This window comes from Lactuca serriola, chromosome 9 (assembly GCF_051521515.1).
Source record: "Lactuca serriola cultivar US96UC23 chromosome 9, Lser_US96UC23_V15, whole genome shotgun sequence".
Lineage (NCBI taxonomy): Eukaryota > Viridiplantae > Streptophyta > Magnoliopsida > Asterales > Asteraceae > Lactuca > Lactuca serriola.
Genome location: NC_136416.1, coordinates 67,501,570 through 67,645,748, shown reverse-complemented (window position 1 = coordinate 67,645,748; position 144,179 = coordinate 67,501,570). Strand labels below are relative to the sequence as shown.

General features: G+C 37.4%; 10 protein-coding genes and 1 non-coding gene across 11 annotated transcripts; all 11 read left to right on the top strand.

Moving 5' to 3' along the window:
• The first annotated feature begins 18,741 nt into the window (after nucleotides 1–18,741).
• LOC145076665 (F-box protein At5g07610-like) lies at nucleotides 18,742–20,063 on the top strand. The gene has a single exon (XM_079022473.1). It carries the CDS (start codon nucleotides 18,786–18,788, stop codon nucleotides 19,962–19,964), a length of 1,179 nt encoding a protein of 392 aa, XP_078878599.1. The 5' UTR covers nucleotides 18,742–18,785; the 3' UTR covers nucleotides 19,965–20,063.
• Nucleotides 20,064–49,799: 29,736 nt separating this feature from the next.
• LOC145077552 (small nucleolar RNA R71) lies at nucleotides 49,800–49,906 on the top strand. Its single transcript, XR_013693294.1, has one exon. It is a non-coding gene; the product is annotated as a small nucleolar RNA R71 (small nucleolar RNA).
• Nucleotides 49,907–82,708: 32,802 nt separating this feature from the next.
• On the top strand, nucleotides 82,709–83,976 carry LOC145073917 (F-box protein At5g07610-like). Its single transcript, XM_079020388.1, has one exon. The coding sequence runs from the start codon at nucleotides 82,754–82,756 to the stop codon at nucleotides 83,963–83,965; it is 1,212 nt and encodes a 403-aa protein (XP_078876514.1). The 5' UTR covers nucleotides 82,709–82,753; the 3' UTR covers nucleotides 83,966–83,976.
• A 2,749-nt stretch (nucleotides 83,977–86,725) lies between these two features.
• LOC145073863 (F-box protein At5g07610-like) lies at nucleotides 86,726–88,181 on the top strand. The gene has a single exon (XM_079020339.1). It carries the CDS (start codon nucleotides 86,762–86,764, stop codon nucleotides 87,992–87,994), a length of 1,233 nt encoding a protein of 410 aa, XP_078876465.1. The 5' UTR covers nucleotides 86,726–86,761; the 3' UTR covers nucleotides 87,995–88,181.
• A 7,174-nt stretch (nucleotides 88,182–95,355) lies between these two features.
• Nucleotides 95,356–96,609, top strand: LOC145074077 (F-box protein At5g07610-like). Its single transcript, XM_079020512.1, has one exon. The coding sequence runs from the start codon at nucleotides 95,413–95,415 to the stop codon at nucleotides 96,565–96,567; it is 1,155 nt and encodes a 384-aa protein (XP_078876638.1). The 5' UTR covers nucleotides 95,356–95,412; the 3' UTR covers nucleotides 96,568–96,609.
• A 4,776-nt stretch (nucleotides 96,610–101,385) lies between these two features.
• LOC145073663 (F-box protein At5g07610-like) lies at nucleotides 101,386–102,747 on the top strand. Its single transcript, XM_079020183.1, has one exon. The coding sequence runs from the start codon at nucleotides 101,441–101,443 to the stop codon at nucleotides 102,683–102,685; it is 1,245 nt and encodes a 414-aa protein (XP_078876309.1). The 5' UTR covers nucleotides 101,386–101,440; the 3' UTR covers nucleotides 102,686–102,747.
• A 12,102-nt stretch (nucleotides 102,748–114,849) lies between these two features.
• LOC145075794 (UPF0481 protein At3g47200-like) lies at nucleotides 114,850–116,223 on the top strand. Its single transcript, XM_079021907.1, has one exon. The coding sequence runs from the start codon at nucleotides 114,850–114,852 to the stop codon at nucleotides 116,221–116,223; it is 1,374 nt and encodes a 457-aa protein (XP_078878033.1).
• Nucleotides 116,224–116,477: 254 nt separating this feature from the next.
• Nucleotides 116,478–117,483, top strand: LOC145075793 (uncharacterized). The gene is made up of 2 exons (XM_079021906.1): nucleotides 116,478–116,971; nucleotides 117,162–117,483. Exons 1-2 carry the CDS (start codon nucleotides 116,478–116,480, stop codon nucleotides 117,481–117,483), a joined length of 816 nt encoding a protein of 271 aa, XP_078878032.1.
• Nucleotides 117,484–118,962: 1,479 nt separating this feature from the next.
• LOC145075792 (F-box protein At5g07610-like) lies at nucleotides 118,963–120,128 on the top strand. The gene is made up of 2 exons (XM_079021905.1): nucleotides 118,963–119,697; nucleotides 119,730–120,128. The coding sequence occupies exons 1-2, from the start codon at nucleotides 118,963–118,965 to the stop codon at nucleotides 120,126–120,128; spliced, it is 1,134 nt and encodes a 377-aa protein (XP_078878031.1).
• A 5,704-nt stretch (nucleotides 120,129–125,832) lies between these two features.
• LOC145075791 (F-box protein At5g07610-like) lies at nucleotides 125,833–126,945 on the top strand. The gene has a single exon (XM_079021904.1). The coding sequence runs from the start codon at nucleotides 125,833–125,835 to the stop codon at nucleotides 126,943–126,945; it is 1,113 nt and encodes a 370-aa protein (XP_078878030.1).
• Nucleotides 126,946–142,227: 15,282 nt separating this feature from the next.
• On the top strand, nucleotides 142,228–143,886 carry LOC145077225 (F-box protein At5g07610-like). The gene has a single exon (XM_079022978.1). The coding sequence runs from the start codon at nucleotides 142,479–142,481 to the stop codon at nucleotides 143,730–143,732; it is 1,254 nt and encodes a 417-aa protein (XP_078879104.1). The 5' UTR covers nucleotides 142,228–142,478; the 3' UTR covers nucleotides 143,733–143,886.
• Nucleotides 143,887–144,179: the final 293 nt, after the last annotated feature.

Sequence of the window (144,179 nt, the reverse complement as noted above, 5' to 3'; positions counted from 1 at the left end):
GACCACACACTCACTTGATTAGAAGATGATCGGACAACACTACGGCTTGTATAAATAGTATTCTTCGGTAGATCTGGAAGATCTATACAAAAAATGGCTTCTCGCGGGCAGAGCTTCTACTCGGGAATCGCACTTCTCGGGATCTTCGAGCTTTGGGACTCACTTTGGGTCTCGGGATGATATCTGGGATTCAGGGGGTTAAAATAGGGCTTAGAGGGTGTATCAGGAGTGGGAGAGAAGAGATAGAGCAACCAAAATCGGCTGACCCTCGATTTCTATTTATAGGGTCATTTTCAGTTCTCACGTCGTGAATTCAATAGTCATCAGGTGTGTCATCGCCACTTGCGTCTGTCAGGCTCCAGAAGTCATAAATACTGAGTTCACGTCATGAACACTGTATTCACGTCGTGAACTCTGACAGTTTTGGGGTTTCGCGCCCCGAACTTTAGAAATTCATAACTTTCGCATACGAACTCCGTTTTCGACGTTCTTTATATCCACGCGTAGGTGAGATTATGATCTACAACTCTCTTTTGGACTCCGTTGGCTAATTTTGACTTTAATTTAACTATATTATTAATATATTATTTTTAGTAGGCTGGGATAGGAAAACTCCGTTCGAAATTCATAACTCCTTCATCTGAACTTCGTTTTCGTCTGTCTTTTTATCGTTGGACTACTATTGATGAGATCTTAAATTCTCATTTAGAAAGTTTTGGCTAAATATCACTCGACCTCAATCTCGAGTTTCGGGCTACATACTGCTAATGCTGAAACTTCGAAAATTCATAACTTCCTTATACGAAGTCAGATTTAGACGTTCTTTTTATGCACGCTCTCGGTTTAACGTATTCTATGACTTTCATTTAGATCACTAAGGCCAAATATCAATCTAACGTAAATTCACTATTTACGCCGCGCTATGTCGTGCCGGTTTTGTCGAGAAACTTCGACAGGTCATAACTTCTTCGTTATAACTCAGATTTCGGCGTTCTTTATATGCACGGAAACCTTGTGACATATACCAAAACTTAGTTAAGATTAATCCTGCTAAATAATCTTCCATCAAAAAGTCATTTTTGATCCTTAATGTCTCTAATTGACTAGCCCGGATCTACGGGCGTTACACTAACTCCTTAGGAAAGTTCACATTCAACTTCATTAATCGGTCCACATACATTTGCATTTTCTGCATGTGGCTTGTGAAGGGTTCACCATCTTTCATTCGGGTTGTTATCATAGAGGAGATGATTTCATATCGCTCTTGACGCACACTCTGATGGTAGAGGTCCATCAAATCCTGGTGCATCTCAAAAGGATAGTAGTCCTCATAGGACTTCTGGAGCTTGGCTGTCATGGTGGCCATCATGATGCATGCCTATTTTGTAGCATCTCTTTCATGTACCTCATATTCAACAAGCTCTTCAAGAGTAGCAGTTGGCCCAGGCACCTTGAGCTCCTTGTCAAGAACATATTCCTTGTTCTCGTAACGAGTGACCATCCTGATGTTTCTGATCCAGTCAGTAAAGTTCGATCCATCAAAGATGACTCTCCCACAAAGGTTCATGAAAGAGAAGGAGCCAGTATGATTTGGGCCAGGAGTAGCATTATTGGAAGACATCTAAAAAGAAGAAAACAAGTTTAGTTTAGATATAGGGTTAGTCCTTAATAAAACACCCAAATGTATTATTAAGGCTAGGATCCAATCATAATATGTTATAGATTTAGAAGAGGGATGTCGTAATCCGTGCTATAACATATTTGAAAGGTAGGTGAATGACGATTCACCAATTTCTACCATGAAAACGAAATATAAATTATTAGGTTTTATTTGGTTTTTAGAAATTCCTAGATTCTTTGAGATTCATTGAACTTTTCAATGACATGTTTCAATATCGAGTGTTCCCTTCATGTTTTTCACTTAATCGTTGTGCCGGTAAACCACACGCGCTCCTTCCGACCTCATGAAAAACCTTAAGTCACCCTTTGCCTACCTTGTTAAGTCCAAGTTAGTGTGGCGGTAAACCACACATGCTCCACCAACGACTTAAACAAAGTGCAAAGTGTAATTTCATGGATTAGCACCTTATTCATATTTTCCTAAAGTAACTAAGATTGAGAATTTAAGAAAAACATTTAGTTACTTTATAATAATCATTATACTTTTAATGAGAATTTTTAAGTCATTGTCCTATCCGTTCGGCTAACGACCCTCCACCAGTCAAGGAACCGGTGGGTGAGAGTGGACACCCATTAAGTTGTCATTTTATAGGCAACAACCTTATACCCCCCTTATAGACCGGCTTCGTGAATGAGGCCTACTTGCGGTAAAACGACTTGATCATATATATATATATATATATATATATATATATATATTATTAAACTTATAATATTATAAAGTATAAGGGTTGAATTTTAACTTCTAAAATTCTAAGGGTTGGAACTAAAGTTTTAATATGACTTTACTTGTTCCAAAACTTGAGGGCAAGTTTTGTAAACTTTCAAAACTTTTCATTTCTCAAAACTTATGAATTTAATTGAGTATTAAAATTGAAGACACTTCATTTTTATAAGTCTTGTGGTCTTTTAATGGTTTTAATAAAAGTGTGACTTTTGGTTTTTCCATAACTTGAGGACAAGTTATGGACTCCATAAAAACACATTATGATCAAGAATTAAACTACCAAGTAGGTTACACAGAATTCTTATGATCATCTAATCTTCATTAGTTCAAGAACATGAATATGAACACTTTCAAGAATCATAAATTACACTTAAAACTTGTAATTTTGATAATATCCATTGAAAATGGATTAGCATAAACATTACACCATCTAAAACGAGTTTTATAGCACCAAAACAGCTTAGGGTAATGTTTCTAGTCCATTTCCAGCAGCAACACACGAGAAACTGCACTCTGCAAGCTAAACTCGTCGAGTTCCCTAAGGAACTCGTCGAGTTCATGTGTTAACTCATGAACTCGACGAGTTTTTGGCCAGAAATCGTCGAGTTTTGCAGTCTGTACAGTTAACGTTTTACGTTTTGAACAAACAAGTTTTGCATCAAGTATCATATAAACAAGCCTAGGCTCTGATACCACTGAAGGGTTTTGAGCATTCTAACACTTCCTAAGTGTACATGCAACCCTAATAACCTTGGATCTATGTTTGTCTAATTTTCATGCAAAGTTGATTTCCAAGGTTATGATCCTATCTAGCATACATGGGGAACAATTTTAACTTGAATGAAAGATAGAACTACATACCTTGTTGTTGATTTTGATCCTTGAAACCTTGTGAGCCTAGCACCCCAAGTGTGATGCCTCAAATGCTTCACACAACACCAAATGCTATGGAGTAAACTTGGAGAGAAAGTATAACACTCTAAAATCGGCTCTAGCCCTCAAGTATGCATGTGTAGCCGATTTTGGGAGAAACATGAGCTTTATATAGTGTTGACACATCTAGGGTTACACCATGTAAACCCTAATGTGTCATGACTCTTCATTCCATGACCCATGGGTGTGTAACTCCCATGGAGCATCCAATGGGTTTAACCCAACTTGATTATCCATGGAGCCTCTTAGCCCACTATATAAGTTATGGATGATTTACATAATCAACCCATATATTGAATTAGTTATCTTTTGACCACTTAATTAATTCTAAATTAATTCTTGATCAAACTAATTAAATAATATTGTGAATATATTAGAACTTATAATATATTAATAAACCACAAGTGTTATTTCTCTCATTTAGTCTATCCAATTGCATGGTGCCATACAACCCAAATGGACCATGCCGGGTCGGGTCAAGTACATACCAGAAATAATTATGGACTTAAACACCTTATCCAACATAAACTGGCTTTGAAATCGTTGAATAGTTGAGTAGGAAGGCCTTTGGTGAAGATGTCGGCAAACTGAGCGGAAGATGGAACGTGAAAGACACGAACATCACCCCGGGCAACCAGGTCACGAACAAAATGAATATCAATCTCGATGTGCTTTGTACGTTGGTATTGAACTGGGTTCGATGTCATGTAAACAGAGATAATATTGTCACAGTAAATAATTGTTGCTTTGGTAAGAGGACATTGAAGCTCACGAAGTAAATTACGAACCCAAGAAGTCTCGTCGACAGCATTGGCAACGCCGCGATACTCCGCCTATGCGCTGGATCGAGAGATGACCCCTTGTCTTTTAGAAGACCAGGAAATAAGATTATCACCGAGAAAAACACAATACCCAGAGGTCGAACGGCGAGAGACGGGACATCCACCCCAGTCGGCGTCTGAATATGCACGAAGATCAAAAGACGAGGACACATGATGTTGTGGGTCGTGGTCCAGAGTCCCTCGAACATAGCGCAATATACGCTTGAGTGCAAATATATGAGGCTTCTGGGATCATGCATGAATAAACATATCTGCTGAACTGCAAATGCGATGTTCGGGTGAGTAAACATGACATATTGAAGAGCACCAAAAAGATTGCAATATAATGATGGATCCGCAACAGGAGTACCAGTATTGTCCAGCTTATGAGTGGTCTCTACAGGGGTACGAGATGCATTACACTGAAGCATATTGGCTCTCCTGAGAATCTCAGAAGCATATTTCTGCAAAGACAGAAAGAGACCTTAAGGAGAGCGAGTAGTAGAAGTGCCGAGAAAGTACTTAAGGGACCCAAGATCTGTCATGTCGAACTCTCTGCTAAGTTGAGTAATGATAGACTGGAGGAGAGAAGTAGAGGAGGTCGTCAATACAATATCATCAACATAGATTAACAAGTAGGTAGTGTCGCCTCCATGATGATAGATGAATAGAGACGAATCGGTGAGGCTGTGGTGAAATCTCATACGAAGAGCATGTTGAGCGAACCGATGTTACCAAGCTCGAGGTACCTACTTGAGATCATATAGAGATCTCTAAAGATAACAAATATGGTCTGCGTGTCGAGGATTACGAAAACCGGGCGGTTGATGCATGTAAATGGTCTCCTGAAGATGTGTGACATCCCCAAAATCAAGGCCAGAAAAGACCGGTTTAATTTATGCATTTAAAATGATTTCAGAGTAATCTTTTGATTAAAAGAGTTGCGGAATTTGTTCCCAAAACAAAATATGATAAAATAAGATTTACCAAATCATTTCTTAAAGAAATGTATTTTTCATTATATTACAATACTCGGGATGTCATGTTCCGATAAACAGACCAAAAGCATAAACATTTCAATACAGACTTTACAACAGTTATTTACAACAACATGTCTATAATCCAAAAATATCCTGACAAATCATCCAACTTATGCTCTGGCGCCACTACCTGTAATACAAAAAAACTGAGTGGGTCGGGCTTGGGAGCCTGGTGCGTATATAGGGTTTTCAACCCACAATAAATAATTATATTTAATTCCACCAACCAATAATAACCCAATTACCCATTCCCGTTATTCTCACTTTACGTACCTAAGACAACTAACATAAGGGACCTAGTCTAAGAATATTTCATCGGGGCGACAACACATGCTTCGGGGGTTCCTCAGCAATATAAGTCAAATAAGGCAACCATGAGGGGGATTTAGTACAGCAAATGAACACCCAAGTTCATTAACACCTACATGTGGTGAACCTGCTAGCGTTCCACATGACTGTCTAGAAAAGTATGTGGTCGGCTTCTAAACTCCGCTAGATGACTAAATCAAAAACATCGAGGCCTCTCATCTTTTTATCACAGGACAACTATCTACCCATGTTCTACCCAACATTTTAGTAGATAAAATATACATTTTTATACATAGTTTAAAACCTGTATAGTATGTTCATTCAAAACACAATCCAGATAAAAGATGAGGCACATAGACATAACACGTATTTCATAGAGAATAAATCATATCTATGAGATTAGAAGATAACATCGATACACTCATATAACACATATACTTAGTACGTTAAATTGATACTTGTATAAAATCGTGCATTTGAAAGAGATTATGTACCCCCTTCAAATCAACACCAATATATAAACACATAACACGTATTTCATAGTAAATACTTCGTATTTATGTATTAGAAGAAAGTAACTACACACTCACTTGATCAGAAGATGATCGGACAGCACTACGGCTCTAATATTAGTACTTCTTCGGTGAAACTAGAATATCTTTACACACCGGGCTTCTCAAGGGCAGAGCTTCGGCACGGACACTCTTTTTCTTCGCGGGATCTTCGAGCTTCGGGACTTGCTTCGGGTCTCGAGATGATATCGGGGCTTCAGGGGGTTAAAATAGGGCTTAGAGAGAGTATCGGGAGTGGGAGAGTAAGAGATGAGCAACCAAACTCGGTTGACCCTGATTTCTATTTATAGGGTGAATTTTTCTGAGTTCACCACATGAGTTTTTAATATTCACCTCGTGAACTGACTCACCTCGTGAGTTTATAATATTCACCTCGTGAGCTCGATACATCATTTCGTTCGTCATGGCCACTTGCCCTGGAAGACGTCTATCAACTATTCACCTCGTGAGTTTCTAATACTCACCTCGTGAACTGTGACAGCCTTGGGGATCACGCCCCAATCTTCAGAAATTCATAACTTTCGCATACGAGCTCCGTTTTTGACGTTCTTTATATTCACGCGTAGGTGAGATTATGCTCTACAACTCTCGTTTAGACTCCATTGGCAAATTTTGACTTTATTTTTATTATATTTTTATTATATTATTTTTAGTAGGCCGGGACAGGAAAACTCCGTTAGAAATCCATAACTCCTTCATCCGACGTCCGTTTTCATCTGTCTTTTTACCGTTGCACTACCATTGACGAGAAAGGTTAACCTAGACTATTACATCAACAATAATGCCTAGCCTGGAAACGCGGGCATTACAATTCTATCCTCCTTAGGATGATTCCGTACCTGGAACCACACATAAACAAACAAATGCAGATAGTGACTCGACATGTCACTCTCCGTTTCCTAGGTGAGATTTGGCCCATTCGAATGTTTCCAACGGATAAGCACTAATTCGACCATCTTGCGTCGAAGCTTCTTAGTCTTTCGGTCAACAATTGCCTTTGGTTCTTCAATTAACCTCTTTTTTTCATCAATTCTCAATTCAGAAATTGGAATTATGTCAGGAACTTCTCCCGTGAACTTCCTCAAATAACACACATGAAAAGTGTTATGAATTCCATTCAGTTCTTCGGGTAATTCGAGCTTTTAAGCTTGGTTCCCAACTCTCTGAAGAACTTTAAACGGTCCAATAAACCTTGGACTCAACTTTCCCCTTTTACCAAATCTTATAAGTCCCTTCCGCGGCGAGACTTTAAGCAAAACCGAATCTCCAACTTCAAAAGTCATCAGCCTTCGCTTCTTGTCAGCATAGCTCTTTTGACAATCTTGAGCTGCTAACATTCTTTCCCTGATCACTTTCAATTTCTCAGCAGTCTGATGGACCATCTCGGGTCCCATAAACTGCTTTTCCCCAGCCTCAAGCCAACAAGACGGCGTACGACACTTTTGTCCGTACAAAGCTTGATAAGGTGCCACCTTTATGCTCGAGTGGAAACTATTATTGTAGGAAAATTCTACCAAAGGTAAATGTTCATCCCAGTTACCTTGGAACTCTAGGGTACATGCTCTCAGCATATCTTCAAGTGTTTGTATTGTTCTTTCGCTTTGACCATCAGTCTGTGGATGGTAAGTTGTACTTAAACACAACTTGGTACCCATTTCCTCTTGTAGGCTTTTCCAAAACCTTGAGGTGAAACGGCTGTCACGATCCGATACAATTGTTAACGGAACACCGTGAAGCCTCACAATCTCCTTCACGTATGAATTTGCAAGCTTTTCCATAGACCACTTCTCATTGGCTGCTATGAAATGCGCACTCTTAGTGAATCGATCAATGACCACCCAAATCATGTCGTGACCACTTTTCGTTCTGGGCAGTTTAGTGACAAAATCCATAGCAATGTCTTCCCACTTACCCATAGGCACAGGTAAAGGTTCTAAACTCCCATATGGTTTCTGATGTTGTGTCTTGACTCTCGCACAAGTTACACACTCGGCCACATACTTTGCAACATCAAGCTTCATCATCGGCCACTAGTAGTAGGGTTTCAGGTCCCTATACATTTTAGTGCTGACAGAATGAATCGAGTACATGGTTTTGTGAGCTTCTTCCATCAGAAGATCTCTAATTCCTCCGGACTTAGGTACCCAAATCCGATCTTGGAACACCTTTAGTCCGTGACTGTTTATACCGAACACTAACGTTTTACCCAAACGTTCCTCCTTTCGGTCATTCTTCTCTAAGGCTTCTTCTTGAGCTTTCTTTATACTCTCCACAATTGTCGAGATAACTTCAATTCTCAACGCTCTTGGCCTTTTTCACTCAACATTGACTTTCCGACTGAGAGCATCAGCGACAACATTAGCTTTACCGCGATGGTAAAGTATCTCACAGTCGTAGTCCTTGAGTAACTCTAACCAGCGTCGTTGCCTCATATTTAACTCTTTCTGATTAAAGAGATATTGGAGACTCTTATGATCAGTGAAAAGTTTGCACTTCGTGCCATAGAGGTAATGCCTCCATATTTTCAGAGCGAAAACTACCGCGACCAACTCCAAATCATGAGTGGGGTAGTTCTTTTCATGCTCCTTCAGTTGTCGAGACACATATGCTATCACCTTTTCTCTTTGGGTCAAAACACAACCCAAACCAACACCAGACGCATCACTATAAACAACGAAGTCTTCAACTCCATCGGGTAGAGAAAGTATTGGTGCCTCGCATAACTTCTTTTTTAGCTTCTTGAATGCTTCTTTATGCTTATCACTCCAAGCATAAGTAGCTCCTTTGTGGGTCAAAGTTGTTAATGGAGTAGCAATTGAAGAAAAGCCTTGGATAAACCTTCGGTAATATCCGGCTAATCCTAAAAAGCTTCGGATCTCCGTGGAACTTTTCGGTTGTTCTCACTTCATCACAGCTTCGATTTTCGCTGGATTAACCATTATCTCTTCTTAGTTGACCACGTGACCCAAGAATTGGACTTTCATTCGTAACCTTCAAGTTACAAAATAAATCCTTATTGAGGACTCCTCCTTCTTCTTCTTAGGATAAGTACTTTCTCTTATCTATTGTAACAGATCGATGGGTCATGTTCTAACGACCTATCATCGTATGATGCAACGTTTAGACTCAGGTCTCTTAGAGTCAAATTTCAGAATGGAATATACCTTCCTTCATATTCTAATGTAAAATAATCACATTTTTTTGCATGTAGCATTTCTAGCTACAAGCTTCCTTAACAACAAGCGTGATGATATCGATCGCATTGATTTCAATCTTCTGACTTAGGTCAGATGTTACATCGAACTTGGTTCTCTGAACCACATAACAAACTCATCATAGTCGGACTCAATTTGACATGACCACTAGGGTCGGAATAACAATAATCTCCTTAGTCATCACCGAAACAATGGTAACGACATAATTGAATAAAACGAGACCAATTACTAGCTTCTTGGTAACCTTGTGACTTTCCCTGATCCAAGCGTGAGTCATGTGCTTCCAGTAGTATAGATCTCTACTACTATTCACACCTACTCATACTCGTCCCAAGTGTTGTCTCGCAGTCCCCAAGTCCTAAGATCACAAAACAATTTAACACATACTAATGTGTCCAATTAATCATAAAAATTCTCCCAGACTCTACTAGGATTTCTTCCATGCATATCTTCAATCATCAATTCTACTTCAACTCGGTTGGTGATGGAAATTACAGACGATGGGACAACTTCAAGAGTTACACCAATCGTTCCATCATCCTACCAATCGCAGGTGTACTTCAGACGTATCGTACTCCTCTAAACGTTCCGTTATTTTATCAGGCATATTCTAAAGGCAAGATACCACTCTTACGTTATCCTTCGATAGGTGTCATTCAACACATCAGATAACAAAACCAGGGTTTATATTAATCATTGAAACTATTACACAAAAGTTCAATTTCATCATATACTATGCCTTTAATAGGCTACACTTCCTGATACTAGCTATACCTTGATACGAAGTCTTTATCCTTGATTCCTCGCTTTGTCCTCTGCTTCGTCAATGATCACTTAAAATGCTTCTGCCTTTGGCTGTAGCAGTGCATTTGGTTTTGCTCCCTCATTCTTCTTCGGGCAGTCCCTAGATAAATGCCCTTCTCCCCGAAATTCATAGCACACCCTCTTTTTGGATACACACTTGTTGGCGTAATGCCCTGTCTTTCTACATTTGTAACAAGTCACATCTTCGTCACATCTCTCATAGTTCTTTAGCGGTACACTTGGCTTTGTAACTCTCATAGGGCATTCTTTCTTGTAGCGTCCCTCTTTACTACACTTAAAGCAAACTTCTTCCTCGGTTGGGCATTCGTGGGCATAGTGACCAATCTTCCCGCATTTAAAGCAGGTCACTTCCTTAGGGCATCTCCTGTTGTGCTTTCTTCCATACTTATCGCACCATGCCGCTTCACCTACAGCTCCATACCTTGAGAACATGTTGTTATTGTCAAACCTTGAAGACCCCTCTAATTTCCTCTTCTTGCCAACTTCAACCTTGTTGGCGATACTACCGTTGATCACTTCCTCGACTGACTTAGCAACCCCGATAGTTATCTCAAGAGTAGGTGTCTGGCGTACTGGCACAGTAAGTTCGTCCTTCCTTTGTTGAAGTAAACGCCTTGTTTCTTCCATTTGATGATCCAACATCATTCGCACCATTGCATATACTCCCGCCATCGTGATTGGCTCAGGTGCAACTGTTAGTTCTAGTGCACTCCCAATCATTTGTGGATCAAACTGAGGGTTGTCATTTCCCAATCCACTTTGTATGTTTTCCATTTCGATTTATACACCAAATTAGGTGAATTTAGATCTCTATTTCGATAGACGTTCAAACCATCCTTTTCACTCCGAAATGTTTACATGCTAGTTCTAAATTCATAGATGTACGCTTAGAATCCTACACACATAAGGTTTCCAGATCCGGTCGGCAACCGACCATAGATCCGAAAAAATAATATCATATATGGCAAACATATAACATTTAGCACATAAAAGCATTTTAGACAATTTTCCTAAAATAAACTAGTGCTCGTGTCTAAAATATAACAGACACACATCTCACAATTTCACTTAGCATTCTAAGTTTAAGTTAGAAATCCTACAAATTCCTAGTTCGCTTAAACTAATGCTCTGATACCAACTGTGACATCCCTAAAATCACGGCCAGAAAAGACCGGTTTAATTTATGCTTTTAAAATGATTTCAGAGTAATCCTTTGATTAAAAGAGTTGCGGAATTTGTTTCCAAAACAAAATATGATAAAATAAGATTTACCAAAGCATTTCTTAAAGAAATGTATTTTTCATTATATTACAATACTCGGGATGTCATGTTCCGATAAACAAACCAAAAGCATAAACATTTCAATACAGACCTTACAACAGTTATTTACAACAACAGGTCTATAATCCAAAAATATCCTGACAAATCATCCAACTTATGCTCTGGCGCCACTACCTGTAATACAAAGAAACTGAGTGGGTCGGGCTTGGGAGCCTGGTGAGTTTATAGGGTTTTCAACCCACAATAAATAATTATATGTAATTCCACCAACCAATAATAACCCAATTACCCATTCCTATTATTCTCACTTTACATACCTAAGACAACTAACATAAGGGACCTAGTCTAAGAATATTTCATCGGGGCGACAACACATGCTTCGGGGGTTCCTCAGCAATATAAGTCAAATAAGGAAACCATGAGGGGGATTTAGTACATCAAATGAACACCCAAGTTCATTAACACCTACATGTGGTGAAACTGCTAGCGTTCCACATGACTGTCTAGAAAAGTATGTGGTCGGCTTCTAAACTCCGCTAGATGACTAAATCAAAAACATCGAGACCTCTCATCTTTTTATCACAGGATAACTATCTACCCATGTTCTACCCAACATTTTAGTAGATAAAATATACATTTTTATACATAGTTTAAAACCTGTATAGTATGTTCATTCAAAACACAATCCAGATAAAAGATGAGGCACATAGACATAACACGTATTTCATAGAGAATAAATCATATCTATGAGATTAGAAGATAACATCGATATACTCACATAACGCATATACATAGTACGTTAAATCGATACTTGTATAAAATCATGCATTTGAAAGAGATTATGTACCCCCTTCAAATCAACACCAATATATAAACACATAACACGTATTTCATAGTAAATACTTCGTATTTATGTATTAGAAGAAAGTAACTACACACTCACTTGATCAGAAGATGATCGGACAGCACTACGGCTCTAATATTAGTACTTCTTCGGTGAAACTAGAATATCTTCACACACCGGGCTTCTCAAAGGCAGAGCTTCGGCACGGAAACTCTTTTTCTTCGCGGGATCTTCGAGCTTCGGGACTTGCTTCGGGTCTCGAGATGATATCGGGGCTTCAGGGGGTTAAAATAGGGCTTAGAGAGAGTATCGGGAGTGGGAGAGTAAGCGATGGGCAACCAAACTCGGCTGACCCTGATTTCTATTTATAGGGTGAATTTTTTTGAGTTCACCTCGTGAGTTTTTAATATTCACCTCGTTAACTGACTGACCTCGTGAGTTTCTAATATTCACCTCGTGAGCTCGATACGTCATTGCGTTCGTCATGGCCACTTGTCCTGGAAGACATCTATCAACTATTCACCTCGTGAGTTTCTAATACTCACCTCGTGAACTGTGACAGCCTTGGGGATCACGCCCCGATCTTCAGAATTTCATAACTTTCGCATACGAGCTCCGTTTTTGACGTTCTTTATATTCACGCGTAGGTGAGATTATGCTCTACAACTCTTGTTTAGACTCCATTGGCAAATTTTGAATTATTTTTATTATATTAGTTTTAGTAGGCCGGGACAGGAAAACTCCTTTAGAAATCCATAACTCCTTCATCCGACGTCCGTTTTCGTCTGTCTCTTTACCGTTGCACTACCATTGACGAGATCTTAGATTCTTGTTTAGATTGTTTCGGCTAAAAACCGCTCGATCTCAAATCGAGTATTTGGGCTGGACACTGCTAAGTCGAAACTTCGGAAAATCATGACTTCCTCATACGAAGTCAGATTTGGGCGTTCTTTTTATGCACACTCTCGGTTTAACGAACTCTACAACTTCCATTTAGATCACTAAGGCTAGATATCGCTCTATCTTAAATTCATATTTTACGTCATTCAGCGTCCTGCCGGTTCTGTCGCGAAACTTCGACAGGTCATAACTTCTTCGTTATAACTCGGATTTCGGCGTTCTTTATGTCTCCGGAATCCTTGTTTCAACCACTACAAATTTATGTAAAGATATAGGGTTTATCTCACACTTTAATTTTGACGCTTATTTTATTCTTAATTCAATTAAGCCACACAACTAAGCATAAAACACATAATACTCAAAAATTTCATCATTAATACTTCAAAAGAGTTACAAAGGTTAACCTAGACTATTACATCAACAATAATGGCTAGCCTGGAAACGCGGGCGTTACAAGATGACCATGAAGAAATGCATTTTTCACGTCTAGCTGATGAACAGGCCAGTCCCGTGAAATAGCCACACTAAGTACTGTGCGTATAGTGGCCAGTTTGTCTACCGGGCTAAAAATCTCATCACAATTGATCCCCTGCTGCTGACTACGCCCATTTGCCACCAGGCAAGCTTTATATCGAGAAAGAGATTCATCAACTTTAAATTTCTATTTAAAAAGCCACATAGAGCGAACTACGTTGAGCCCCAGCGGTCATGGTACAAGGACCCAAGTACCATTTGTAATAAGAGCATTATATTCCTCGTGTATGGCTTTATGCCAGTTTGGATCTTTCAAATCCTAGAGATGTGACCGTGGGATAGAGGAAATGGAAGTAGTGTGAAGATTTAGGTGGGTGACAGGTTTGGCAAGTAACATTATTTTTTGATAAACGACAAGAAGTTGAACTATTGGATGAAAAATGCTTCAAAACTTGATCGTCTGGGTGACCAAGTCGTTGATGCCACGTGGTGGGAGTGGTAGCGACAAACGCATGACTGGAGGAGCTTGTGACAGGATAGAGGGCGCCAGAGCTATCACAACGGATTAGAGGGCGACGAGTCTAATAATCAAGAACAGTAAAACCATAAGGATCAAAGTCAATTGAGCAATTATTATGAGTTGTGAATTTTCTAACAAATAAAAGGTTTTTAATGATGTTGGGTGTTATGAGAATATTTTGTAAGCAAAGCGGACGGTAAATATTAGAGACAGGAAAATTTGAATGTCCCGAGGTCACAACTGGTATTGTAGATCCGTTACAGACATAAATAGAGCGAGGAGTATACAAATTATTATAAAAGGAAGTGAGTATGCCTGTGTTATTGTGGACTTGGTCTGTTGCTTCGGTGTCCATTACCCATCCGTTTTGCCTCGGGCCCAAAAGTGACATTGTGTTGAATAGATGCGGAAGGGATGTCGGTTGATCGCCACTGCCGAGCCATGCCTACGGGGGCTGATCGTAGCCTAAAGTCTGATGGTGGGCCCGAGGACTCAAAGAATGGGGCTGCTGCACACCAGAATGGACCGAAGAGGGTCTGCTGGCAAATAGGCCTTGGGTGTTAGATGTTGGGCTGCTCCATTGTTGGGCCGATTGAGGAAATTGGTTCCCAGTCCAGAAGTTGTTAAAGGGCGGCACAGGGGGACCCCACTGAGATGAAGGGTGGTGCACATGCTGAAAAGGCAGTTGTAACACCCAAAGTTTTGAAGGCCAAGAAAGGAAAGAAAACCCTAACTTTAAGGGGGAGGGGGGCTCGGCGAGTCCAAGGAGGAACTCGGCGATTCCAAGCGGGATCCTGGTCAAGGAGTAAGTGACCGAGTCGGCGAGTCGGCCAAGGAGACTCGGCGAGTCAGGTCTGTTCGAGGAAAACCCTAAATTCGGGACTTGGGGCCTATTTAAGCGCCTCATTCTCTCCCCTAGGGTTCCTTTACATCCCCTCTAACCCAGGACACCAAACCCTAGCCGCCATATCCATTTTTGAGCTAATTATTGTCTTGAGGAGTGCATTAAAGCTTGGAGAAGGAAGAAGGATCTTGAAGGAGCAAGGAGGGGGCTATAGATCTGAGATTAGGAAGATATTTCTGAACATCTGAAGGTATTAAGTCGTTTCCTTTCCTTTAGATCTATTTTGGTTGTGAGTTTTGGGGCTTTTAGCCATGAGTAGTGATCCATTTGAGTTAGAAGCCGGATCTGGAGTTGCTACTTCAGATCTAAGTGTATTTTGGTCTTGGAAAGCATAAAGTTTCAGCCCTTGAGTTGATTATGGAGCCTTTTTGCCTTAAACCCTAGTTTATGGTGTATTTTGCCTAGATCTCCTTCTCTACACGTAAAGTTTGCAACTTTACATGAGGAATAGGCTTGGGAAGGGTAGATCTACAGTTTGGAGTCCATGCATGACTCAAAAGTCATCTGCATGTATAGAGATCTGAATGGACTCGGCGAGTCCTTTGAGTGGACTCGGCGAGCAGCATGAAGATGAGGAGGAACTCAACGAGTGGGATGAACAACTCGTCGAGTCAGATGAAGTTGGGCAGGAACTCGACGAGTTGGATGAACAACTCGGCGAGTCTGTTGAAGGTTGTCTTGGACTCGGCGAGTCTGGTCGCGAAACCCCAAACCCTTCGAGTTTAGACTCGAATCAGAGAGTCGATTGGAGACTCGGTGAGTTGGACAGGTCAGGACTCGGAAATCGGTAGGCTCGGCGAGTCATGGACTGACTCGGCGAGTCGAGTCGCGAATAGAAGGACTCTGAACATATGAACTCGGCGAGTCAATAGGATGACTCGGCGAGTAGGGTTGACCTGGAGGGTTGACTTTGACCAGGACTTTGACTTTGACCTGAGTTGACTTGGTTGTCTTTCAGGGGTCAGTTAGACTCAGTGTTGCATTGATATTGGTAGCTCGGGGAGCGAGTGAAGCAGGAGTTCAGAGAGTTGTCGTGCAGCAGCTAGTGGGTTCATCAGCCAGTTCAGTCGGTGCATGTGAGTTTCCCTTTGTGTGAATGGGTCTACGGCCACAATGCCGGCCCATGTAGTTATGAGTAGAAGACCCAGGGGTTAGCCCTAGGCATAGTATGCTAGTATGATGTCCGGGACGAGGTCCAAGGATAGAGGGTGGGTGCCCAAGGAAGGGTTTATGTGATAGTTTATACTTGTTGTCTGTGTGATACTTGTATGTGCCTGGTAGGGAGGTGAGTGTGGGCGAGGTCCCGTATCTCCCCAATAGCAGAGTGTGGATGGTGTTCCATATCTCAGTAGCAGCAGATCAGGGGCGAGGCCCAAGTTAGGGAAAGAGTGAGGGCGGGCTGGGCCTGTACCTCACCATCAACAGGAGTATGGACGGGGTTCCATGACTCATCAGTAGCAGGACAAGGGCGGGGCCCAGAGATAGACGAGGCCTTAGGACAAGATCCGTTAGTATGTGTTTAACTTATGTGATGTGATGTGATATGTTTATGTGTTATCTGTAACCGAGATAGGCGAGGCCTAAGTGAAACATATCTGTAACCGAGCAGGGCTCGAAGCCAGGCGAGGCCTGGAACGGCAGGGTTGTTGTAGCGGGTGAGGCCCAGGATGGCGGGCGTGGCCCAGTATGTGCAGTATGTGGTTAGGCATGGTATGTGGTAGGGTGGGGAACTCACTAAGCTTCGTGCTTACGGTTTTTAGTTTTGGTTTCAGGTACTTCCGGTAGCGGAGGGAAGAGCTCGGAGTGATCGCATGGCACACACCAAAGATTAGACAGTGTGGGAATGTTTACTCTGATAACGAACATGTATTTTGGAAACTAATCCTCTGTTTATGTTTTGAAATGATGAATTTGCTTAAAGTAATGTTTTATTAAAAGAAATTTTTAGCCTTGAATTTTGGGACGTTGCAGCAGTGGGATATAAACCCAACCATATTGACCGTGAGCAGCTACATCTCCGGCAGAATGAGGATATTGTTGAGATCAAGGATTGTTACTGCCACCACGTCGGTCGTTGCGTCAGTAGGAAAAGCCACCACCGCCACCACCTCGATTGGAAGGAGTGGTTGCAACGTGAATGAGGGAATTGGACAAGGAATTGGCATCAAGAGATGGGGCAACGACACAAGGATTGGCAAGCTTGGTTTCTTATGCAGCAAGAATGGAGCACATTTCGGAAAAAGTAGGGAACGGTTTTGACAGGCGGAGGATGTTGGCAAGACCCTCGAATTTGATGGACAGGCCGTTAAAGGCGTTAATAACAACATGCCTTTCTTTAAAATTTTCACCTAAACCTTCAAGCAAATCAGTGAGTTTCTTGATTTTGTTGCAGTAGTCATGAACACTTAAGTCTCCCATGGTGATGCACCGAAGCTCGCTTTCTAACTGCATAGTTGTGGTTTCTTTGTTGTCATTGAAGATGGAGGATATGTTCAACCAGATTTTACGGGCACATGCAAGAGGAGAGTAGGCGTTGGTGATGAGACTCTAGGAAATCGAGTTGAACAACCACAGTTTGACGAGGTTGTCAAGTTGTTCCCATTCTGTGTCGGTAGGTGGCTTGTTTTATGCATCATAAGTCTCATCGATGTGGCCGTGGAGGTCATAAACAATGCAATGAGCAGTAAAGAAGTTACTCCAATGATCATAGTTATGACTGTTGAGATTGAGAATCAAGGGAATGTAAGTCTTGATGTTGGTTATTACACATGCCTTGTGAGGAGGTTTAGATGAGGTGCTACTGTCTCTGGCATTACAGAGAAGGAAGAAGAAAAAGCAAACAGGAGGGAAGAAGAAAAACTAAGAAGAAGAAGATAGAAGGGATCGACTGGGGTTTGAAAGAAGAAGTCTCTGATATCATGCTAAACCATGATTTTCCCATAACTCAATGATAAATTAAAATTTAAACATACATATAAGTATAAAGCCACTTGGGCCAATACATACAAGACTTACACATACAAGACTTACACAGTGGGCTATCTGGAAATGTATAGAACTAATACAATATAACATGTGGTCCGCTAACAGTTTCATGGTTAAAGATTGCAGTGGAAGTTGATAGTAAAAAGAAAACAACATTGTTAAAATCATATTTATATTCGTACAATTTCTATCAACAATAAAAGACCGTTAAAAACTTAAAATCATATTATATTCGTCCAATTTCATTATTTGTCTTTTTAATAATCTTTTAATTTGCAGTTAATCATATTTATATTCATACAATTTCAAATAAAAAGCTTATTTCAAAATCAATATATAAGGCTCGACTACCAAGTTTAATAATCAAATATATTATTTTTTTGGACAAACAAAAAACAAGCTCCCTAGACCAAATTTGTAATTTCTAACATTTTTACGAGAAAACTGAAAGAAAAAAAATCCACACATAATCAATTTTTAATTGTAATATTAAAAGTACAACGAAAATAAGTTATTAAAAAAAGTTTTTTTTTCATGAACTTTAAGACTATTATACTATAGCCTGAATTCAAAAGAACGATGAAAACCACATACTTTTTTCAATCTAAGGACATTTCCTAGTCAAGTCAACGTCAGCAAAGCATTAGGCAAAGCTTCCATGGTAAGCTAATAAGCTATCAGCTTCCATGACAAAACTTTAAAAAAAAAAAACACCTTAAATACCCTTTCTTCAAGGCCTTCAACTCACTCCCAAAATGGTGAACACCAGATCCAAAATCAAGAAAATCCAGAATACCATAAACCTCTGGTTCTCGAAGGCTGCCATGGCCGACACCAATCATCTGGCCACGGAGTCTGGAGCTCTGATCGGTTACAACGACGATCTTTTAATTGAAATCCTTCTCCGATTGCCTGTAACCTCTGTTGTTCGATTCAAATCTGTATCCAAACACTGGCGTTCCCTTTTGAGTAACCGGCGATTTACCCTACTGTATAAAAATGCTGGTTTTTTTGCTCGCAGTTTGTATATTCCATTTGATGATGAGAACGAAAGCATTCCTCCTTTTCGTAATCTCGACTTCTATCCTGATCCTCGTGGTATTAGAATCATGCAATCTTGTAACGGATTGCTGCTTTGTCGTAGCAATGAAGGGAACGATCGTCTGTATAAATATTACGTATTTAATCCCACCACCAAGCAATTTGCAGTCATCCCATCAATTCTCGGAGGCATGGCTGTTCGTAAAACCATAATATTTATGGCTTTGGCATTTCATCAAACAGATTGTGTTCACTACAAGGTTGTTTGCTTTTACTTTCCTGAGCCTGACGATGTGATTAAGGTTCAAATCTACTCTTCCGAAACAGGGAAATGGAAGATTTCAGATGATTATATGTCTTTACCCGATTGCTCTATCGACTACATAGTTTTTTGGAATCAAGCGATCCACTGGTATCCGTTCGATGACAAGTCATACTTTAAGCTCGACACAGAAGAATTTCAATCGTTGCCATCTGAAGATTTTGAAGACTGGGAGGATGCACTTTACTTTGGGGAGTCGCGAGGTCATCTGCATTTGGTGGCGAGGGTCGATCCCAGGGAGAGCCGTTTACAGCTTAATGTGTTCGAGATGCTAAACGATCATTCAAGGTGGTTTCTTAAGTATCGAGTTGACCTTGATGAACTTACAGATGCTTACCCGGAGATGATCTGTAGCAATCTAGATCCATTGAGCTTGGATTATTACGATTTTGAAGTGTTTGATGTGGTTAGGGGTGAAGAAGAAGAAGAAACATTTATGGTGATCAGAGTTCCAGGGAAGGTCATAAGGTATAATGTTGTGGACAAGAGTTTCAAGCAGATATCTGACAAGATCGGACAAACCAGAGGCATATATGTTCATCGTTATATTGAATCTTTGGTGTCTTTCTAATATAAATAGTAACGTCCAGTTTGTGTGTAACCTTCAAAATCCTATTTTCTACTATTACTTTATGAAGAATCAAAGAAGGCTAGCTCGCTCTTAAAAGCACGTCCAATTGAAAGTTTTACATTGATTTTTACTATTTTAGTTAGTCTTTGAAAATGTTATATACCATTGGCACAAAAAGAGTACAGGTTGTTTGGATTAGCTTATTTGTGGTGGGAATAAGTAATAAGTAATAAGCATGAGGAGAGATGTTTATTAAAATTAGATTATTTAGCTTAATAAGCTGGATTTTATCCAAACACTCAAAATTAACTTATTGTAAGAATAAGCAATAAACATTTTTTTTCCTATCCAAACACCCCCTTAGGTTAATAAGCTGGATTTTATCCAAACACTCAAAGTTAACTTATTGTGGGAATAAGCAATAAACACCTCTTTTTTTCCTATCCAAACACCCCCTACATATTGTTGTTATTTACTTCAACCATAAGAACAAAATAAATTGAAAGTACAATGTTATTCTTGGGTAGATTTTTAAATATACAATGTCTCGATACAAAAAAAAGTGCAATAGTGTAAAAGTATGAAATAGAAGTAGAATGCTATAATGCTCAAACAAATAAAAAAATAAATAAGTACGTTATTTCTTTCGGTTAGACCAATAACTCAATATAATGTGAATCCAGAGGACCACATTTGTGTCACAAAATGATTTAAAGTACTCCTACAACATTGACATGCAGTAACGTTTATGTTATTAACAACTCATCCCAGAAAAGTTGGTGAATCGAATAAAATCATTCTTGTCTTGGAAACCAATAGGCTCAAGAGTCTTGTCTTATGTTTAATTACTTATTCATTGTAGATAAGGATTTTCATTTTAAATATAAAATATTAGTTTTATTCAAAAACTACATCAAGACCAAAGGAAAACTAGCAACAAGTTGCACCGCAACATTATTATCCATGACTTGCCTCTCTCTATTGATGAACTCCACAACTTTTGATGCTACAAAACAAATAGTATAAACACATGTTGATTATATATATATACACGTTTTCTCGTGTTTTATCACTTTACAATAGACAACATTTAAAGCAACTTGACTTATGGTGAAACCCTACTCCTCAGTTCCACCATGAGAAACCTATTACACCGACACATGCATATTTCAATTCCATTTATTCAAAAACAGAAACGTGTGATCTAAATGTTGATCTAATGATCTTTGTAACATCCTTATTTGATGCCAATTTTTGTCCGTTTTTAGTGGAATTGTTTTTTTGGAAAATAAAATAAAAAGATAAAAAAAAAATAAAAATAAAACTATAATCTATTTTATTAGTTTAAGAAATAAATCTATAATTAAATAAAATAAAAATGTTATGTTTGTGAAATAAGAAATTTAGGCCTAAATTAGTAATTTAGACAAAAACCTATTGATAGACCGAGGTTTAACCCAACTTTATTAAGGACCATAATTGTTAAAACCATTACTAGTGAAGGTTTAAAATTGTAAATATAGTTAATGGCTAGTTGTTTTATGTTCATTAATGATAAAAATGTGAAAATAACAGTTAAAGGAGTTGTTAGTTAAAAGACTAAGGGGCGTTTAGATTGTTAATTTTATTTATTTATTTATTTTGTAGCATTTTGGATGTGTAAAAGGGTTTGATCTGGGTTTAGATGAATTTAAATGCTACATTGTGTTTAGTTCGTAAAATTTTGAGGGAAATTAAAATCCTGTTTTTAAATTTTGGTTTGGTTTGCAAAGAATATGTAATATTTTTAAGCTAAATGACATAAACGTCTTTTTTTTTTCCTGTAGATGTTTATTTGTTTTTATAAATAATTAAAGTTATAAAATGAAGTTAATTAACTTATTCAAATTATTGTTTACAAAAACATTTTGTGATCATTCTAGCAAGTTTATTTTTGCATTACATTGTTTTCATGATTATATTGCCTATCAATGTGATTAAATACATCTCTATTGTTAGAAATTGTTGGGTAGAATGTCAAAAGTCATTAACTATTAATAATATTTTTAATAATAGCAGTGACATAAACGAAAGCAAACAATAGAGAGAAACTCAAAGTATTTTATAACTGAAATTCAAGATGCATCTAAAGGCTTACAAGAACCTTTTATAGAGCGTTATGCTAAATTTGGTAAGTATGGCCAAATTTGGAAAATTAAAATAGTCAATAAATTCTAATAATAACCTTCTAAATAGGAAAGAGAATTTCAGAAAATAAGCAAAACATATATTTTGTCACTAAAACATAATAAATAAAAACAAAAATTGCTCCAAAATTATGAAAAACTTAGATTTGGTGGCCTAAATAGTGGAATTTGGGGGTCGACCTGTGAGGAGCTTTGGCTCGTCGATATCTTTCCGTCGATATATCTCACGCCTCAAAATTCCTTACGAATTAAAAGTTATGCCTATTTCAAGTTGGGTATTTTTTTTGGCCATGTTTTTCTTTCTCACACTTGTCCATAAAGGCTTCTGCCAAATCATCTACGTGCTCCGCATCAAGCAGAATCCTTTTAGGTTGCTCTAATGACCTATTTTAGCAACAAGAACTAAGAGAAATTAAGTTTGTTAATTTATTATGATTTAACAAATTAATTATGTAACACATGTTTTCCATAATTAACGAGCTAAAGACTTAAACGGGCCAAAATTATGGTTTTGGAGAAAACCATATGCCACAACGTGGTGGGTTGATGGCTACGGTGTGGCATAGCAATTTAGTAAAGAAAGTGTCTCGCTTGTTTGCCATAATGTGGCAAGGTGTTGGCCACAGTGTGACAGCTGTTGTAGTCCAAACCCATGATTTTAGGGTTTCTCCCATATCTAAAGACTTTAACTTTAGGGTTAGGTCATTCTCTTCATCCTCCACCCTCCTATCTCGAAACCCTATCCCCTTTTGAGTGTTCTTGAAGTGCACTTGGTGTTCTTGGCCATTTGAAGGATTATTTCTCATGTCTTGGTGTGGAGCTTGAAGATCAAGTTGCTTGCAAAATGTTTTGTTGAAGAACTCAAGTGTAGATCTAGCAAAGTAACTTCATTTATGGACCATTGTGAGTATAAAGCTTCAACCTTTGCTTCTAGTTTGTCAGATCTAACTTATGGTCCATTTTTACGCTTTTGGTCCCTTTTTGGTGGTATGCTTGGAGTTAAGGTGATTTTATCCCCTTCTAAGCACTACGTATTGTCTTCTGGACCTCTTCTTGTTGGAAAGTTGGTAGCTTGACCTTGTCCTTGGATCCATGCATGCTTTGTGATGTATTTATGTCATTTTTGGACTTAGGTTGTAGATCTTGCTTTGGAGTGAGATCCAGTTGGAAACTTTATTCATTAAGTCAATGAGAAAGATTAGATCTGAAGTTTTGACCCTTGCTATGTATGAATTAAGCTCTTAATGAAGAATTGTATAATTTTCCAGCAGCCACGATTTGGCCAAGGACTTGTCATGGCGTGGTGGATTCCAACTTCATGACTTTGTCCTAAAGTGCCCACAACATGGCCAATGAGGGACCACGTCGTGGTGGTGTCCTGCATGTCAACTGCTTTGTCTGAACATTCCTACGACATAGCCAAAAGGTCTCCACGTCGTGGTAAGCGTTAACTTTGTTGGCCAATTACTTTTGTTGACCATTGACCGTTGACTTTTGACCAGATTGACATAGGGTTAAACTTGGAGGATTTAGATTGTTGATGGAGAATTTTTCTCTTTTTGGTGTTATTCGGTTCGCAGGATTGAGGAGTGTAAGGTGTAAGGGTGTTGTTGTGTTTCTTCAGTTCTTTAGTTCAGGTGAGTTTCTCACTATGCTACGTATACCATTATATATCCTTTGTATGGTAGGATAGAGGTACTGTTAGAGTACAAGTATGCTAGTTGGCTGGGATACCTACTTGTTATGCATGTGCAATTTAGGACATTTGGTGTCTTGGTATGCTAGACTAGTAAGGTCTTGCTTGTTGATCATATGATACTGTTAGGAGTTATGTTGGTTAGAGTAACTAGGTTAGGCGAATTATAGGGATTATATATGATTGACCAGCGAAGGACTTATTTGAAATGTGGTAAATGGCAGGGTAACTAGGGAAGGCTAGTTGCTAAGGGTATGTATATACTAATGTGTGCTATGTGTTTATTCTACACAATTATGTAGTCATGATAACTTTGGTTCTATGTAGTATAAGTTGGATAGGTTGAGAAGTCTTGGTCTAATGCCTAATTGCAATGCTCTTGTCTGATTGTTTGACTGTGTACCTGATCCCTGACTACATATGACTTTACGTATAGTATGAAAGACTAAGATCTGGCCTCTCGCATTTCTATGAAGGACAAGGATGTAACTCCTAGCAGTGGAGGTTGGGTTGGGCCTGTTTACTCCTAGGATGGGGCCCATTACGGAAGTTTGGGCTAGAACCATTATGTATGTTTGTGTGGGGCCCGTTGTGAGATGGTTGGTCCCGTTAACTCTTCGGCTAGGCCCGTTACGTACGATATAAGCATGTGGATAAAGTTTTGTTTGCTCAATGCTAGAATCGATGATTGTATGTGGATGCATTGTATGTATAGTGGAATATATGGTATATTGGGGAACTCACTAAGCTTTATGCTTACAGATGTGGATTAGATGTTTTTCAGATTGTTCGTGATAAGTGCTCGACGACACTATACATACGCATCGAAGATATCTGTTTCCGTGGTTTTGTAAACTTAACTTTGATAATGTATGGTTTCAATCAAACAAATGTTACTCAATGGTTTTTGATAAAGGTTTTAATCGGTCAATCAACTTTATAAAACAAAAATCTCTTTGTAATTTTTGGGACGTTACAAATAAGAAACTATTTTGGAATTAATTAAATAGTTTTAATTAATAATATGGATTAAATATTAATCAATTCATTATTAGTTAATTGGAATAATCCAAAACCCTCCAAAATAAAGGTAATGATCGAAATTATCCTTAGGATTACGAATATTGACCGATTTGAATAAGGATAAGGTTTATCTTTAGATTTTTGAGTTGTTTAAGGATTAAGAACATGTAACATCCGTGTTCTAGATTGGTTTAGCTTTATATTTATCAGGGGATAAGATGGAGTTTTAGGAAAAACTCTATGCCATCACATGGCGCAAGGATGCCCACGGCATGACATCGAATAAAGGAATTGTGTATTAAGGGTTTGCACAGCATGCCAACTGTTTTGGCCCAACCCCATGATTCTTTTAAGGACCCCTTCGTATTTAAAACCCTCTAAGTAATTTCTAGGGTTCATTATTAGCTTCTAACACTCTTTTAACTCAGAGAAACCCAAGCCCTAATTCCTTTGGTGATTTGTGGCCTTTTGGAACATTTATTAGCTTGGAAAAGAATAGAAGAAGGAGAAGAAGGTGCTCAACTGGCGGATCTTACAAGGAAACAACACCATCAACATCTCACATTGCTTATGGACCTTTATGGCTTAAAGTGGTTATATCTAAGATATTATCACATGTTCTTCATGTTTAAGCAAGTTTGAAAGGAAGGAACACATAAAGTTGGACCCTTTATGACTCTCCTGAGTCCCATGAGCAACATACATTGTAGATCTAGACTTTGGTTGGGGTTCTTGACCTTGCATGAGTTTTTGGGAATTTTTAGGTCATTTTGACCTAAAATGGATTCTAGACATGTATTTGACATGCATATCTATGAAGCTTCGACCTTTACGATAAATATGGTATTAGAAACCCTTCTAGAGTGGTTGGGTTAAGGAATTTTTTAGATTAAGGGCTTAATGGTTTAGATATTCTAGTTTTGGCTTTATTTGGACCTAGGGTTGGAGATCTTGATCTCTTTAGGTGTCTTAGTGGATGAATTTGGAAACTTTATCCATTTAGACCATAGAATGGACTAGATCTAAGCTTTGGAGCTCTTGGAATCGAAGAAAATGACTTAAGCAATTAAGCTTTTGGAAACCTAGCGCCCACGGCATGGCCTTAGGTCGCCACGACGTGGCAACTAGGAAATGTCCGCCTTTCGATTGTATGAGGGCCACGATGTGGAGGTTGACTAAAGTAAATGTTATCCGTTGACTTTTGGTTAAATTTTTATTTTTTGAAGGTAGACTTAGGGTTTCCTTACTTGGATTGTTATGAGGTGTTTAACACCCATCTTTTGGTGTTGAGAGCTATTGGTTGTGGTCGGTGCACCTTCGAGCGGGGTTTTTGTCGGTGCTGTGATTTAGGTGAGTCTCCCACTATACTTGTGGGTCGATGGCACTAATTCCGGCCCACTAGATTATGTTATGTAGTAAGACCAGCTGGTGACCCCTGGCAATTATATGAAAGACCTGGATATGGATCCCGACAAGTTGTATGCAAGACCAAGGTCTGGACCTTGGCAGTTATATGGAGAATGCTAGTTGTTTTTTTGATACTTGAATGGAAAAGTAGGAGGTGGCTCTTGGGACTTGTTTATCAGACCCACGTTTTGCCCCCTAACACAACAAGGAAAGACCATGATATATCTCGTTTCATGATAGTAACTATAAGACTATGGGTTACACATAGCAATATCTATTCTATGTATGGTATGTGGTAGTTTAGGGAACTCACTAATATTTGTGCATTTGGTTTTATGTTTATGTGTAACACCCGTAGACCCGAGCTAGTCAATTTGGAGATGATAGGGGTCGAAAACGACTTTTTGACAAAAGATTATTTAGAATAAATAATCTTAACCAAGTTGTAGTACATGTTACAAGGGTTCCGTACATATAAAGAACGCCGAAATCCGAGTTATAACGAAGAAGTTATGACCCGTCAAAGTTTCGCGACGAAACCGGCACGACACCGGGGAGCGTAAATAATGAATTTACGATGGAGCGATATTCAGCCTTAGCAATCTAAAAGAAAGTTGTAGAATTCGTTAAACCGAGAGCGTCCATAAAAACAACGCCCAAACCTGACTTCGTATGAGGAAGTTATGATTTTTCGAAGTTTCAGCTTAGCAGTGTACAACCCGAAATCCGAATATTAGATCGAGTGGTTTTTAGCTGACACAACCTAAATGAGAATCGAAGATCTCGTTAAAAGTAGCGTAACGATAAAAATATGGACGAAAATGGACGTCGGATGAAGAAGTTATGGATTTTTAACGGACCAATCCTGTCTCAGCCTGTTAAAAATATAAAATTTGAAATAAATTCAAAATTAGCCAACGGAGTATAAACAAAAGTTGTAGAGTACGTTCCCGCCTTCTTGTGGATATAAAGAACGTCAAAAACGGAGCTCATACGTGAAAGTTATGAATTTTAGAAGCTGGGAAAGAAAATTGCGAAACTGCGAGAGGGTGATGACGTGGCTCGATCAGGGCCGTCGCTTATTGATCACGGTCTGGTCTTCGGATTTGGACACCTAGCCTCGCTACGCCTCGCGTATGAGAGGAACTTGTTGGATTAATGTCTAAGTCCATAACTATAATTGGTAAGACTTGACCCGACTCGGCATGGTCCATTTGGGTTGCATGGCATCAGGACAATTGGATAGACAAGATGAGGAAAAAGGATACTAGTGATTTATATTGACATATTATAAGTTCTAATATATTAATATATAATCATATTATTTAATTAGTATTGATCAAGAATTAATTTATAATTAATTAAGTGATAAAAAAGGAACTAATTAAATATGGACTCTTAGATATATATGTGTGATGGGCCAAGTTCAATTAGGTTGGGCTAAGCTTTCATGGATAGTCCATGGAGTGTTTAACCCATGGATCATATGAAATGAAGGGTCATGGGTTTAGCCCTAATCACCAAACTATATAAAGATGTCCTTGGTTGGTGAAATTGGCACTAGTGTGGGTACACTAAGAGGGCTAGCCGGTTTCACTAGAGAGAACCAAGTATCCTTATTCTCAAGGTTATTCCAAGAGTTCATGGTGCTGTGTGAACCATTTGAGGTGTCACACTTAGGGCACTAGGCACTCAAGCTTCATGAAGACAAGCTACATCAACAAAGGTATGTATTCTATCCATTCGATTACCCAAGTATCAATTATTGTATGCTAGATAGGGTAATACCTTGGAAAGTTCATAATTGCATGTATAATAGAGAAAACATAGATCCAAGGTATTGAGGGTTGCATGTACACTTAGGAGTGTTAGAATGCTCAAAACCCAATAGTGGTATCAGAGCCTAGGCTTGTTTTCAATTATACTTGATGCAAAGTGCTGAAAAATGCTGAAAAAATCAATTTTATGGCTTTCAGGGCACTGGACTCGCCGAGTCCACTAATGAACTCGTCGAATCCATGAAGAAAATCATCCTACTCGTCGAGTAGGTTCATACACTCGACGAGTAGGAGCCCCAGACATCATATTTTCTAGTTTTTGGCTGGAATTGGACTAGGAACATTACCCTAAAATGTTTTTGGACTTATAAACTTGTTTTTGATGTGGTAATGTTCATGCTAATCCAATTCCAAAGATAATTGTCAATAGATTCATGTTTTTTATTAGCTTAAAAGTTATGCTAATTACATGAAAAAGTTTGATGTGAATTATCTTTGTTCATATGAGTTGCTTAGATTAATAGATAAGTTAATTGATTATGTGTTTTCAATCCATTTTAATATAAGAGATGATTCTAAAATGTGTTTGTGTAACTTGTCCTCAAGTTACATGAAAGGTCACATTTAAGTTTCTTAAAACTCATAAAAGTTGGCAAAGGTTACAAGATGAAGAGTCTTGTTCTCATTAAATTGTTTTATGACTCCATAACTTGTCCTCAAGTTATGGAGGTTCAAGAGTCACTTCATTAAATAATAAGAATGTGTAGCCTTAATTAGTTCCATAAGTTACAAAAGAAGAAAAGTTACATTCTTTAATAGTTTAAAGTCTTCCACAACTTGTCCCCAAGTTATGGAACTAGAAGAGTTTTTTTAATTAAAACTACTTTAAACTCATAAGTTATGGAATTAATTAGTTTTGAATAGTTTCAAAACTTGCCTTCAAGTTTTGGAATTTGAAAAGTTTTCTCTTATGAATACTTTAATTCCAAGTTAGCCTTTAGAATTTTAAAAGTTAAAATTCAACCCTTATACTTTATAATATTATAAGTTAATAATATTTATATATATGTATAAGAGTAAAGTCAGTCTTACCGTTAGTAGGCATCATTCACGAAGTCGGTCTATAACGGGGGTATAAGGTTACTGCCTATAAAATGGCAGTTTAATGGGTGTCGACTCTCACCCACCGCTTCCTTGACTGGTGGAAGGTCGTTAGCCGAACAGGTAGGACAAGGACTAGAATTCTCCCTTCATTAAAAGTATTAATGATAAATACTAAGTAACTAAACATTTATAAATTCCCAATCTTAGTTACTTAGGAAAAAGTGAATAAGTTGCTAATGCACGAAATTACACTTTGCACTTTGTTTAAGTCGTTAGTGGAGCGTGTGTGGTTAACCGGCACACTAACCTGTACTTAACAAGGTAGGCAAAGGGTAACTTAATATTTATCATAGTATCGATGGAGCGTGTGTGGTTAACCGACACATCGATTAAGGGGTAAATGTTAAGGGTACCAAGTATTTTTGCATGGTTACTTCACACCTTGTTTTGTGATCCTCGACATCCCAGTCACAAAACCTGAAGGGCACACTCGAGATTCAAACATGCCATTAAAAAGTTCAATGAATCTCAAAAGAATCTAGGAGTTTCAAAACCAATTAAAACCTAATAATACATTTCGTTTATCTTGGTGGAAATTGGTGAATCGTCATTCACCTACATTCAAATGTTTTATAGCTTAGAATATGGCATCCCTCTTCGAAGTTATAAAATAGTTTGTAGGGTCCTAGCCTTAATATTTCGTATTGGGTGTTATATTAAGGACTTTAGATCAACTATCTTGAATATCTCCCAAAAGATGTCTAGTTCAGACATCTACGATCCTCCCAAATCTCTTGGAACTTCACTTCCTCCACCTCCTTCAATTATTCTCCCTATCCCACAAGTTCAAGGTCACTCTAGCACTATTGGCAAGCAAGGTCTATGTGTGCACACATCTTGGAGATGAAGTCACATATTGACAAGCCGGGAGAGTTGGGTGTCAAAGTCTTGAGAAACTTGGATGTCCAATCGCTTTCTAAGTCACATAGTGAGTTCCTTTGGGACTCCTATGAAGCAGACTATGACAAGACCCTTAATGATCTTATCTATTTGCTAAGATCAACTTCCAAAAAAAAACTTTATGGACATTGACAATGATGACACTGGAAATCCAGAAAAAGCATTCGCTTCCCAATGGAAAGGGATCAGCCATAGTCAATTCAGTTGACCAAATGGTAAAGAGAAAGGCTAAGTCTGTGATAGTCCCATGTACCATTACCAGAGCATCCATATGTTAAATTGCCAAAGGAAGGGGCATTGATTGCGAAGCTGCCAAATTTACCTAAGGATGTTAAAGTCAATAACTTTGACTCTACTTTAGGTAAAGTCCATTGTCTAACTCTGTTAAGCTCCTATTTGGAGATTCTATTACATAATGTGACTCGGTCACCTGGTGATGTTATAAGAATCAAAGAAAGAGAGAAAGCTTAAAGGAAGTATTTGCTGATTCTGATCACAAGATGGATTTCGATCGCATCAGAATTTTTAGCTGTTACTTAGGAGTTATGACACATTGCTTAGGAATAGATAACAACAAAGTTTTCACTTACACTGTAAGGATAAGTTTTTCCGCAAAGTTTAAAATAAAAGGAAAATATTTGATTTTATTTATTTTAAGGATCCTTACAATGGAATTTGTGAAAAAGTGTTGCTTATATGATTCCATTGATAGCTATATTGGAAAATGGATTTGATTCTTTCGTTTGTGGTAGTGTCTAAATTTACCAAATAAAGAAAGATTCTCATCACCCAAGGTTTTAGTTGGATAGAAACTTGGAAATCATGCAAGTTGTATAGTATGATGAATGATAACCTTCATCTTTGGAAAATTAAGACTAGTTCCTTGTTCACATGTATATGTGAATCAAGTGAAGGACTAAGTGTAACAACCAAAAACTTGAGCCAATTTAAAACATTTTATTTCATTCAAAAACCATTAAGTTCATACATCTTATTTTCAAAATAGTTTAAACATCATAGTATCCCCCCAAAACCATATCACATGAATCATAAAACATGAGGAGCGGTACGATCACGCCTTCACCTTGCCATAATCTCCTAAAGTACCTGAAACAATACACTGAACTGTAAGCCCGAAAGCTTAGTGAGTTACCCCCAAAATACCAACCACATACAACCATAATCATAACATATTGTATCACAATACAGAACAGCCATGCCTCTCAAGTCTGCAGCGTGATTGGTCCGCCCTCAACAGGCCTTCAGTTCACATGGTCCACTCTTTGAGTCTACAGCATGACTGGACCGCCCGCACCGGGCCTTCAGTCTATCTAGATCTATCCGAGCCTTCGGTATGACTGGACCGCCATGCGGGACTACAATCTATCTGGGTCGCTCGTAGGGTATGTTGGCCTTCAGCACAAAGTAGGACCGCCTCAACCCAAACATCAAGCAAATAACCATGTGTACATATAACAGGAAATCACATAACGGTCCATAGGCAAAAAAAATCGATCTAGCAGATCATAAAGCATAGCATCATCCTTACCAGGATATCGACCCAACCGGTAACTAACATAACATCATCCTATATACCAGGATACCGACCTAAACCAGGTCACTAACATAGCATCATCCTATATACCAGGATACCGACCTAAACCAGGTCACTAACATAATACTGTCCCAATTACCAAGATGCTGATCTAACAGATCAATAAGCACATCAACAGTACAAGTACAAATATCAGATATAACTATCTCACAGATCATCGATCATAGCAATCTCTCATGACCAAGGCATCGACCTTACCAGGTCACTGACATACCAATCCTAACGGATCACAAGAGCATAACAACATACTGTCTATTCTGATACCAATCTAATAGATTATAACCACATGTAGCATACTGTAACCAAGATAACAACTAAAAGGGCCGGCCTTGGTGCCTTAGACCCTATTGATATAGTGAGGATAACTCACCTGAAATTGTTGACTGAAAAGATAAGACCAAGCTGCTCCGACCTCCGACACGATTGCCGCCACTGAACAATCTCGTACGTCACCCTGAACCATCCTTCTCGGGGATCTCTCCCATGTAGTCTGTTCTAGCCCTCTTGGGGTTCCGAACTCCAGTTCCGTTCCCGGAATCCTTTCCATGGCCTAAACCAAGCCTCACATCGACCAACTACCTTTCCTGAAACCATGGTCTGTCTCCTGCCCCACTTATCTATCACTTGCTCCAATCATGCCCCACTCTCGGCTAACAACACCGTTGGATCCAAAATTTTAATTAAAACGCCCATTAGAATCCATTCTCGGTCCCCAACTGGAGTATTACCTGATCCAAGAAGATGAAACCTCGGAGACACTCCGAACGGATGAGATCACCAAGATTATTTGAACTTCGTCTAAACCCTAATAATAACTTCCAATCAACCAAGATACACCGGAGTCCTCAGCCTACTCTAGCAGCATGCTCAAAACGTGGAATAGACCTATTGAGTGCTAAAGCGTAGCAGCCTACTCAATACTCGAACATAAATCTACAAACATAAATAGAGTCTTCAGCATGACTGGACCACCCTACCAGGCCTTCAGTCAATCGCCCACCTTCTCGGAAATGCGAGGTCTATTCTCTGGCCTGTGTGTCTACCATACACGCTAAATAACCTGCACTCTCGTGCTAAATGCACTGTTGAGACCTGACATCTAACAAAACCCTCAGAGTCGAGCACACCCTCGACTGAAAACTCGAGCTGAACCCGATTCTTGACTAGGACCCCAACATGGTTACCCAACTTTTGCTATCAAGCATCCAGAAGACGTATTCTTATGTTGGGGAGTTTTGCCGACCCCCAAACAACACAACCCTTAACTAAGCAGCCAATAGGGCCTCTGTTCTCCCTGTTGGGTTGTGAAACTTATCCCCGTTTCAAAACCTTTCCACTTCAACATCTCAGGGTAACACTCCCCCACTTATATTCAACTAAGCCTTCATAATACATGAAGATTGGAGGATTCTCAATCCTCCTCACTTCCCAACGATTTATCCGATGACAACCAACTCTTTCCCACTAGTGTTCCATTGCTAGCTAGACCCGACTCATCACACACTTCTAAGAATCGGATGATCACTTCATGAATCCCTGTGAAACCGATAGCCACTAATGCGTGAATGACTCCACACTCACTTCCTGAAGACCACCATATAGATGCTCCAACTAATATCTCGGCAATGAGTTACTTATCTTGGTGCTTTTAATCTGTCAACCACTAATGGTTGCTAACCACTGAATCCTGACAATGATGAATAACCCTTTTGTGGGACTCCATCCGCAGTCCTTCCACATAAACCCCTTTTCCAAAGGTGTTCCAAACAAGCTTCCCGCTTTCGGGCTTTAGAAATCATTCTCTTCAGGGTTCACACCCTGACTCACTCACCAACTCAAACGCCCACAGCTGAAACAACCTCTGCCCTAAACTGGGATACAAACCACTCCCAAGACATAGTCTACAGTCTTAAAAGTGCAATAGATCGCACAATCAATCCTTTCCATCCGATACAAGAGATCCAAGGAAAATCGGACCTCACAACACTTATGCCACGCCGACCGTCCTGAGCTCACCGGCACTGAAATAATGTTGCCTATTCCTGTAACCAACTGACCCCGAGCTGGAATACACCTAATCCTAGGGTCACAATCCTGCTCACTCCTTCGAGCTCGGAAACTGAGAGGGTGCAATCCTTGCCCTACCAAACGCCGGTCCAATTCATCAATCAACCATTTCACTTCCAGCTGCAAAACCCCAGCTGAACATAATCATCACTCCTTTCTGAATTTCTCACGACCCATAACTCGGCCTCGAGCAAAACCCCGAGCCTCAAATCTATAAACCACAAGCTAGAATCTCCCGCTCAACCCGCGGAAATATAACGAGTACATGTCATCTTCTTGCTACCAGATAATTGTATCCTTCTGCTCATCAGATTATGTACCGATAACATGTCCCGGTCCTGGAAAGCTAGTCCAGCTCCTCTCCCTGTCGTCGTTACAGCTACTAAAGCTGCCGCGACAACCGTCTCAGCAATGTCTGCATGACGCTCGACAAAATACTCAACCATAGCGGTCTTGAAAGACCCAATCATCTACGGAATTTATCCCCGAACAATATCGATTGTCTCCTCCCGGAGGATATCCCTGACACGATCCCCTGACAATGCTGGCCTATCCTGGCTGCCAGCTCCCGATCCTAACCTGGAACCGGTCACAAGACGTCTTGTGACCACCATTCTGGCAATACACCAAAAGGTCTCTAATAACCTATATAATGACAGGGAAACAACTCCAAAACCCAACCCTAGGGGTTGTGACTTCCTTGCCACGCGTATGGGTCCTGTGCTTTCAGTAGTACGGGCCCATACTACCTTCCACACCTACCCATATTTGTCTCAAGTGTCATCACAACACCCTAACAATATACATAAATGTAGCGAGCGATTAAATCCTCACTCCTAGATGAATGCTAAACATCACATATCTGGCCTCCCGGCCTCTCACTACCCACCCAATCCATGAAACTTCCACCGACCCTGTAGCATTAGTGTATACTAGCCACACATAACACTGGACCCGATAGACTTTCGAATATCCAATTCTACCTTATGGTCGAATCGAACATTCTCAGGCTATAAGATCTTGATTATGCACAACCGTGATGCATACACTAAACAACTACAGTAAGGATGTGAATTTCATATAAGGAAAACCCTAGGCTAACAGGCATCATGAAATCAGGCAATTCTATCATGCGATCCCTGAAGATCCCTAGCCTAGTACTAGCATGATGTTCTAACATATCACATAATCAAATAACTTGTGTGGTATTTTGGGGTCTACTTACTGGCTCTGGCTGATCGTACCCTCTGCATCCTCCTTTACTTATTTCGAAAACTTTTGAAAACCATTTTGTAAATCCCTCCTTGATTTGAGACTGGATTCACACGAATGTTCCTCCAATTCACTCAAACCAAGGCTCTGATACCAACTTGTAACGAAAAAAAACTTGAGCCAATTTAAAACATTTTATTTCATTCAAAAACCATTAAGTTCATACATCTTATTTTCAAAATAGTTTAAATATCAGAGTATCCCCCAGAACCATATCACATGAATCATAAAACATGAGGAGCGATACAATCACGCCTTCGCCTTGCCACAATCTCCTGAAGTACCTGAAACAATACACTGAACTGTAAGCCCGAAAGCTTAGTGAGTTACCCCCAAAATACCAACCACATACAAACATAATCATAACATATTGTATCACAATCTAGGCAGTTATAGCGGTCGAAAATCAAATATCGGTCAAGGGCCGATATTTGGGATATAGGTTATCGCAGTGGGATATCGATATTTTTATATCATGAATAATTAATATATATAAACATAAAACATATATAAAAGTAATATAAAAAGTCAAAATTCAAAACTGTCAATGTTTGAAACCTAATCTTACGTAAGCAATGGAATCTTCCTCCAAGTCCACATCAACCAAGGCATCCAATTATTTTATCTAGATCATCCACATCAACTCTAATATCATCATCATCATTTAAGAATTATGTACTTAACACATCAACATGATCAGACCTATAGAAACTAGCAAGTTAACACTTAAGTATGTAACAATTAACATAACAATAAGATCGGTTAATACTTAAAACATGAGTCTATGACCTAAAACTAACAATTGAGTACTTAACATAATAGCAGGTTCAGTTAAGTAAAGTCCATAAGACTTAAGGCCATGACTTAACACTAAAAAAAAGCAAGTAAAATTACATAACTGATATCCCACCTGGAAATCGCCTGGAAATATCGGTAAATATCAGTACATATCACTGATATTTGCGGGCCGATATTTTGGTCCGATATTTGACACCGCTATTTTTAAAAGTACCGATAACCGATATCCCACCTGGAAATCACCTGGAAATCACCTGGAAATCGCCGATATTAACTGCTTAGATCACAATACAGAACAGCCATGCCTCTCAAGTTTGCAGCGTGACTGGTCTGCCCTCAACAGGCCTTCAGTTCACCTGGTCCACTCTTTGAGTCTACAGCATGACTGGACCGCCCGCACCGGGCCTTCAGTCTATCTAGATCTATCCGAGCCTTCGGTATGACTGGACCGCCATGCGGGACTACAATCTATCCGGGCCGCTCGTAGGGTATGTTGGCCTTCGGCACAAAGTAGGACCGCCTCAACCCAAACATCAAGCAAATAACCATGTGTACATATAACAGGAAATCACATAACAGTCCATAGGCAAACAAATCGATCTAGCAGATCATAAAGCATAGCATCATCCTTACCATGATATCGACCTAACCGGTCACTAACATAGCATCATCCTATATACCAGGATACCGACATAAACCAGGTCACTAACATAGCATCATCCTATATACCAGGATACCGACCTAAACCAGGTCACTAACATAGCATCATCCTATATACCAGGATACCGACCTAAACCAGGTCACTGACATAATACTATCCCAATTACCAGGACGCCGATCTAACAGATCAATAAGCACATCAACAGTACAAGTACAGATATCATATATAACTATCTCACAGATCATCGATCATAACAATCTCTCATGACCAAGGCATCGACCTAACCATGTCACTAACATACCAATCCTAACGGATCACAAGAGCATAACAACATACTGTCTATTTTGACACCAATATAACAGATCATAACCACATGTAGCATACTGTAACCAAGATAACAACTAAAAGGGTCGGCCTTGGTGCCTTAGACCTTATTGATATAGTGAGGATAACTCACCTGAAATTGTTGACTGAAAAGATAAGACCAAGCTGCTCTGACCTCCGACATGATCGCCGCCACTGAACACTACCAAAGAACCAATTCCATAAATACCAATATTACCAAAGTACCCTTGGAAGTCAAACTGGTCAACTCTTGGTGAAGGTCAAAGTCCTCAGTCAAAGTCAACCTTCCTGGTTGACTCTACTCGCTGAGTCACCCAGTCGACTCGCCGAGTTCCCTTACCCAGAAAACTCTCATGACACAAATTAACTCGCCGAGTCCAACGATCTCCGAGTCCCATCCTGTCCAACTCACTGAGTCGCCAACCGACTCACTAATCCAAGGCTTTAACCAAAAGAGGTTGGGGTTATGCGCCCTGACTCGCCGAGTCCAAGAACAAACTCTCCGAGTCCAATGCAATCTTCAACAGACTCGTCGAGTTGTTCTTCCAACTCGTCAAGTCCATGCACGTGTTCATACAAATCGTCGAGTACACCCATGTGACTCGCCGAGTCTCTCTAGTTCTCCATCCATTCAGAGGCTTTTCGATCCATGCTGAGGCTCCAATCTGTCGATCCACCCTTCTACAATCTATCCCTTACATAAAGTTGCAAACTTTACGTGAAACCAAAGAGATATAGGCCCAAAACACACTAGGGCTTGGGTTTAAGACAAAAGGGCTTCACCAACAATTCAATAACTGATGCTTTATGACTTTTCGGGACCAATACAAGTGTAGATCTGATGTAGCAACCTCATATCTGGACTCCAAACCCGAAGTGGATCTCAATCATACCAAAATGGCCCCAAATCTCATTCAAGAATAAATCTAGAAGCAACAAAGGAAAGGTAACAACTCATTACCTCCAAGATGTGCCCAAAACTACAGTAGATTCTGGATCTACACTACTTTCTTGATGCAACCCTTTTTGATCTTCAAGTTTCTTCCACTAGAACACCTCTTCAAAGCTTCAATCTCCCACCAATGGCCTTATACACATGAGCTAGGGTTTACTGGATCTCATCCCAGCACCAACTCGTCGAGTCCAGCTTCCGACTCGGCGGGTTGGTCACTTAATTCGTGACCCAAACCTGCTCAGACTCGGCGAGTAAGTGTATCTACTCGTCGAGTCCCTTCTTCGAAATTACACTTTAAACTCTTAAATCGTACTTCTGAAATTCGGGATGTTACACTAAGAGATCGAGTACACATTCTTGTGTACTGATCAAGTGCACCACAAAAGATCTATAAGACTATTCATCATGATTTACTAAAGTTTAGTAAATATGCACTTACAAGTTTAAGTGTAATTCTGATACATTGGCAAATTTTTGATGTATGGCAGAATGAATGAGACGAATCAAATTAGACAGAAGGATAAAAGTTTCACAAATCTGAAAAGATGGGAGAGTACTTTAGTATCATGTTATATAATCATCTTAATGATTAAGAGACCATATCACAATTCATCCTCTAAGTACATTCTGATAGCTAAGAATTGTTGAAGTGGTCAAATCAAGAAGATGAGTCATACTTCGTTCCAAAACAAGTCTTAGAGTCATACTCCAAGACTATAAGTTGAGTGACATATCTTAAAGAAAGGTTTAAAACACTTGTCAAATGTAAGAGTAACAGTGTCCTACTCTTGTACATTTGAAATTGGTAAGTTGTGATGTTTTGGATAAAACAAAGACCAACTTAGGCCAATTGTGTGAAGTGTTTGGCTTGATAAAGAATCCGCACTATCTCTTGAATATTTGGCAAGATAGCCTTATATGTCAAGAGGACAGTAGGAGTCTTAAAGATCCTAAAAAGAATTTCAAGATCTAATAAAAAAACTTGTAGTTGACATATTTCTATTTTTGTGATCATTCCAGTTTAAGTTGGCTTTGCATACGAGTTCTTAGAGTTCTCAATTGGTTGCATATCAACTTGGAAGCAATGGCAGGCCCTTGAGCTGCTAGGTGGCAAGAATTTAAGAATGCACAAGTTCAGTCCATATGAATTTGGAATTGTCACTAACCTTTTCTTGTGATTACGGTTTTGACAATTCACAAGGATAAGAACACATACACCATTAAATCTAAGTGTCATAAGGTTTCTCTCCGATTCATGAAAATGATGGTGAGGAAACACTTTCACTAAGTGGATTTTAACTAGATAGCAATTGTGATATTTGCATTCTCAAAGTCGTTAGTGGAGCGTGTGTGGATAACCGTCACACTAACATGGACTTGTGAGAAGTGGCAAAGGTCTAAACAATTGAGACTATGATTATGACATCCCTTTTCATAGTTCTGAAATTATTTAGACACACCTGTGAGCTATTTAAGATAAGGTGTATGATTTTGACGAAGTCTTATCAAAGCAATCTAGTATTGACCTCTACAAGTCCAATTGTTTTTTGGATACATGTCAAAGCTAGTGGGAGCATAAGTGTTATGCTAATAATCATCATGTTAGTGGGAGCATGATAATTATGATAAGTATTGCAAGTTAGCAATGTTAATTATAGAAAAACAAAAAGTTTCAATTCGTGAGGTCTAGAACCATGACATCCCTTTTCATAGTCAAAATTTGATAATATGGCAAAAAAAAATTATTATGGCAAAAGACTGGTCTAGAACCATGTCTTTATGTGAAACATCATGAATCGTCTCCCATTTACTTTAGATACAAGATCGATTACATGTGCTATAATATTTATCCTTTCTGAAGTTTTCCAAATGCCTTGGGGCATTAAGGGAAAAAATATTTAGAATTAGATATGACTAAATTGATTAAGCAATTGTCGAGGACAATCTAAGGTTTACCAAAGATTGGTTGCTCAAGGACAGTTGGAAGTATAGTGTGAATTTTGGAAGGGCCATACTGATATAGTCTGAAAAGAGGAAACTCTTCTTCAGAAGTGGTAGTCAAAATGGGAATATAGAGTTGTCTCCACAGATAGAAGCATTCTGTGTAAGATTAGAAAAAACTTAGTGCAAGAAGCATGTTTAAAGCAATGCATACTTTCAACATAAGGCTTTGTGTCCTTGGAGTAGGTCTTCATTGGAATACCCTGTAATGGTTGTTGACAAGTCTTTGTGACTTTGTACACATTCATTGCAAGAGGGTAGTGCATTTAAGTTTAAAGTCTAACAAGGTTTCGATTTGGGAGTGTGAAATTAGAATCATTGCAAGTTTGGTCAATTGATTTATTTCACAAAGTAAGGATCATAGACAAACATAGAGTGCATACTTGGTGTATGGCAAAGCTATTGTTTAGAAAAACATAGTGTACATGCTTGGAGCATGGGACAACTAGTGTTTTTAATTCAATTATAAAGTTGATAAAACCGAAACAATGAATAATGAGTAATCAATATGGTGATAAATAAGAGTGGTCTATTTATATTCATAGGGTTTGATACCATATTTGATTTATTTATTCTTGTGTTACACTTTGCATGTTTTGACTTCCATAATAATTAGGTTATTCTTCCGAATGACTAAGTTATTCAAACCATCCACAGTCGGTCATATGTTGGAAGTAGAAATGAATCAAGACTGTTATGGTTTGGCTTGTAGAGGTCCAAGTTGGTGGACAAAGTTGTGCTACAACACTCATGAGTGCTCATAAGTTCTGAGTTTTGGATTCAACCCGCGCTCATTTGAATCACTTCATGGATTTTATCACGGGTGATCATGAGACGATAATATCTTATATTCTTCAAACCTAGAGATATGAGTTGTTACTATGAGTTGGTTGTACATTGATTGCACGAAACCGCATTGGTAACTCGATGTTATAAAACGTGCCTTTGTGTATGATTCAACAAGTAGTAGAACAAGCCATATGAGTCGAATTTATCCATTCCTTTTACCTTCGGGATAAAAGCGATATTTGTGGGCCCCTCGATGATTTAATGATGATACATGTGAGTGGTTGGCCAAGCCAGGATTGATTTGATTTGTTCAATTAGTCAGTCATCATAAATCGAAAATCGGGAAACAACAAATGGACAGAGAGAATGATTATAATCCATGTCTCAGTCCATATGATATCTAGAATGGAGGAATATATGATCCCTTATCTAATGGACAAGTCATTGACAAAGGTTAGAGTTCATCGGCAAGGTCAGAGTTCGACAGAAGCTTTTGAGAGCTACGATTGCTAGTCGGGGTTTGAAGTCATACTCAACAATAGTTTTAGACTTATCCAAGTGGGAGACTGTTGGATTAATGTCTAAGTCCATAATTATAATTGGTAAGACTTGACCCGACCCGACATGGTCCATTTGGGTTGCATGGCATCGTGACAATTGGATAGACAAGATGAGGAAAAAGGATACTAGTGATTTATATTAATATATTATAAGTTCTAATATATTAATATATAATCATATTATTTAATTAGTATTGATCAAGAATTAATTTATAATTAATTAAGTGATCAAAAAGGAACTAATTAAATAGGGACTCTTAGATATATATGTGTGATGGGCCAAGTTCATTTAGGTTGGGCTAAGCTTTCATGGATAGTCCATGGAATGTTTAACCCATGGATCATATGAAATTAAGGGTCATGGGTTTAACCATAATCACCACACTATATAAAGATCTCCTTGGTTGGTGAAATTGGCACTAGTGTGGGTACACTAAGAGGGCTAGCCGATTTCACTAGAGAGAACCAAGTATCCTTATTCTCAAGGTTATTCCAAGAGTTCATGGTGTTGTGTGAACCATTTTAGGTGTCACACTTGGGGCACTAGGCACTCAAGCTTCATGAAGACAAGCTACATCAAAAAAGGTATGTATTCTATCCATTTGATTACCCAAGTATCAATTATTGTATGCTAGATAAGGTAATACCTTGGAAAGTTCATAATTACATGTATAATAGAGAAAACATAGATCCAAGGTATTTATGGTTGCATGTACACTTAGGAGTGTTAGAATGCTCAAAACCCAACAGAACGCCCCGCGTCCGAGTACGCCCCGCATCCGAGTACCCCCCGCATCAGAAGAGGGTTACGCCCATCGGTCTTCGGTTGAGTGGTTCCGGAGCATGCCACGATGACCCATCCGAGGAGCACCCCCTGTTGTTCTTATCCGATCCTTATGCCCCACGTTGCCAAGGACTACGCTCAGCGTAGTCCAAGGCCTCGCAGGCTATAAAACGGCAGCGAGGGCAGCCGGTTTCTCACACATTTTCACAACTCTTTCTCTCACTACTTTCTCTCTCTAGCTCCCCTAAACCCTCCTAAACCCTAGGTAAACCTCCTAGCTCCCGAAGGAATCCCCGAGGCTCCCAGAGTCCTGAGAAAAAGGGTCTTTCGGTTCGGAAACGCTGCTCCAAGCGAAGCCCGATTTTCTTTAAAACCTGTTGTTTTGTCGAAGGAAATTGTTTAAAAAGTAACGAAGCGCTGTTCGAGTACCAACTCACCACCTTATCAGGTGAGTGCATAGTTGATGTGGACGATAGTACCCACTAATATTATAATTTATAACCTAACCAACTAACTAACTAAAATGCACCTAGACAGCGTACCTAGTTGAATTATAGATTAGTTTGGTAAGTCGATCGGGTGTCGGTCACAGGGAACGGTGTTGACTAATTAATTTATTTACTACTAAACTAACCTAATTACTAATGAGCTAAAAAGGGGTTTTTATCTGATTTTACAAGATCAGACTAACTTAATTCTTTAACAAAAACTCAATCAATAAACAAAACACTTCTGTTAGTTCGAATCCACTTTCACTTAATGGTTATACATTAGCTATGACTATTACTGTTGGTTAACAATTAAGGAAGTATTAGCAATTTAGTTCTAAATCTACTAATTATTAGTCAATTCATGTAAATCTATGTATGGTCATACAATAATTAACACATAATCAATTATTAAATAAGATTGGATCCATGAAAGGTTGATTAATCAAAACACAAATACAGTCATAATATGAGTTCTCTAGCACAACTTAATTTAATGATTCAATTACTTATCTAAGATTGGTTTGATCTTAGCTCTAACAAACTAGTGTTCACTATATTATTAGGTATTCGAATTCATGCATATTTGTGCTCACTAACTACACAGAACAACAATTTAAAGCAATCAAATAATTAATTGAAGCATGCTAGGTAAAATCAATCAACACAAGCATATCAGCAACAAGTAAAGTCAAGTCTAATGCATTAAAACAATGAAATCCAGCTTCATCTAGCTAACAGAAGCAACTAGATTTAGCTGGACATACTAACAACTAAACAAACAAAAACTATAATCAAAGACATGTTTAAGTGTACCAATCTATAAAGCCAAATCATGGACTTCTTCTTCCTTGGTGTTAAAACCAGCTTCCAGAGCTTCTTTTCCTCTGAATTTCGTCTCCAGGAATCCTTCTAAGCCAGCCAAAAGTCTCTCCAATCGTAATGGGCAAAGATATTTATATTCTCTTCAAAATCACCGTTCACGTAGTGAGAATTTAAAACTCACATCGTGAACTCGAGGTAATCGTGATCGTCAAGGATTCCTTCACCCGGATGCTTATCTTCTATCTCTCTTTATTCACGTCGTGAACCATCAACTGTTCACGTCGTGAGGACGTCTTTTTTGGGTGTTTTTTCTTGTCTTTCAAGCCTTCAACCTCCAAAGTTCCATCCTTTAACGCTTTTAGTCCATTTTCTTCAAAATGTCTTTTTTTTTTGTTGCAAAATATAATTTAACCTTATAAGTACCATTATTCTATGAAAATGACCAAAATATATATAAAAATGTACTTAAATATTGCCTAAAAATATGTATAAACATGGCAATATCAAAATACCCCACACTTAGGCTTTGCTTGCCCTCAAGCAAATCTACTTATTTAAAATCAAACCTTCATCACTAGCATTACATAGAACAATCCAATTCCAGCTCAACCATTATGCCAAGACCTCAACGCATGCATTTGTGTCTAAAATTTTTCCTAAATGACCCCCCATACTTTAAATACTCACAATCTTCATAAACAATTACCCACTTCTTTCGAACAATGCTCATTTTATGTAACCCTCCGAATCCATCCTCAGAGAGCTTTTTAACCTCATGATATTTTTGGTTAAGCTGCCCAAGCATACATAATCTAGAAATTACAGCTTTAGATACCACAATGGAGCTCTTGGAATTCTTCACTTCTTTGATATTTGATCTTTGATTGCTTTGAATTCACCACATTTATGATTTTTAGTATCTTCAACTTTTGATTCTTTGGAATTTTGATCTTTGATCTTCATATTTTGATAGCTCCAAAATTCTTCAAGAATTTTTTCGGTAATTTCTCTCTCTTCTTTTTTTTTCATGTACAAGTCACTTTTTTTATATATATCACTCAAAAACCCACATGCTTAAGTAAGGGCGCTTAACTTCAACCTTTATTGGTTAAGACATAGCTTTCCTGGATACATTTCAGGTTCAGGCTGCTAAACATTTTGCATTCCTCAAACTAAGCAGGGTCATGTTTTTATTCCATGATTTCACTAAAATATGGGAGGCCACAAATGCACTATAACGTGTATTGGCTCAACTAAACATTTGAGCTCTTATCGGATCATCCCATATAACACTAGCAACTACAGTTCAAATTACTATTACTAGATTTAATTATTAAAAATTTCAAAATTTACCAAATTATCTAGCAATTTACCTTTTTCTACCCCCTACCCCACACTTATTTCATACAATGCCCTCATTGTATGCTGAAAATAAAATAAAAATTAAGAGAAGGGAGAAAAAGGAACAGACTTCCTTGGGATAGTGGCGTGATCATCTCCAAAAGTGCGGATAGAATGTGCATCTTGAATACAGACTTTGAGAAATAGAAACTTGGATCTTGAACACGCGAGATAAGTAATGTACCGGCAAAATATGGAATCAAGTCTTCAATCTTCAACAAATGTGGTGCAGAAAAATGTGCAAAATGGACAGAACAATGTGGTAAAGCATACGCCACATTGCATGGTAGAGAAAATGAGCCATGATTATCTTTATAATAATCCCAAAAAGAATGGTAGTGAACCACATAATGAATATTGAAAAATAAGAATCCTTTTGTGAAAATTACAAAGTCACAACGTGAGTTTATGAAGATTCACGACGTGAATTCGATGTGGAGCGGGTTTTGGAAAGTCACCATATACTGACTCACAAGGTAAATACAAAATAGTCACGACGTGAGAACTGGAATTCCAGAATTATGTTTCTTCCCACATTTCTTTCAATTCTTATATTCAACCCCCATGTCTTAATGGATTAAGACTCTTCTAACCCTATTAATTTCAACTCTTCTCTCTAACTTTCTTCTCGCTTGACTCACCCCACACTTAATTTAAATTATGGGTCTCGACTCTCGACTTTAAACACTCCCGGCTAAACACATATGCACTCATATCTCGACATCCTTTGTACGTGCTCCTAGCAATTCTGAAAAATAACTACCAAAGAAGAGAAAAGTAACATAATATCTTAATAGTTTTACAATCCCAAACAAAATAAAAACAAAATAAAAGCAAACCAAACAAAACCAAAATAAACGATCAATCATCCTCATCATCCTCGTTCACCCCGCTAGTGCCTGCTCTGTCACCTCCATGTCCTCGATACTTCGTCGACCTCGGGCAAATTGGGTAATGATACCCCAAATGAGGCGGCTACTCCACCCCAAGGTGTCGAACTGCGTTCTCCATGGTACTCCCAATCCAGTTGACACTCAAAGAAAACTGGTCAAAATAACCAGCCGTATCACCCCCAAAAGGTGCTCCTACCATGGATGCGGGTGGATGCATTGGTTGCCCTCTTTCTCCCCTTCCTCTTACATTCCTGCGCCTCGGCCTCGATTGTGGTTCAGGTTGGTCGGTTGTTTGCTCATCACCATCATCTTTATCCTCAAGAATCCCCCAATGTGTCCCATAATTCTTGACAACCTTCATTGTCTCTAAATACCCCATACTAAACTCGTTCCCCTCCATGCATGTCAAAAAACGAGTGATGTCGGGAAAAATGAGGCCATAAGATCGGGCCAAGCGCGTAACAAAGTGCCCTCCACAAATGGGGCTCCCGGGACGGGCACTCGTCGCATACTCCGCCAAGTAGCGGGCCAAGAAATATGGAATGTTACAACACACGCCCGACTGTAAAATGCACCACAAAAAGAACAAATTGACCTTAGTAACCTTATCAACATGGCGTTTGTGGTGAATAGAAAATGTGATAAGGCGATGTATCGGTGATTTGATGCTACTTTCAGGAGATAAACCGGAAGTTGAACACACCGGCCGCAATATTGCTCCAAAACTCTGGTCCAGAGACCCATCCGCATAACCACGTGTGGCCTCCCTAAAAAATAAAACAAACTCATGAGTTATGGTCTCATGAGCCTCGTATAACCCCATTCTTCGTGAAAACTCCACCAAACTGCACTCCCTATATTCCCCTCCTAGACGAAAAACCAAAGCTTGCGGGAAAGTAGGATCTTGGACATTCTCATGGAATGTCAATGTTGAAAAGAATTCCACGCATAGCTCTTTATAGACCCGCTCTTGGATTGCAAACAAATTATACCACTCCTTGCACGTGAAGGAAAATCCATCCCCCAAAAATATCTTAGTAAGATATTGGGACATTCGATCCACCAACCCAACCTCCCTCAACTATGCCCACTGAATAGTGGGGGCAATAGAAAACTCCCGGTTGTAAAGCCATCCCAACCGATTGTTCCATCGCGTATATATATCCCGGGGCGTAGTTGTTGGAAAGTTGTAAAATGGATGTAAACCCGCTACTCCAGTTGGAATCTCTCTTCTGGGAGCCATTTCTGCAAAAACAACAACAAACATATCCAAAAGAAACAACCTAACAAATCAGAAATTAACAGAACTGAATTTGTCCAGTCCCAGTATTCACTTCGTGAATCCTTTAGGATTCATGTCGTGAGTATGCAACTCAGCAAGCAGAATCGCTAAAATCAGGGGGCAAATCAGGTCACAATATTAATGGGTTTTACTCATATACTAATCCTAAGCACAAAGCATCAACATTCCAAGGCTATTACGGGAATTTTAAGAAATAAATTCGACATTTCATCTAACTAACAAACCCTAACCCTAAGTTCAACTATTAGAGAAGAATTAAACTTAATAATTAAGAATCATTACCTTAGGTTGAAGTATTAGGTAAGCAAAAACGAAATTTGAGTTTTGTCGGCCAAAATCGAAGCAAGGGGGACCAGATCTCTTGTTTCACTTCGTGAAGAATAAACAAAGAGGTCAAACTGATTCTTATCCCTTTATTTTGTGGTCCCGTGTTTTTCAAAACTCACTTCGTGAGTCCTTAAGGATTCACGTCGTGAGTCCTGTCTGGGTTTAATGTTGGGTCGTGCATTCCTCATCAAAAATGGATTAGTCTTGGGCCAATTAGTTTAATAGAGAATGGGCTGATACGCATCAATGCTATATTATCTGGTTTATTCAGAATTCACGTCATGAGTCCTTAACTTTTCACGTCATGAATCCTATACGAATTTTTTTTTATTAAGTCAAGTTTGTCTATTAACTAAATTCTTAATTATCACTTCATTTTTAGGGACCCCACACTCAGTGTTTAATTATTAATAAAGCGAGTTGGATGATATGATCTATGTTTCTAAGACTAAAATGCAAAAAATAAAAAGAAAAGAAAAAAATTGCAAAGCAAACTCGGGTTGCCTCCCGAGAAGCGCTTCTTTTTCTTGGAGTCATGAGTCGGACTCCTCGCCTCCTACGTTGAGTCATCCGAAGAATCCACCACTAGGATCTTTTGTTCCTTGAAACGCCTCTTGTAAGCTTGAGATCGTCTTTTTCGAATTTTTCTTTTTAGCCTTGCCCTCGTCTTCATCAAGCTTGCGTTTTGTCCCTTTAGTCTTTACCTTACACTCCATAACATCCTTTTCTTCTTTCACCACTGGATTTGTTACTTTTGATGTAACCTACTCTTCATCACTCGTCATCTCATCATCTTCCTTGCTCACCCAAGAAGTTGGACTCGTGTAGGCAATGACTTCAACTAAACATGGAACAAATGCTCTTGGTTTTGTTCTTTTAACTTGTTGAATTGTTGTGATTTCTTCTTCCATGAGCTTCTCTAATTCTTCAAGTTCATTATCATCATCAATGTTGAAAACCTCTTCTTGAGCATGATTCCCTTGAAAGCCATCTTCTATCCCAAAAATTTCCTTTTCATTACCAACCCTCAAGGTGAGCTTAGACTCCCGAATATCAACAAGAGCTCCAGCAGTGTTTAATAGCGGGTGACCAAGAATAATCGGTACATTGGGATCTGGTTTCATGTCAAATACCACAAAGTCTATTGGAAAAACAAATTTCCTAATTTTTACTAAAATATCTTCCACAATGCCCCGGGGTTATGTCACTGAACGGTTCGCCATGTGAATAGTCATCCTTGTAGCTTTCAACTTCTGAATATCCAACTTCTGATAAAATGAATAAGGCATCAAATTTATGCTAGCCCCAAAATTGGCTAAAGCATAAACCTTCATGTTGTTCCCAAACTCACATGGAAGAGTGAGGCGTCCATGATCCCCCATCTTCTTAGGTATTTCCCCCAACACCGCTTTTGAGCTTTGCTCATTTAGGATCAGTTTAGAATTCTCCTTTAATTGGTGACGAGTGTCTAATAAATCTTGTAAGAACTTAGTATAATCTGGAATTTTCGCAAGTGAATCAATAAAAGGAGTATTAATAGGAATACCCTTTAATTGTTTGATAAACTCCAGATGTTCTCTCTCTAGTGGACTGAGATTAGCTCTGGATGGGAATGGAAAAGGTGGTTCATAAGTTGGAACAAATACGGAATTCTTCTGTTCAGACTGAACCCACGACGTGAGCACAGCAGGCTCACGTCGTGAACTGGGTGTTCCAGCAGCTTCTTTATTTTCGAGATTTGGCTTCTTTGGCTCTAGATCGGGTTGTTGTGGCTCCACTTCTAATGCTTCTAGGAACTCAGAGATGGCCTCTTTTTAGTATCTATGGCCATTACATGAGACTGAGTTTTGTTTTCAGGATTTTTCGGGAACATCTTCTCATTAACCAAAGTGGTAAGTCGACCAAGTTGTACTTCAAGGTTATTGATGGAGGCTTGCTGATTCTTTATTAATGCTTGCTGATCTATCATCATTGCATGATGATTCTTCATTATAGTTCTTTGTTCTTCCATTGCAGAGTCAGTAGCATCATGTCTTTTTTATGAAGCTTCCATGAATTTCATCAACATGGTCTCTAATTCTGATTTCTTCTCAACTGGTGGTTGCTCTCTTTGGTAGAAGCCCCGGCCAATTTGCCTAAATTTCTATTCTTTTTGCTTCTTGTATTCTTCGTAAGGCAGCCATTCCTTCTTTGGTTTTCTCCAATCTTCTTCATACTTGTCCCCACTTGAGTAGCATACTTGAGCTTTCTTGTTCCTATATTCATCCATATTGCAATCCTTTGTCAAGTGTGGGCCACTACATCTCTCGCAACTAACTCGAATTGCATGAATTGATTGGTCCATTTGAGTCAACCTCCTATCCATAGTGCTAAGCACTGCCATCACAACAGCCATCTCTTCAGTTTGTGTACCCCCACCGCCTTTTATTCCATCACACCCTGGGTTGTGATACTCACGAGAATGCCTTGAAAACTCTTCGATCAGCTCCTTGGCCTGATTTGGGTTCTTCTTCGTTAGTGGTCCTTGCGAATCAAGGAGTTGTTTAGTCATGACATTCCCCCCATCATAGAATATTGACATCTCCTGCTGAATATTGAGGTCATGTTGAGGACAATTCCTTAACAACCCCTTGTAACATTCCGAGGCCTCGTATAATGACTCCCCCGGATTTTGCTCAAAGTTGGCAATTGCCTTCTTGAGTTTAGAGATTTTGGAGGGTGGACAAAACTGATCTAGGAATCTCTCATGCAACTGGGCCCATGTGGTGATCGTACCAGGTGGGAGTGCCTTTAACCAGTCTTTTGCTGCTCCCTTGAAAGTGACTGGTAGAATCCTTAGCAAAGCTGTCTCCCTTGGGATATTGGGAGTATTAAAATAATCCGCAATATCATTCACCTCGTCTAAGTGTTTGAAAGCATCCTCGTGATCTTTCCCGTAAAATGGGATATCCTTAAGTGCAGTAAGGATATGTCCCTTCAACTCAAACGTGACATTGGCAGGAATCGTAGGATGTACTAAACCCGGCCCCACATCATCTCGAATGCGCTTCTTGTAGTCCCTCATGGCCATCTCATCAATGTTTGCCATCTCGTTCTCCAGCTCGTTCTCGGGCTCATTAGTATGTAATTCAAATTCAGGCTCAGTATCGTACTCGAACTTGGCTTGGACGGGTATTTGATCTAAGTGTTCAAGCTTGCTCTTGTTCTTTGAAGATGAACTTGACTCCTCCGTTTTCTTCCCTGACTTCCTTGGAAAGGATGATTTTAGTTCTTGTAAGGGTGTCTTCTTTGGTGTTTGATCTTCTTTCACGCTCTTATCCTTCTTTTTGTGAAGTGTAGACTCAGGATCTTCAAGTGGTGGCACCAAAGGTGTGTTGGATCCTCTGGTCATGAACTCCTGCAAAACAATCAAAGTAAAAAAAATGTAAAACTGAACAAAAACTAAAAAAATTACCTACTAACAGTCCACCACGACGTGGTACAAGTTACCACCTCGTGTTGTCGCAGAAAAAGTAACAGAAAAAAAAAACGCAGAAAAAAAAACTAAACTCACGACGTGAACTTAAGGTTCACGACGTGATCCTAGTACTTACTAAAAAAAACTAAACTGCAAAAGTAACTTTTTGCAGGTTTTACCCCACAAAAAGGATCGATCAATTTAAAGCAAACAAACTAATAATTAACTACGCCGTTCCCCGGCAACGGCGCCAAAAACTTGATGTGCACGATAGTACCCACTAATTTTATAATTTATAACCTAACTAACTAACTAACTAAAATGCAACTAGGCAGTGTACCTAGTCGAATTATAGATTAATTTGGTAAGTCGGGTGTCGGTCACAGGGAACGGTGTTGACTAATTAATTTATTTACTACTAAACTAACCTAATTACTAATGTGCTAAAAAGGGGTTTTTATCTGATTTTACAAGATCAGACTAACTTAATTCTTTAACAGAAACTCAATCAATAAACAAAACACTTCTATTAGTTCGAATCCACTTTCACTCAGTGGTTATACATTAGCTATGACTATTACTGTTGGTTACTAATTAAGGAAATAGTAGCAATTTAGTTCTAAATCTACTAATTATTAATCAATTCATGTAAATCTATGTATGGTCATACAATAGTTAACACATAATCAATTATTAAATAAGATTGGAGCCATGAAAGATTGATTAATCAAAACACAATTACAGTCATAATATGAGTTCTCTAGCATAACTTAATTTAATGATTCAATTACTTATCTAAGATTGGTTTGATCTTAGCTCTAATAAACTAGTCTTCACTATATTATTAGGTATTCAAATTCATGCAGATTTGTGTTCACTAACTACACAGAACAAGAATTTAAAGCAGTCAAATAATTAATTGAAGCATGCTAGGTAAAATCAATCAACACAAGCATATCACCAACAAGTAAAGTCAAGTCTAATGCATTAAAACCATGAGTTCCAGCTTCATCTAGCTAACAGAAGCAGCTAGATTTAGCTGGACATACTAACAGCTAAACAAACAAAAACTATAATCAAAGACATGTTTAAGTGTACCAATCTATAAAGCCAAATTATGAACTTCTTCTTCCTTGGTGTTAAAACCAGCTTCCAGAGCTTCTTTTCCTCTGAATTTCGCCTCCAGGAATCCTTCTAAGCCAGCCAAAAGTCTCTCCAATCGTAATGGGTAAAGATATATATATATTCTCTTCCAATTCACCGCTCACGTCGTGAGAATTTAAAACTCACGTCGTGAACTCCAGGTAATCGTGATCGTCAAGGATTCCTTCACCCGGATGCTTATCTTCTATCTCTCTTTATTCAAAGGGGTGTTCGTTTGGATGGATCGGTTTGGTCCGATCCAATCAAGTGAATCCAAATTGATTTTGGTTTTCAAAACATCGATCCGAATAGTCCAAACTAAATTTAAATCCAATCCAATCCGATCCAATTACAATTCGGTTGGATTGGTTTTTATAATTCGGTTTTCAAAAGCCGAAACATTTTAAATCGACAAATAATTATAATATTACTAAACTTTACACAAGAAGAAAAAACAAATTACTTAGTTGTGATTTGAAATTTATAAACAACTAATAAGAATATACATTATAGTCAAATATTTTATAGATAGAAAACTTTTGAGTGAAAATGCATATTAATGTTTTTCTATCGGGCGAAACGTTCCTATTTGAAAAAATAAATTATAAAATTGATAAATAACTATAGATATATATTATAAATAGATAAATAATAAATGTTTATTCGGTTTTTTTGGACTATTCGGTTCTTATTTTATAAACCAAAATCAATCCGAAATCCAAAATAATAATTTGGTTTTGTTGTAAACCAATCCGAATATCCGAACCAAATAGTCTCATCCAAATTGTCCAATTGGATAATTCGGTTTTATCCGAATAGTGAACAGTTCTATTTATTCACATCGTGAACCATCAAATGTTCACGTCGTGAGGACGTCTTTTTTGGGTGTTTTTCTTGTCTTTCAAGCCTTCAGCCTCCAAAGTTCCATCCTTTAACGCTTTTAGTCCCTTTTCTTCAAAATGTCTTCTTTTTGGCTGGAAAATATAATTTAACCTTATAAGTACCATTATTCTATGAAAATGACCAATATATATATATATATATATATATATATATATATATATATATATATATAAATGTACTTAAATATTGCCTAAAAATATGTATAAATATGGCAATATCAAAATACCCCACACTTAGGCTTTGCTTGCCCTCAAGAAAACCTACTTATTTAAACTCAAACCTTCATCACTAGCATTACATAGAACTATCCAATTCCAGCTCAGCCATTATGCCAAGACCTCAACGCATGCATTTATGTCTAAAATTTTTCCTAAATGACCCCCCATACTTTAAATACTCACAATCTTCATAAACAATTACCGACTTCTTTCGAACAATGTGCAACCCTCTGAATCCATCCTTAGAGAGCTTTTTAACCTCAAGATATTTTTGGTTATGCTGCCCAAGCATACATATTTTTGCTTATGCTTCTGTATTAACGATGACATCCCAAATGTTTTAGAATGAATAAAAATACATTTCTTCGAAAATGCCTTGATAATGTAATTATCATGTTTTTCTAGGAATAAATTCCGCAACGTTTTTCTTAAAAGAGATATTCTGATTTTTATAAAGCATAAACAAAATTGGTCTTTTCTGGCCGTGAAAATGGGGATGTCATATTATGGTTTCGGGTACTTTTGATTCCAAAGGGAAGGGCCCGGCGTGACTGCATTACATCCCCCAGAGATTTCTGCATTGGCTATTTGTGATTTTTACTCTGATGTTGAGATGATATATTCACCTTGATTGGTTTTGGAACAACTCCTTTGTATGAATTATTGTTTTAAAAATGAAAATTTTACTATGAATTTTTGGGATATCACAAGTTGGTATTAGAGCCTTGGTTTAAGAGATTCGGGCACACTCTCGAGTGTGTCTGAACTCAAATTGAGGAATTGGTAATATTTTTGAAGGAAAATTAATTTTCTAAAAATATTTTTATAAAGAAAAAGAGGTGTGATGCATGCAATCAGCCGAGCCCAAGTATGTGATTCCCAGAATACCCATACATAATGTTATGTTATATGTTATAAGAATTTCATGTTAGATTAGGACTAAGGAGCTGCTCAGGATTGCATGATAAAATGCTAGGAGATATGTCTTTATATACCTATTGGTTAAGCTTTTAGAACTGCATGCTAGTATGGATATCTGATGATTTGATAGAATGGCCTGATTAGGTGTTTCACTGGTTTAGATTTCTCTATTCCCTAATGTTTCTTACTTTGTTCTTTATGGGACTCATATTGACGTGAGTTAATTATTTCCTGAATATGTTAAGTTACATGCTACATGGTTAAATAATCTCAAAGTGATTGATTTGGCCCTCGTTTTAGTCTAACCGTTGTAGGGTTGAGTCTTTTAGTCGAAGGATATATAAGCTTTGTTTCATGTAATTGTATTCACAAAGTAGTTAGCCGATATTAGTAGAGGTTCTTCAGCAACTGATGGCAGGGTAGGGTGAGGAACCTAGGAGAGCCTAGGAAGTGTTTTAGTGGGTTTGTATGCGCTGTTTTGCAGGTACTTAGAGTGTCGGTTTGAGAAGGTGACTTAGAGGATCCGAGATGATTCTTGAGGAAAGTATGGATAGGTATGGCAGATATTATTAGGCCTATACTACTGAAAGAACATGACCCATACTTAAATTAAGGAAAGTTGCGAGGATTCTAAGAAGCCTGGAGGACGAGGATTCTTTGGGTATGTTCTGATCATTTATGTGGTTGCTTTTTAGTATATTGATGAGCACTAGTGGAGAAGGCTCGGGTTTAGGTTCAGGCTATGATGTTGAGGCGATTGATGAAAAGATACATGAGCTTGTTATGTCAGAGATCACTCGCAGTATGTTGGATGCGACTCCTGTGATGTTTGGTACCATTAAGGAAGGGGTCATGGAGCTCTTGGATGAGCATCTTGGGGCTTTTCGGGTGGAGATTTCAGTAGGACAGTTAGGGGATCGAACTCAGGCTTGTGCATCCCTAGAGTTCTTCGGGAAGGAGGATCCTATTGCTAGTTCTTGCATCGCGGGATCGAAAGGTGGGATATGCACCATGCCTTCATGGGATCGATTCCATGATTGGATTATTGCTGAGTTTACACATACCTTACAAGAGGATTTGCCAGGCATTATTGATCATATCACTGATAGGTTGGTTGGCAAGTTCGAGAATAAGATTTCAACCATCCAGGAAACTGATGGGATTGTCGAGGTGACTCGGGAGCGGGAGCATGGTATGGATATGCAACTAGGAAATAGGAAGCAGACTCATGATCCGAACCTGCTAACAAAATCTAAGCAACTTGATGTTTCCATGCCTAGTGCTAAAGGCCTGAGGAGCCACGACATTTTTGATGGGTTTTGAGCATAATAAACAATCCCTATATGTGCATGCAAACTGAATTCCTTGTATCTATGTTTTCTCTAATTGAGCATACAAGTATTGAGCATCAAAAGGAAAACCCTAGGTGGTATATACTATTTTTCTAAAATCATAATATACGATAGTTGTAACACCAGTAAAAATAGGTCAACAACAATCACATGTGATTATGTTAATCAAGTAATGTGATTATGTCAAACAAGTAATGTAATAAACTTACTATGTAGTTCATGGAAAATTCTAATACAAATATGAACTTTCATACCTACCTTATAGTATAAATCGAAGTACATGTCCATATGATTCCAAAAATATATATAACGTCTAAATCAGACTTCACGTGAAGAAATTATGATAAACTCTAACACCATAAATCTCTATAATTAGAAGAAGTTAAAATATAGTGAGAGTTAGCTATAGAAATCTAAAATATAGTTTTAGTACTTGGAAATACCTACACGTGGATATAAAGAACGTCAATAACGGAGTTCGTATGCAAAAGTTATGACCTTCCGAAGATGTAGCAGTCTAAGAGCATGACATGTTGCAGAAAACCTAATCAGCCATGCTCCACGACGTGGACATAAAGGTAACGACATGAATGTGATCTAGGAAACTTCTTTAGGCTAGTATGCAGATGGAAATTCTATGGAAGTGAGGTGTTGAAACTCCATGACGTGGACATTAAGGTCACGGCGTGAAGTCAATATCATGACACCTTCTCAAGCTAGGACCCAAATGGCAAGTCTATAAAGTGATGCATCCATCCTCCATGACGTGGACATATATGCCCACCACGTGGACTAGTTTTGGGCAACCTATAAATAGCAAGTTCGACCTTAACACTTCTTACACCTAAATCTTTTCCCTCTATCTCTCACGTTTTCTGAAGGCATTCCACATCCCGAGCCCGACGATCATGAACCGCTGAACGTTTCTAGTTAGATTCCATAAAATCACGCTACTAGGGTGAGTTTTACGGCCCCAATTTTTTTTCGGGGGAAAATGCATGTTAATTATTATATAAAAGTTAATATTATGTTTATATAATAGTATGTTCGTATCAACATAGATAGTTATTGTAACAGCCCGGATTCCCAGGTATTGTTCATTTATTTATTTTTGATGATTTGTGAGGAGACTCGGCGAGTTGGAGCCTAGACTCGCCGAGTATGATCGCGGATTTGGACGCGGGTTCGTGCCTGGACTCGGCGAGTCCAAGGAATGGACTCGGCGAGTCCGCGCTGTTTAATGAAACCCTAATTTCTCGGGTTTAGGGGCCTATTTAAAGGGCCTTATGGCCATCATTTGTGCTCACCAGTCCCCAGAGTGAAACCCTAGTCAGCTTGAGCGTTTGGAGTAAGTCAAGGAGCCATTATTGCCCTTGGAGGTGTTATCTAGCAAGGGAAAGGAAGAAATAGCCAAGGGGAAACAAGAGGATCAACTTCCTGAAGATTTGAGGTCCAGAACATCACGTTTGAGGTACTAGTTTCGAACCATTCTCTGTTATGTTGATGTTCATGTTGATTTAGGGCTTATTGAGCCCTTTTATGGCTAGATCTAGTGCTTCCTTGGTCCCTTAAGCGAGTTAGGTTCTGGATCTGGACCCTTGGAGGTCCAGAATGTCCCTTTGTCCAAGCTTTTTATGAATCCATGGGGGTTTTGGATTGGGGTCTTTGTGCTTGAGGTCAAAACACCATTTATGAGTCATGGGGTGTGTTTTGAGCGCCAAGACATGAGCTTTACGTGATGAATGTGCTTGGGAGGGCCAGATCTATGAGTTGTTGGAGCGGATCTGACCTCAGAAGTGAGATTGAGTTGGTGCATGGCATGGACTCGCCGAGTCCGAAGAACAGACTCGGCGAGTAGCATGAAGTTTGTCCTTAACCACTCAGCGAGTGGTCTTGCCGAGTTAAGAGTCGACTCAGTGAGTCAGGGAGAGTTAGAGAGGGTTGACAGGTGGACTGAGTCGAGCTGGAACTCGCCGAGTTGTTCTTGAGACTCGGCGAGTTGAGTCGTGGTGGCCCCGCGATTCATGCCAGGTGGAACTCGTTGAGTCAGAGGAGTACTCGATGAGTTAAAAGAGAATCCTAGAGAGTTGGTGAACACGTATAGACTCGCCGAGTCGCTCTAGTGCACTCGCCGAGTCCAATCAAAGTTAACCGTTGACCGTTGACCGTTGACCAGAGTTGACCAGTGTTGACTTGATGGGGGTAGTCAACCCTAGTTGAGAAAGTGTTAATTAGAGGTATATTGTGTTATAGGAGGATTATAGCTCGGAGGATCGAGCGCAAGTGACTTTTGGGATTTGCGAGTTATCGAGATACGCGAGGTGAGTCTTCTCACTATACTTTACCTTAAGTAGGTAATCAGAGTTATGTGACAGAGTATTTGTATGCTATATGTATGTGATGTGTTGTACTGCATTATTTCTATGTGATTTATGTTGTGCATGTTTATAGAGTTGGAACCGAAAGGTTCACAGAGTTAGAACCAGAGGGTTCACAGAGTAGGGTCCACGGACCCACAGAGTTATAGCCTCGAGTGGCTAATATGTGTTATGCGTGGTATTTTGGGGAACTCACTAAGCTTTGTGCTTACATAGTTAGTGTGGTTTGTTTCAGGTACTAGTGATGACCGTGGGAAGGCGCCGGCTTGATCTGTACACACGCATGGGATTTTTATGATATGTGATCTTGGGATTTTGTATGATGTGAATTGGAGTTTTAAACTTGATGTTTTATGAAAATTAAATGAAAAATATTTTTATATTTTGCGAAAAATTATTTTGAAATTCACGGTGTTACAAGTTGGTATCAGAGCCTTGGTTTGAGGGATTCGAGTACACCTTCGGGAGTATTTGAACTCAAACTGAGGATTTGAGAAGTATTTTCAAAAATAGTAAACGATTTTGGAAAAACGCAGAGCAGAGTGTATGTACGATCGGTCCGCGCCCGAACGGTGATTTCCCAAAATACCCTCATTTTATGTGATATTGATATTGATATGATGTATTCGCATGCTAGAGTAGGCTAGGTATTCCTATTAGGACTAGAGTGGCCTGATTTGTGATGCCTTAGCCTAGGAAGAGGTGAGCTGCTATGAGATGCTTGAGAGTGAGTAGGTAGCAGCGAGGGGCTTATGAGAGATCTATTAGAGAGTGGCCTATGCATGACAGAGTACTTGGAATTTGGGATCCGAAGAGGAGGACTTGGGGTGTATTCTGATACGGTGCAGACACTAGTATTGGGCCCGTACTACTTAAAGCACCGGAGTGGTGTACAACCCAAGTAAGAATCTTTGGAATACCAAGGATCAAGGAAGAATGAGTTGTCGAGTGTGAGTATGCTTGAATGGGTTCTAATTTATCGTATGTTGTATTTCAGAGGTAGATCATGGTGAGGACACGTTTGATGCCTGAGAGCAGTGATACAAGTGATGAGGAGATCCGCCGGATCATCCACGAGGAGGTGGCTACGGCCATCAGAGCAGAGATACCAGAGATGTTCGGGTCTATTAAGACCACGCTGATTGAGACCTTTGACGAGCGTTATGCCACTCTTTCTGAGGCTGTTGTTGCAGCGGCCACCGCAGCTGTTGCTGCCGCGAGGCCGCAAGGTGGTGATGTGTTGCTGTTCCAGGAGTTCAACAACACAAAACCGCCAGAGTTTGATGGGACCCAGGACCCGGTGGCAGCTATGAGGTGGATTTCTGACATAGAGGGGTGTTTCTTCACTTGCTCATCTCCTGAGCATTTGAAGGTTCGGTTCGCGCTGAACCAGCTTCGCTTGGGAGCGAAGGACTGGTGGAAGTTTGTGACGGCGCACTTTACGCCTGCTGAGCTTGCGGCAGTGACCTGGGAGAGGTTCACTGCCATTTTCCTGTTGGGTTTTGAGCATTCTAACACTCCTAAGTGTACATGCAACCCTAAATACCTTGGATCTATGTTTTCTCTATTATACATGCAAATAAGAACTTTCCAAGGTATTAGCCTAATCTAGTATACAAAACAATGACTATAGCAAGATAGAATACATACCTCTTTGGTGTAGAAAGTCTTCATGAAGCTTGAGTGCCTAGCCCCAATAGTGTGGAAGCCTCAAATGGAATCACAATCACCAAAACACTTAGAATAACTTGAGAGAATTCTACAACTCATGAAATCGGCTAGCCCTTTCACTTCACACTCTAGTGGCCGATTTTGGTCAAGAATAAGATGCTTATATAGTTAGGGTTACACCATGTAAACCCTAATTGACATGGCCTTTCATTTCCATGATCCATGGGTACAAATACACCATGGAGCATCCATGGACCATCCTATGGGTTTTAACCCAACTTGATTATCCATGGAGCATTAGCCCACTATACAAGTATGGATGATTTACACAATCAACCCATATATTTAATTAGTCTTCTTTCGATCACTTAATTAATCCTAGATTAATTCTTGATCAATACTAATTAAATAATCTTATTATTCTTATTATTAATATACTAGAACTTATAATATATTAATAACCATAAGTGTCTTATTTCTCTCATTATAGTCTATCCAAGTGCATGATGGTATGCAACCCAAATGGACCATGCTGGGTCGGGTCAAGTCTTACCAATTATAGTTATGGACTTAGACATTAATCCAACAGTCTCCCACTTGGATAAGTCTAAAACTATTATTGCGTATGACTTCAGGAACCAACCGGAAATCGTAGCTCTCAAAAGCTTCTGTCGAACTCTGACCTTGTAGATGAACTCTGACCTTTGTCAATGACTTGTCCATTAGATAAGGGATCATATATTCCTCCATTCTAGATATCATCTGGACTGAGACATGGATTATAATCATTCTCTCTGTCCATTTATTGTTTCCCGATTTGCGATTTATGACGACTGACTAATTGAACAAATCAAATCAGTCCTGGCCCGGCCGAGCACTTCCATTTGTCATCATCAAATCATCGAGGGGCCCATAGATATCGCTTTTATCCCGAAGGTAAAAGGAACGGATAAACTTCGACTCATATGGCTTGTTCTACTACTTGTTGAATCATACACAAAGGCACGTTTTATAACACCGAGTTACCGTATGCGTTTACGTGCAATCAATGTACTATCAACTCATAGTAACAACTCATATCTCTAGGTTTGAAGAATATAAGATATTATCGTCTCATGATCACTCGTGATAAAATCCATGAAGTGATTCCAATGAGCGCGGGTTGAATCCAATACTCAGAACTTATGAGCACTCATGAGTGTTGTAGCCCTTTTTCCAACACCTTAGACCTCTACAAGCCAACCCATGACAGTCTTAATTCTTATCTACTTCCAACATATGACCGACTGTGGATGGTTTGAATAACTTAGTCATTCCGAAAGAATAACCCAGTTTATTCGGGAAGTCAAAACATGCAAAATGAAACACAATAATAATTGAATCCAATATGGTATCAACTCTTTGAACATAAATAAAACACCTTTTATTTATCACCATATGATTACATATTATTCATTGTATACTGTTTCAGCTATCAACTTTATTCTTGAATTTAAAACAATAGTTGTCCCATGCTCCAAGCATGTACACTATGTTTTCTTAAACACTAGTCATGCCATACACCAAGTATGCATACTATGTTTGTCTATGATCTTTACTTTGTGAACTAGATCAATTGAACATAACTTCAATGATTCCTTTTTCACACTCCCAAATCCTTACCGCAAATGCAAGAATTCCAAATTCATGCCATTTACTGTAATCTGTTAGATTCTAAACTTATATGCATTGATCCTCTTGTAATGATTATGCACAAAGTCATAAAGACTTGACAACAAACATTACAGAGCATTCCAAAGGAGATCAGTTCCTTGGAAACATCCTTCTTGCATTAAGTTTCCTTAATCTTACACAGATTGAAAATTTTAACTTTGAAACATTTCCAGATTCCATTTTTGACTATCACTTCTGAACAAGAGTTGCCTCCTTACAGATTATGTCAATATGGTCCTTCCAGAATTATCACTATACTTCCAATTGTCCTTGAGTAACCAATCTTTGGTAAACCTTAGATTGTCCTCGACAATTGTTTAATCCTTTTAGTCTTATCCAGTTCTAAACCTTTTCCCTTCTTAATGCCCCAGGCATCTGGAAAATTTTAGAATGGATGAATATAGCACATGTAATCGATCCTATATCCGAAGCATATGGGACACGATTCATGATGTCTCACATAAAGACTAAACCAGTCTTTTGCTATAACATTTCCATTTCAATTTGCCAAGTTCTCATAATTCAGATTATGAAAAGGGATGCCGTAATCACAATCGAATTTTAGAACGCAAATAATGGACCCATATACAGAATTTCCTTATGTTGAGCCATTCCAACATGAAATTCATATATATATATATATATCCTTGACTAAATGATTAAAACCTCACGATCTAAGCTTATAGATTTGAGATGAAGTATAATTTCCTCTCCCTTAATTATAGCAAAACAACCTTTTCAACCCTTGCAACCTCACGAATTGAAACTTTTTGTTTTTCTATAATTAACATTGCTAACTTGCAATACTTATCATAATTATCATGCTCCCACTAACATGATGATTATTAGCATAACACTTATGCTCCCACTAGCTTTGACATGTACCCAGAAATCAGCTGGTCTTCTAGAAATCAATACTTCATTGACTTTCTTACCAAAGTTCAGATTTCTGATACTAGATTGTTTTGATAAGACTTTATCAAAATCATACACCTTCCCTTAGATAGCACACTTGTGAGTCTAAACAATTATGAAGAGGTATGCCGTAATCATAATGGTTAGACCTTTTTGCCACTTCTCACAAGTCCAGGTTAGTGTGCCGGTAAACCACACACGCTCCACTAACGACTTTGAGAATGCAAATATCACAATTTCTATCTAGCTAAAATCTACTTAGTGAAAGTGCTTCCTCACCATCATTTTCATGAATCGGAGAGAAACCTTATGACACTTAGATTTTTAATGGTGTATGTGTTCTTATCCATGTGAATTGTCAAAACCTTAGTCACAGGACAAGGGTAATGACAAATCCAAACTCATATGGACTGAACTCAATCTTAATTTCTTGCCACCTGGCAGCTCAAGGGCCTGCCATTGCTTCCAAGTTGTTGTGCAACAAATTGAGAACTCTAAGAACTCATATGCAAAGCCAACTTTAACTGGAATGGGCACAAAATATGTCAACACGATAGGTTATGAACCTCAAGTTGTGTGCTAGTAAAGAACTTCAGGTTCTATTCTTGATTAGTTCTTGAGACTTTCAAGACCTTAAAGACTCCCACTGTCCTCTTGACCTATAAGACTCCCTTGACAAATATCCAAGAGATAGTGCAGATTCTAATCAAGAAAAACACTTTACCCAATTGGCCTAAGTTGGTCTTTGTTTTATCCAAAACATCACAACTTACCAATTTCAAATGTACAAGAGTAGAAAACTTTTACTCTTACATTTGACAAGTGTTTTAAACCTTCTTTAAGACATGTCACTCAAGTTACAATCTTGGAGTACGACTCTAAAACTTGTATTGGTACGAAGTATGACTCATCTTCTTGATTTAACCATTTCAACAATTCAAGATCCCTCTTCTTAGTCATAATAATGCACTAAGATTTCCTTAGAGAACTAATTGTGCTATGGTTTTTTAATCATTAAGATGATCACAAAACTGATACTAAAGTTCTCTCCCATCTTTTCAGATTTGAGAAACTTTTATCCTTCTGCCTAATTTGATTCTTCTTATTCGCTCTGCGATACATTGGAACCTTTTACAATGTCTCAGAGTTACACTTAAGCTTGTAAGTATAATCATATTTACTGAGCTTTAGTAAACTATGACGAATAGTCTTATCAATCTTTTGTGGTGGACTTAATCAGTGCACAAGAATGTGTACTCGATCCCTTAGTCCATTACTTGACTCACACATCCATGTGAACGAGTAATTAGTCTTAATTTTTCCAATACTTGAAAGTTCTCATTCATCATGCAATACAACTTGCGTGATTCCAAGTCCCGGTCCAATTGAAACTTGGTTGATGAGAATCTTTCCTTATTTGGTAAATTTAGACATTACCACAAATGAAAGAATCAATTTCATATTTCCACTCTTGCTATTAATGGAATCTTATAAGCAACAATTTTCCTCAAATGCCATTGTAAGGATATTTTAAAATAAATAAAATCAAAAATTTCCTTTTATTTTAAAACTTTTGCGGAAAAACTTATCCTTACAATCCATATGAAAACTTGTTGTTATCTATTCCTAAGCAATATCTCATAACTCCTAAGAAGTAGCTCACGAATCCGATCTTCAAAGTATGCGATAGAAATCCATCTACGCCATCAGATTCAACATATTCTTTCTTTAAGTTTCTTCACTTTTCTTTGATTCTTAAAACATCACCATGTGACCCAGTCACATCATGTATCAAGAATCTCAGAATAGAAACTTAACAGAGTTAGATAGTGGACTTTACCTGAAGTAGAGTCAAACTTATTGACTTTAACATCCTTAGGTAAATTTGGCAGCTTCGCAACCAATGCCCCTTCCTTTGGCAACATAAACATATGGACCCTTTGATAATGGTACACGAGACTATCACAGACTTAGCTTTCTCTTTACCATTTGGTCAACCGAGTTGACTATGGCCGATCCCTTTCCATTAGGAAGAGAATGCTTTTTTGGATTTCCTGTGTCACTATTGTCAATGTCCATCAAGTTTTAAGGAAGTTGATCTTAGCAAATAGATAAGATCATTAAGGGTCTTATCATAGTCTGTTTCATAGGTGTCCCAAAGGAACTCACTATGTGACTTAGAAAGTGATTGAACCACCAACTTTCTCAAGACTTTGACACCCAACTCTCCCGGCTTGTCAATATGTGACTACATCTCCAAGATGTGACCACACCTAGACCTTGCCTTGCCAATAGGGCTTGAGTGACCTTAAACTTTTTTTTTTTTTTAGAACATGTGGGTTAGGGAGAATAGTTGGAGGAGGAGAAAGAAGTATGATATCCATGGGACATCATCTTCATTAGGAAACCTTGTTTCAAAAGATTTGGGAAGATCATAGGTGCCTAAACCAGACAACTTTTGGGAGATATTCAAGATAGTTGATTTAAAGTCCTTAATATGACACCCAATATGAAATATTAAGGCTAGGACCCAACAAACTATTTTATAACTTAGAAGAGGTATGCCGTAATCAAAGCTATAAAATATTTGAAGGTAGGTGAATGACGATTCACCAATTTCCACCAAGATAAACGAAATGTATTATTAGGTTTTAATTGGTTTTGAAACTCCTAGATCTTTGAGATTCATTGAACTGTTCAAAGGCATGTTTCAATCTCGAGTGTGCCCTTCAGGTTTTGTGACTGGGATGCCGAGGATCACAAAACAAGGTGTGAAGTAACCATGCAAATTACTTGGTACCCTTAATAAATTACCCCTCAATCGATGTGCCGGTTAACCACACACGCTCCATCGATACTATGATAAATATTAAGTCACCCTTTACCTACCTTGTTAAGTCCAAGTTAGTGTGCCGGTTAACCACACACGCTCCACTAACGACTTAGACAAAGTGTAAAGTGTAATTTCATGGGTTAGCACCTTATTCACATTTTTCCTAAGTAACTAAGATTGGATATTATTAAGAGTTTAGTTACTTAGTATTATCATTAATACTTTTAATGAAGGGAGAATTCTAGTCCTGTCAAACCCGTTCGGCTAACGACCCTCCACCAGTCAAGCAAGCGGTGGGTGAGAGTGGACACCCATTAAGTTGCCATTTTATAGGCAACAACCTTATACCCACCTTATAGACCGGCTTCGTGAATGAGGCGTACTAGCGGTAAGACTGACTTTACTCTTATACATATATATATATATATATATATATATATATATATATATATATATATATATATATATATATTATTAACTTATAATATTATAAAGTATAAGGGTTGAATTTTAACTTTTAAAATTCTAAGGGCTAACTTGGAATTAAAGTATTCATAAGGAACACTTTTCAAATTCCAAAACTTGAGGGCATGTTTTGAAACTATTCAAAACTAATTAATTCCATAACTTATGTGTTTAAAGTAGTTTTAATCCAAAAACTCTTCAAGTTCCATAACTTGAGGACAAGTTATGGAAGACTTTAAACTAATAAAAGAACTAACTTTTTCTTTATTTTATAACTTATGGATTTAATTATGGTTACATATTTTTTCTTTAATGAAGTGACTCTTGAACTTCCATAACTTGAGGACAAGTTATGGAGTCATAAAAAATTATTCAATGACACAAGACTCTTCATTTTGTAACCATTGCCAACTTTTATGAGTTTTATGAAACTTTAATGTGACTTTTCATATAACTTGAGGACAAGTTACACAAACACATTTTAGAATCAACTCTTAGATTAATTTGGATTGAAAACAATAATTTCACTTAACTTTCCTATTAATCTAAGCAACTCATAAGAACAGGATAATTCAAATCAAACTTTTTCATGTAATTAGTCTAAACCTTAAACTAATACAAAACATGAATCTATTGACAATTATCTTTTAAAATGGATTAGCATGAACATTACCACATCAAAAACAAGTTTATAAGTTCAAAAACAACTTAGGGTAATGTTCCTAGTCCATTTCTAGCCAAAAAACTCGAAAATATGCTGTCTGGGGGTCCAACTCGTCGAGTGCATGAACCAACTCGGCGAGTTGGATCGATTTGATCACTTTTTAGGCATGGACTCGCCGAGTCTCCTGATGGACTCGCCGAGACTGATGATCAGACAGCACCAAATTCATTTTTTTCAGCTTCTATTACAGGTATAACAAGAAAACAAGCCTAGGCTCTGATACCACTGTTGGGTTTTGAGCATTCTAACACTCCTAAGTGTACATGCAACCCTAAATACCTTGGATCTATGTTTTCTCTATTATACATGCAAATAAGAACTTTCCAAGGTATTAGCCTAATCTAGTATACAAAACAATGACTATAGCAAGATAGAATACATACCTCTTTGGTGTAGAAAGTCTTCATGAAGCTTGAGTGCCTAGCCCTAATAGTGTGGAAGCCTCAAATGGAATCACAATCACCAAAACACTTAGAATAACTTGAGAGAATTCTACAACTCATGAAATCGGCTAGCCCTTTCACTTCACACTCTAGTGGCCGATTTTGGTCAAGAATAAAGATGCTTATATAGTTAGGGTTACACCATGTAAACCCTAATTGACATGGCCTTTCATTTCCATGATCCATGGGTACAAATACACCATGGAGCATCCATGGACCATCCTATGGGTTTTAGCCCAACTTGATTATCCATGGAGCATTAGCCCACTATACAAGTATGGATGATTTACACAATCAACCCATATATTTAATTAGTCTTCTTTTGATCACTTAATTAATCCTAGATTAATTCTTGATCAATACTAATTAAATAATCTTATTATTCTTATTATTAATATACTAGAACTTATAATATATTAATAACCATAAGTGTCTTATTTCTCTCATTATAGTCTATCCAAGTGCATGATGGTATGCAACCCAAATGGACCATGCCGGGTCAGGTCAAGTCTTACCAATTATAGTTATGGACTTAGACATTAATCCAACAGTTTCGAGATGAGTACGTTCCCCAGGTGGAGAGGGAGCGTTTGGCCCAAGAGTTTCTGACCCTCAAGCAGGGTACTGAGTCGGCTACAACGATTACCAGGATGTTTCATGAGAGGGCGATGTTCTGCCTTGAGCACGTGTCCACTAAGAAGGCACGTATGAGCCGATATCTGAGTATTTTGAGGAGAGACATTCGGGAGTTCGCAGCGAACTCCTCGTATCGGACATTTGTCGAGCTTCAGGAAAATGCCCGGAAGAGGGAGATTGAGCTAGAGACTCAGGCCAGGGAGGAGGCGGAGTCTCAGGGGCGGGATCGGCGACCGGCACAGTCTCAGCCGGTAGCCAAGCAGGCCAAGCCCGCTGATCCCAAACCAGGGAGCCAGAAGGGCCGCACTTGTGGGAAGTGTGGCAAGGGTCATGATGGAGTCTGTAGGGCGGGATCTTGCTACAAGTGTGGCAAGGAGGGGCACATGGCCAAGGACTGCCCCAAGGGGTTTGCGGTGTGTTTTCACTGCAATCAGACCGGACACCGGAAGGCAGAGTGTCCGCAGTTGCGAGGATCATCTCAGGGAGCACCTCAGGGATCTGCCCCTGCCGCCATCAGAGCTACCGAGAGTCGGCCAGTGAAGGCCGAGGTGCCGAGGGCACGAGGGAGAGCTTTTCAGCTGACCGCGGAGGAGGTCTGCGCAGCGCCCGATGTTGTGGCTGGTATGTATTCTTTCGTGTATTTATTTTGATGTTGAGATATTATGCTTATATTATGTTATGCGTAGGTACTTTTCTTGTGAATTCTGTACCTGCCTTGGAGTTATTTGACTCGGGTGCGAGTCGGTCTTTTGTATCTTTGGCTTTTAGTCAGCATATTAGTGTTAGTCTTGAGGCATTGAGTCGGCCTCTGAGAGTTTCCATAGCTGATGAGAGGGTGATATATGCCACGGAGGTTCTTCGAGGTTGCATAGTCGAGATTTTCGGTGTTGAGTTCCCGATTGATCTGGTTCCTATTGCGATGGGAGATGTCTGTGTCATTGTGGGCATGGACTGGTTGAGCAAATTCGGTGCGGTTATCGACTGTGATCGTCAGCTGGTGACCATACGAGACCCTAGTGGGGGAGTTCTTTCGGTATACGGCGAGGGTACATGTTCAGGATCAGCGTTTTGTTCGGCCGCTAGGGCAAGGCAGTGTCTACAGCAGGGCTGTAAGGGTTTTGTGGCGTATGTGATGGATACGCGGGTGGATTTCGAGAGGCTAAGTTCAGTTGAGGAGGTTCCGGTGGTGCGTGAGTTCCCGGATGTATTTCCCGAGGAGTTGCCGGGTGTGCCTCCTGTGAGGCAAGTGGAGTTCAATATCGATTTGGTTCCGGGGGTCGCGCCTATCGCTAAGGTGCCTTATCGTCTTGCACCTCCAGAGATGCAAGAGTTATCCTTACAACTTCAGGAGCTGCTGGGGAAGGGGTTTATTCGGCCGAGCAGCTCGCCGTGGGGAGCGCCTATCCTGTTCGTCAAGAAGAAGGATGGTTCACACCAGATGTGCATTGATTACCGGGAGTTGAACAAGCTGACGGTCAAGAACCGTTACCCGTTGCCGAGGATCGACGATTTGTTCGATCAGTTGTAGGGAGCATCTTGGTTCTCCAAGATCGATTTGAGGTCTGGATATCATCAGGTGAGGGTGCGGGATGAGGACGTCTAGAATATAGCGTTCAGGACGCGTTATGGGCATTATGAGTTTGTGGTAATGCCTTTCGGGCTCACCAATGCCCCGGCAGTGTTCATGGATCTCATGAACTGAGTGTGTAGGCTGATGCTGGATCGGTCGGTGATTGTATTTATCGATGACATTCTGGTATATTTGAGATAAAGAGAGCAGCACGAGGAGCATTTGAGAGAGGTTCTCGGAGTTCTGAGATCGGAGAGGCTTTATGCCAAATTCTCCAAGTGTGATTTCTAGTTGCGGGAGGTCCAGTTCTTAGGACATCTCGTTAACCTGGAAGGGATATTGGTCGATCCGGCCAAGGTTGAGGCGGTGATGAGTTGGGAGGTGCCAAAGTCACCCTCCAAGATCAGGAGTTTCCTAGGGTTGGCAGGGTATTATCGGAGGTTTATCAAGGATTTCTCTAAGATCACAGTGCCACTCACCAGATTGACCTGGAAGGGTGTTGCTTTTTCATGGGGCCCCGAGCAGCAGGCCTCCTTTGAGACACTTCGCCAAAGGTTGTGAGAAGCCCCGGTGTTAGCCCTCCCGGAAGGGATGGAGGACTTTGTGGTATACTGTGATGCATCGATTTTGGGGTTGGGAGTGGTGCTGATGCAGAGAGGGCATGTGATAGCATATGCATCGAGGCAGTTGAAGCCTCATGAGACGAGATATCCCACCCATGATCTAGAGTTGGGGGCAGTGGTGTTCGCCCTCAAGATTTGGCGTCACTACTTGTATGGGGTTCGGTGTACGATATACACGGACCATAAGAGTTTGAAGTATTTAATGGATCAGCCCAATCTAAATATGTGTCAGAGAAGGTGGTTGGACGTGTTCAAAGATTATGATTGTGAGATCCTGTACCACCCAGGAAAGGCTAATGTGGTAGCTGATGCATTGAGCCGCAGGGCGGAGAGCACCCCGCTGCGGGAGGTATGTTTGAGATTGACCATGATAGCTCCAGTGTTGGACGCCATTCGTGGGGCACAGGCCGAGGTTGTGCAACCTGAGATGCAGAAGAGGGAACGGGTTGTTGGGTTGGTTTCAGAGTTCGTTACCGATGGTCGGGGGCTTATGACGTTTCAAGGGCGTATCTGGGTGCCGTTTGTGGGAGGAACGCGTACCATTTTGATGGAGGAGGCTCATCGGTTGAAATTTTCGATCCATCCGGGGGCCACTAAGATGTATTTGGATCTGAGAAAGGAGTATTGGTGGCCCGGTATGAAGAGGGATGTTGCGTGGTTTGTTGAGAGGTGCTTGACCTGCCGTAGGGTTAAGGCCGAGCACCAGAGGCCGCATGGTAAGTTACAGCCATTGGAGGTTCCCGAATGGAAGTGGGAACAGATCACTATGGATTTCATCACCAAATTGCCGAGGACTGCCAGAGGAGTTGATGCAATTTGGGTGATTGTGGACAGGTTGACGAAGAGCGCTCATTTCCTTGCTATCAGCGAGAGTTCTTCAGCAGAGAAATTGGCGGAGGTGTATGTGAGGGAAGTGGTATCTCAGCACGGGGTGCCGATCTCGATTGTTTCAGACCGTGATGTGCGCTTCACTTCCAGATTCTGGAAGAAGTTTCACGAGGAGTTGGGTACTAGGCTGCTTTTTAGTACCGCATATCATCCCCATACAGACGGTCAGAGTGAGCGGACGATTCAGACGCTCGAGGACATGCTTTGGGCATGTGTGTTGGATTTCGGAGGTAGTTGGGATGCATATTTGCCCTTGGCAGAGTTTTCCTACAACAACAGCCATCATTCGAGCATTGGTATGCCACCCTTTGAGCTGTTGTATGGGAGGAGGTGTCGGACCCCCATTTGTTGGGGAGAGGTTGGACAGAGGGTGATGGGCAGTACAGAGATCGTGCTTCAGACGACAGAGCAGATCCAACAGGTCAGACAAAGGTTGTTGACCGCTCAGAGCTGACAGAAGAGTTATGCAGATAGACGCCGGTCCGAGCTTGAGTTTCAGGTCGGCGACCTTGTACTCCTGAAGGTCTCTCCTTGGAAAGGAGTGATTCGATTCAGGAAGAAGGGCAAGTTGGGGCCCCGATATATTGGTCCTTTCCGAGTGATCGCAAGGGTAGGCCGGGTAGCCTATCATTTGGATTTGCCAGCAGTGTTGGGGCAGATTCACGACACTTTTCATGTGTCACAGCTGAGGAAGTGTATAGCCGATGAGTCGGCAGTGGTTCCATTGGAGGATATTCAGGTGGATGCGAGCCTGAATTATGCTGAGAGACCAGTGGCCATCAGAGATCGGAAAATCAAGGTTCTGAGGAACAAGGAGGTACCCCTGGTTCTGGTTCAGTGGCAGCATCGGAAGGGGTCCGAGATGACTTGGGAACCAGAGCGTGAGATGCGTGAGCAGCATCCAGAGTTATTTGCGGAGCGAGACTTCGAGGGCGAAGTCTAGTTCTAGTGGGGGAGAATTGTAACAGCCCGGATTCCTAGGTATTGTCCATTTATTTATTTTTGATGATTTGTGAGGAGACTCGGCGAGTTGGAGCCTAGACTCGTCGAGTATGATTGTGGATTTGGACGCGGGTTCGCGCCTGGACTCGGCGAGTCCGCGCTGTTTAATAAAACCCTAATTTCTCGGGTTTGGGGCCTATTTAAAGGGCCTTATGGCCGTCATTTGTGCTCACCAGTCCCCAGAGTGAAACCCTAGTCAGCTTGAGCGTTTGGAGTAAGTCAAGGAGCCATTATTGACCTTGGAGGTGTTATCTAGCAAGGGAAAGGAAGAAATAGCCAAGGGGAAACAAGAGGATCAACATCCTAAAGATTTGAGGTCCAGAACATCACGTTTGAGGTACTAGTTTCGAACCATTCTCTGTTATGTTGATGTTCATGTTGATTTAGGGCTTATTGAGCCCTTTTATGGCTAGATCTAGTGCTTCCTTGGTCCCTTAAGCGAGTTAGGTTCTAGATCTGGACCCTTGGAGGTCCAGAATGTCCCTTTGTCCAAGCTTTTTATGAATCCATGGGGGTTTTGGATTGGGGTCTTTGTGCTTGAGGTCAAAACACCATTTATGAGTCATGGGGTGTGTTATGAGCGCCAAGACATGAGCTTTACGTGATGAATGTGCTTGGGAGGTCCAGATCTATGAGTTGTTGGAGCGGATCTGACCTCAGAAGTGAGATTGAGTTGGTGCATGGCATGGACTCGCCGAGTCCGAAGAACAGACTCGGCGAGTAGCATGAAGTTTGTCCTTAACCACTCAGCGAGTGGTCTTGCCGAGTTAAGAGTCGACTCAGTGAGTCAGGGAGAGTTAGAGAGGGTTGACAGGTGGACTGAGTCGAGCTGGAACTCGCCGAGTTGTTCTTGAGACTCGGCGAGTTGAGTCGTGGTGGCCCCGCGATTCATGCCAGGTGGAACTCGTTGAGTCAGAGGAGTACTCGACGAGTTAAAAGAGAATCCTAGAGAGTTGGTGAACACGTATAGACTCGCCGAGTCGCTCTAGTGCACTCGCCGAGTCCAATCAAAGTTAACCGTTGACCGTTGACCGTTGACCAGAGTTGACCAGTGTTGACTTGATGGGGGTAGTCAACCCTAGTTGAGAAAGTGTTAATTAGAGGTATATTGTGTTATAGGAGGATTATAGCTCGGAGGATCGAGCGCAAGTGACTTTTGGGATTTGCGAGTTATCGAGATACGCGAGGTGAGTCTTCTCACTATACTTTACCTTAAGTAGGTAATCAGAGTTATGTGACAGAGTTATGTGACAGAGATACGCGAGGTGTGGTTTGTTTCAGGTACTAGTGATGACCGTGGGAAGGCGCCGGCTTGATCTGTACACACGCATGGGATTTTTATGATATGTGATCTTGGGATTTTGTATGATGTGAATTGGAGTTTTAAACTTGATGTTTTATGAAAATTAAATGAAAAATGTTTTTATATTTTGCGAAAAATTATTTTGAAATTCACGGTGTTACAGTTATATTAACCGGGATATAGTTGCTTTGTATCACGTATACCTAGAATATATCTAATATATTGAAAATATACAAATATCTTAAACTTGTTAGTATGTTGTTATTATAGATTATACTAATGTAGCCCCATAATTATACTCGGGAGTTCTATATATACTATTTATGTTATAACCCCGAAGTTATACTCGAGAGTTATATATGTTAATTGTTAAGTATGTTGCTATTATTGGTTTTATGTCAAGATAAAACCTGGTTTTACTCCAAGTTATAGTTGTTGTACAACCTAAGTATCATGAAATTAGGAGTAATGTTTAGAAGCATAGTCTAGTAACTTAGGGTTTTAGACACAAATAAGCTTTTGTTGTTAGAACTTTAGGAGGCAGACAAAGTCTACATGAGCTATTTATTCATCAACTAAGATTGGAAATCTTAATGGAAATCCTCTGACCTGTAACCACTAATATTGTGTGAGTGAGGAAGTTGTGTATGGATCTATGTGGGTTAACGCCCCATCCGTGGTTGTAGGCTACAACCCAAACGGTTTTACAGTGGACTATAGATTTATGCGGGTTGACATTCCCACCCATGGTTGCTAGTTACAACCCAACGGTTTGCAGGTGATGAACTATCCTAATGATTGTTTTGTTTTGGACCCGACGTCGATGAAGTGCACAGGGGAAGTATTTACCTTGGTGGAATCCTTCATGGCACCAATGGTGGTTTTATTTTGGCACCAATGATGGAACCATTTGTAGGATATTATAGTGAGAGGTCTTTATGTCATAGAAGCAATTATGGACTCATGGTAGCACAATTTTAGAAGCATTATACTTTGTCAATGTACAATTATGAATGTTAATTATAAGTTTACCAAACACTTATACTCTAGGTACAAGGAACTTGTAGGTATACTACTTGCTCATTAAGTAGAACATTATACCTAGCACACATACTCGTATAGAATTGAAATAAGATTTATATGTAGTAACCTTCATTGGTTTAGGATTACTCATAGTATATGGGAATTTTAGGTATCACTTATTTGGTAAGTAAACCAGAATACCTAGGATATATACAATATGTTAGAGATAAGTATGAGTCAGAATGATATTTTCAAACTATGATCTATACTTTTTGAACTTGGAAAAATAATATTGTCTCAGAGTCAAAACCTGCGGACTCACCAACTTTATGTTGATGTATTTTCAAAATGCATGTGTTTTCAGGAACTTGATAAGTTGGAATAATAATATAACTTTCTATTACCAATTAAGGTATGTAGTTTATAATAACTCTTTTGAAATGCTTAATATATGTTATATAACTATGATACAAGGAATGACGTTACACCGCCCGGTGTTTCTGCCGCCGGTTGGGGGTGTGATAGATTGGTATCAGAGCTATTGACTATAGAGAACTAGTACTTTCTTATTAAAGCACGACTATAGTCAAGGGTTTACTCTATTAGGTTTAGGTATAGGTATATCCCTTAACCTACAATAAAAAGTGTTATGAATTATTCTACTAAAGGACTACATAGGGGAGCGGTGATAGGATAGACACGTCGCTTTGGGTTGTTTGATTTCAGAACAACTATATGCTAAAATGATTCTGCCCTTTCGACTGTCCGGACTGGCCGATGCCTTATCAGATAGACCTGAAGTAACAAACAATAAATTAATAAAGCATGAATACAACAAATAAGAAATATATAGTCATATATAAAGACTCAAACCCTTGATAAGAATACACCTAAAACACTTGGACACCTGTAATGCTTTTGATCTCAAGGATTTAAATCAAATATTCCAACTAAAGTTTATATGTGCATAGATCCTATCACAACTAGGTGTAGGTGTGTAACTACATTTTATTATGAGCAGATCATATGGACTATTCAAATTGGAAGTAATATTTGGTAGACCAGATACTTGGTGATTCAAACTAGGAATTCGGCATGGCTTATTCTTGAGAATGATAATCATAGAAGATATAGATGAGAAGCAAGAATCTTCATTCCCTATGTTGGAAGGCTATCCTTATTACCCTATAAATCCAAATACCTTTCATCCAATACCTTTTGACAATGGAACACCGTTACCTTCCAACGAATGGGAAGAAAGCGAGCCAATAAAAGAGACAGAATTAGTGGCATCTTCCTTACCACCCATGAATACTCTTTACCGTCAAGTTCCAGGAGGAGCAAAGATGAAATGCACAACTCGTAAGTCCATACCAAAATGGATAAGGATTAAGAAGAATCCAAAGGGAACATCTTTGGATACCCATAGAGTTCAAGACGAACCTGCGACGATAACACAAACGGTTGATAGGTGGGTAGCAGAAGAAAGAGTTGTTAACAAGTATGAGATCGGTCAATCATCCCGACCATATCTTTCACTTTCTTCTGAAGATGACACTTTATCTCAGCTATTTGAGAAAAGTGTGAGAATTGAAAACAAGATGGAAATTATCAAAGGAAAGATTACTCATCTTGCAGGAAGAATGTGACAGTTAGAAGAACAGAGAAAACGAGATCAAGAGGCAGTGATGGAAGTCCATCACCGCATTAATTTCGCTTATAATGACATGATTACTCAGGATTCAAGGATTGCATAACTAGAGCTCTACAATCAAACCTCAAGAAATGAAGAACGCATTGGAGATCTTGAGCAAAGAAACCAAGCACTTGAGGAACAAATGGTTCACGTCACTGACGCACTAGGCCATCAGTTAGGATACTAGTAGATAGATTTGAACTAGTGGTTATGTGAAATAGGAGATAACATCAGACTAGTTAAGATAATGGGGAAAAGTTTATAGCAAGGGTGTAGTAAACCTTTCTATGTTCTTAGAAACTTTTCTCATATAAACCTATAATAAACTGGTGTAACCACTGGTAATAAATATGAAGCATATATTACAATAATCTTGTGCCAAATAGTGTCGTTCACTATGTTCTATATCTTAAAGAATAATTGAAGTCATTAGTATATTAATGACTAAATAAAATACTTCATAAAACTCATAATATTCTTACTATTTATAACAGGACTAAAATGCCTAGAAGAAGTAGTGCTCGACTAAACCTTAACTAATGATCAGAATCACAACAACAACAACCACCACCACCAGAAATAAACCCCTCGATAAATTCAGCAGAACTTGAAGAAATTATAGCTCAGAGAATCACTACCACTCTAGATAATGTCACAACAGGAGGAATTAGAAATGAAGGCAATGTAGGAACCACCAGAATGTGTACTTATAAAGACTTTATGAATTGAAAACCAAATAGCTTCCATGGAACTGAAGGATTCATTAATTTGACCAAGCGGATTGAAAAGACAGAATATGTCTTTCAAATAAGCTTTTATCCAGATGATTGTAAAGTACGATTTGCAGCATGTACTTTTGTTGATGCGTCGTTAACATGGTGGAACAACCATGTAAATATAATGTGATTAATACCGCTAATTCCATGAAATAGGTGGAGTTGAAGATGATGCTAGTAGAAGAGTATTGTTATCGGGAGGAAATACAAAAGCTGGAACATAAACTGTGGAACCTAACAACGAAGGGTTCAAAGATAATTGTTTATACCGCTAGATTTAATGACCTTGTGGTGATGTGTCTAGCACTTGTAACCCCGGAATACAAGAAGATCGAGCGATATATTTGGGGTCTAGCATCACAAATCAAAAGAATGGTGATCGCATCAAAGCCTACAACATATGGCTGTACAAAGTGCATAGCTCATCAGCTAACCAACACAGAAATCCAAGTGGGATTTATGGTCACAAAAGCTGAGTCTCCCGAATCTAGAATGTACAAGCGCAAATTTAATGGGAAGAGTCTTAGACAATCATTTGAGAAGAGACGATGTGTGGCAACTAATTATGTAGTCAAAACAACCATACCCATACAACCAAGGAATTATGTGAAGGGTTTTGAGCATTCTAACACTCCTTTGGTGTACATGCAACCATAGAAACCTTGGATCTATGTTTTACTAAGATACATGCAAATTTGATTTTCCAAGGTTCTTAACCTATCTAGCATAACATGGGGAACTTTTAAACACAAATGCTAGAAGAAGAACATACCTTTTGTTTTTTGGATTCCTTGAGAACCTTGTGACTCTAGCACCTCAAGTGTGATGCCTCAAATGTCTCACACAATACCACAATAGATGGGTTATTCGCCCTTCTTCATCCATTAAATTCGCCCGAGGATTTTGAAGTTGTATCAGTGGAAGCTGCTTGGATATATCAAGTTTAATTGAGATATTTGTGTTTATTCATTCGGTTTTGGTTTGCGTGTACGCTAGGTCGACTGGTCATGGAATGTTGGTTCTTGTAAGATCAGGTTGGTGACAGCGTTGAGTGGTGAGTTTGTGGATGGCTTGAAAAATTCTAATGGGTACGAGATTGACAGGGTATAGATGATTCTAAGTTGGGTAGAATCGCTTAGGATTCATGGGAGTACCTCCAAATGTAAAAGAATGTGAAGCTTCCAATCTAATGTCATGGATAACTAGTTATGGGGGTGGTTTGGGCTGATGTTTATTCAAGTGATTATGTGAAGTTGTCAATTGTTATCAGGAAATTATATGGTGGAAATTTAGGTTATCTTGTCTGAGAACATAAGTCATAAGTGGTAGAGCATTTTGGATTCGTGACTAGTCTCAGGCTGAGGGTTGTGTTAGGACCTTTCTGCATGTTCTTGTCTGATGAAGGCTTTGAGGTTCGAAGCATGAATCGAATGCCTGTTGTGGTTCAACAGTTTGGAGTTCTGACTTGTATTGATTTTCAGCTATGTTTTCTCATGGATAGTTGGAAAGACCATGGGTTGGGACCATGGTAGTGGTAGGAGTGTTGTAAGACTATGAGGCGGCCGTAGCATTCACTAGGTTGGCAGACAGTGGTAGAAGTGTTGTAATACTGCAGGGTGGCTGTAACATTCACTAGGTCAACAGACAGTAGTAGAAGTGTTGTGATTCCATGATTGTCTTGTAGCTTTCTCTAGGCAGAGTTAGACCCTAGCATGATGGGTTAGGAGACTATGGGTGGGCCACAACATTCATATGATTAAGGAAGGTTGTAGGCCAGTTTGGGGATGGTTGTGATGTAAGATTACTGATGGGCCGAAAACATTCACCTAGAATGTAATGGACTATCTAACATTCACATGATGGTTTGTTAAGTTGTCACTAGTTGAATATGAGGGTTGTTAGAGCTATATTGGAAAACAAGCTAAGATAACTTTTGTCTGGTAGACTCTTGGTTGGAGTCTCGTGGTATGTCATGTGGGAGGCTATTAGCTACAACAATTAGTTTGAAATCCAGTACTTCAGTTAAATGGTAGGTTCGTATGAGACCAGGGAGATCTTAGATGGATCAAACATGTAAATTTTGGTTAACAGGATGGGATTTGTATGTTGGTATGGCATCAACAATTGAGTTTGTGTTAGAAATTGTTTTCATATTCAGGTACAAGGTTACCGACATCGGTGAATGGTCAAGAATGTTTCTTTCCAGTACAAGTGGAACAATTTAGGGACGGAGGTTTTTTTTCCAGTTTGTGTTGCAGCGTAGACTCGTTAAGGTTGTGAATTGGAAATGCCATGCTTGTCTGAAGGTCAAACATTGTTTAGGGTTTTCAGTTTTCGGGCAGAACAGTTGGAATTTTTCCTTAGTTGGTCGAGAGCGGAGGATTAAAGTTAGATTTTTTTCATGAGGATATGTGATCACTGCTAAGATTAGGGCTTTCATAGTAGAAATAGAAGACAATCGTCTGCACAAGAGGACTTCTTAGTACTATTTGGTATCCAAGAATTTTTGGCAGGGTTGTTGGGTGTGGTAGAGTAAGTTGTAAGCAATGAATTCAAGGATAAAATCTAATTTAAGTGAGGGAGAGTCGTAACACCTGTGTTCTAGATTGTTTTAACTTTATACTTACCAGGGGCTAAGATGGAGTTTCAAGAAAAACTCTATGCCATGACATAGCGAAAGGATGCCCACAGCGTGACATCGAATAAAGGGATCAAGTATTTTATTGGACCGCCACGGCATGGCCAAGGGTTCCTACGGCGTGGAAGCGGTCTGGCTCAAGCCCATGATTCTTTTAGGGACCCCTTCATATTTAAACCCCTTTAAGTCATTTCTAGGGTTCATTACCAGCCTCAAACTCTCTTTTACCTCAGTGAAACCCTAGCCCTAATTCCCTTGTTGATTTGTGGCCTTTCGATCATTTTTTTAACTTGGAAAAGAAGAGAAAGGAGAATAAGGTGCTCTATCAGCGGATATTGCAAAGAAACAAGACCATCAACATCTCACATTGCTTCTGGACCTTTGTAAGTGTCAAAGGCTCAAAATTTAGGGTTTAAAGTGGTTAGATCTAAAATATTATCCCATGTTCTTCATGTTTAAGCAAGTTTGAAAGGAAGGAACACATAAAGTTGGCAACTTTATGACTCTCCTGAGTCCCATGAGCAACATACATTATAGATCTAGACTTTGGTTAGGGTTCTTGAACTTGCATGAGTTTTTGGGAATTTTTAGCTCATTGACCTAAAATGGATTCTAGACATGTATTGGACATGCATGTCCATGAAGCTTCCACATTTATGATATATCTAGTATTAGAAACCCTTCTGGAGTGGTTGGGTTAAGGAATTTTTCAGATTAAGGTATTAATGGTTAAGACATTGTGGTTTTTGGCTTTATTTGGACCAAAAGATCATAACATACAAAACTATCTAGATCTAACAAATGCATCATCAAGATTCAAACTTTATACCTCTAGAAGATAGATCAATGTGAACAAAGTCCAGATTTACAAGCTCCAATGCAACCAACACTTCTACAAGAAGTTCCTTCTTCTCTAAGGTGTGCCATGCATACTCCAAAGCACTCAAAATCACCTTCTTTTAGCTCAAAAGGCTCATCCAAGGTTAGGGTTTCATGAAAGGGTGTTGGAGGGGTGGAGGCTGAGAATGGAGTGGGTTGGGGGAGTTAAGGAGCTTAAATATGGCTTAAACCATGAAAATAGGGTTTGAGAATTGACTGCGTATGCCCAACGTACTCCTGGTACGCCCAACATACTCAGGATTCCATTAGTACGCCCAACGTACACCTTTTTGTACGCCCAACGTACTCAGCTTGGCCTAAAACCACCCAAACTTCAAACGGTCATAACTTCTTCGTTCTAACTCCGTTTTCGACGTTCTTTATATCTACGGAAAGGTATTGAGGAGATCTAAAACCCTATCTAATTACTTTTGACTTAAAACACATCAAACTAAAATCCATAATTCATAAAAGAAGTCCGAAACACTATATTCCCATTTTACCCATTTACTCCAAAGTGCAAACTGAATTATTGGGTCACATATCTACATTACCCACATCTAAATGGGCCTAAATCTTACCTTTTTAAAGGCCCTAATCCTTATGAAGACCGCTCTTCGGGGCACAACCTCAAATTAGGAATTGATTCGGAATAAGGCGTTACAATTCTTATGGATCCAAACCAAAATATCCCACCCACCCCGAATACCCCAAACACTCCAAATGATTCGTTAACTAATATTGGCTACATGCAATTGTTATCATCCCCCATTCAACAACAACCTCTATTCACCAATCTTTCATACCACCCACACTACTACCAACAACAACAACCATCAGAATTCGTTCAACCCTAATTTCAAGCCTTTCAACAACCTTCTCCGCAATTTCAACCCCAAACTTCCCAACGTCAACAAACTTCACAACCATCTCAAGTTCCATTTTCTCAATCTCAACCCGTAAACCTCGACAATGACGTCGACGACGAACGGGTTGAAGAAACACAACCAAGTCGTAGAAGGCAAAAAAATCAAAAGATCCAAGGAAAAAGAAAAATACGCAATGGACCAAGGAGAAGGAAACTTTAAATAAAGCTTGGATTTTCATATCACAAGACGGGGATATCGGCAACGCGCAATCGGGTCAAAGATTTTGGAATCGTGTTTTAGACCATTTCCACACGTTATTAGGAAGGCAAACGAGTCGGACATACGACTCGGTCAATGCAAAATGGCATGGCCTTCGAACGGCTTGCACCAAATTTAACGACGTGTTTGAAAATCTTAAAAATATGCATCGAAGTGGTAGCAACTATTTATCAACCGCATTATACCAATACAAAATTACCAACAATGGTAAATCGTTTACCAACCAAAAAGCGTGGGAAGTTTATCGCAATGGTCCAAAATGGGTCTTTTATCCGGAAACGACGCATTCGTGATCTACCACTTGTTCCAACAAAAGGCCGATAACGTCCGAGTCAGACATTGGTGTTAACCTCGACCTCAATGATGAGTTCGACGCCACCGAGGGGGAGGGTCCATCGGACGTCCAACTTCGTCGACCACCAGGAAGGGACAAAGTGAGAAAGGGGGCGTCTTCTAGCGGAAAATCAACAAACGATGACGTATTAGCGGAGAAAATCGACAAAACTCTAAATTTTTTAGAAATTTTTTTTTGATTCAACGGAGGAACAATGTCGGCGACAATTGGCCCTCACCGATCTTTAAATTATAAACACGGTGCCGCAACCGAATTTCGACCCGGAAACTTAAGGGTGTTTTTTAAAATTCAACAAGAAGTTCTCGACAAATGTCGCAACTAGATTCTATGGTTTTTAATAATTTAGGTTTAATTTTCTATATTATTTTTATGTTTTTTTAGTATTTTAGTTTTCATTTTCTATGTGTTTTTATGTTTTTTTTTTAGTATTTAGGTTTAATTTTCTATGTTTTTTTAATTAATGTAATGTGGTTTCAATTAATATAAAATATTTTATTATGTTTTAAATTATGTTTTTATTTAATTTAATCATTAAAAAAAATAAAAAATAAAAAAAGATAATCGTAGAGTGACGACCATTTCCTATATCTAGTGGGTTGGTGGTGAAGCTGACGTAACGTAGATGCGACACCACTTTTTTGATGGGTTGGTGGTAACCACTCCCTAATAGTATACGGTATGGGCAACGAGAAGTGCAATTTTTGCTGATGTGGCACCTCATAACCTAGTCATAACAAGATGAACACCACCCCTCCTTGTTAAGAGGATGTTATGGCATATCTTGTTGTGACGAGCACAAGAAGCAACGGGAAGTTTAATTGGTTGTTGCCTTTATCAACCAATCAAATCATTTTATTTCTTTCTATCTCTACTTCTTAACATGTTACAACATGAGGAACACCATTTCCCCCTTGGTGTTATGATGGTGTTATAGATGAAGTGACATATGAAGTTGGTGTTACAAGGTGACCCATACCTAATGCTCTAAAGCCTAACACAATCTGTTTAATAAAATGTCAGACCTATAAAATAAATACTGTTACCAACATCCATGCCTACAAGAACGAATGGGATGACCACAAATTGCTTGTTGATGAGATTTAATACATAGAATCTACGAAAAGGTACAAACCCCGATTGCTACAACAAAGCAACAATCCATTACAAGATTGCAAGATTCTAATACCACAACAATCATGATAGAAATCGAGATCAGTAAAAGGAGGAATGCTTCGGTTCTATCACCAAATGGAAAATACAAATTCTGACAAAAAGCCCATGAGTGACTTTTAACGGATTGCCAGTGTTTGGATAGAGACTTGAATAAATACAAAAGCATCCTAGAAGTATGTACTAAGGAGCTTGTCCCATATAAGGTGGGTGTTTGGAAATTTTAGTGATATCCTCTCTCTAATTCGTCAACATGGGCTTAGTAACTACATTTGTAAATCCGTAGCCAAGATCCTACATATTTCATATTGGGGAGACTAGAGATTTTTGATATGGTAGGCTTATATCAAAACACAAAATGATAAAAGAAATCAGGTCGGTAAAATTTTATTTATTTATTATTATTTTTTTTTACAGTTGAAAGAAAAAAAAAATCTCAAATAATCTATATTTTATTGCAATATTAAAAGTAAAAACAAAGATATTATAGTGCGAACTTTTATTAAGTTTTTCAGTGAGATACTATATTTTGCAATTAGAACCACATGATAGGGACAAACTCGAGTCAGCGTCAACCAAGTTTTGGACAAAGCTTCCATGGCAATCTTCTTTTATTTTTACTCATCAGCTTTCATGACAATCTTTCACCATAAAAAAGAACACCTTAAATATCCTCTTCTTCAAAGCTTTCAATTCACTCAAAAAACGATGAACACCATAGCCAAAATCAAGAAAACGCAGAACACCATACATGCGGACTCCAATCATGTATCCACAGAATCTGCAGCTCTGATTGGTTCCAACGACGATCTTTTAATTGAAATCCTTCTTCGTTTGCCTGTTACCTCTGTTCTTCGATTCAAATCTGTATCCAAACACTGGTGCTCCCTTTTCAGTCACCGCCATTTTACCCTCCTGTATAAAAACGCTTCGTCCTCTCCTGGCCTTTTTGCTCACAATCTGTATATTCCATTTGATAATGAGAACAAAAAAATTCCTCCTTTTCGTGATCTTGACTTCTATCCTGATCCTCATGGTATTAAAATCGTGCAATCTTGTAACGGATTGCTGCTTTGTTGTAGCAATGAAGGGAATGAACGTGTGCGTAAATATTACGTATTTAATCCCACCACCAAGCAATTTGCAGTCATCCCAACAGTTCTTGGAGGCATGGCTGTTCATAAAGCCATCTTTTTTATGGCTCTGGCATTTCATCAAACAGATTGTGTTCACTATAAGGTTGTTTGCTTTTACCTCTCTAAGCCTGATGATCTTCTTAAGATTCAAATCTACTCCTCCGATACAAGGAAATGGAAGATTTCCGATGAATCTCTCTGTTTTCCTGATCCTTTTTTGGCAGCCTTCCACTACATAGTTTATTGGAATCAAGCGATCCATTGGGCTCCCTACTGGGAAAATCAAACGTACTTTAAGATCGACACAGAAGAGTTGCAATCGCTGCCCATGCCGGTGGTGGTGGCGTCTTCCGAAAGTTATGAAAAGTGGGACGTGCCCCTTTACTTTGGGGAGTCACGAGGCCATTTGCATATGGTGAAGAAACAGAGGGTCGATCATGGTGAGAGTCATATAAAGCTGAACGTGTTTGAGATGTTGAACGATCATTCTGGGTGGTTTCTCAAGTACCAAGTGGACCTTGGCGAGCTTCGTGATGCTTACCCAGAGACGAGGGGTTACTGTAAGTGGATCCCATTTTATTACGATTTTGAAGTGTTTGATGTGGTTAGGGGTGAACATGAAGAAGAAGAAGAAACATTTATGGTGATCAGAGTTCCAGGGAAGGTCATAAGGTATAATGTTGTGGACAAGAGTTTCAAGCAGATTTCTGACCAGATCTATTTATATGGACGACATGGACACATGCATGTTCATCGTTATATTCAATCTTTGGTGTCTTTCTAATATAAATAGTAACGTCCCATTTGTGTATAACTTTCATAATCCTATCTACTTCACTATTTCTTTATCAAGAATCAAATACTTCATGTGTTTTTAAATATATATGCAAAGTTTTGTTTCTAACCAAATCAAACAAACAAGATAACACAATTTTAGAAAAATCTTGAAACAGTAACTAAAGCAAAATAAATATTTGAAAATAGATAAGTATATTGTTATTATTGATTAATAGATAAGTATGTTGCTATTACTAGTTAAAAAAAGGGTAAATAACACAAAAACACTCTTTTTACACATAAATTCGATTTTGACATCATGTTTTTTTTTGTGTCAATTTTGACACTGTGTTTTTTATTTTGTTACAATTCTGACCACTTGACCGGTTAACCAGGTTACATGCTGACGTGACATGATGACGTGTCAGTTTTGATGACGTGGCATGCTGACATGATATGCTGACGTGTCAAAATTGAATTTTTTTTCTCACAAAAAACACTAAGTTTTTATTTTTTTTGATTTTGACATTAAGTTTAATTTTTTCTTTCAACTTTGACACTATGTTTTTTGTTCTAAATTGAACATTATTTTTTTTTTCCAATTTTGTTCAGTGTTGACAATTTTCTATTTGAAACCGTATAAATATTTTTTTTAATACATTTAAATCGTATAAATATGTTTTTTTCATTTAAAACCCATAGTTTTGTATAAATACATATTTTTTCTATTATTTTTTTTACACTCAAACCATATTTTTATGTATAAATATGTATTAGTTATATAAAAATTGTATTTTATATTAAATATGCAACTTTAAAATGTGTTTGGAGGTTTGGTGGCATGTAGTCGATCAAAACTCGGATATCAAGTTTGCAACCCATCAAATATTTACATCTTATTAGAAGCTTATGGTTAGTTTGATTCTCATGATATAACTTTTTGAATGTAAGAAAAAAAAAACACATTGTATTTAAATAAAAATGTGTTTTTTAAACGAAAAAAATATGTTTATATGGTTTAAAATGTAATAAAAAAATATATTTATACGGTTTCAAATGGAAAATAAACAAAATTGAACAAAATTTGATAAATGATGTTCGATTGGGACAAAAAAAACATAGTGTCAAAATTGAAATAAAAAATTAAACTTAGTGTCAAAATCGAAAAAAATAAAAACTTAGTGTTTTTTGTGGAAAAAAAAATCAATTTTGACACGTCAGCATATCATGTCAGCATGCCACGTCATCAAAACTGACACATCATCATGCCACGTTAGCATGTAACCTGGTTAACCGGTCAAATTGTCAGAATTGTAACAAATTAGAAAATATGGTATCAAAATTGATAAAAAAAAAATACGGTGTCAAAATCGAATTTCTGTGTAAAAAAAGTGTTTTTTGTGCCATTTACCCTTAAAAAAATAACCATATCATTAATATTTTTGAAAAGATAAGTATGTATCTAATTTTGTAGAAAATATGAATTATGGTGATATTATTGGGTAAAGAAGATAAGAACGTTGTTGTTATTTATTAAAAAGATAATATATTGCTATTAATAGTTAAAAATATAAGTAAGTTCTTATTATTAGTTACAGAAAATAAGTATGGTGCTATTATTTGTTAAAAAGATAAGTGCGTTTCTATTATTGGTGAAAAACATAATTCTTCGATCTTTCTTAGAATCTCAGAAGCTTCATGGTTATCAAATTACTGAGAGGAAGCTTGGTTAGTCACCAACAAAGTAATGTGGCAACGAAAAACAGGGCATTTACATGGATGTAGTACAGATCCATGATTCCAAACTTCTAAAATGCAATTGTGTAACAGAGAAAGGAAAGATGCATATTAGTTATTAAGGTGATCATAAATCAGATGCACACCCTTCAATTTTAAGATGACAAAAAATCCTAAAGTTTTCCCTTCACACTCACAAACAACTATAATGTCCATGCCAAAATCTTAGTTGGCAAATGGGAATAGCGTCTTTTGCCTAAGGATCAATATATGTCCATACAGAAACTTCAATTGATGAAGTAAACAAAGGTTATATATACCGGGATTCTCCATAATTGTTTCTAAATGAATTGAATGAGTGAATGTGCTGTTTATTATGTTAATTGATAAAAAGAATGGGGAAAAGTTCATTAGAATATGAAGACTTACAGCAATACCAATGAGACCAATTGCCTTGATGGGGAATAACTATTAGAATAAAATCGTGTTTTATGATGTTCCACAAAATCAAAGTCGATTGTTGTCCGCCCTCTTGTTGTGTTAGTTTCTACATTTAACATCAATCACAACAAACTAAATCCGGATTTTGGACCCAAAAAAAAACTATCATGGAATCTCAAGAATAACTTTGGAAACCGACAAATAGTTCCAAAATTAAAGAAAAAAAACTTGTAAATCCGTAGCCAAGATCCTACATTTTTCATATTGGGGGACTGGTCAGGTTAAAACCCAAAATGATAAAAGAAATCGGGTCGGATTAAAAATGATAGTTTATTTATATTTCAATTAAAAGAAAAAGAAATACACAAATAATATACATTTTATTGTAATATTAAAAGACAAACAAAAACATTATGATGCGATTAAAAGTCAATAATGAAAAGCATATAATTTTTTGTCAATCACATGATAGGGACAAACTCAAGTCAACGTCAACCAAGTTTTGGACAAAGCTTCCATGGCAATCTTCTTTTATTTTTACTCATCAGCTTTCCTGACAATCTTTCACCATAAAAAAGAACACCTTAAATATCCTCTTCTTCAAAGTTTTTAACCCACTCCAAAAATGGTGAACACGAGAGCCAAAATCAAGAAAATCCAGAACACCATAAACCTCTGGTTCTCGGAGGCTGCCATGGCGGAGACCAATCATCTGTCAACAGAGTCTGGAGCTCTGATCGGTTCCAATGACGATCTTTTAATCGAAATCCTTCTCCGATTGCCTGTAGCCTCTGTTCTTCGATTCAAATCTGTATCCAAACACTGGCGTTCCCTTTTGAGTAACCGGCGATTTACCCTACTGTATAAAAATGCTTCATCCTCTCCTGGCCTTTATGCTCGCAATTTGTATATTCCATTTGACGACGAGATCATAAGCACTCCTCCTTTTCGTAATCTCGACTTCTATCCTGATCCTCGTGGTATTAGAATCGTGCAATCTTGTAACGGATTACTGCTTTGTCGCAGCTATGATGGGGACCAACGAATGCATAAATATTACGTATTTAATCCCACTACCAAGCAATTTGCAGTCCTCCCATCAGTTCTAGGAGGGATGGCTGTTCGTAAAACCATCGTTTTTATGGCTTTGGCATTTCATCAAACAGATTGTGTCCATTACAAGGTTGTTTGCTTTTACCTTCCTAACCTGGACGATGTGTTTAAGATTCAAATCTACTCCTCCGATACAGGGAAATGGAAGATTTCAGATGAATCTCTTTCTTTACCTCATCCTTATTTTGTACCCTTCCACTACATAGTTTATTGGAATCAAGCTATACACTGGGTTCCCTTTGGTGACAATCGATTGTACTTTAAGGTCGACACGGAAGAATTTAAATCGCTTCCCTTGCCTGTGTCGGTGGCGTCTTCCGAAGGTTATGAAGACTGGGATATGACACTTTACTTTGGGGAGTCGCGAGGCCATCTGCATTTGGTGGAGAGGGCCGATCGCAGTGAGAGCCATTTACACCTGAATGTGTACGAGATGTTGAACGATCATTCGGGGTGGTTTCTCAAGTATCGAATCGAGCTTGATGAGCTTCTGGATGCTTATCCGGAGATGAGGGAAGGCTTTCCATATATGTCGAGCCCAATTTATTACGAATTTGAAGTGTTTGATGTGGTTCGGGGTGAAGAAGACGATGAAACATTTATGGTGATCAGAGTTCCAGGGAAGGTCATAAGGTACAATATTGTGGACAAGAGTTTCAAGCAGATTTCTGACCAGATCTATTTATATGGACGAACCGGACACATGCATGTTCATCGTTATATTGAATCTTTGGTGTCGTTCTAATACGTGTAACATCCAATTTATATGGTAGAATTTGTGTGTTTATATCTACACACATAGCGGATAGCATTTGTTTTAGTTCAAACCTTGTCACAGATTTATGTTTCCTATAGATTTGTGTCACCCTATGTAAAATCTATTGGTTTACGCCGGTATTCATCAGACGGATTTTTGACAATACCAATTTTCGTCATTATTTCGTCAAAAATGTGTCACTAAATTACGGCTCCCAATTATGTTGTTGTTCCGTCCGTGTTATGACGCAATTTTTCCATGGGTGATTTCTATTGGAAATGCTCGCCTTTTCTAGTAGTGGTACTAGCCTTCTCTCCATTTTTGTCAGAGTGTTGGGTTTTATTGAAGTGTTTTGAGAAAATCAAGAAATTCTACAAGGAGCAAAAAACGAAAAATGACATGGTTGATTCGGGATATTAGTCAAAGTTGTAGAGTTTTGATGGAGGCTGCAAACAGCTACACCACCACCACCAACGTTGCATCCGGGTGTGGCCTCTACGCCAGTATTCTCAAAGTTATTCCACGCAACTATCCCAACATTTGGAGAATTCCTCAGCATATCTAAACTTTCTCAAACAGACGTGAAGAATGTTTGGGGCTACATCAAGAGTAATAATCTACACGTCTTTCATTAACGTGATTCTAACTATATCATTTCTTTACATTTTGTGATCTTTGTCCTAATGCCCAAAAACTAGTTAATCTCTACCTGATTTTCGTATATGCTTCTTACATTCCATTGTTTGTTGATGTTAAAGAGTAACTGGAAATACAAGTGCGGCCAATAAATAGTAGAGACAAAAGATTGCTAGAGTTTAATTATTATGAAAGAAGAATATAATTACAGTACAAAGGAAAGATAGTTATATATAGGAAAATTATCTAGGGTTAAACTAACTAAATGGCTAGACAAAAAGGTCCAATATAACATAAGCCTAGAACTATATTATGATAATATCCCCCCCCCCCCCCCCCCCCCCCCCCCCCTCAAATTCACAAGGCGTCATCGACAGTAAGAACTTAGATTTTGTCGGTTAAGAACCGAAAGCGAGACACCGACTGAGACTTCGTAAAAATATCAACAATTTGTAAAGTTGATGGTACTTGTGGAAGCGAGATGGTTCCAAACTGAAAATGATGTCGAGTGGAACACAGTAAATCTCAATATGTTTTGTCCGCTCATGGAAAATTAAATTCATTGCAATCTGTATCGCGATGTAGTTATCACAATGTAAGAGGGTAGACTGAGAAATAACAACACACATATCTACAAGAAGTCATTGTAACCAAATAATCTCACAAGTAGTAACATCCAAAGCACGATACTGAGCCTCTGTAGAAGAGAAAGAGGAAAATCTAGACGAATCGAAGTGGGGGAGAATCGTCCAAGTAGTCAGGAACAGAATTGGGTGCGAAATTGGGACGAGTTCGCATTCTCGTTGGGAAGGAAAGCGGCCCAGGTGGCTGTTTGGATAGGGGAGTGTGTGAGTTGGGAGTTTGGGAAGCTTCCCAATGTTGAGTTCGTGTAGTCACGATAGTTGATAACTGGTGTTAGGAAACCAGGTTGGAAAATTCCCAGCAGGACGCGAGTTAGTCAGGATGTTAGACTGTGTGAGCGCTCGACATTGGATGTTTCGGATTGGTAGTCAGCGGCTGAGACAACGTGGAAGGTGTTGTAAGACTGCGGGATAGTCGTAGCATTCACCAACAGCCAGACAACGTGGAAGGTGTTGTGAAACTGCGGGATATCCGTAGCATTCATTAGCATCCTAGATAGCCGAATGTGCGCGGAGGCTCGTATCTCCTAGTTAGCGGAGTGTGGGCGAGGCCCGTATCTCCTAGTCAGCATGATAGAAATCAGGAAAGGATAGTTCGCTGAGGTTCGAGGTGGAGTTGGACCTATGTAGCCCTAGATTGGTGAGACCTATGCGAAAGGCCTCTCCATAGTATGGTTTGGGTGAGACCCATGGGCGAGGCCCGTACGATTATAGCAATGCAAGTGGGACCTGGCAGAGACGATAGGGTCAAAGTAGGGGATCGGGGATCCCAAGATCAGATAGCCAAGTAGTAATGTAGATGGGGTAGTTCTCGATAGCCGAAGTATTCTTTGGAAGTCGCTGGGAGCGACTGAGAAGGTGTTCTTTAGTTCAGCAACCGGGTGGGAGTCCGGTATTCCAGATAATAACAGATCAGTTAGGACCAGGGTGGTCTCGGTTCATCCGGAAAGCGGATAAGAGATAGCAGGATCTTCGAACAAGTAGTGATAAGAGAACTATTGTGTGGAGCAGTTAATTGACTGGGAGATGCTAAGTCACTCACAGCAGGATTAAATAATCTCAGAGTAAAGGGTTTGACTATGTTGCGTAGCTCTCGTCTGAGTCTAACCGTTGCAGGGACGAATCTTTTACTCGAAGGATTATCTGATTTACACGCTGAGTTTAGCGTTCAACATCTGGACATAGTAAGTGGAAGTATTCAGTGGGTAACGACGAAATGATCGGCACCGGGAGTGGCTGGGATTTAGTTGCGGTGGAGGATTTATCCTTCATAGATATAGAAGAGGGTTTTGTTTCTTATGTACAGTTGCCTTGGAAGGCCATCGACTGCACAGGGTAATGGTTGGACCCTCAGGATGCCAAGTGTAGCTGTCCTTTCGGGGATCAGACTAAGCATAAAAGGTTATGTGTTGTATAAGAATTCTTGTGAGCATTCAGGCTAGTTCAAATTGACTACTGTGTCCCATGAGAAGCATCAGTTAGTCCGGGATAGATAGCGGAAGCCGAGGGCGTGACGCGTGAGAAGTATCCAAGATAAGTAACTGCAGAAGACTTCGAGGACGAAGACTAGTTTAAGTGGGGGAGAGTTGTAACACCCGGAATCTGGAGTACTAATGAAGGAAAGAAACTTTGCATTTTGAAGGTCTACTCGTCGAGTCCAAGGGGAATGACTCGACGAGTAAAAATAAGATTAGGACGTGGGTGGAGGGACCTACTCGATGAGTTGTTATGGGTTTGAGAAACCCTAAATCCGGGTTTTGTACCCTATTTAAACATCCTTAACCCACACCCCTGACCTCATTTACAGCCTCCATTGTCCAAACCCTAATCCAGAAACCCTAACGGCGAGCGAATCATCAAAGGAGGAAATTTGGTTGAAGAACTTCATCGGAGACCTTGGAGTTGTTCCGGCCATCAAGGAACCAATGGAATTTTTCTGTGATAACGGAAGAGCAGTTGCCTTGACAAAGGAACCAAGAGATCATGACAGATTAAGACATATCGATAGAAAATACCATTTCATTAGACTAGAGTAGTGTAAGGTCACCTCCTAGTAAAGAGGGTATCATCAAAAGAGAATCCTGCGGATCCTCTCAAAAAGGGTCTAAGTAGGGTCAAACTTATTCAGCATGCTAAGAGCATTGGTCTGAGAGATGATACCAGTTTTAGTAGTTAGATAGTTAGTTGAAACTTGTAACAATGAGATTGATTCTGTTCCATGTCTCATGTCCGAACGATATCTTACAGAACAGAGGATTAGATGATCACTTATCTTAGGACACGTAACTGAATGGGTTAGAGTTCCACAACGGCTTTTGGAAGCTATAATTTGCTGATCAGTTTAGAAGTTGTTAGGCGTGTCAAACCCAACAAATAAAGGGGTACGATATACTCCAAAAGAATCTCACAATATTGCACTAAAAGGTAGTACAAGGCAAGTAGGGTCGATCCACAGAGACACATGATAATTGGTTTATACCTCTTTGCGCAAGGTACTATAGTCACCAACAGTAAAGAGGGGGAGGGGGGGGGGGTTAGAATGCAATGATTAAACCAAACAATTAAAAACACAAGTAATCAGCTAAATGATTGAATTAAATTCAGAATTTGTAAGGACTCCAACTCTATGCATGACAACTTAGCAATGCAATTCCAAGATAACATGATATTTGCTCAATTCCATCTAAGTTGGTACTTGAAAGTGTTAACAAGATCTAACACTTCCAATTCACCATATTAATTAACCAAAACAAGCTCTTTGATTAACCCTAACCTTACTAACCTAATCTAACAAGCTCTTAGAATCAGATTATAAGATTGCATTAAGCTTTAAGCGACTGTTCCCAACAACACCTAATACTCCTCACAAGCTCGGGAGTGTAAAAGTGTGTGAAAAGATTTACACTAAATTCATTCAATGAGAATCAATTTAGTGCATGTTACTTAGTTCAATTCACAATACAATTACGGATTTTGCAAAATGAATAACTTGAATGACCTAACCCTAATTCAAATGGCCAATAAGAATCATAATTAGAATCAAACATTCAATTAAAACAAAATCAATTTCACTAGATAGAAATTAAAAGCAAACATCAAGTCATATGATTGAAATCACAACTAAGAAGTGAAAACATGAAGTTGGAGAAATTAGGGTTCTAGACACACATGGCTAGAACAGAATCATAAGTTGTAAAGATGGAAATGATGTGCAATTACAACTTAAAATTAAGAGAAATAATGTTTCCAAATGATAACCGATTAAATTCTTGCAAAAACCTTCGAAATTCCTTCACCCCTTGTGTTCTAGTATCATGTGTGTCCATGAAAAATAGGAAAAACTGCCAAAAGGCAGTTTTTTGGGTCGAACACAGCCCGTGTTCAATATAGAACAAATCTACACGGGTCATGTTCAGTGTAGTCAACAACCCCTCTTCTCTGGTCAACACGGACCGTGCTCCTCTTGCAATGTAAATCCAATACATCCCGTGTACCCCTCTGACTCCAATTCCAAACTTCATTTTTTCAACTTTTCCGCTCTTCGCCCGATTATCCTGAAATCTTCACCAATGCATCCCGGCACCTCCCAAAACGCGTTCCAACCTCCGGTTTACCTGAAAAAGACATGAAAGTGTGCAAATAAGGTTGTTCTAGAGACTAACATGAATATGATGAAATGCAAGAAAAAGGAAGGACAATTATGCTAAATAGATGCATAAAAGGGACTAAAATGTGTGCAAAAAGGTGCACAAATTGCACCTAACATAAGTTATAATGACAATTATAATTATTAGACTTATCCAAGTGGGAAACTATTGGATTAGGTGTCTAAGCCCATAACTAAAATTGGTATAAACTTGAATTGATAGTAGCACATTCCTTTGGGGTTGCCCTCAAACCTAGCAATTGGACATGATGATTTTTGGAAAGAGAGAGAGGTTGATTTATTATTTGATTAATAAATGATTTATTAATGTATTATGAAAATAATATATTAATTAGAAATCATATTGTTTAATAAATAATTAATCAGAAATTAATTGGAATTAGTTTTAGGATTAATTGGATTAAATAAAAGTGCAGGGACTGTTTGGTTATTATTATTAGTTGAAGAAGAAAAGCCCAAGGACCTCACTGGGTGAGGTGGACGAAAATTACTAAGGCAAGCCCAAGAATTTTCGTCCAAGCCTCTTGGATAATGGGGATGGGTTGCTTGGTCACTAAACAGGAGAATTTAGGGTTTCTACCATAAACCCTAGATGTGGCATCAAGCTACCTTAGCTATATAAAGGACGTAAGGCCTTCACAAATTCGTGCAATCCTCCTCATAAGAAGCATTGGAAATTTTTTTCCCTCTCTCCTCTCTCCATAATCTCTTTATTGCTTGTGTTGGGTGTGAACCATTAGAGGCACGACACTTATGGTGCTTGCTTCCAAAAGATCAACATGAGGATTTTCTAGTTGTTTACTATAACAACTAAAAGGTATGTAACCTTAATTCCTTTCTTTAGTATTTTCGAAAATATGCTAGGGTTCTTATTTTAATATTCATAGTTATAGATTCATTAGAGAAAAACCTGGATCTTGTCTTAGGATGCATGTACACTTACGAGTTTAAGTTGCTTTTTTGTTATGCCTAGAACCTATCAAACCTTTGCATAATCAAGATCATCTTCAGAACTAGAGAGTGCCTTTTCACAACCATAAGCACCTTTAGAACAAGAGAGCACATTTACACAACCATTAGCACTTGTAGACCAAGAGAGCACATGTGCACAACGAAGAGTACCTTTGCACCAAGGGAGCACTTTTGTTTGTAAAACAAGGAACACCTTTATGTCAGAATACAACACCCGACTAACAACGAGTTTATGTACATTTATGGTGGGTCACTTGACCCACATTTTTTTCATAATAATCACCAGTAAGTTATTCAACTTTGTTAATTTTGTGAACATTAAATAAAATATATGAAAATTCTATTTCTTATTTCACGGGCATCGAAGAGGACTGGTCGATGATCGTTAATCGGTGATTTACAAATCACAAATTCCTTCACTATATGTTTAATTCATTAATTGCATCGTAGGTTTTTTTTTCAGTCTTTTTATTATTATTGGTTCATTGTTTATTTGATATAATTTGAAGATTCTTAATTGTCATTGTGGTTAACATTCAATAACTTAACACTGAATTCCCTTTTTCACTTTTATGATTGTTCTATTCTATGATTTTACAACAGATTTTTTTTATTGTTTCAAATTTTCAATGTCAGTTGATTATTTAATATTTGTTCATTTGTTTGATTATTTGATTGTTGTTTGTTTCAAAAATTAAATCAAGAATGTCTTAGAAAGAACTAGTAACGATGCAATTGTGAAATTATATCAAGATATAAGACCTCGTCGGGTATAATTATAAGAACTTTAAATCTTTATTTTGTTTATACGATTTGACCTGATTCAAACCCGCAATTAGTAATTTTTTTATAGTTTTTTTTTCTATCGGTTTCATTTAAGTAGTGAACAATATGGTTTTACGTTCTAGACTCGCCACTGACTACACCTTATGTCAGAAAGCTCCATTATGATCCCAAATGCTCCAACTTTGATTTCAAATGCTTAAGTCACATTTAACGTTATAACATTCGGTTAAAATCATATATTCATATTCATATCCATACAATTTCACATAAAAATATTATCTCAAAATCAATGTTTTAAGATCGATATTATTAATCATTTTACATAAAACCGACTAAAATCTTGAAATAGTAATTGTATATTTGTATATATACATATACACATATTTGTTTTTTGGATTTAAATTAAGAAACAAGCTACATAGACCAAATATTTAATGTACTACTACTACATATTATTTGATTTTCGATGGATATTGTTGGTAAAATCGATGATAAATGTTACACTATATTCTATTTTATTTTATTTTGAGTGTCCGTATTTTTTGACAAATTCAAAACAACATCAAGAAAATCTTGGCAAAGCTTCCGTTGAAATCTGATTTTCTGTTTACTATATATCTACTTCCGTTGCAACCTTTCACCATGAAAACACACCTTAAATACACAACTTCTTCAAGGCTATCAAGTATCAACCCACTCCAAAAATGGTTATCACCAGATCCAAAATGAAGAAACGGCAGATGCATTCTGGAGCTTTGATCGGATCCAACGATGATCTTTTAATCGAAATCCTTCTTCGGCTGCCTGTTGCCTCTGTTCTTCGATTCAAATCTGTATCCAAACACTGGCGATCCCTTTTGAGTCAACGACCTTTCACCCTCATTTATAAAAATGGTTCGATCTCTCGTGGCTTATTTGTTCAAGATTTCTATGTTCCATTTGATGATGAGAACAGAAACCCTCCTCCTTTTCATAATCTCGATTTCTATCCTGATCCTCGTGGTATTAGAATCATCCAATCCTGTAATGGATTGCTGCTTTGTTGTAGCATGCATGGGATCCAACGTGATTTTAGATATTACGTATTCAATCCCACCACCAAACAATTTGCTCTCATTCCATCAGTTCCTGGAGGTGGAAATATTCGTAGAACTATCAGTTTTATGGGTCTTGCATTTCATCAAACAGATTGTCCTCACTACAAAGTTATTTGCATTCGCTACATTAAGCGTGATGAGGATCGGTTTCAGATTCAAATCTACTCGTCTGAGACAGGGAAATGGAAGATTTCAGATCAATCTTTCTCTGCGCCTTATTATACAAGCTTCAGCTCTGGAGTTTATTGGCATCAAGCGATTCACTGGGCTCAGTCCAGTGGTAATCCGTCCTACTTTAAGCTCGACACCGAAGAGTTGCAAACGATGCAATCGTACTTTACTATCGACACAAAGAATTTTATTGGAGAAAAGTCTCTTTACTTTGGGGAGTCACGAGGCTGTCTGCATTTGGTGAACAGGGTCCATCGCATTCGCAGAGAGAGCCGTTTACAGCTGAATGTGTACGAGATGTTGAACCATCATTCCGGGTGGTTCCTCAAATATAGAGTGAAGCTTGATGAGCTTCTGAATGCAAGAAACCTAGCTCCGTCGTTCCTTGATCAATACTTCATTCAAGTCTTCGATGTGGTGAGGGGTGAAGAAGAAGAAGATGAAACCTTCTTCATCGTGATCCAAACTCCGGGGAGGATCATAAGGTACGATTTTCACGAAAAGAGTTTCAAGCTGATACTTGATCATAGCACTGGACCACTCTGGCACCGGGGAGCTCATCGTTATATTGAAACCATAGTTTCTCTCTAAAACCTCGGATCTGTGTGTAAATTTCTTAATTTTATCAACCACTATTTATTATTATTATTATTACTAGGTGTGAGACCCGTGTATTATACGGCTGATTTAAAAAAAATTAAACATTAAATTAAAGTGTAAATATAAAATATTTTTTAATGTACAACTTTAAAATAAGAAAAGATGAAACGTATTTATTGCAAATTAATATCATATATATGATATTTAATACTTTACATATATAAGTATATGACTTTAATTTTTAAAATTGAAACAAATCAAAAATTGACAAGTGGATAATATTTATTTCAAAAATACCATAAAATGACAAGTGTCAAAACTCATGAGAGATTGACATGTGGCAAAAAAAACTTTCATTTATTAAGAAAGATTATATTTTGTTTTTTTATCAAGAATATAAATCATGAAAAAGTAGCAACTTATTCCTTGTTATTAGTAGGCTATTTTTTCGGTTTTACCTCAACATCAATATATTTATTTGCTTAACAGCTTGAAACGCTAAGTTTTTGTATAAATAATTTATGGAGTAGTAGGTTAACCGACTTTTAGCCCGCTAGCCGGTAGCCGGTTATATCTTATGGATGTGGCTTGTGTAAGGCTGTTGGGTGTGGGCAACATACATTACCGCCACATAATTATCTTAAACATAAATGAGTGTTATAACGACCAAATGTGGAAATGAGCAACACCAAATAACATGTAATAATACCCCTTATTTTCTATTTTATTTTTTAATTCTTTTTCGACGTATTTAGTTTCTATATTTTTGAATTTCTTAATTTTTTTATTTATGTCATAATATTTATAATTATAATACAAATTAAATCTTAAATTAAAAATAACATTTAAAAAGTAACGATAAAAATAAAAATCCTAAATTAAAAACAACATTAAAAAATTACAATTAAGGATAAAAACACATTTATAAAAATAAAAATCCTAAATCTCGTAGTGTGTCCAACTCATATGCTCGTGCCGCATGTTCAAATATGTGCCATTTTTCTTTCAGAACTCCGAAAGCATGTTTCACATCCTTACGTGTTCCTTCTTGTCTTCTCTTGAAAAATTTATCTCTTGGTTCTATCGGGTGTCGAAACGCCTTTACAAACGTGAAATATGTTGGATATATTTCATCCGTGAGGTAATACCTGAACTTATACTCATGGCCATTTACTGTGAAAGGAGCATCCGGTGCCTTTCCTGTCAAAAGGTCCTGAAATATTGATGACTGATCAAGAACGTTTACGTCATTGTTCGAACCCACTACTCCAAAAAAAGCATGTCAAATCCATAAGTCTTGTGATGCAACAACGTCTAATACTAATGAAGGCAATCCAATATGACCACTTGTGTATTGACCTTTCCACGCCACAAGACAATTTCTCCATATCCACTTTATGCAATCAATGCTTCCAAGCATTCCCGGAAAACCATGTCGTTCTTCATGTGTCGCGTATAGTTGTTGTATGTCATTCAATGAAGGTTTGCGCAAGTATTTGTCACCGAAGGTTTCGATAACACCTCTCGCCAATCTATACAAACTTTCTCATATAGTTTGCTCTGACATTCTCAAATGGTCATCAATAGAATCGGGCGATTCCCCCAAAGCCATAAGCTTGATTGCAGCAACACATTTTTGTAACCCTGTAAAACTTCGTTTACCTCTCTCATCGTACCTCAGTTGGAAATATTCATACCTAAACATATAATAAAATTTTCAAACAACTTTTTAATAATCTAAACAACATATAATAAAATTTTCAAACAACCTTTTAATAATCTAAAGAACGTATAATAAAATTTTAAAGCAATTATTTAATAATCTAAAGAACATATATTAAAATAGAAAATAGTTGTAATTACGTTATCTGCTTTTCATTACATTGACTATTCGTTAAAATACATTTTTACGCAAACGAAACCTTCTTTTGAAATCGTTTGGTTGGTAGACACAATTATCCGCAAAATAATTGTGAACTAGACGTTTATGCCCCTCTTCCAATCTATGTTCAACGCCGCACGTCTGGTCAATAGTGGAGCGGGCTCTAGCGGTATCATGTCGGTAACATATTGATACATCATACCCACGAACATATCATCCTCATCGATATCATGATTGTATGGATGGAACGGATCAAAAGGTTCCATTTTATAATTAAACAGAGTATTAAGGTAAAATGAAATTTTTGAAATTGAAAGAGATGGAGATTATTGAAAGAGTTTGTTGAAAATATGATGAAGGTAAAATAAAGATAAATTTTAAGTATTTATAATAATAAGGAACTTTTTTTAATTGTGACCGTTTGCAAACGGTCGAAAATATGACCGTTCCAGCCAATCACAACTCAAAAAACGGGTGTTTCCTTACGTTACCACGGTAACGCCTTTTTCCATAACGCCGAAAAACGCAATAGGGGCGGTGTTTAAGGCGTCGTAACGCCGTTGCCTTCGAGCCACGTCATTATAACGCCATTAGGCGTTGCCCGCTCCGTGCCGCCTAAGCGGTGTTAGAGAGAGAAAGATGTATCTTTTTTACTTTAGTGAAGGTATTTTTAAATACGTAAGATGTATAAGCTATCTTTTTGCAAGAAGTACAATAAAGCATTACATATTATCTCCTTTGATAAAAAAAACATATTATTAATTTTTATGTTATATATGCAATTTGATTATAATTTTATATATTTATCATATTATTTATTTTATACTGGTGGTGTTGGTGTACCCGCACAATCAGGCGGGCCACGAATGAAGGGAGGTGGGTTGAATAATTTATTTTCGATGATTACTTAGTTTCCTTTTGGTAAGCGGCGAACAATTTCAAAGATGATCATCAGTAGTTTTATTTATAAGTTTTGTACGGATACAGGGGTTGATGGTGTGTGACCGACATCGATGGCATTAGTGTCAGAACCACCTATCTCTATGAAAATAATATATCTCTATGAAAATTATATAATCATTCAAAAAAGTCAAAACCCATCTAAGATATTTACTCTGATAACTGCAATCCTCCCCCCCCCCCCCCCCCCCCCCCAAATCGCCGACATGGAAATCAAATCTTACTGTGGCCACACCCAAAACCGCTAAACATCGTGAAACTATTTTTTTGGGTTTAAATCAAACCTTTTATGGTTTGAATCGAAATTATGGGTTTGATTTTGGTGTTTGACTATATTGAAAAGCTAAACAGTTATCGTGGTCGAAATTTCAATAGCAGTCACATGCCGCTATTTGAAATCGCGGTTATCACGGTGATATAGCGGTTTTTTAAAATTATGTGTAATTTATATTATATATTTATACAAAGTTTATATATATTAGAGTATTAATAAATAATATTATATCGAATTTATATTATAAAAAGTCATATAAGAACATCACATAAACCATATATATAATATTCTAATATAGTAATATGGAAACTAAAAAGTGTCAAAATGTGATTGCAACTCAAGTCGTTCGTGGATTCTAAGTACCAGAAGAGACGAGAAAGAGAAATTATCATTTGTTGCTTTGTAGTTTGTAATTAATTGGATTTATTATTCGGACTTATTAAAACAAAAGTGTAGTGGACAAACTAAAAAAAAACAAATTTATTATTGAAATAGTCCAAATCGGTTTTTTCTTTGTAAAAGTAGCCCAGCGTGTATTAAATTAAAAAAAAAAAAAAAACGGATGTAGCGTTGCTATAGCGCCGATGAGATCTGTGGTAAATAGCGGTCAATAGCGTCAATAATAGCGTCACAACTATTCGTAAACGCTATTTCAAAATAGCGGTTCAGTAATACCGCAAAATGGTATAGCGCTGCTATAGCACCGCTATAGCGCGCTATTAGCATAGTTGAAAAGTAATAAGATGTACCTTAAACCTTGTATTCCTCTCTCTATGGGCAACGCGATAGAACCACAATGGATCAAACGGTAAGAATATCGAATTCCAACCAAATCGAGGACCATCCAACCCTTGTTGAGTTTCGAGCTTCAATTTCTTGTACCTTAAACCTCGTGTTCCTCCCTCGTAAAACTTGATATATAATCAGCTTACATCTATAGAACAACAATAGAGTGATAACCCCTACCCCCATCCCATCTCCATCATCGGTAACAACGTGATAACCTCCCAAAGAATTCCAACTTATGTTGCCATTTCATATATTTATAAATTTCAAGAAAAATAAGCATTTTTTGTCCAAATTTACAATAAAAACACAGCATAACATGCATGTTATTGCCCATAATATATGTATAATTTTAGCAATATCACTTAGGCACCTGTATATCAGGATAAATAAATTTTAATTCAATCTCATGTAATTTTTTGCAATCATTGGAGGCACCTGATGGCCTGACCCCATTCAGCTCTCTTTAGATCTCCCCCTCGTGAGATTGAGTCATGTTAATTAAAATCTTATATCCAAGTCAGGAACCTAAGATCCCGATATACATTTGGATTCATCTTGATTTAGATAGATCCTAGTTGATCGGAATCGTTTTTCACTTATGAAATCCTAATATTGGGCAAAGCTTCCATGGCAATCTTGGTTAATATCAACTTTTGTTGCAATCTTTTTCAGCATGAAAATACAAAACCCTTACTAAAATCCTGAAACAAGGACTAATTTGAAAAAATAATAATTTTTTGGATCTAAAAACAATTACAAGGTATGGACCAAATTCGTATTAATTTACACCATCTCAACTTATTTATTTATTTATTTTTCCTTTTTTATTTATTTTGTTTGAGTCGTTGAGATGCCTTTAAACTTTTGACAAATTCAAGTCAACATCAAGAGAATCTTGGGCAAAGCTTCCATGGCAACCTTCTCTTCTTTACTATTAACTTCTCTTGCAATCTTTCAAAATGAAAACACATGCCTTAAGTAGACCTCTTCTTCGAGGCTTTCAACCCACCCAAAAAATGGTGAATACCAGCCCCACAACCAAAAAAACCCGAAACCAGTCTGGAGCTTTGATAGGTTCCAACGATGATCTTTTAATAGAAATCCTTCTCCGGCTGCCTGTTATCTCTGTTGTTCGATTCAAATCTGTATCCAAACACTGGCTATCCCTTTTGAGTCAACGACCTTTCACCCTCTTGTATAAAAATGTCTCCATCTCACCTGGATTTTATATTCACAACACTTATATTCCATTTGATGTTGAGAACCAAATTGTTCCTCTCGAAATCTATCATCATGTTTGTGGTATTAGAATCGTGCAATCTTGTAATGGATTACTACTTTGCTGTACAATGCAGAGGATCCAAGAACGTAAATATTATGTATTCAATCCCACGACCAAGCAGATTGCGTTCATCCCATCTATTCCTGGAGGCAGGAATGTTCGTAACACTATCACTTTTATGGGTCTGGCATTTCATCAAACAGATTGTGTTCACTACAAAGTTGTTTGCTTTCATCATGCTCAGCATGATGAGAAGCTGTTTCACATTCAAATCTACTCATCGGATGCACGGAAATGGAAGATTTCAGAAGAATCGTTCTCTTTCTCTGCACCTTATTACGAATCCATTGGCTCGGGAGTTTACTGGAATCAAGCAATTTACTGGGCTCCCTTCTCTGCTAATCCATTGTACTTTAAGATCGACACAGAAGAGTTGCAATCGCTGTCATTTCCGATTGAGGCGGCAGTGGAATCTTTGGGAGGTGGTCCAAACGGAGCAATGCGGCTTTACTTTGGGGAGTCACGAGGCCATCTGCATTTGGTGGTGAAGGCAGATCGCAGTGAGACCCATTTGCATCTGATCGTGTACGAGATGTTGAACGATCGCTCAGGGTGGTTTGTTAAGTATCGATTGGATCTTGATGAGCTTCTGAACTCTTACCCTGAGATCAGTACACGTTTTTATAAATTTCAGGTGTTAGATGTGGTGAGAGGCGAAGAAGAAGATGAAACATTCATGGTGTTCATGATTCCAGGGAATAAAATCATAAGGTACAATGTTGCTGACAAGAGTTGTAAGCAGATATATGATCTCTGGCTGCTTCTTAAAAAAAAGCAGAATTATGATCTGAGCTCCGTTATCGATGGACCAATTGAGCATTCTGAAGTTCATCGTTATATTGAAACCATAGTTTCCTTCTAAAATGTCCAATTCTATGTAAATTTATTGATTATTGCTTCATTAAGATTACAAATTGTGTGAATAATAGCAAACTGATATTGCTTCATTACTATTAATAATAAAAGAGTTTATCTAAGTTGATTTTATTGGTAACGAAATTGCCATGGGATAACCAAATTCCAATTTCAATGGTGTCAAACTGTTGAGAGGTTGATAAAAATGTAGTCGGGTATCACTTTCTTATAACAAAATATATTTAGAACAATATATTGCGTTATTGTGTCATGGCAGCCATACGAAAGGCCTTCTTATTTATCAGCAAGTGTTCTTGATGATCCAATGCCATTGTTGTTTATTTGAGCTTCTTTGGATGTGAATGCTTGATTTTAATAAACTAAAATGATCTGATAGTCACTTTTTTCCTTCGACAAAGCTTATGTCTAGTGTAATTGAGGTTGATAACTGTAACTGATGTTGTCTAGTGTAGAATCTTAATTTAAAATTTTGCATGTGTCCAAAAGAACAGAATAATGATCTTTTGGTTGGAGAAAGAAAAGAGAACAACAACATAGGGGTATATCATATATTTTTTCTCCTCACAGACCTTGTTAAACAAATCAACACCATTGGTTGTTATTCGTGGTGGAATTCTTTCATCAATTGCAAAATGAAATTCTTGAGGTATAGTTTAAAGGTCTGGCCTTGAATTTTGGTGCTTTCTCCGGTTGTTGTGATCTCAAGTCACAAATGCTTTGAATCCCAATAGTTCTTGATGTACTATCGTGTATTGAATGAAAATGTCTGATATAAACAAACATAAAGCTAAATAACGGATCCATTTGGCATATTATTGACAGATGAAAACCATTTCAGTAATCTTCATTCACCATCTCAAATAATTCTAGCCCTACCCTAACCACATGGATTGTAGCCTTCAAATGGTTTTTTTGGTGTGAAAATAGCTAACAAATGGTTATGTGCCTTACATTATGTGCCATACATTGTTAAAAGAAGGGATAATGACTTGAAAGGGTAACAAACTTTCGACTTTTGTCACATTTAGTCACTATATTTTTTTTCGTTATCTATTTGCCATTAACTATTGAAACTGTTCACATTTTACCCTTATGACCGGCTGTTACCGGTCATAAGGGTAAAATGTGAACAGTTTCAATAGTTTAGTGGCAAATAGATAACGAAAAAAAGTTTAGTGACTAAATGTGAACAAAATCGAAAGTTCGTTTCCCTCTAAAAAGTTCAATGACTAAATTTGAAAAAACTTCCTATTGTATTATGTTTTAGCAAAATTATTTATTTTTGTTTAATTGAAGCAACATTTGTTGATGAAGAAATCTATGAAATAAAAAAACAAAATGTAACATCCGGATTTCCAGGTATCATCATTTAAGTATTTTTCTTTTGAGTTAAGAAGAGAGACCCGACGAGTTGACGCCTAAACTCGTCGAGTAAGGTCGCGACTGATGACTCGGATTAATGAATGGACTCGACGAGTCGGTGAGGCGACTCGACGAGTCCGCGCTGTTGGCAGAAACCCTAAATCTTTGGGCCCGAGCCATATTTAAAGGCACTTATGGCCTTCAATTGCGACTACCATTCCCATAAGTGAGAACCCTAGCAAGCTTGAGTGTGTAGAGTGAGAGGAAGAACTATCTTGAGCTTTTTGGTGTGATAGATCTGGACCCTTCTAGGTTCAGAGAGCCGAGAATATGAAGCTTTAGTAGAGTAAACCTTGGGGTTCAAAGTTAGGAAGCATTTATGGGATTTTTATGGTATATATAGTTACTTTCATCTTACACATAGATATGAACTATTTTATATAAATTACGTGCTATGTGTGCATATTATTTGAATACTTGCTGTCTATGCTGGATGAACGATTTTATACATGTTTTAAAAGATTTAAACGGTATATTTATTTTATATCTACAAATATATTGCGGATGAAACATGGATAGATGAAATAGTTGGTGTGTGATGAAATAAAATTATGAGAGATAGGTGATGATAGAAAGGTGGTGATAATTAGGTAAATAGATGACGATGAATATGTGATGTAGGATGAAAGGAGATACCATAACCTTAACCAGCAATGTGGCGATGTAGTGATCTACCAGAGTATAGATGGTGACCACGGACTGTTCTAGACAACCCACTGGAAACACCAATAGGCCCATAACTTGTAGGTGATGAATTACGAGTTCAGGCGATGTTGTAACTACGTATTCATGCGATGATACTCTAACCCCTTATTATGAATTACGAGTTCAAACGATGTTGTAACTAAATATTTATGGGATGTCACAAATTTCGCATGTCAAACCAATGGTCATAATTCACATCAGTGAGAATGGTTCATTTTTTTGTAAAACCAAAATCAAATTGGAAATTTTGATTTTTTATTTTGGAAAATGTCAAACCATTGGTTTTTTATTTTGGTTTGGTTTTTTGTTTTTTTTTTTAAATATATTTTCAGGGTTTTGTTTTTTTTTTTATTTTTTTTATTTTTTTTATTTCATAGATTTCTTCATTAACAAATGTTGCTACAATTTAACAAAAATAAATAATTTGCTAAAACATAATAAAAGAGGAGGTTTGTTCACATTTAGTCATTGAACTTTTTAGAGGGAAACGAACTTTTGATTTTGTTTATATTTAGTCACTAAACTTTTTTTCGTTATCTATTTGCCATTAAACTATTGAAACTGTTCACATTTTACCCTTATGACCGGCAACAGCCGGTCATAAGGGTAAAATGTGAACAGTTTCAATAGTTCAATGGCAAATAGATAACGAAAAAAAGTTTAGTGACTAAATGTGACAAAAGTCAAAAGTTTGTTACTCTTTCAAGTCATTATCCCTTAAAAGAATGAAATAGAAACATTATGTTTTTATTTTTTATTTTTTATTTTTTTGTGTGTTTTATGTGCCTTACATTATGTTTGTAGTTTCAATATTTAATTTAGGGAAATTAAGTATTCTAACCACATTTTAGGATGTTTTTAAAAATAATAACCATAATTTTTTTTAAAGTAACCACTCTCTTCGGGATGGACATCCCGACGCAAACCAAAACGGGTCAAGCTCACTACTGTAACCCAATGTTATATATATGGGCCCACACCAAAAAAAAAAACGGAATAAACATTCCGGATACTGAAATTCCGAACTGTTGCTATCAAAATTTCGAACACATATTTTTAAGTCTATCTACCATGGAATCAACAAACCGGGTGAGTTCTACTGTTTAATTTACTTGCATTTTAGTTTACAATTTTCTTTATGTCAGAATCTGTAGAACAATTATGGGATACAAGAAACAAGTATAAGTACCTTAAAATGTGTTACTACCACTCCTTAGAAAGGTTATAAGTCCATATTACCCATTACAAGTGATTCTGTGATGGTACTAACAGTCCAACATATGAAAAACACAATTTGGAACATGAAGATCATTTCCAGAATGATAGGCTGGAATGGTAGTAACGGTCTGAAATACAAAAATCAATTTGTGTATTAGTTCGAAGATCAATTTGTATTGATGTTAAAACATGGGTTTTAGAGATGAATAAATTATTTTCCATATACAAAAGCTTTCAGAATTGTGTCCAATAAATGTAAATTTTAATTGAAAAAATTGTTATACATATTTTTTATGGTACTATATATTAAAAGTTGTTAGATTGTTGTTTGCGTATTTTTTCTGTCTAATTTAGATTTGCATGAAATTGTTTGAAAATTATATAGACAGTGCTAGTTTGTACTGCATGCAAGTTCCCTGTTTTCATGGAATGAACTCTAATACTTGCTAATGTAATGTCATTCTAAATTTAATTATGAAAAAGAAATGGTATTGTTTTTTTTAAATGGAAGTGATTTTCATTCGCATTAGTTAAATGATCGTTACAAAAGCTATTATATATTTTTGGTATCCATAAATTAGAAAAACGTAAGGGATACATATTTGTTGGCGGACGATAAAATCTCCTCTAATTATAAAAATATAAGTAAGACAGTCTTGTTCTGTCCAAAACCTTATCAATCTCTACATTTGCATCTCGAATCTACTTCTCAATCTCCACATTTGCATCTCGAATCCACTTCTTAGTGTCTTTGACTTTTTCTGAGTTTTAACTACCCATTTTTTTTTTATTTACGTGTTCCACTAGATTGTCTGAACGTTGATTGAGTTTTTGACTCATTTCAAAGTCCCTTACATTGGTTTTTCAGCGTCCTTCATAGCTTGAAAAATGTCATCATACATTTTATCTGGGAGTGAGAAATTCGGACCTCTAAAAATGGGTTAATATTCGAACAAACGTAGCAATCTTCTTATTCACAATAACAAACACCAAATTTAAATGCACTCATTCTCAAGTTTTTTTATGTTGCTAATGTACTTTGTTTACCATGTATAATAGATGCATATTAATAGTGATATGTTTTAACAAAGTAATGTGTGTCCGAAAATTGTGTTCGGAATATGTGCCCGGAATGTGTGTGTGAGCAATCTGAATCTTGGATTGTCTGTAAAGTTGTTTTACTTGCATTTTAATTTACAATTTTTCAGTGTTCTAAAAGGCGCGCCATGGCGTGAGGCACGGCGTCGCCGTTACGAAAAGCTTCATAACGTTGCTGTTAGGCGTGACGCGTGGCAAGGCGTGATATGGCGTGTCATGGCGCGTTATGGCGTGTTATGTCGCGTGTTTTTTCGTTTAAGACACGTTTTTTTGCTCTTTTTTATACCTTTTCTAATCGGACATACAAGTATTGTGTTTTTTATTAACTTTCTGTTATTAGTTGTTGATATAACACTTCTAAAAACTAGGTATATTTGATATAAATTTATATTTATGCGGTAATATAATTATAAATTAATACAAAATCGCCGCCTTACATCACGCCTTAAAAAACGCCATGGCTCGCCATAACTCGTTAAGCTTGAGGCTTGGCCTTGCCGCCGCGCCACGCCTCACGCCTTTTAGAACCTTGCAATTTTCTTTATGTTAGAATCTGTAGAACAATTTTGAAATACGAGAAACAAGTCTGGATTAACTTAATTTTTGTAGTTATTTTTAATTTTAGCCATATAATAACCATATAAGTACCTTCAAAAGTGTTACTACCACTCCCTAGAGAGGTTATAAGTCCTGCTTACCCGTTACAAGTGATTCCGTGATAGTAGTAATAGTCCGACATACGAACAACGCAATTCGGAATACGAAGATCATTTCCAAAATGATAGGTCGAAATGGTAGTAACAATCCGGAATACGAAGAACATATTTTTTTTAATTTTCTTTTTGATATAGTTAAATTAATTTCTAAATTTTTTGCGTTAAACCAATACCATGTGTTAGTTGTATTAGTCTGAAGATCAATTTGTGTGATTGTTGTTAAACAAAAATGGGTTTTACAGATGAATAAATTATTTTTAATATATAGGAGCTTTCATGATTGCACCCGATAAAGGTAAACTTCAATTGAAAAAATTGTTATACATATTTTTTATGGTACTATATAATAAAAGTTATATATATATATATATATATATATATATATATATATATATATATATATATATATATATATATATATATATATAAACAACTTTTATTATATAGTACCATAAAAAATATGTATAACAATTTTTTCAATTGAAGTTTACCTTTATCAGGTACAATCATGAAAGCTCATGTATATTGAAAATAATTTATTCATCTGTAAAACCCACTTTTTTTAACAACATCCACACAAATTGATCTTCAGACTAATACAGCTAACACCTGCTTACCCGTTACAAGTGATTCCGTGATAGTAGTAATAGTCCGAAATACGAAAAACGCAATTCGGAATACGAAGATCATTTCCAAAATGATAGGTCGAAATGGTAGTAACAATTCGGAATACGAAGAACATATTTTTTTAATTTTCTTTTTGATATAGTTAAATTAATTTCTAAATTTTTTGCGTTAAACCAATACCATGTGTTAGTTGTATTAGTCTGAAGATCAATTTGTGTGGATGTTGTTAAAAAAAATGGGTTTTACAGATGAATAAATTATTTTCAATATACAGGAGCTTTTATAATTGCACCCGATAAAGGTAAACTTCAATTGAAAAAATTGTTATACATATTTTTTTATGGTACTATATGATAAAAGTTATATATATATATATATATATATATATATATATATATATATATATATATATAACAACTTTTATTATATAGTACCATAAAAAATATGTATAACAATTTTTTCAATTAAAGTTTACCTTTATCGGGTGTAATTATGAAAGCTCCTGTATATTGAAAATAATTTATTCATCTATAAAACCCACTTTTTTTTAACAACATCTACACAAATTGATCTTTAGACTAATACAGCTAACACGTGATATTCGTTTAATGCAAACAAATTTAGAAATTAATTTAACGCATATTTTTTCTGCCTAATTTAGACTTACATGGAATTGTTTGAAAATCATGTAGACATTGCTAGTTTGTACCAAATGCGAATTCCCAATTTTCATGGAATGAACTCTAATATTTGCTATTGTAATGTCATTTCAAATTTAATTATGTAAAATAAATGGTATGATTTTTTAAATGGAAGTGATTTTCATTCGCATTAGTTAAATGATCATTACAAAAGCTATAACATATTTAAATGGTTTCCAAAAATTAAGAAATCGTAAGGGATACATATTTTGTTGGCGGTCGATAAAATATCCTATAATTATAAAAATATAAGTAAGCCAGTCCCGTTCTGTCCAAAAGCTTATTAATCTCTACATTCGCATCTCAAATCCACTTCTCAGTCTCATTGACTTTTTTTTTCAAGTTTAAACTACCCATTTTTCTTTTTTATTTAAGTGTTCCACCAGATCGTTTGAACGTTGATTGAGTTTCTGACTCATTTCAGAGTCCCTTACATTGGCTTTTTTAGCCTCTTTCATTGCTTGGAAAATGTCATCAATCATTTTATCTGGGAGTGGGAAATCTGGGCCTCTAAGAAACGGGTTAATATTCGAAGAAACGTAGCAATCTTCTTCTTCACAATAACAAACACAAAATTCAAATGCACTCATTCTCAAGCATTTTAGTTTGCTAATGTACTTCGTTTATGATGTATAATAGATGTATATTAATAGTGTGATGTTTTAACAAAGTAATGTGTGTCAGAATGTGTGTCCAAAAATTATGTTCAGAATGTGTGCCCGGAATGTGTGTGTGGGGAATCCATGTCTTGGATTGTATGCAATGTTGTTGTACGATTGATTTGAGGCCCAAAATGTTGGTTTGAAATGTCAGTCTGGAATGTGTGTATCAGATTGTGTGACCTTCAATGTTCATGCCCCACTATAAATAAGAGATTGAAGAAGTTACTTATACAATTCCACAAATTCAACAAATCAACCCTTATCATGGACTTCAGAATAAATCCCTTAACTTTTGAATTTCAAACGTTAACAGAAGAAAAAATTACAAAAATGGTCCCTATGGTTTGCTGATTTCTTTGGGTAAGGTCCAAAAAATAGTTCCCTAGCAAAAAAAGGTCCTTATTTGATGTTTGAGTTGTGGATTTGGTCCCTAAAATTAACATCTGTTACTTCACTCTGTTAAATGTGCTCAAATGACTATTTTACCCTTCATTATATATTTCAATTAATTTTTATTAGTATAGATATTATCTAGTGGGCCCCACTTACACCCCATTTTTCAAAAACAACCCTACCACCTACCTCTTTCCCAATCCAAAATACAGTCAGACCCCGTTGTCTTCTCCGACTAGCCCATGTAGTCTTCTTCGATGACACGACACATTTTTCTGATAGGAAAAAAATTGAAGGAAAAAAAAATACTAAATTACAAAAACCAAAAATTTATAAACCCACCACTATGAACACCACCATCACCATCATCCACTGTTACCTCACCCGCCCACCCCATCCAGAAGGTAGACCCAAAAGAAACCAAAATCAATAGCATCAAATGATGCCAAAATCATTTTCCCATCATCAAAAATCGGTTCACTGTGTTTTTGATCCTCCAAAATCTATGTTTAAATAAGGGAAACAATGTAAATTCATAATCAAAAGAAACCAAATTGCCAACCTAGATTACTCAAAAAACATATATGTTGTTGTATAAAACAAACAAAAATCTTCAAAACCAATAGGATATTCAAATCAAGATGTAAAAATAATATTGCGTCATCTTCGTTTTCATGGATGAAGAAACACAAAATAAAGTGGAGTTAGCAGTGGGGGAGATGAGTTTTACAGGAATGAAGGATGAACAAAGAGAATGAGAAAGGATATGTTTGGCAAAAAAACTTATTGCTTATTAGCTTATTAGCTTATAAGTTTGTAACATCCCGAGATTTTGCAGGTATTTCCGAACCCTCTTTACTATCATTATTTGGTCATTTGGAGTCCTTGGGGTTGGAAGTGTAAAGCCAAGATAAGTATAAGGGCCAAGGTTGCAACCTTAGATCAAGAAGGAGTACGTTGAGCGTACATAAGAGTACGCTAAGCGTACTAAGGTCCACCTTAGTACGTCGGGCATACACTTGTGTACGTTGGACGTACTTACGTCAGGATGAAACCCTAATATTTAGGGTTTGGGGGCTATATAAGCAACATTATGAGCTCATAACCCTCCCTTACCTCAGCCTCCACTGTTTAGAGCTGTTTTCCCCAAACCCTAGCCATTTCCTTGAGTGTGTGAGCTTATAAAGTGTATTTTGAGTGTTTTGAGAAGAAGGTATTGCATCAAAGAGTTGGAGAAGAAGATCAAGCTTGTAGATCTGAAGTTGGTTGGTGCCCTAGAAGCTCTGAATGGTAAAAAGCTTTAGACTTTATGCATGCATTTATAGATCTTGCTATTTTGGCTTTAAGTAACCATTTCTTGTCCCAAAAGTCCCAAGATGGTGCATAATCTGATTTGGATGAAATAAATTGTCCTTCTAGACTCTTGAAGAGGTTTTGAGTGATAAAAATGAGGTCCCAATGGCTTAAGACGTCCCATGCATGGAGTAAGAAGGTCTTAATGGATCAAGACCAAGTATTAAGAGCTTTCTGGACGTCCAAAGTGATAAAGTTCGTGACTTTATGGGTCCTAGGCACATTTGGTCACTAGATTTGAAGTTTGGGCTAAAGTGCTTAAGCCATTAAGCACTTATTAGGGTTTTAGCAAATCACCGCGTACGCCCGACATAAATCCAGTACGCCCAGCGTACTGAGTCAACCACCCCAATGGTGGTCAACTTCAGGAGGAGTACGCCCAACGTACCAGAGGAGTACGCCCCGCGTACATCCTCTGTTGGGCTTTTATTGAATTGAGCTTTGAGATTGGGCCACCTTTGGACTAGTTGGACTTAGGCCTTGCATATGTGGACTTGTGGATCATGGATTTGGAATTGGGCCTTGGCACAATTAAGAGAAAGGACCAAAATGGATTATGTGGACCCTTAGTCAAGATTGATAATCCATGTATTGACATAGTGTTTATTATTTGAATAGTTCGGGACATTCAGTAAGACAGCGATCGGAGACTTTCGGTTCATTTCAGCACCACTTGTGAGGTGAGTTGTCATCACTATATCAACAGGGTCTAAGGCACCAATGCCGACCCTTTTCGGATTTGTATCCGGATTTATTACACGTTATGCTTTATGATATATATCATGGTTATAGGATGGTTGCTATGTTAGAGATCGGTTAGGTCAGTATCCTAGTTATAGGATGGTTGGTATGTTAGTGATCGGTTAGATCGGTATCCTGGTTATAGGATAGTTGCCATGATTAGTGATATGTTAGAACTGCATGTTTACTTGTTTATATGTATGTGCACATGTTTGTTGGTTTGGGGAAAGGGTTGAGGCAGGTCCTACTGTGTGCAGTAGGCCAAGACACCCTGGGCGGACCGGGTAGACTGTAGGCCCGGGCCTAGTTAGGTCAAAGGCCTAGTGAGCGGTTCGGATAGGCTGAAGGCCTCGAGGAGGGTGGTCCAGACGTGCTGAGGGCTCAGAGAGCGGTCCAGATGGACTGAGGACCGGGAGTTAGTCCAGTCTAACCGATGGCTCATTATGCATGTTGTTTGCTTATATGTTTATATAATATGGTTATATCTGTATGGCGTTGGTATTTTGGGGGTAACTCACTAAGACTTCGAGCTTACATTTATCGATTATTGTTTCAGGTACTTTTGATGATTGCGGGAAGGCGAAGGCGTGTTCATACAGCTCCTCGTATCTCATGATTTTATGATTAGATTCTGGGGAAACTCTGATGCTTAAACTATTTTAAAAACAAATTGTAATAACTTAATGGTTTTAAATGTTTAAAAAAGTTTTAAATTGGATTGAATTTTATGGGTGTTACAAAGTTAATAAGTAAGTGTAGGGTAACTTATGAAAAAAATGACTTATTAGAGGTTCCCCACCGGAATAAGTTATTTTCATCCAAACACTTTTTTATTTTATAGTGGTGTGGAACCTAATAAGTTGTTTTAAAAAACTTAGCCAAACACCCCCTAAAGGTTCTTGACAATTAGGACAGATGCCTGATGGGAATCTAAACTCCAGATTTGTGTTTGCCTCTTAGAGATGGCGACCTTCTTGGTGTTGCGGATCTTGCAAGTGTACGACATCTTCAAGATGACGTTGAGGCTTATATCGGGTAGAATTGTGAGAGAGACAGAGTAGCAATGATGGTGGTTGGTGGTCATAAAACTTTATTGGCGATGGTGGTGCTTCGCCATCGGTAGGTGAGGGTCTGACCGGCAGGAGAATGAGGATGTGGTTGTTTAGGGATCCGGGTTGTTCCACTGTTCAATCATCATCCGTGGGCGGCGACAATTGTTGGATAACTCGTGGGAGTGATCATCATCTCTAGCCACACTTATCCTCGGTGGAGCAAATCGGGATTTGAGAAGGAGTTTTCCCCCTTTGGTTGTATAGGTGAATGGAAGTATAGTAGAACAGAAGTGATGAAATGAAAAGTATGTGAAAAGAGGTAGAGGTGAGTGTGAGGAAGATGAGGAGATATAAGAGGCCGCAAACGGTGTTTTATATCACCGGAAGAGAGAGAGAGAGAGAGAGAGAGAGAGAGAGAGAGAGAGAGAGAGAGAGAGAGTTCTTTTGTCTTTTATTATTAATAATTTATAAAAAAGGGGAAATATAATTAATAATTAATAAAAATAAAAATAAAGGGTAAAAAAATCATTTCAACACACTAACAGACTGAAACTAACGGATGTTAGTTTTTGGGACCAAATCCACAACTCAAACACCAAATAATGACCTTTTTGCAAGGAAACTATTTTTTGGACCTTACTTAAAGAAATCGGCAAACCACAGGGACCATTTCTGCAATTTTGTCTTAGCGGAATTTAGACTTTTTTGTTGTTTTTTTTTTGTACAAAATGCTATGAAATCCAAATTATAGGGTTTCTTTTTTTTTTTTTTTTTTTTTTTTAGAGAAAAAGTATTTTTGATAAAACATAAAATTAGTCCAAAACAAGTTCGAAATGGACCCATATAGGACGGTGGTTATTTATGTAAATGGCTCAAAATGTAGTTATAAAGATGTAAACTCACATTTATTCGGGTTACTTTTATGATTATACATAAGTTAATTTTTTTTATTTTTATGAAATGTTCCTTTTTTTTTTCCGTCTTATACCTAAAATATGTTTGGACCAACCATATTAGATATATTCGATATATGGTTTTTCAACATTATGAATATAATCATTTTCAAATAAAACAAGAACCTATGTTAAAGTTGACTTCCGGAAATCTTGACTTATTACATAGTGAAATATTTTAAGATTATATTCAATATTGTTTATATTAAGATAGAGATATTTTAAGTACTAAAAATAGAATGTCAAAAAGCATAATCAATACATGGGTTCAACTAAAAATTATATGCACTAAATAATACATCCACTCGATCAAAGCTTAGGATTTGCATTTAAGGCTTGACACTTTCATTACAAAACCAAACAATTGAAGCGATTCACGAAGAAGGTAACCCCACTATTTTCAGAAGTTGCATCTTTTTTATGTGGTTTGTTTTAATCACATTTGTTATCATCTAATCATTTTCTTCTATCTAATTGTTGCAGACGAAATTTATAAGCTAACATTCTGAATGGAAGATGCTAATGTGGAGTCCGGAGAAGTAGATAACATTGGGAATACTGTTAAATTTCTACTTGATTATAAAGAAAACGGAGAGGTTCTAGGCAAACAAGTGCCACCATCAATTTACATGGTTCCTAGTGTGATCCGAGATCTCAGCCCAACTTGTTTCAATCCGAAGGTGGTGTCTATTGGGCCTCTTCACAGACATAACGAACATTTACAAGGATTTGAGATTCAAAAACAAACTTATTTACATAATTGGTTGCGTCGACTAGGTACTGTGCCAAACCAAACACTCCGAACATGTGTTGAGAAGGTGATTCAATCAATAGAAATAATCAAGGAATGTTATGGAAGATCAGTGACCTACAACGATCTTGAACTTGCGAAGATGATGGTAATAGATGGTTGTTTCATACTTGAGTTCATTCAGAATGAATCAGAAAAATCATCCGGGTGTAACATGATGATTACTCCATTGATCGTTTATGACCTGCTACTGATAGAAAACCAAATCCCGTTTTTTGTTCTTAAAATCATATTTGACTGTACTATTGTAGCATCTGGAAGAATGCACATCAACTCCTCATTTACCCAGCATATTAGCGTACTTCTAGGATACTACAAAGTCTTTGAATCAAATTCTGTAGTACCCAATGTCAGCCTAGATTCCACTACTGATCATCTTCTTCACTTTGTACACAAATATTACCAGCCTGTGGAACCGATGCCATCAGTGTTTGTCGAAGCAAATCCAAAAGGCCACACAGCTGTGGAATTGCATAGGGCAGGGATGAAGTTCAAGCCTAATGAAGATGAGAATTGGGCAATGGCTTTAAAACTGGAATTACAATTACCCTCATCTTTTTTTTCATTGTTACCGATTTTCACAGCCATTCCCCCATTTTCATGGTTACAATGGCCTACTCTGAAGATGCCAGTAGTTTGTATTCATGATATGAGTGAATTGGTTCTTCGGAACCTCCTTATATACGAGCAGTTTTCTGATGTTAATAAATATGTTACATCATATGTCTATGCCATGGATATGCTAATCGATACTCCGGAGGATGTTGCCATTTTGGTAAAATCAAAAGTCCTTACAAATCTTTCGAGTTCGAACGAGAATGCTGCAAATATGATAAATGGCTTAGTTAAATTTGTTAGCATCCCAGATTTCTTTTATGATCAACAGTGGAAAGATATGGATGCCTACTACAATAGTTACTGGCCCAATACTCTTGCTGGGTTGAAGGGTAAATATTTCAATAATCCTTGGAATGTAATTGCTCTAATTGGTGCACTTGTCCTGTTTGCACTTACCGTGGTTCAGACCTTCTTTACTATCAAAGCCGCAAATGCGACCAATGTAACTATGTAACCATTAAATGTGTATAGTTTTTTTCTTCCTTCGATGTACATGCTCTTACTTGCTGTATGCGTCTCCTTTCTTTTTCTTTCCTATAATAAAGTCTCATATTCATTAATCCGTATAAGTTTATTATATCTATGTCACAGTTGTATATATACTGGCATTAATTACTCTGTTTTTGAAACTTAATGTTGCTTCATTGAGAAAACCCTAAATATGAAGTCTCGACAATTCAATGCACCCCATTTTTATTTATAATTGCAATGGAGGGATTGAACGTCGTTATGAAGAAGGCATGTGAAATTGGAATCTTCAAAGGTGTAGGAATCCTACAAAGTGACTTAACTATCTCACACCTCTTTTATGCGGATGATGCACTATTTGTCGGAGAATGGAAAAGAGAAAATATTAAAAACCTGGCTCGAATGCTCAGATGTTTCCACATATCGTCCGGACTTAAAGTCAATTTTCACAAGTCTAGGGTGTTTGGTATCGGAGCACACCCACAGGAGGTGGCGAGGTGGACAGCACCCCTTGGGTGTGAACCATCATCACTCCCATTCACGTATCTTGGAGTTCCCGTAGGTGCAAACATGAATCTTAGGAAACATTGGAAACCGGTGGTGGATAGGTTTCATGTAAAGCTTTCATCTTGGAAGTCAAAAACATTATCATTTGGAGGAAAGATTAACGTTAATAAAGGCCATTATGGGAAATCTTCCAACATTTTACTTCTCTCTCTTTGTTGCTCCGGATGGTATTATTAACATGTTGGAGAGTATTCGCAGGAGGTTCCTATGGGGAGGTTGCGAGGAAAAAAGGAATGTGCACTGGGTGGTTTGGGAGAATGTGATTGCTCCAAAAGACATGGGGGTGGGGGGGCTAGGTGTGGGCTCAGTACGGGCCTTAAATGTTTCATTAATTACTAAATGGTGGTGGAGGCTCAGGATGGAACCAGATTCATTATGGGCTCGGGCAATAAAAGGAATTCATAATTTGAAAATTAGAACCCCTTATTGCATATCAAAAAAGGCGATTGCCGGTGTATGGAATAATGTTGCAAATGTTCAAGAAGATCTGAAAGACCTGGGGATAGATATTGAAAAGGTGCTGGTAAAGAGAGTTGAAAGAGGGGATGATACATTGTTTTGGCTTGATCGGTGGATTGGTAACTTGCCGTTGAAAATATCATTCCCGGAGTTATATCGAATGGAAAAGAAAAAACGGTGCAAAGTGTTGGAGAGGGTTCAAATTCTAGGCCCAACATGAGACTGGTTATCTCAGTCTCAGTCTCATAGTCCTGAACAGGAACTAGAACTACAACAAATATCATCCTTACTTGGGAATTTTCAACCAAGCTTGGCAGATGATCAGTGGATATGCCTTTTAACCTATGATGAGGTATTTCATGTGGAAGCCTTGAGGAAGTTGATTGATAAACCTCAACATCCTGTGAGTGGTGAAAAAATTGAATGGTTATATGAAATTCCTATCAAGGTACTGTGCTTCATATGACGAGCAAACCAGGGACGGATTCCAACCTTAGTTGAATTAAAAAAGCGGGGATTATCTACTAATGAATCAGTGTATAGTTATTGCTTGCGGGAAGAGGAGACAATCGAACATATATTGTTTAAATGTTCATTTGCAAAAACAATGTGGGAATGGGCCCTCAAAGGATGCGATATACCTACAATACATGTAACTTCAATTCCAGGAGTTCATAAATTCTTCATCCTGGTATAAGTGCAAGAAAAGGAGAAACAACTTCATCAATATTTGCTATGGAACCATATGGTGGATTTGGATGGCGAGATGTGATAGAATATTCAAGAATCTTAGATTATCCCCAACCAAGGTGGCAAATAACATTAGGTCCCAAGTTTTTACTTGTATAAAACACAGAAGGAGAAACTGTACGTATAGATGGGTCGATTGGGCTATTAACCCATTTCATGTTTTTTGACTATAATTTGTTTGTTTTTATGTAATCTCTTTGCTTCCCTATTACTTTTAATATATTATTTGCCGGTCCAAAAAAAAAACACATGACAATTCAATGCCCCTCTTCATTTCCTTCAACCAGCCTACATTAAACATCAAAATCGTTGACCCCAGGTTGTCTTCTCATCTGAGAATTTCTTCTGTCAACCCTCAATTTAAGAAAGTTTTTCCCCTCCTTCTCTACAATCAGATTTGTCCAAGGCTACAAGCTCATCGTAACATTCAATTTTTTTTCATAAACAACGAACTAATAAATCTAATTAACTACGACGTAAATTGGTCCAACTAATAACCATAATATCTATTGAAAGTCATGATTTTTATACACATTGACGTCAATTTAATTTGAAATTACCAGTTTAAAATCAGCAAGATGAAAGACAGTTTAACAATACGCTTAAATTATTATTCAGCCTAATCGAATATGTTTGAAGGGATAGATAATACTCACCACAATTTGCCCAAGGCTTATTTATAGAACTGTATTAGGAGGAAAAATCACAGAAAAATTTATATACAAGGAAAATATAAGAATGCCTAACTAATCATGACCTTCACTAACAATTTGAGATGCCTTTAAACTTTTGACAAATTCAAGTCAACGTCAAGAGAATCTAGGGCAAAGCTTCCATGGTAATCCTTGTTTTCTTTATTATCAGCTTCCCTTGCAATCTTTCGAAATGAAAACACATGTATTAAGTACACATCTTGTTGAAGGCTTTCAATCCACTCCAAAAAATAAAAATGGTGAACACCAGACCTAGAACCAAGAAAACCCGGAACCAGTCAGGAGCTTTGATAGGTTCCAACGATGATCTTTTAATAGAAATCCTTCTCCGGCTTCCTCTTACCTCTGTTCTTCGATTCAAATCTGTATCCAAAAACTGGAGTTCCCTTTTGAGTCGACAACCTTTCACCCTCCTGTATAAAAATGTTTCCATCTCTCCTGGATTTTATGTTCGCAATATGTATATTCCATTTGATGTTGAGAACCAAATTGCTCTTCCTATTTGTAATCTCGACATCCATCCTCATCCATGCAGTATTAGAATAGTGCAATCTTGTAATGGATTACTTCTTTGCTGTAGCAAGCATGGGATCCAGGGTGAACGTAAATATTCTGTACTCAATCCTACAACCAGGCAGATTGCACTTATCCCATCTGTTCTTGGAGGCAGGAAACTCCAAAAAAATATTCGTTTTATGGGTCTGGCCTTTCATCAAACAGACTGTGTTGACTACAAAGTTGTTTGCTTTCATCGTGCTAAGCCTGATGAGGATATGTTTCGGATTCAAATCTACTCGTCGGAGACAAGGAGATGGAAGATTTCAGATGAATCTTTTTCTTTCTCTGCACCTTATTATGAATCCTTAGGCTCCGGAGTTTATTGGAATCAAGCACTTTACTGGGCTCCCTTCTCTGTTAATCCATTGTACTTTAAGATCGATACAGAAGAATTGCAATCGCTGTCATTTCCGGTTGAGGTGGCAGTGGAATCTTTGGGAGATAGTCCACACGGAGCAATGTCCTTTACTTTGGGGAGTCACGAGGCCATCTGCATTTGGTGTTGAAGGCCAATCGCAGTGAGACCCATTTGCATCTGAACGTGTACGAGATGTTAAACGATCGTTCAGGGTGGTTTGTTAAGTATCGAGTGGATCTTGATGAGCTTCTGAATTCTTACCCTGAGATCAGTACATGTTTTTATGAATTTCAGTTGTTAGATGTGGTGAGAGGTGAAGAAGAAGATGAAACATTCATGGTGATCAGGATTCCAGGGAATAATATTATAAGGTATGATGTTGCCAACAAGAGTGGTAAGCAGATATATGATCTGAGCTCCTTTATCGATGGACCAATTAATCATGCGGAAGTTCATCGTTATATTGAAACCATAGTTTCCGTGTAAAATGTTCAATTTTATGTAAATTTATTGATTATTGATTCATTAAGATTATAAATTGTAGGACTGTCAAAAAAAACCCGAAACCCGTTCTACCCACCCGACCCATTCCGAATTCGGGTAGAATGGGTCGGGTAGAACGGGTAACGGGTATGAACATTCGTGTAATAGATTAACCCGATAATAATATAGGTCGGGTTTTAGGTATGAATATTTATTTTCGGGTATACCGAATACCCGAATTCGTTTTTTAAATAATATCAAATATACAATGCAGTCATGTACGCACACTTCACATAAAACAAAACCATTTGTTTCCTTCTTATGAACGACAACTTGACAGTCGATGCAAACTTGCAAAGGGAATACGACGCTAAAGCTGAAGTCCTGAACCGTCATCACAATTCTCAGTTTCTCACTATCACACATAATGGAATTAAAAAAGTACATAACATATTATAATGATTTGTATTATTATTATATATGTACTTGTTAATTGTATGGAGTATTTTCCTACCCGATTCTTTATTAAACCAACCAACATGTAAAAGTAAAAATAAATAAATAAATAAATTATCAATAAGTGTCATTTAAGAATGTTTCGGGTATACCCGATAATTACCCGACCCGACCTCAAACCCGAATACCCGAAACCCGAAAACCTGAATTACAATATAGGTCGGATATCGGGTATTATTTTCTTAAGGAAATACCCGTTCTACCCGAAACCCGAAAATTTTACCCGTTCGACACCCCTAATAAATTGTGTTAAAAATAGCAAACTCATGTTGCTTAATTGATATTTTCTAACATGTATTATAAGGACATACATACAAAACATTAATTAATAAATGTAAAATGTATTAATTATAAATAATATTATCATATTTAAATATGAAATGCATTAATAATCTCCATAATAAAAAAAATTTACATTTTATTTATGGTAATTTTTTTTCATAATTAATACTTCTTATATGTGCTGTTAGGGCACATATTAGAGGTGGCAATCGTGTCGTGTCGTGTAGTGTCGAAACACTAAACGGGTTGAAAGTGTTTGACCCTAACCTGACCCATTTAATTAACGTGTCGTGTCGTGTCAACCCGTTTATTTTCGTGTCGAGTTTCGGGTTAGGGCTATACCTTGAAACATGTCGTGTCATGTGAGGTTAAAAGATTGAGCATATTGAAAGAGTAAGAGTTATGTAGGCGGAAAGGAAAAACTAATAGTTTGGAGGCAAATAGATGAAGTCATAACAATTTCAGATGACAAAATTAAAAGAGTGAGAGTTGGGGAGACGGATGACAAGGTCATAAGGATGTGGGAGTGGTGAAAGAGACTGAGTAGTTTGGGAAAGAATGGAAAAACTGAAATGAAGTCTTGATCTAGACGGCTAAAGTCATTTCAGCATTACAAAACAATTCAATTCGAAAGTTTTCTTTTACTAATGGTTTTGGTTTTGTATCTATCTAGTTTATTTAAATAATTCAAAAAACTTGCATATAAATAAACGGGTCATTTTCGAGTCATATTCGAGTTGAAATTCTCAACCCTAACCTTACCCATTTAATTTTCGTGTCGTGTCGTGTCATGTCAACCCGTTTATTTAAACGGGTTGAAATATCTTACCAAAACCCATTTATTTCGTGTCGGGTTTCGTGTCATGTCAATTTTTGCCACCTCTAGCACATATTAGAAAATCTCATTACTATTAATAACAAAATTTTTTAACTACGTTGATTGTATTGGTAAAAAAATTGCCATTGGATACCCGATAACCAAATTCCAAATTGAATAGTGTCAAAGTGTAAAACTATATTTAGAACATAATACGTTGTTATTTCAAACTATATTTAGAACATAATACGTTGTTATTTCCTACAATTAACCAATAAAAAGATAAAGCTTACATATGAGACAGTGGACTCACCAATGTATGTGTATGTGATTATGTGAGTACAAGTGCTAGAACTGGAATCAAGTAGATTAAATAAGGATTCTAGAAACCCAGTTTCCTCAAGTATTACAAGATATAAGTAAGGAGTTGGTTAAAAAGACATCTCATTTTACCATATAGACACTCTAATTTAATTTTAAAATATTTTTATTGGTTGAAATTGTATTGTTTTCTGAAAAAACTGATTATAAATAGTTAATTATAGATTGACTTTTTAAAAAGTAATCAATGAGGCGTCCACAAGATATCTAATTATTAGCAACACCTTATAAATAAAAAAAATTGTTTTGATTGTTAATAAAAGATAAAAAAAAGAAATAAAACCCAAGTCAACGCCACTTAGAAATGAGTGAACAAAACCTCAATTGTTGGATGACAAAAGGGATGAGAAACAATTGTACCGAGTTGTATCCACTACAAAAAAATAATAATAATGTTTTTTTATATGCAGGGTGGATTAAAGCTGATTTGATACCCCGGATAAAAAAAAAATGAGGCTTTTTTTTGTCGCTATCGGTGACGACTTATTTCCAAAAACTTTTCTATTTCTAAAATAATATAATAAGATACATTTTGCCTCGAAAATTTGAAGGTGTTGGGTCATTGTCCATGCTGTCCTACCCTCTAATACAACTCTGTTTATATGATACAATTAAAATATGACAAAACTGCACAAATAGTCTCTGTGGTATGTCGAAAATTGTCACTTTGGTCCAAAAAGGTTTGGACTAGCACTAGTGGTCCACTTTCATTTTGTTGCGTCTTTAGTCCAATCTGTTCTGATTTTTTTCAAAATGACGGATCTACCCCTGTTAATATATTTTATATTTTTTCTTATTTGTTTTCCTAATTTCAGATTTAAAAAAAACAATAAAATAAAAATAAATCTCTTTATCTCTCTCTAAAAACAAGAAATAAAAATCTCTCTCTCTCTCTCTCCCCAATATTTCTCTTTCCCTCTTCGTTTGTTCTTCATGGCTCTCAAGAACAGTTCATAAAGCCTAGAAACTGGTGCCATCGTCGGAGACCGGTGTCACCAACGGAAACCACCGTCTTTGACATTGGCGCCACCGCCTTTAGCCCTCATCGTCTCTGTCACCAGCAACCTCCAACAAATCTGAAATTCGCCATCACCTACAACAAATCCTAATCAATTCCCACCATTGGAGACCCTTTTGTCACTTTCTTAGTTCGTCTTCTTAACCGGAAACCATATCCATAACCTCAATTTTTGACAAAAACCATCACTAACTTCTGAAACCCTAGCGCCGACAGCTTATCTCATATGGATTAGGGTTTTCAGTGAAGAAGAAGGATGTTGGTGATCTAAAACCCTAACTTGTCGGATCCTCCTCCGTCAAGATCTGGAAGCCGGTTTGTGGGATACCACCGTTAGAAGCAAACATATTGCCTCTCGCCACCTTTCATCTTCTCATTCAACTTGATTGTTCCTCAGCAAAACCTAGCTCGAAGCAAACCCTTATTTGCAGATCTGTTTCCATTGGCCGAGAAGAAACAAAGAGCATGTTGGTGAGGGTTGAGATCGGAGGTGTTCCAATAAGAGAGAAAGAGAGAGAGAGAGAGAGAGAGAGAGGAGACGGTGATCGGTGGTGGTGGTGTTGTTTACAAGAGGAAGGAATGGAAATAGATTTCTTTTTTTCTTTTTTGTTTAATTTAAATAAAAAATATAACAAAATTAAAAAAATACAAAATAAAATTAAAAAAGGTCAAATCTATCATTTAAAAAAAAAATCAAAGTAAATTGGATCAAACTTGCAACAAAATCAAACTTTTGGACCACTGGTGCTAGTCCAAACCTTTTTGGATCAAAGTGGCAATTTTCGACAAACCACAGGGACAATTTGTGTAGTTTAGTCTTAAAATATAAATGACTTGAAAAAAGAAATTTGTTATTATTTTTAGAACGGTTAAAATACAAACTCTAAAACCATTACTATAAGAATATTAGGTTTTTCCGGACAAAGCATATTCGTGATTATTTTGTCTAAATAGCCCCTTACAATACATTCTCGACGAAAAAGTATGTTGTAAAATGGGTCATAGGAAGCACCTTTCCGAGAAATTTCTAACAAAATGTTTGACACATTTCCGACACAATTATCTGCAGGAAGAATCTGACAAAAAATTTTGACTCCTACTTTCCGATAGAATACCAACAAATTAAGATTCCTGACATATTTCTGATGGAATTCCGACGAAGCTCTTTTATGTTATAGTTTTTTATGCATAGTAAAAATTGCAATTTTTTTTTAAAACATAATAAAATAATATAAAACAAAAATCCCATATTATTATTGTTTTTGTAGAAAAAATACAATAAATAAAAACCAAATGCAATTTGAACCATAATCATAGTAAATATTAATATAAAAAATATCCACTACACATTCAACAAAAAATTATAGCTACTATCCGTTACAAGCACTTGTCCATAGTCCAACCCCTTCAACAAAAATTATAGCTACTACCCGGTACAAGCACTTGTCCATATTCCAACCCCTTCATCACCTATACTAGCTATAACTCTAAAACGACAACTTACATCTACAAGTTCAAAAACAAGAGTTTGTGGAGTTATATTTGCTTAATAACAACAATATAATAAGAGTAGCACACCTTCGAGAAATATATTCCTAGAATCCAAAGGATCATTTGTAATCATCACTCATCTCCTAGAAAGGTTCCCTCAGGGAGGAGGGAGGAGGGAGTCGTTCCCTTCCAACCCACTGAATCCACTGTCACATTAACTTTTGTCTTTTTTTTCTTCATCTTTTCCAACCCACAACACACGGAAATCTTGTCTTTCTCAACCCATTCAACTCACTCAATTAAAAAAATACAAAACAACTAAGTTACAAGTTTTAAAACACATGGTAGAAGAGAAAATGAGAGAAATAAAGTAGAGAGAGATGGTGAAGTGGGTTAGTGAAACCAATTAACCAACCCGTTGAAGCGAGAGTGGTACCGCCGATAACTCTATTGCTAATTAAGATTTTACCTTTGATTGTTTTGTATTTTTTTTAATTGAATGGGTTGAGTAGGTTCAAAAAGATAGGGTTTCCGTGTGTTGTGGGTTAACAAAGATGAAGAAAAATTAAAAAAAAAAAAATGATGTGACATTGGATTCAATAGGTTGGGAGGGAATGACTCCCTCCTCCCTCACGAAGTAATGCAGAACTAGCATGCTCCTTGCCAGATTCGCACTTTTTTCATATAATTACATCTTTGTAATGTTGTAAATTCAAGTCCATCACAAAATCTGCCACGAGTGTGAATTCATTATGGATTCATATATCAATAATTGTAAGGGAATAATAGGATTAATTAGTTTTCATCGAGAAAGAAATTAGTTCCCTAATGGTAAAAAATGAAGAATGACAATAAAAATAGTGATACCATATAAGGATTGTTAGTAAGGTCATGTCTTATCTATGATTGCAAAACTTTAAGAGATTCCAGTTGTTACAAAGCCCTCACACTACATATTTTTTTTGAAGGATGTGATTAGGAAAAAAAATTGATGATTAATGTTCCACTATTTTCTACATTATATTTTGAGTGGGGTTGTATTTTTTGACAAATTCAAGTCATATAGAAAATCTTGGGAAAGCTTCCGTTGAAATCTGATTTTCTGTTTACTATATATCAGCTTCCGTTGCAACCTTTCACCATGAAAACACACCTTAAATACATATCTTCTTCAAGGCTATCAAGTATCAACCCACTCCAAAATGGTTATCACCAGATCCAAAGTGAAGAAACTGCAGATCAACGATGATCTTCTAATCGAAATCTTTCTCCGGCTGCCTCTTGCCTCTGTTCGTAGATTCAAATCCGTATCCAAACACTGGCGTTCCCTTTTAACTGACCGGTGTTTCACTCTCATTTATAAAAATGGTTGTATCTCTCGTGGCTTGTTTGTTAAAGATTTCTACGTTCCTTTTGATGATGAGAACAGAAACCCTCCTTTTCTTAATCTCGACTTCTATCCTGATCCTCGTGGTATTAAAATCATCCAATCCTGTAATGGATTGCTCCTTTGTTGTAGCAAGAAGATCAAGCGTGATTGTAGATACTACGTATTCAATCCAACCACTAAGCAATTCGCTCTGATTCCATCAGTTCCTGGAGGTGGACATGTTCGTCGAACTATCTGTTTTATGGCTCTCGCATTTCATCCAACAGATTGTCCTCACTACAAACTTGTTTGCATTCGGTATATTAGACGTGATGAGAAGCTTTTTCAGATTCAAATCTACTCATCTGAGACAGAGAAATGGAGGATTTCAGATCAATCTTTCTCCGCGAATTCTTATACGTCCTTCAGCTCCGGGGTTTATTGGCATCAAGCGATTCACTGGGCTCACTCCAATGGTAATCCTTCCTACTTTAAGCTCGACACAGAAGAATTGCAAACGATGCCATCATACTTTACTATCGACACACAAGATTTTACTGGACGCTATCATGAAGGAGAAAAGGCCGTTTACTTTGGGGAGTCAAGAGGCTGTCTGCATTTGGTGAAGAGGGTTCAGCGCAGTTTCCAACTGAAGGTGTACGAGATGTTGAATCATCATTCCGGGTGGTTCGTTAAATATATGGTGAAGCTTGATGTGCATCGCATGAATGCAATTCGGTGGTTCCCTGATCATTACGCTATTCAAGTCTTAGATGTGGTGAGGGGTGGAGAAGAAGATGAAACCTTCTTCATGGTGATCCAAATTCTTGGGAAGATCGTAAGGTACAATTTTCATGAAAAGAGTTTCAAGCAGATGTTTGATCAAACCATACCAATCTGGCATGGGGGAGCTTTTCGTTATATTGAAACCATAGTTACTTTCTAAAACCTCCCATTTATGTGTACATTTCTTAATTCTATCAGCCACTAGTTTTTATTTATCTGGCCGGAGCATTTATAGACAAATGAGAGAATGACAAACGGGACTAGAAAATAGTATGACAATAATCCTAACCTAATACTAAAACTCATAATATTTTAGGAGGTTTCCCAAATAATAATAACTCACAATGATCATCTAATGCCTGATTACTAGATGTTATTTTTGGACTTTATAATAAGTAAAAATGTAGAACAGCTTTTGGAGAAAAAATGTTGCTTCTAAAATAAAAGTTGAACAACTCAAATGCAACCTTTCTTCAAAGGTTGCATATTCGAGAGCTTCACTGTCGCTACTATGCAATGTAGTTAGGGTTTAGGAGAATTATCAACACATAGGCACAAAAGATAGGTTGATTTTGGAAATGATTTGTGAACATCGATAAACATTGTTGGATTTTAATCGCAAACAGCTACATATTTATTTTGCCTTATTGCTTCATCAATGGTGCAAACATGTAATATAGCTTTCGTCCCAGTGTTGAAGGAAAACCAGTATATAGTTTGTTTTGAGTTGTGCTTGCTCTATGTATTCATGATTTTTTTTTTTTTTTGTCATTTTAAGTCTTGATTCTTCAAACCAAGTTTCCTTGATTATAAGATATAAATAAAATAATTATTTTGATTTTTAATTAAAATAAATAAATGAAATACATGTCAACAGTTGTTAGAAATAAACTTTAATATACTCTTAAAAGTTTTTTTTAAATAGAACAGTTTGGATTATTTAACATTTTGTCCAAATTAATGAAAAAATAATTTTTTTATGTTTTAACAGGAAATAACAAATTGGGTAAATTACACCATTCGTCCCTTATGCATGTGTCCAAAAGCACGTTTAGTCCATATTTTTAAATTTTAACTTGAACCGTCCCTCGTTTGGTTAAATATTGCACATGTCATCCCTCATTAGTTTAAATTTGCATGTTTTATCCCTTGTGAGACATGAAATGACTATTCTACCATTTTTTAATTATTTTTTCATTTATTTTATTTTTCTTACAATTATTTGTAAAATACAAAATAAATAAAAAAAACCCCACCCCACCGCACCCTCTTTCCTCTAAATTTCTGACACACATTAGAGTCGTCGAATCTACTATAACCACAACCACCGGAATCTGATGCAACCACCACCACCGCAATCTGATACCGCCATCACCAGCGGAAACACCAGAAGTAACTCATGTCTCGACCCAAGAACAATACACCGACAATGAGTAGCCTAACCCTCCACCATCGACGCCACCTAGGGTTTCAAACCTTCACCTTCATCATCTCATTTCTAAGATCTCCCGGTGCCACCAAGAGCACCACTGGACTGGAGGCGCCACGAAGGAAGCATAACTATGTTCTTCGGGGGATTCGTTGGCCTGAAAAGACGTCAGTGACGGTGCTTGTATCACTCACGATGGTGGTTGTTATATCGATGCAAAGAAAGAGGGGGTGAAAAAGAGGGTTTGCCTGATTTTAAAGAAATAGAGGTGGAGCAAGGGTTTCGAACAGAGATTGAGGCAGAAAATAGCACTTTTGTTCTTCATTTTGCTCCGACGATGGTAGATCCGACGACCTAGATTCAACAGCTCCAAAAATGCCACCATCAACTCTTCCGCCTGCCAAAAATAGAAACGACCCACCATGTAGATTCAACAGCTCCAAGACGCCACCATCTACTCCTCCAATGAATCCACCCATATCCTCCCTCCCCCCCCCCCTCCCTCCTTCCCCAACTTTCAAGTCACCATCTCCTCCCATAAACCCAACGACAGAATCGGTGTACTAGGGCCATAAGGACAACAACGTCTGGTTGCTATTTGTGTATTGAACCAACATCCTGGTGCTTCCTTTTTGCTCCATCAATGGTGGCTCCGGTGATCTAGATCCAACAGATCCAAAGAAAAAGATAAGAAAGATGAAGACTAATGGGTAGAAGGGACATGGGGAAACGGGAGGCAGGAGGGGTGGTGTGTTTGATGGAGATATATTTTTTTTTCTTTTTTTTTAATTAAAATAAGATAAATAAACAAAAGAAAACTAAAAAAGAAATTATCAAGGGCAAATTAGTCTTTTTATGTCCAGAGGGACTAAACGTGCAAGAAAAAACAAACATAAGGACAGTCCGAGTTAATTTTTCAAAATAGGGACTAAACATGCTTTTGTGCATATGCACGAGGGACGGATGGTGTAATTTACCCTAACAAATTATATAAATTTTATAAAATAATATGATTTTTCCGCATAAAACCCGATAAACAAAACTTCATTTGTTGGATGCGCATTGGATGAGAAACAAGTTTACCAGAGTTGAATCCACTGCAATATACTAAATGACTTTTTGAACAAATTGATCATTAATACCATTTTAAGACGTCATATATTAAAAAATATATATTCAAAATATAATTAAAACACAAATAAATATAAATGACTTTGAAGAAATTGATCATTAATAGCATTTTAAGACGTCGTTTTTTTCTCAATAATGAAAAGTCAAAATATAGTTAATACTTAATACATAACACTTAGTTTTGTATTGTATGTAACAATTTTATAGGAATAATTATTATATGCCATGTTTGGTTTCTAATAATATAATCCTGATAGAATAAAGATAGAGAAAATGACAAAAATAGTCATTTACACTAATTGCATTACAAAAATAGCAAAAAAAAATCGAAATTACAAAAATGGCCGCAAATATGGTTAGATTTTAACTCTTTTAATGTCAACAATCTCTTTATTTTATCATTTGTTGTATTATTTGTTGTGTTATTTTTGTTGTTTTTTTAGTTGTTGTATAACCTGAAATCTTGTATATTCTTATCGTATAATTGTTTATATAAAGTGCAAAATAGTCGTTTGTATATATATTTGTCGTATAAGTATAACATTTGTATCAGTTGAAAATTTGTCGTATATATATTGTTAGAAATTGTTTGTGTTTGTCGTATAAGTATAACATTTGTATAAGTTGAAAATTTGTCGTATATATATTGTTAGAAATTGTTTGTATTTGTCGTGTAAGTTGAAAATTTGTATAAAGTTGTCGTATAACTTGCAAAATTGCTAGTTTGGTTGTCGTTTTATTTTTAAATTTTTTTGTTTATATGGTTATAAAATGTTAGTTTTAATTAGAAAGATAAAAATTGTTTATATATTTGTCGTTTAAGTTGAAAATTTGTTTAAGTTGAAAATTTGTCGTTGATATATTTGTCGTTTAAGTTGAAAATATGTTTAATAAAATATTTATATAATTATGTATGATATTGTTTTCTATCGTAAATATATTTGTTGTATAACTTGGAAAATTGTTTATATATGTGTATGTTATTGTTTTTTATCGGAAATATATATATTAGTAATTAAGAAATTGTATTTGCAGTTCGTAATCATATATTTAAAAAAAAAATATATTTTTTAGTTATCTAATTTGTTTTTGTGTTTTTTTTGTAGCATCATTTTAGTTTAATGAATACGAAAGCCTTTGCGAACCTAAAAGGCTCTGGCGGTAACATATGGGAAGTATTTGAAGTTTTAGATGATGCCCGACGTGCTATTTTTAGAGATACCGTCTTTGGCTATTTTATTGATGTCCCTCGTTTACAAGGGGACGCTTTATTGTTTCATAAAATGTTCCTTCATCAGATCCGGCCGGACCCTGTTTTATCTCCAGATTGAATAAAACGTTTATATTTTCGAGTAGGCAATACCAAAATGGTTTATGGGCCGGAAGAGTTTTGTTTGATTACCGGATTCAATTTTGGGGAGTATCCAAAAAACATTGGGAGAAAATGGTCGGAAAAATTAATAAGCAGTAAAAAAAGATGTTTACTGCGTGAACGGCTATTTCCGGACCATACTAATAGTTCGGTGAAAATCGACGACCTGAAAAGTTTAATTTTAAATCAAACATTCCTAGCACTTGACGACTTTGATGCAGTTAGAGTATGTTTGATATACATTTTGTGTGAAGGTTTTTTGGGCATAGAAGTTAACGATCGGGTGCCACAAGATTGGTTTTATTTGGCTGAGAATTTGGATCTCTGGAATAGGTATATTTTCTTTACGTTAAAAGTTCTATTTTATTAAAGTTATAATTTATATAATAATCAATTTTGTTTTTTTGTTTTGTTAGCTTTGCTTCGGATAGCTATCTCTGGGATTTTACTTATGTTGACCTTGAGGATACATGGAATAAGATACATAATTATTTATCACTTCCTGAGCGTGGTCAAACTTTAAAGTATTCCGTGTCAGGATTTACGGCTCCAATAAGGGTATAAAAATTTTCTTATATTTAAATTGTTTTATTGTTATGTTTTTTATTTTAATTTTAACTTTTATTACTGTAATTGTAAAAAATTGTAGATATGGATATATGAGATGATTCCGGCTGTTCGTGCATGTGGATTTGCATCGAGAAAAAAATAAAGACTTGCCTCGGATGAAAAGATGGAGTGGAACAAAAAAATTGAAATGGGTTGACGTGAACAAGATTTGGTCAAAGATGCAGGTTTAAAAATATTTCGTTTATTATTAATAAAGTTGATTATTATACTTTTATATGCATTTTTAATATGTTTAATTTTTTAGGAGGGGCTACCACCAAGACAAAACATGTTACCGGGTGATGGTGAGATGACATCTTTTTATTATATGTCATTTCAAGAGTATGTATATGGTGAAGGGAAAGCAGTTTCATCCCCAGTACGGGACCATTTTAGGAGACAAGACGAATCTTCGTCTAGTATGTCGTCCAGTGGTCGCTCTCATGGTAGAGGTCGGGGCAGTGGGAAACACAAGCTAGACGAGGTGTTGAAACGGCTACATGCACTGGAGCAGCATGTGTTTATGAACCGACAACCTACAGAGGTTTTTGTTGAAGAAGTGAATAATGACCAATTTTGGAACGACATTTTTTTTTGATGATACAACAGTGTCACAAAGAAATTATGATGAACGTGTTAGTTACACGCTACATTATTTATTAAATTTTATTAACATATATGAATACCTGTGTTCATATTTTATATTTGAAAATATAGGTTGTGCAAGATGAAGTGATGAATAAAAACAATACAACTCAAAATGTTTTTGGTGATACTCAAGACAACAAGGTTGCTATAGATGTTACCTTTACGATTTTAATAATTACTTTTTAATAAAGTGTCTTTCGTTATTAAGTAAAAAGTTATATTTTTAATGTAGGTGTTGGAGGAGAGGAATGAGTATGCGGGGAACAAATTTGATGATGATGTGTTTGATGTAAACGATTATAGTGAAGTTAAAGAGGTTATTATAGTTACATTAATATAAATATTTTGTTTTTTTAGATATTATTGCTTATTAAATTATGTGTATTTCGTTATTAAGTATAAAGTATTATTTTTAATGTAGGAGTGGGAGGAGAGGAATGACAATGCGGGGAACAAATTTGATGATGATGTGCCGGACGAAGACGAACTAATAATAACGGGAAATGTAGATTATTTTCATGATGATGATGATGACAAAGAAGTTACACCCGATAAACCAAGGAGTCGAAAACCATCACAATATTTGTGTCCTCCTTATACCGAGGTATTCGTTTTATTTATAAACTGATGATTTTATGTTTATGTGAATTATCTGAAAGATATAGATTTAAACATTTGAATATTGTTTTTAGTTGCACACGACACCGAAGCAAAAAAGAAGAACAAAAAAGAAGGTTGATATGAAATCAACAAGCCCCGTTCCTCCTCCAGTTTTTGGTGTTGCTCATGACTTCTCCATGTTGCGCCTGCAACCTTACGTAGCAGGCGATGAGGATGTCATCCAAAATTATGTATTGCATTCATACGATGTGCAGCATCGTTTGTTTAATTTCGTGTTAGATAGAGATTTTTGGAGCTCATTGTTTGGGCATACACACGACGGATGGTTGGAGTCAGCGGTAAATAAATTGTTAATTAATTCTTTTAAAAGTTAATTGTTTTTTAGTCAATAACAAAAGTATCATGTGTGCAACATATAACCATTTGGTACCGACTTTTGATGGAGAGACGGTTTGAGAGCGACCGACATACAATAATGCCTCCAAATTTTTTTTGTTTCTCATGCTTTGGAAGAAGGACAGGACTGGAGGGCGTTTATGGCTGGTATTGCTACGTACCCCAACTTCATGGTTGCTTGGTGGGATGTTGATACGGTAAACTTAATAGTTTATATTGAAAATAATATCGTTTTTTTGTTATGTTTTTGTATTGTGATGTTTTTGTATTGTGATGTAAATAAACATAATTTTATTTTCTGATCCTTATACAGGTCTTATTGCCGATTCATTCATCCCCTAATCATTGGGTATTTGGGGAACTACGATTAGCGTCAATGGAAGTGCATATTTATGACAGTCTTGGTAGAGGTGCTTATGAAAAATTCCAATCTGAAGGAATCTTTTCCAAATTTGAATGTTGGGTGGCAAATTATTTGGACAAGATTAAGTATTGGGCCCGGAGGAACATCCCGAGGATTCCATTGAATATGCAATTCATTTATGAAGAAAACGTTCCCCAACAAAGTAGTCATTTGGGAGATTGCGGTGTTTTTCTTTGTATGTTTATGGAGCAATTGGTTTCAGGTCAACCAATACGTGTTCTTATTGACCCAAAGAACGCAGCTTTAGAGTTCCGTCTCCGGATGGCAAAAATTATTTGGGGGTCTAGTGTTGCTCCTCTGTAGTTGGATTATATAAATGTATATACAAATTAATGTTGGATTTCATTATTAGTTTATTTTTAGAGTTTACTCAACGAATGACAAAAAATATAACGTTACGACAATTACAACAATTTAATGACCTACTAATTACTTATCAATACATACAACATAAGAACGACTACAACATTTGTTTTAACGTTACAAATACAACAATTTATTGACCTAACAACTTCAAAACCATAAAAACAATATTGAAAAGCTTACAACTTGTAAACAAGAACTGCCAAGAACAACACCCAACTACAAACCAACGCTATCTTTAACTTCTTATTTTCTGATTGAAAGAGCTTATTAGAGTTAGCTACTTTAGCTATTACCATAGAAGATTGGTCCTTCTCTTCATCAACCCAACTGATAAACCCGCATTTTGGTCCTTGTTAAATTTAATATTCACAGTAAGAAAATAAATTTGTGTGATGTAAACACGAGGGTTTAAATTTGAATGACGGTAAGAACATGATACCAAATACGGGCAAGCGTAAAACAATCTTCCTGGGTTTTTAGCTGTACCCGAAATCCTAACGATACGTTCTCCTCCGCAATTGCAGTATGCCATTAGCCTTCTTATTCTTTTAAATCGGAGTTACTTTCTCAGTTAAATTTTTTCATAATGAGTGACACCCATTTATAGAATAAATCATATTACGGACAATTCTTTTTGACTATCAAATGAACTGGTTTGACTATGAATTCAAAAAGTTCAACTATGAAATGCAGACAAGTACATTCTGTAGTATTGTCATGTCGGTCAGTGAAATTTGACTATGAAATGAACTAGTTTGACTATGAATTAAAAAAGTTCAACTATGAAATGCAGACAAGTACATTCTGTAGTATTGTCATGTCGGTCAGTGAAATTTGACTATGAAATGAACTGGTTTGACTATGAATTCAAAAAGTTCAACTATGAAATGCAGACAAGTACATTCCGTAGTATTGTCATGTCGGTCAGTGAAATTTGACTATGAAATGAACTGGTTTGACTATGAATTCAAAATGTTCAACTATGAATTTAAAAGGTTAAATTATGAATTTTGATCAGTAGAGATACAATATTTTCTATTTATAATTGCATTTGTGTGATCATTGTAGAGCACAATTATCGGTATTGAAAATGAGTAGTTACAGCAAAAGAACCTTTTCTCAACTACCAATTTTCTTGCATAACCTTCAAAGAACAAATCCTAATACCTTCACAACCATTAAGAAAACCGATACCAACCGCTTTCAATTTTGTTTTGTGGCTTTAGGTTGCGTGGTATAACATACTTCTTTTATTGAGTTATACAATATTTCATGGTAATGTATGTCGATTAGTTGTTACTTATCACTAATATGTGTTCGTTTTTATGTAGATTCGTACCTTCCTTAGGTGCATGATACCGCTGATATATGTGGGTTATTTACCCCTTCTTGGGAGCTTTCTGACAACAATGTACTTCGCAGTGGCTTTAGATGGAAATCATGAACCACTACTCTTAGCACTTGGTTAGGGAACCTTACAGTGTGAAGAATCATGGAGATGGTTCATGATGAGGTTAAGAGATTGTTTAGGTGAGGACATAGAGGTTGGTTTCATAAGCAACCTGTGTGATAACATAGAGTTTGGTGTTGAGAGTGCCTACCCGGATTCCTATCATGGATATTGTCCTAAAGATATAGCTCGAAAGATACGTGAGTCTGTCGGACATAACAATACGGAAGTCGAATCGTTGTTTTGGAAGTCATGCAATGCATATAGCGTTGATGATTTTTACTTGTGTTTGGAAAGGTTGCAAAGTACATGTAGGCAACCACCTTTCTGCACCTTGCTTATGAGTCCAATTTACTGGCTTGACGATATACCGATTTCAAAATGGACAAGAGCATTTTTCCCAAAAATACGTTACAATGTTAAATCGATTGACGTCCCTGAAATTTTGCAAATTATATCCTCACGTGAGTTTCCTATAACAATGATAATTGAGTTAACCACCACGTTGATACAATCAAAGTATGCTGAACGGGCCGAACTGGCTGGTAAGGGAGATTGTTATATTTTGTTTTTTTTTATTGTGCTACTATTTTCATTAAAATATCAAATTTTACAGGGAGTTTGTCTGGTGGGTTGACCCCTTACGTTGAGAGTAAGGTTCAAAAAAGTCTCAACAAGTCTTATAATTGTAATGCAAGACGTTTGTATGGGGATACATTTGAAGTCGATGACACTTTTGCCACCAGCAACGTACAACTTGAACGAAGGGTATGTAGTTGTGGTAAATGGCAAAAAAGCGGTATACCATGTGGCCACGCTATAGCATGTCTAAGAACCCGTACATCTGAGTCCATTCAGAGAATGGTTGATTACAAGTTCACTAATTATGTGTATCGACTTGCATATGGATCTGAGTTGGTGAATGCTATACCATCACATGAGCATTGGGAAATACCAAATGAAACGGTGGTCCTGTTACCTCCCTCAATGCAGTAGTTATTCATGTAGCACCTTTATGTTTTATGTAGTATTATGTATTAGTTTTTTATGTACCCCGTTTTTATTTTAGTGCTGTGTTACGTATTAGTTATCCATGTACCCAGTTTATTTTTTATGTCGTATTATGTGTTAGTTATTTATGTACCCCATTTATATTTTATTGCGTTCTAAATATTGGCTATTGAGGAAACAACATACATTAAAAGAAATGGACGTTTATTAAATAGTAACGACTAGACATATACAACAACAAACAACTTAAATAACGAAAAACAATTAACTTAACCAACATGCATATTAAAAATAAGGGACATTCTTTAAAACATTCCATGCATCTAAGTGGGTAAACTCGCTACCATCGTATTGAAAGCGGTATAGTTCCAAAGCCACCTGCCGTAGAATGTCTTCATCCGTATTTGCATGTTCGTTATCCAACTCGTTATAAATACGTTGAAATTGTTTCACCTTCATTTTCATATCCAGAAACTTCGCTTTGACATCTCTTCTTCTTCAATATTGAGTGCGGTTCATTAAATGGTGAAACAAATGACAGACACGAGACCAAAATGATCCAGCACGAACTTGTGGGGGACCCGGTGGAAAATCCACCTCTACAGTTGTAATCCAAGCTTGAACCAAAGCGACCTCCTCTGCGTTCCTCCATATACGTGGTGAGTCCATAATTGCAAGGAGGGAAGTAATAGAATACAATTACAACGGATATTGAAATCTATTTATAACGACTCCTTACTTTCCTGGTGCAATGACTTGTCAACTCAAACAGCAATGTATTGTGTTGTCATTCAACTGGGGATGAATTGTCAACTCGAACAGTGATCTGTTGTGTTATAAGTATAGTACACTGCATTCGTCAGTTAATTTTGACTATGAATTGCAGACATATTAGAAGTTTGGACTGCGATTTTGTGTAGAAACTACTATAAATTGACCCTAAGTTACATGCAATACTTTATTAAATTAACCAATATAGTTGTTCAAATATGGTTTTTTAGATTCTACTCTCTTTGTTTCAATCCAAATGACTTCTATATCATGGAGCAATGAAGAGTTCTTGGTTCTTACACATGCTTATATTCATGTGTACGAGACAAGCAAGTTGAACGATCCAATGTTTTGGAGCCGTTTAACAAATATTTTCAATGCTGAAAACCGAATGGCTACAAGAAACGATCGTGACAAACTAGACATCTTAGCAAGATGGTATGAAATGAAAACCGAAGTTCTATTATTCAACGATCTTTATACCAAAATTGACGACACCCGTTTAAATGCTACTGAGGATGTCATCTTGGAAGCTGCTAAGGAGGAATACAAGTCATTAAGTAACGGGTTGGAATTCCAGTTTGAAGCCCCTTGGAATATTTTGAAATATATCCCATTTGTTTAAAATCTATTTTAGTTTATTATTTGAGTACTAGGTTATTTTCATGTATTTCTGATGTATTTCGTATGTATTTCGTTTGTTTAAAATCTATTTTAGTTTATTATGTGAGCAACTCGTATGATTAACTTGAGTTAATAAATGACCATTGCATTAGTTATCACAACATATTAGAATACATTAGTAACAAGGATTCCATGAACCATTAAAAACATCACAACAATTACATGAAAAACAACGACATGATACGAACAAAACATTAACGTAAAACACAAGTCCATGGGTTATTCTTAACACAAATTAGAGCGGTCTACTTGAAATACTGTTTATCTCTAACAACCTTCCAAACTTCCTCATATTCGAAGTCTCTGCCGTCATGCTCACAGATGTAAAACTCTGTAACAACTTCCAAGAACTCTTCTTCGTCACGATAACGAACATTGTTACGTTTCGCATAACCACATGCTCGATTGAACCATGTCACTTCTTCCTTTACATCCGTCCACTTAGTAACAACATCTGATTTTTCTCTTTTTTGTCCTTCTCCCATCTCATGGTTAAACAAAGATGTGAGGCGACTCCATTCATCACCAATTAGGCAATGCGGGGGAGCAAGTAACGGTTCACCATCCTTAACACTTAGCCAGCATCGTGTTAGAAGTAACACCTCGTTTGTCGTCCATGGCCTTTCAGAATTGGAACCAGGTACTTCATTCGAAGAACTTGCTGCATTTGACGACATTTCTAATAATGGGAATTCGTTTCGTTTAGGTGATTTGGGTGTTTGGTTTATAGATCTTAAACATCTATTTATATAAATAAATAGACTATGAATTAATACTTTGACTACGAATTAATACTTTGACTACGAAATGGTAATATTTAGACTACCATTTTCAGCTTTATGCAGTGTTTTGTCATGTCAAACTGTCATTTATCTCTTGTCACTTAAGGGTCCCACTGGGATGTGCAGGTTACTACAGTGACTTGTCATTACTGTCTAGTCATTTCAAAGTTAGACTTCTCATTACTGCCTAGTATGTATAAATACCACTTATTGCTCCAGTTTAATACAATATCGACTTTATTATGAGTTCCTCACACAAATTCGAAATTTGCTCATGCAACGAAGTAGATTGTTACTACTGTGATTCGGTAGACCCTTTTTTTACACCCTCTTCAGTCGGGCCATATATGTCACATGAAAATTTTGAAGAATTAAAGAAGGCTGAAGCACAACAAGAAGAGGACAAAGAGTCATCCCGACTTCTCACTCAACTTGCTAATGAAAATTTTGAAGAATTAAAGAAGGCTGAATCAAGGTTGTTTTATATCAAAATCAGCGTAATGGGTTTGGGAGCAACCCGCTGAACCACCAATATTATATGCCATTTCTGGAGTAGAAATTATGTGACATGCTCAGCTACCAGACGCCCTTCCAGTACAATTATTTCTCGTGTGTCCTAGTTGACCACATGTAGAACACTCTTTTATAATTGGACCCTCGCCTTGGGATGGAATGCGGTCTGTGTTTCTTGGCCTGCCTGGCTGACGTTTATCCATTATAGGTGGCTTAACAATCATCAAATCATCGGGGATCTACCATTCGGATGGCTTCGGCAGAGGGTTTATTGATTCCGCATATGTTTTCCTCAGTGTTTCGGTAAGGTAAGCATTTAATGCAAACCTCGAGCAGTCTTGGTAATTGTTCACTGTTAAACATCTTATGACATGACCACAAGGTATCCCATCAAGTTGCCAATGCCTACATGTACATGTCATATGTTGAAAATCAACAATCACATTTTGTGCCCCCTTTTTGACCTCGCATTTCGTATTTGAGATCATGCGAACATCCCATTTCGTAAAAGTTTTCTTGTTTTCTTTTACAACTTCATCCGCCCAAGGGGTAAGTGTTGTTGTTGCTTCCGCTAAAAAAACAGCCAAAATGAAGAAGTTAAGATCAATAACATCAAAACTAATAAAACATTAATATTACAAATTCACGTAATACCTGCAAAGTTACGTCTTTGAAACCACCATTGTTGCATTGTAGCACGAAAAAAAATCAATCAACATAAGTATTGGCACCTTACGTGCGTGTCTAGATAATGCATTTATAGACTCCGCACTGTTGGACGACATAAGATTGTATCGGTTCCCTTTAAAATGTGCCCTTGACCAGGTTTCTGGATTTATACTTTTTAAGTACTCCCATACTGGTTCTTTTGTCTTTTTCATAACATCCATGGCAGCATCAAAAGCATCAACTGTGTACGCCCTACACGCCTCCCAAAAAATTCCTTTAACCGTCTTACTCTTGCCGAATCTAGATACTATGTTGAAATACAAATGGACACCACATATTCCATGATAAGCGTGAGGAAAAATGTTGGCAACGGATGTTGCTATAGATGGAGACCTATCAGATATAATTGTAAGCTCCTGCATATTTCCTATGCAATCACGTAGTTTTTGAAAAAAACCATGTCCAAGAATCAGTACACTCATTTTTGCATATACCATATGCAACCGGTAATATTTGATTTTGTCCGTCCTTAGTAACTGCAAGTAGCATGGTACCTTTGAACTCGCCCTTTAGGTGAGCTCCATCTACTACTAGGGTCGGCTTACAAAAATTGACAAAAGCTCGTACCTACAATACATTGTATATCTATTCAAATACACCAAAATAAATATTAAAAAAAAAAAAAATTAGGACATGATAATACTAACCGAGCAACCGAGTGCGACGTACAAAAACTCAAAGCGATCATCAGCATCTGTTTTAATATGTGTGACAGTACCCGGATTATGTTTGGCCAAGTTGTGATAATACACCGGAAGTTTGGTAAAAGAATCCTCTTTCGTACCCCTTAACGACAACAATGCATATTGCTTCGCACGCCATGCCTGATGGTATGAGATATTGATATTCAATTGAGCATTCATATCATTAACAATTTCTTTTCCCCGATAAACTCTACTATAGTCTTCAGCCAAAACATCAGCAACATATTCACCCAAAACATATTTGTTTGCTTGTCGATGATTAGGTTGCAACAATGTTGAAGAACATGTGTGTACATCAACAAATTTATTCACTTGGAAAAGTCCATCAGAATTTTTAATTGCTTTTGCTCTTAGTAACCAAGAACAATTTTTCGAAACACACACAGCTTCATACCTTGATTTGATGGATCTACTTGTCCTCGTCTGGAAACCTTCTCGAAGACATTTTTTATCAATACACCGCTTTAAAAGTTCTTTGTTTTTAAATATACTCTCACATTGAATCTTTTGAAGATTAATGTCTACCATCTGTGTTGGGATATCTTCATTAATATCAACTGGCCATGCTGGTACAGGGGGCATACCATGAAAAAGGTTATCAGGATACTTAGCTTTAACTTCATCACCAACTCATCTCTATCGGAATTACTTTGTAGCTCGGTTATATCTAAACATACATCACCAACATCAACATAATGCCCGTAAACATGATTTTTTTCATTTTTTTGAGTTGAATTTTTTTTCTTTTTAGTTTTATCTACCACACGCCTATTCATAAGTTTAACTTCTTGTTCGGCAACATCATCACAACGACCACCCACATGATTAAGATATGTACCAACATCATCATCACCAACAGACTTGTAATTCTCGGGATCCACATAGTGAATAGGTGAATAACTAACATTAACATTTTCAGCAACACTGTGAAACTGAGGTACACTAGGAGTATTGAAAGTACCTATCGGATCGTTGCTCCCTTTATAACTGCATAAATTACCAACAAGTTGGTTTCCAATTTCACCACCCCCATTAACCTCCTCAACTTCATCAACCACCACAAACACTTTCACAGCCCTTCCTCCACTACATTTGATTACGTTTATCAACATTCTAACATCCACGTCTTCAACTATAGCTATATAATAATTTAATTCAGGATGGTGGAAACGAAGACTAATTCTATATTTGTCTAACAAACCAATTTTGCTTCTTACCAAAGATACAAAATCACTATAACTAATATACTCAGAAAATATCAAAGCGAGTTCAGAAATATCTCCCTGTGGACATATGTATTCCAGATTAGTTCCATTAACTTGCCATCTCCCACCGGTTACAAGAAAATCAAATATTCAATCATTTTTTGAGCAAATTGTAGAGAGTATTTCTTTACAAGACAAACAAATAACAACCAAAATGATATTTTTTCTACAAAAGTTTTTATACAGCAACGTGATTTCGTAGTCAAACCAATTCATTTCATAGTCAAACTTAAAAAAAAAATTAAAAAAATTACACCATTTCGCAGATAGGCTCAGAGGATTTCGCAAATGGACCTATTCCATCTGCGAAATTAACCCTATTTATACAGAAAAAATATTAAAAAAAAAAAATCTCATCTGCGAAAGTACAAGTACCTAAAGCACAACTGTGTTTTAGGTACTTGTACTTTCGCAGATGAGAATCCCATTTCGCAGATGAGACCTTCTCATCTGCGAAATGGGTGACCATTTTTGTAATTTTGATTTGTTTTGGCTATTTTTATAATGCAATTAGTGTAAATGGCTATTTTTGTCATTTTCTCGTAAAGATATAAAGGGGAGTACGTATAATTTATTACCAAATAGAACTTGTCAAAATTTTCGGCTTAATTTCTTTTGTTAAGAAATCTGGACAAATTCAAGTCAACATCAAGAAAGTCTCGGGTAAAACTTCCATGGCAATCTTATTTTCTGTTTACTCATCGGCTTCCATGACAATCTTTCACCATGAACACACCCATTAAATACTCCTCCTCTTCAATACTCCCACCCTACTCCAAACTCCAAAAATGGTGAACACCAGAGCCAAACTCCAGAAAATCCACAACACCACGAAACTCTGCTTCTCGGAGGCTGCCATGGCCGATTCCGATCATCTGGCCACCCAATCTGGAGCTTTGATCGGTTCCAATGACGATCTTTTAATCCAAATCCTTCTCCGGCTTCCGGTTACCTCTGTTCTTCGATTCAGATCTGTATCCAAACACTGGCAATCCCTTTTGAGTCACCAACATTTCACCCTTCTGTATAACAAAGTTTCCATCTCTCCTGGCCTTTTTGTTTCCAATTTGTATATTCCATTTGATGTTCAAAACCAAAGTCCTCCTCCTTTTCGAAACCTCGACTTCTACCCTGATATTTGTGGTATTAGAATCGTGCAATCTTGTAACGGATTGCTGCTATGCTGTAGCAAGAGGGGGCATGAACGAGTTCGCAAATATTACGTATTTAATCCCACAACTAAGCAATTTGCTCTCATCCCATCGGTTCCTGGAGGTATGGATGTTCGTAAAACCATCCGTTTTATGGGTTTGGCATTTCATCAAACAGGTTGTGTTCACTACAAGGTAGTTTGCATTCACGTTGTGAAGCCTGATGGGTTGTTTAAGATTCAAATCTACTCGTCTGATACAGGGAAATGGAAGATTTCAGATCAATCTTTCTATGCGCCTTATTATACACCTTTAAGATACGGAGTTTTTTTGAATCAAACGATCTACTGGGCTCCCTCCTGTGTTAATCCATTGTACTTTAAGCTCGATACACAGGAGTTGAAATCTCTGCCATTGCCATCTGTCGAAGTTTATGGAGATGGAGGAATGCCACTTTACTTTGGGGAATCAAGAGGCCATTTGCATTTGGTGGAGAGGGCGGATTGGGGTGAGACCCATTTACACCTGAACGTGTATGAGTTGTTGAATGATCATTCTGGATGGTTTCTCAAGTATGCAGTGGAGCTTGATGAGCTTCTGAATGCTTACCCGGAGATGATAAATAGCTACCAGGATCCTTCAAGCCCTCGTTATTATGAATTCGAATTGTTTGATGTGGTGAGAGGTGAAGAAGAAGATGAAACATTCATGGTGATCAAAATTCCAGGGAAGATTATAAGGTACAACGTTGTGTACAAAAGTTTCAAGCAGATATTTGATCTGAGTCATCTGCTCGACATTTCCTATGGACGAATAGGTCACTCGGATGTTCATCGCTATATTGAAAACTTGGCTTCTTTCTTTTCTAACAAGAGTTGTCAATTACTTTGAAAAAAAAAGTAATATAAGTTGCTTTTATAGATAAAAGTAAAACAAATGTGCTGATTTTATATACTAAAATTTGTATCAAGGGTTTTTAACCCATATTAAGTCCTGTGGAGTGTGGACATAGATAGATTTAGTAATCATATAATTTGTTTAATAATTCTAAATCTTACTTAAATAATTTGTTCTTTTTATAAACAAGTATATAATGTTTATATAAAAAAATGCATGCAATTAAAATAAATACTATAATATCTTTAGTCAATATTCGTTATATTTTTGTCGCAAAACCTGATACGATAGAAATATCAAATCACTATTAAGAATTTCAAAATTTAATATTAAAGATTAAAATTTAAACATTTAGACAAAAAGTAACAAAGGTTAAAAGGATAAATATAATTAAGAAGTATAATAGAACATTACTAAAATGAGGTTCACCATAGGAACACA

Excerpts from the sequence above, each read along its gene's own strand:
- LOC145076665 (XM_079022473.1), top strand. The coding sequence starts at position 18,786 with ATGGTGAACACCAGATCCAAAATCAAGAAAATCCAGAATACCATAAAC.
- LOC145073917 (XM_079020388.1), top strand. The coding sequence starts at position 82,754 with ATGAACACCATAGCCAAAATCAAGAAAACGCAGAACACCATACATGCG.
- LOC145073863 (XM_079020339.1), top strand. The coding sequence starts at position 86,762 with ATGGTGAACACGAGAGCCAAAATCAAGAAAATCCAGAACACCATAAAC.
- LOC145074077 (XM_079020512.1), top strand. The coding sequence starts at position 95,413 with ATGGTTATCACCAGATCCAAAATGAAGAAACGGCAGATGCATTCTGGA.
- LOC145073663 (XM_079020183.1), top strand. The coding sequence starts at position 101,441 with ATGAAAACACATGCCTTAAGTAGACCTCTTCTTCGAGGCTTTCAACCC.
- LOC145075794 (XM_079021907.1), top strand. The coding sequence starts at position 114,850 with ATGGAAGATGCTAATGTGGAGTCCGGAGAAGTAGATAACATTGGGAAT.
- LOC145075793 (XM_079021906.1), top strand. The coding sequence starts at position 116,478 with ATGGAGGGATTGAACGTCGTTATGAAGAAGGCATGTGAAATTGGAATC. Across the intron at positions 116,972-117,161 it reads TCTCTTTGTTGCTCCGGATG|GATGGAACCAGATTCATTAT; the intron begins GTATTATTAACA and ends GTGGAGGCTCAG.
- LOC145075792 (XM_079021905.1), top strand. The coding sequence starts at position 118,963 with ATGGTGAACACCAGACCTAGAACCAAGAAAACCCGGAACCAGTCAGGA. Across the intron at positions 119,698-119,729 it reads TGCAATCGCTGTCATTTCCG|TCCACACGGAGCAATGTCCT; the intron begins GTTGAGGTGGCA and ends TTTGGGAGATAG.
- LOC145075791 (XM_079021904.1), top strand. The coding sequence starts at position 125,833 with ATGGTTATCACCAGATCCAAAGTGAAGAAACTGCAGATCAACGATGAT.
- LOC145077225 (XM_079022978.1), top strand. The coding sequence starts at position 142,479 with ATGGTGAACACCAGAGCCAAACTCCAGAAAATCCACAACACCACGAAA.